General features: G+C 48.9%; 4 protein-coding genes across 6 annotated transcripts; 3 read left to right on the top strand and 1 right to left on the bottom strand.

Annotated features, from left to right (window-relative positions):
- The first annotated feature begins 22,447 nt into the window (after window positions 1–22,447).
- On the top strand, window positions 22,448–44,502 carry Adar (adenosine deaminase RNA specific). Of its 2 annotated transcripts, none has more exons than XM_048455661.3 (15): window positions 22,448–22,589; window positions 26,686–28,105; window positions 30,142–30,325; window positions 31,328–31,476; window positions 31,995–32,133; window positions 32,242–32,426; window positions 35,853–36,000; window positions 36,315–36,486; window positions 37,003–37,096; window positions 37,567–37,689; window positions 37,927–38,060; window positions 40,392–40,574; window positions 41,240–41,352; window positions 41,640–41,767; window positions 41,924–44,502. In XM_048455661.3, the coding sequence occupies exons 1-15, from the start codon at window positions 22,562–22,564 to the stop codon at window positions 42,168–42,170; spliced, it is 3,447 nt and encodes a 1,148-aa protein (XP_048311618.3). In that variant the 5' UTR covers window positions 22,448–22,561; the 3' UTR covers window positions 42,171–44,502. The 2 variants fall into 2 exon arrangements, with proteins under 2 accessions (XP_048311618.3, XP_048311608.3); XM_048455651.3 differs by having other exon boundaries at window positions 35,853–36,078.
- Window positions 44,503–45,662: 1,160 nt separating this feature from the next.
- Window positions 45,663–62,855, bottom strand: Chrnb2 (cholinergic receptor nicotinic beta 2 subunit). Its single transcript, XM_087897333.1, has 6 exons — window positions 55,291–62,855; window positions 54,220–54,365; window positions 54,001–54,045; window positions 53,363–53,472; window positions 51,657–52,629; window positions 45,663–48,195 (listed from the first exon to the last, which is right to left on the bottom strand). Exons 1-6 carry the CDS (start codon window positions 55,352–55,354, stop codon window positions 48,025–48,027), a joined length of 1,509 nt encoding a protein of 502 aa, XP_087753459.1. The 5' UTR covers window positions 55,355–62,855; the 3' UTR covers window positions 45,663–48,024.
- Window positions 62,856–63,078: 223 nt separating this feature from the next.
- On the top strand, window positions 63,079–72,193 carry Ube2q1 (ubiquitin conjugating enzyme E2 Q1). Its single transcript, XM_085678191.2, has 13 exons — window positions 63,079–63,502; window positions 65,534–65,638; window positions 65,973–66,077; window positions 66,691–66,741; window positions 68,905–69,045; window positions 69,230–69,314; window positions 69,898–69,958; window positions 70,130–70,220; window positions 70,333–70,391; window positions 70,493–70,541; window positions 70,806–70,901; window positions 71,218–71,284; window positions 71,706–72,193. The coding sequence occupies exons 1-13, from the start codon at window positions 63,176–63,178 to the stop codon at window positions 71,735–71,737; spliced, it is 1,269 nt and encodes a 422-aa protein (XP_085534317.1). The 5' UTR covers window positions 63,079–63,175; the 3' UTR covers window positions 71,738–72,193.
- A 36,330-nt stretch (window positions 72,194–108,523) lies between these two features.
- She (Src homology 2 domain containing E) lies at window positions 108,524–130,579 on the top strand. Of its 2 annotated transcripts, none has more exons than XM_085678192.2 (6): window positions 108,524–109,339; window positions 111,146–111,272; window positions 122,522–122,827; window positions 125,704–125,845; window positions 126,444–126,545; window positions 128,842–130,579. In XM_085678192.2, exons 1-6 carry the CDS (start codon window positions 108,728–108,730, stop codon window positions 129,023–129,025), a joined length of 1,473 nt encoding a protein of 490 aa, XP_085534318.2. In that variant the 5' UTR covers window positions 108,524–108,727; the 3' UTR covers window positions 129,026–130,579. The 2 variants fall into 2 exon arrangements, with proteins under 2 accessions (XP_085534318.2, XP_048312636.3); XM_048456679.3 differs by having other exon boundaries at window positions 108,559–109,339; window positions 126,444–126,563.
- Window positions 130,580–132,877: the final 2,298 nt, after the last annotated feature.

Below are 132,877 nucleotides of genomic sequence, written 5' to 3'. Positions count from 1 at the left end.
CTCGTGGAGGCATAGGATAACAGCAGAATAATAGCACCAAGGGCAAAACACAAGGAAGAAACTCTACATACGTGGGACAAAGGTGGGCTGGTGGATTGGCTAAATTCTTCACAACAGACTAGAGTACATCAGTTCAAAAGTTTGTCTGCAGCACTAAGCCCAAATGTTTGCATATTCAAGAAAGGTTTTGTTTTGCCATAGATAGCTCTTGCTGTCTAGCCTAAGGGCTGGCTTTGAGTTCCTAGGGTCAAGGGAGCTCCTTGCTTCAGAAACCTGGAGCCCCATCCCTAGTTCCATTTAAGGCCATATTTGCCTGGAGCTTATGAACCTGTGACAAAACCTGCTCGTTACAGGTCAGGTAAGTCCTGCAGCTGTGTGGTTCTGGCTCAGCTCACGAATTCCCCGCTATTAGATTCTGGGCCTCAGGCTAATCAAGTCACATTTGTGCTTGGCCTGCCACAGCGGTCTCTTCCTCTCTCCCCAGCCTCTCAGCTACTGGCAAGCCCTCCTTCGCCTCCAAAAGTCTCTCTGTGACTCCTAACCTGCTCAGTGGTAAGGGTGAAACCGAAACAGGAGCCACATTGTTACACATTGTTATTAAGTCCCCACACCTTATAAGAATAAGTTTCTATTTCCCAAGCCCAGGGTATTCTGCAAACCACGCTTACAGTCTATGCTGAACTTGTAGCCCGGTGCTGCGTCCCCACCCCTAAACTCCTGAACAGCTGTGGTGACTCCCCTCCCACATGATGGACTTCCTCTGCACTCATCTACACCCCAGCCTTGCGGTGCTAACAGCCCGTTAATGCGGGTGTTCTCTACCAGCCCTAACCCTTCCCCCAGAAAAGGGACCTCAAAAGCCAGCGAGGGGCTTCTCTCTGAAACCCTGGGCTTAGAATGAGGCCGCCGGTTGGCCAGTCTAAATAAAACTTGCTTAATCACTCCTCGGAATGTTTTCCCTGCTCAGGTCTAACGCCAGGACACAAGGAAAGAAATGTTAAACCCCGGACCAGACGCCACTCAAGATATGCTCATCTGAACCCTCTCCATCCTCCTAGTTGGTTCCAGGATCCCGTCTGCTACAGGAGAGACAGATACCTGACAGAGAGCCTGTCTGAGTCTATAAACGGGTGTCTTTTTCCTTCTGGGACATCAAACCGCTGCTGGGGACAGCATATCTTCCACCTGTATAGAGGTTCGGCTGAATTAGATACGCCTCCCCTCCACACACCCAGAGTGGTGCATTACCAGGAAGTTCCTCCCTTCTCCCTGACACCCAGGAATCAGAGACAGATAGCCTGACTATGAAACTTTCTTCTGCCTTCATCTAAGACCTATAAAAAGCAATTCCTCACTCTGTCATGGGATTCTGAACTCTTGTCAGAGCCCCACCCATGTTTCTGTCTGTCTGTCTGCTCACATTATTAATAAGTCTTCTAATCTCTTACCCAAAAGAACAATCAGCCTCGGTGCCCCCTTATACCCAGACCCCTCACCCACAGACTGCTGAGCACCATGACGGTAAACGCCCTCTCCTTTGGAAGTTTCCCCGCTTTCCTCTCCCCCAGAATCTCTGGATCTTATGTTGAGAGGAACTGACCCAAGTAAAGCTGCCATCTCGCCATCGCCGCAGCCATCTCCAGGTTATAGCTTTTCCTTGCTCAGTCCTGGAATCCATTTCACAACAAAGGGCGGCAGAAGACCTATCCGAAAAAGAGATGTTTAAGGGTGGACCAATAAGACCAGGATGGGATTCCATCTAGCACCTACTCTTAGTAGGTGCTCTTCCTTGACTCCAATGGGGAAATTTCTGACAGTTGGCAGACTCCAGAATGCTGATAGCTATTAAAGCAGCCTCAGTGGCTGCAAAAGGGAAGCAAATGATAGCCTGCAAGGTCACCATAGCAACCAGGAAAAGGACAGCTTTCACAGAGGAGTCTGTTTTCACACAGCCATAGAGGCAGAGCCCTGTCTACCTACCTTCCTGTTAACTTTTGGCAACTTACAGCAGGCTTATGATTCTTCCCCCTTCCCTACTGTGGCTGACAATTCTTTCCTGATTGGTCTTTTTTTTTAAAATCTTATTTGCATATCCACAATCCATCAATCAGGGCTCAGCTGGCATCCTATAAATTCATGCACACGAACAGAATCACAGAATTGTTGGAGAAAGAAGGGGCAAGGAAGGGTTCAGGGTCCGCTTCTGGCTCAGCCTAGGGACTGGGGAGAGGCCACTGATCTTCAGGTGCTCCTGTCAGTCTCTGAGGTAGCAGCCCAAAGATTTCCGGGTCTGGCTCTAAGCTGGCTCACTCCTCAGAGAAGGAAGAGGGTCTTCCAGACACATGGGGATGGATGTTCCAAGGGCTCCATGTGCCTAAGGCTTCTGCCACCTGGAGCTTCAGCTCTGAGCAGGGTATTTGCTCAAGCCAGCCTCACCCATTCCTGCCTCAGACTCCAAGATGCCATCGTCAGCTGCAAAAGGGAGTTTGCCTCTGCTGCTGCTTCCAGCCCCTGGGACTGCTAGAGACAGATGCGCCAGCTGTTGCAATTACGCCCGCTGGTGATTTGCAGACTCGTTCTGCACGGCTCTGCTATTGGTTGGGACCCCAAAGCTCACTGAAAGTCTTCTCAGAGCTATAATGCTTCTCTGATGGCATCCCGCTAGTCCGAGAATCCAAGCACCACGTGGCAGTTTGTTTAAACTTGTCTCATTCCACTTAAGGTTGCTGATCCTGCGTCAACAGTAAAGCACCTCCTATCTGTACTCTCCCCGCTATCTGCCCGCTCCATTCTCGGAGGAGGGCGTGACAAGAACCTGGCTGGACACAGGAAATGTTCTTTGCCAACCACCCTACTATTTCACTAGCAAAAGATCTGAGATATTAGCGGAGACATAAATACTAGCTGGTGTGTGTTCTGTGACTTCCTGCGGAGACTCAGACATCTACACACTCGATAGATGAATGACAGGCCAAAGCAATGACTCTACCAAAGTCCAACTTGACAAAGCAATGAATTCACTGGGATTACTTATAGGAGTACAAATCACTCAAAGGCTCACCAGCCACAGATGCTGCATCCCTAGAGCTCTCCATATAAGGAAGGCAGAGCAGCCAGTTGTATATGCTCTCCCCAGAAGTCTGTTACTGCTTCTGTAACCATGGGGACAAGGCCTTGTGAGTTTTCTAAGTTTCGGGAGATTCCTGAGCCTTATGTGTTATATTAATTCCCTGGGTCTTTTGAGGGGGGGGGTTGGTTTTTGGAGACAAGGTTCTCTGTGTAGCCCTGGCCATCCTTTGTAGACTAGGTTGGCCTTGAACTAAGAGATTTGCCTGCTTCTGCCTCTCAAATGCTGGGGTTAAAGGTGCCACACCAGGCTTAGTCCCTGAGTCTTAACAAGAGGAAGAAATCACTACACAACATGGTACAAATACTTTCTATAAACATTAGATATTATGCTACAAGATGGACCATTAACATACAAAAACCCTCAGTCTTGCATCTAGATAAAAATACCAAGAAACTGTACAGTGGCACCAGAATATAGCTGTTGGGAGCTGTGAACCTCCAGATCCTGAATTTCTTGTAAACAAAGTGTTATGCTTGCAGCTGCTCTGAGCACGAGACCCTCAGGAGTTCCTGATGACAGGGGAGTGGTTTCTGGTGTGTTTGGCTGGGGCGTGGCTATCAGTTAAGGATCCCTATATAAGCTTATATATTTTTATATATTTTGGACACAATAAAGGGGACAGTCTTGGGGCATTCCTGTTTCAAGGATGACCCGTGTCTCTGTCTGTGTGTCTTTCTGTGTTTAAATCTCCAGGCCCTTGACCAGCTCGCGAATGGTTCTGTAGTGCAGATGCCTCAATACAGGCATAGGGTTTTTACATATAGCGATCACGGTCACACTTGGAATGAGAAGACTGAGAATTGTGTTTAAATAAAGAAAGGATACATAGATTATGGTGCATAATAAACTGTTTTCTATCAGTGAAGGTGTACAATGTGCAACTTGCTTAGGAGACATGATGCTTAACAAGTTTGTGAAAAGAAAAGCCCCAAGAAATATACACACAACTAATGAAAATGTGTTTAGTAAGAAAGTGAAAAGAAATGTTGTAACTGTGTAAATGCAAATTCAAGATGAGAGTCACTACTGCGGGGAGGCAGCAGAAGATTGGAACTACTTACAAAGTGATGAAAGGACAATTGGAAGTATTTCTGGTGGGTGCCAAGTTGAAGATGTGTTCATTATGCTGGTTTATTTGATGATTATGAGTGTTTTTGCATGCAGTGTGTCTGTGTACCACACGTATGCAGTGCCAATGAAGGCCAGAAGAGGGCGCATAAAATTTCGCCGGAACGAGTTACAGATGGTACTGAGAGCTACCAAGTAGGTGCTGGGAATCTAATAGTGAATCCTCCAGAAGTGCCGCTAAGTGCTCTTAGCCCCTGAGCCATCTCTCCAGATTCCATTATGTTGCTCTTTCCTGCAATAATTTAATCTTAACAAATCATCCGAAATCTACTGGTTATAGCACACTGACAAGCGGTTCTGTGCTCTTCAGGTCCATTTGAAAAAGAAGATTGTATCTATACATATTCTCGGGTCCTCCAACCAAACCACATTATGGAGGACTGGGGAGTAGTAAGCCCTGAGCAAAACCGCAGTATTCTGACACCAAGAACCTGGCTCCCACCATGCACACAAAAATGCCCTCCTCCGATGGTGAACAGTTAAGGAAAACAGAGCCAGAACAACCTCATTTTCCAAAGGCTCAAACAAAAGAGGGATGCATCACACGGGCCTCCCTCCCACGCCGGCGCGCTAGTGATGTCACCAATCTGCGCCCTAACCATTGATTCCTGACTGAAGGTAGAGGACTGCGCGTAGGGAGCAGCCGGGAAGGTCCGGCGCAGCGGCAGGTTCACGAGTGGGCAGCGTCCGAGGAGTCGCGCGCGGGTAAGACGCTCCTCGCCTCCCGCAAGCCACAGCCTCCGCAGCCTGCGGCGCCATGGAAGGAGGCGCTGCGGTGGAGGCGGAGGGCGCGGCGGGGCTGCGCGGATGCTCCGGCGCTCTTGCGGGCGGGAGCCGCTGGGTACCCGAGGCCCTGCCTCCGCTAGTGTCCTTCCCCGCGGATGCGGGGTTACCGGCGCCTGGCCCCGGGAGCCTACCCCGCCCTGGCGTGGCTGGCCCGGTGGCGCGGAGGTGCCCACCGTGGGAACCCACGCGGGGGTCGCGGTCGTGGCGCTCAGCCTGGGGCTGGCTGGTCCTGAAGCAGGAGGCCTTCTTGCGTCACCTGCCTTTCCTTCGTCTGTTTGGCTTGGTTCTTGGGCCCTGCCAGACGGTAAGCCGGCCCGAGGTGTTCCGCGTCGGTATCAGTCAGTCCGGGAAACTTGAGGAGGGGGAGTGCAAGCGTGCCCTCGGCGGGGCGGCGGGGGCTGTGTCTACGCGGCTGCAGAAGGATACCGGCACCCCGAGGCCTCCCAGGCTGGCTGCTGGCGAGGGAGGACAGGTTGCTAGAGGAGGTCATTGACGACGGAGGACGCAGAAGCGTCAAATTGTGGGCAGCTGAGTGACAATGCCTACTTATTTCTTTAGGAAAGAGGTCTTGTTCCCATCGTTTTAAAGATCCTGAAAAACATTAATGTTATTTACAGTTGAGTGCTTGCTGTGGGAGGCAGAGAAAGCCGCTGGAGCGGGCATGAACGGTGGAGTCAGGTCCTCTGCTTCTCAGCAGTGCGACATTGAGTTATTTAACCTCTCTCCTGTCTCCTTGGCCTTATCTACAACATGAAGACAGCGAGGCCTCTCTCCACCAGCTGTCAGAATTTGAAGTGGCTAGCTAATGATTAGGGGCGGGCATGCCAGCATTTGTACTGCTGCTGCTGAATCCTCTTTGGTGCTGTAGCTTCAGAGGCTGGAGATCTTTGTGCTGTTTTGGATATTTGCTGTCCTGCATTGTTTCCCTACTGTAGACTGTGTAAAATTATAGAGCTGAAAAGAGATTAAGACTAATTCTACGTCTCTCTTTTTTTTGAGCATTTGCTCCTGCTACTGTGTCAGGGATTTTAAATGCACTAATTTATTTAATCCAGCCAACAATCTAGTGCAGTAAGTACTGTTCCCATTTTGCAGATGCAGAAGGTAAGTCTTGGCCAGGATCTTAGTACTCTTGCAGAGCTGGAGCTCGAAGCCATCAGGTTATGTGGTTTGGGGCTTGATCTCCTCAGTGCCTAGGGTGCTGGCAGTGTGGAGATGACATGATCAGGGAAGGGAGCTGGCGGGGGGGGGGGCATCATCTGTGAGCACAGCATCTGACTGTCTCAGTGACACATCATCTTATTGTACATCCTGCCCAGTGTTGTCCAGATAGGAATTAAGATTTGGCTTTTTTTGTTGGGGCTGGAGGGGAAGGCTTGGGCATGCATCCCGCTCTGGAATACTGGGCAGACAGTAGGTATTTGGTGATTGCTTGTAGTAAGAAGAAGGAAAAAATTAAAAAACAAAACAAAAACCCAGAGGCACTGTTACTCTTGCCAGCAGGAGACAGAGTGCTTGTCCTTAAGCTGCTATTTTTATATGCAGCAAACTGTCACACATGCATCTCACTGATTCATAGACTTACAGGCTTGACGCTCTCATTTAGACCAACGTTGGCATTCCTCTCTGTGACAAACTGATTAGAGTTTTGAAGTCTGCAAGCAGCAGAATCTGAGCTTTGGGGCTTTGGCTGTGATCTCTTGAGCCCCAGCAATTTGTTTTGCTGTGACATCTGGTAGACATGGCCTTAGTGGTCGCAGCTGCTTCTCAAAAGCACTAGATGATTGTTTGGCACTGGGGATAAAGAGTTCAATATTAAGTTTCTCTAAGATGTAAGTGTTTAGGAAAGATCTGTGACTGATGCCTTGCCAACTTGACACACGCTAGAGTCATCTATCAACTGAGAAAATGCCTCCATAAGATCAGGCTGTAGGCAGGACTCTCTTAATCAGTGATTGATGGGGGAGCCCGTTGTGGGTGGTGTCAACCCTGGGCTGGTGGTCCAGGGTTCTATAAGGAAGAAAGCTGAGCAAGCCATGAGGAACTAGCCAGTAATCAACCTTCCTCCATGGCTTGTACATCAGCTCCTGCCTGAGTTCCTGCCCGGACTTCCTTCAGGGATGAAATGTGATGTGGTTGCAGTGTTTCATCGCAGCGGTGGTAACCCTAACTAAGATAGATGGTCATTAATGTGGAAATGGAACTCGCTTTCAACTATTCTTGGCATTTTATAGTACTTTATTATCTGTGGTACTGGGGACTGAGCATGGACGCTCGCCCATGCTAGTCAAGTGCACGCTCTGCCACAGACCTGCATCCCTGACTTCTTCGCTTTTATTCTGAGAAGGCTCTCTAATTTGGCCCTGCTGACCTTGAACTCATGACCTCTTGCTTTAGCCCTCCTGAGTAGCTGGGATCACAGGCCTGTGCTACCAGGCCCAGCTTCTTGATGCTTAAAGCAGCTATTGTGTGCCACTTCTGTCTTTAAACTATGGGTCGCTATAGTAGGCTGCTGGGTTTATGGAACGCATCCACTTTAGACTGTGGTCTAGGCACATATCCCTTCCTTCCTGAGCCCAAGAAGCTCAAATGATTTTTCTGTACCTTCCCAAGTGCCGAAAACCTGTCTGTTTCACTAGCTTTATTAGACTGGGGGAGAGACCTGACATCTGTCCTCCTGTCTGTCTATAGCCTTCCTTGCCCAGACAGTGAAGTTCTCTCCCTGAAAGAGGACATGTTAAACTAGTTGCAAATCCCACGTACCCAGTGTAAGCCACTTAAGTAAAAGGATTTCCCTCCTTGATTGTTTCAGTTGGAAGTCCAGAGGTGGGTTTTAGGATGGCTAGATCTTGGGGCTGAAATGATGTCATAAAGACCCTCTGGGCCCTGTCTTTCCTTGCACCTTTTTAGTTTTTTGAGTGTTTTTCTACACACTGAAAAAGCAGAGACCACTGACTGTCCTAAGTCATGACTTTAAGCTAGCTGTCTTCTAGCACGGTGAGCTAATCACTGTGGACAGGGGGGGAATTCCGTGGTTGGACAGGTCTGCATCACAGGCCTCTCCTGGGATGGAGGTGCACACTGCTCTGCATAACTACAAGAGCCTTTGACCTGAAAGGAAGATACCTGGTTTTTCAGTGTGGTGTTTTTCAGGGGCGGCTTCTCCTCCAGTCCGTGCTTCCACGTCTGCTATTGGACTTGGCCTTAATCACTGCTCCCTTTGGCTAATCTTTGTATTTAAGTGTGATAGTTTGTTGTGGAATACTACTTAGAGATGTGTTAATTTGTTTAGTGATGCAAAGATGTGTTGCATTCTTTTATGCTGCTTTTGTTTAACTGTGTGAAGCTGTGTGACTCTGCCTGTCTGAAACACCTGATTGGTCTAATAAAGATCTGAACGGCCAATAACAAGGTAGGAGGAAGGGCAGGCAGAGAGAATAAATAGGAGAAATCTGGGAAGAGAAGATAGAAGAACAAGAAAAGGAGGAGAGGGAACATCAGGGGCTAGCTGCCCAGTTACACAGCAAGCCACGGAGTAAATACAGAAAGGTATTTAGAAATAAAGAAAAAAGCCCAGAGGCAAAAGGTAGACAAGATAATTTAAGTTAAGAAACGCTGGCTAGGGGCTGGAGAGATGGCTCAGTAGTTAAGAGCACTGACTGCTCTTCCAGAGGACCCGGGTTCAATTCCTAGCACCCACATGGCAGCTCACAGCTGTCTGAAGATCCAGTTACAAGGGATCTGACACCTTCACACCAATGTGCATAAAATAAAAGTTAAATAAACCATAAAAAATATTTTTAAATACATAAACAAATAAATAAATAAAAAGAAACGCTGGCTAAAATTGGCCAAGATAAGGCCAGGCATTTTAAAGAAAGAATAAGCCTCCATGGGATTTATTTGGGAGCGGAGTGGGGGGCCCCCCAAAAGAGTAAATAAAACCAAACAAACAGACTGCAATAGTTAACTCTAATTGTCCACATAACACAGTCTTGAATCAGCTGGAAAAGTCTCGATGGGGGGCTGTCTACATCAGGTTGGCATGTGGGTATGTATGAGGGGGTCTGTCTTAATTAAGCTTGTTGATGTGAGATGAACCAGCCCACTGTGGGCAGCACCATTCCTGAGGCAGGGGTTCTTGAACTGAGTAAATTGGGCTTACCACTAGCAAGTGAGGGTGTGTGCGTCTCTTTCTCTGTGCTCTTGACTGGGTGCGATGTGACTAGCTGTTTGAAGTCACTGCCCTGCCCTTCCCAGAATGATGATGGACTGGGATCTGGAATTTTAAGCCAGTAAACTTCCCTAAGTGGCTTTATGTCAGGGCATTTTGTCACAGCGGCAGATGTGAAGCTAGAACACAGTCGATTGTATTTCTGGGTTTGTTGGTTGTGTGTGTGTGTGTGTGTGTGTGTGTGTGTTTTGAGACAGGGTCTTAAAACATAGCACAGGTTAATCTGGCAATTCAGCATGGACCCGGCTGGCCTGGAATTTGCAAAGATTCTCCTGTGTCTCCAGAGTGCTGGGGTTAGAGGTGAGCCACTGTGGCCTGTGCTCGCTTTTGCTCGGGAGCCAGCTGTCTGCATCCTCCGCTGCTCTGCACCAAAGAAGGAAGGTGTGCACCCCGCACATTTCCCTCATGGCATCGCTCTCTTCGAAGACTTCCACCTGTTAGCGTTGTTTTGCTTGTTTTCCCCTGGTCTTGTTAACATGTCAGTCTGGCGAATCAATGAGGAAAGGAGCTTTCCGTTCGGGGGCTAGGGTGGTAGTCGGGATGTAGCAGGAATCAGTAAATGTCTGTTAAGTAAACGGATGAAGGAAACCTGCGGCTTGGTTGATGAGGAGCCGGTGTGCTGGGTAGATAGCCTTCCTCTAAAGGTCGGAAACTCCATTCTACCAGACAGCCCAGGAAGGCAGGACCTCTGCCCCTGTGTGGGTTTGTTCCTACAGAGGTCAGGCCTGCGGGGAGTTCCACCCTGGGAGAGAGCCTTTCAGAACTTACTGATTGGCTTGTTTGAGAATGAATCTGTCTTGTGTTGTTGCCCAGGCTGGCCTTAAACTCAAGTAATTCTCCTGCCTCATCCTTTCAGGTAACTGGAACCACAGGCTACATTTCTCACCTGGCTCCTTGCGTACTTTGATAGTGTGTGTTAAGGTTTTGTTTCTATCTTGAGGTGTTTTCTTCCCTTGGGATAATTATTTTAAATATTTCCTCCAGTGCCTAAAATGTGTCAGGCACTGTTATAGCCCTTTAGTTAAAAAATAAAATTAAACTACATGAACTCATTTTCAAACTGGATCAATTCTCAGACTGGGTTTTGGGATCAGTGTTGTGAACTTTTTCACGTCTGGAAGAGGCTTTCCAAGAAAAGAAGAAGAAAGAAAGATTTCCGTCAGAAAAATCGGGGGCTTGAGAGCTGGCTCGTCAGTTCAGAGCACTGCTGCTCTTCTGAGGACTGGGGTTCAGTCCCCAGCACCCACAGAGCAGCTCACAGCACTGTAATGCCAGTTCCAGGGCATCTCATGGCCGCTTCTGGCCTCTGTAGGTATTGTATGTTCACAGTGCACATATATACAGGCAGGCAAGATACTCATATACATAAAAAATGATAAGACAAAGGAGATTGTATCTAGTTTATGTCAGCCTTCAGAAGCAGCTCCCGGTAGCAGCCTGTGTGCCTCTCCCGCCGTCCCCTTCCTAGTTTCTGCTCTCCGCTAGTGTAGATGTTGTCCTTGAAGGTTTGCTCTTCACCTCACCATAACTAACTATTGGCCTCACCTTTCCTACAGCCGCCCTTGACTGCATCCTTAGCTGCACCACTGCTCTCTCCAGGGCAGAGCCACCCTTAGGGGGGCTGGGTGTCAGAGCCCTGTGTGCAAGCTTCCCCGGAGCCCTGCTCCAGCATCCAACTTCACACCTTAGCCTCTGTACATGGCATCCATCTTCCTAACTTGGCACATTTGACCATAAATCACCTCCCCCAATAACAGCACAACAGGAAAAAAAGCCTTTTTCGTTCGTTCGTTCGTTCTTTCTTTCTTTCTTTTTCTTTCTCTCTCTTTCTTTGGTTTATTCATTTATTTATTATATAGTGCTCTGCCTGCATGTGTCCTTACAGGCCAGAAGAGGGCACCAGATCTCATTACAGATGGTTGTGAGTCACCATGTGTTTGCTGGGAATTGAACTCAGGACCTTTGGAACAGCAGCCAGTGTTCTCGATCACTGAGCCATCTTTCCAGCCCCTCTTTTCCTTTTATAATAGAAACAAAAAGTACATCTCAGCATGACCTGGTTGGGCAGGACTGTAACCTTAGCTGCTCAGAATGCGTGCAAGGCCTGCTTGGATAACCTGGCCAAGACCCTAATCTTTAAATAAAGCAAGGAAAAGGGTGAGATGGGCTTAGGGATATAAGTCAGTGGTCCAGGCTCTAGCTTAGCGTGTGTGGGGGTCCTAGGTTCATTCTCAGCACTGAAAAAGAAAGAAAAGGGCGGGGGTGCTTCTCATACAAATAAACTCTTACGGAAAGAGGGTTTACTGTTCAACCCTCACCTGGCTCCAGATGTCCGGACTCTAGTTCCTGTCAGCTTCAGCTTTCTGCTGCAGAACCACGTCCTGATATGGTTCCTCAATGTGAGCAAGGAGTGCGTGATCCTTGCACTGGTCCCTTGGGACCAGAAGTGTGTTGGATATTGTGTGTGTGTGGTAGGTTTAGGGGGCACACAAAACATCATTATGTTTTCGCAGATCTTTTTTATTTTTTAAGATTTACTTATTTATTTATTTATTGTGTATACAGTATTCTGTCTGCATGCATACCTGCACCCCAGAAGAGGGCACCAGACCTCATTACAGATGGTTGTGAGTCACCATGTGGTTGCTGGGAATTGAACTCAGGACCTGTGGAAGAACAGTCAGTGCTTTTAACCGCTGAGCCATCTCTCCAGCCCCAATCTTTTCGCAGACCTTTATACACAGCCCGACAACAGTCTTATATCGTAGCTTTGCATTTTGTGTGTGAAGCAGTTTCATGGTGTAGAATTTTATACTTTGGACCGCATCAGAGCTTAAAAGGCTTCCAGCTGCAGCATCAGCTCTAGGTGTTGTGATGCTCACTCATAGCTGCTCCCACCCCCGGCAGTGTCGAGACTCCCCTGTGCCGCATTCTCCCTTCCTTTCAAAATGAAGTGTTTATGCTAAACTGGGAAAACGTAAGATCAATTTTTAAAATATTTGATTTTAATTTACATTTTATTTATGATTTCTTGAGCTTTTTTCCATATCCTGTTAACTACCTCTTTTATATTCAAAATTCTTAGTAGATATTTGTCTGTTTGCTGTGCTTAAGTGATTTTGCCATTAATTTTTTATTTTGAGTGTGCACAATCAAATTACACAATTTACATCTGTGTAAATTGCACAGATGCCCTAAAGCAGGGGTTCTCAGCCTGTGTGGGTCATGACTCCTTTGCAAACCTCTGTTTCCAAAATATTTACATTATGATTCATAATAGTAGCAAAATTACAGTTATGAAGTAGCAATGAAATAATTTTATGGTTGGAGTCATCGCAACATGAGAAATTGTAGTGTATAAAAGAAAAAAAAGGGGGGCTGGAGAGATGGCTCAGCGGTTAAGAGCATTGCCTGCTCTTCCGAAGGTCCTGAGTTCAATTCCCAGCAACCACATGGTGGCTCACAACCATCTGTAATGAGGTCTGGTGCCCTCTTCTGGACTACAGGCATACATGCAGACAGAATATTGTATACATGATAAAATAAATAAATATTTAAAAAAAAAAGAAAAGAAAGCTATTTTACTGTGGACTTTGTTCCCGAGTGGCCTATCTAATCTAAGCTTTGGGATTGAGCATACAAACTTTGTTTGGGATTGGGAGTATGGCTCAGTGGGGCACTGGCCTAGTGTGTGCGAGGCATAGCTTCCATCCCAGCCCAGAAGATAAAACATTTTTCATTCTTCTGAAGCTTAAACTGCTGTAAGCTTAAACATGTCCCCACCTCCTTCGTTCTTTATTCTAGTTTTACATAATTTTAAAAAGCAATTTTCTGTTTTATTTCAGCTTTTAAAAAGAAATTTGATGAATATGCTTTTTTAAAAATAAAAATAAATGTGTATGGGTATTTTGCCTGCACATATCTGTACATCACATGCATGCCTGGTGCCCATGGAGACCAGAAGAGGGCGTTGAATCCCACTGGATCTAGAGTTGCAGATGGTTGTGAGCCTCCACGTGGATTTGTGCTGAGGATTGAACCTGGGTCCTCTGGAAGAGCAGTTAGAGCTCTCAAGGGCTGAGCCGTCTCTCCAGTCCCTTGTGTAACATTTTAAATAATACTAGTAATAAATTAACAAGATAAGGACTGGAGCAATGACTCAGTGATTGAGAGCACTGACTGCTCTTCCAGAGGTTGTGGGTTCATATAGCAGCGCCCATGACCACTGAGAACTCCAGCTTCAGGGACCCAGCGTCGTCTTCTGGCCTGCACAAGCACTGGTAATCTCTCTCTCTCTCTCTCTCTCTCTCTCTCTCTCTCTCTCTCTCTCTGTGTGTGTGTGTGTGTGTGTGTGTGTCTGTCTGTCTGTCTGTCTGTTTGTCTGTCTGTGTCTGTCTGTCACACACCACACACACATACGCATGAATAGCTTGTAAGAATTTTAACTGGAGGTTTGTGCTTTGTTTCAACTCCACTGTTACTGCTGTGTTAGTACAGGTGCTCCTGGTTTGGCTTGTGCCTTTTCAACTTCTCTATGCATGCAAAGAGCACACGCATCAGTAGGAACATAATTCACAGTTTGATCTTTCCCTAGGCCTGCCATGTGCAATTCCATCGGGGAGTACCCAGCCACACCGTCCAAGGGGCACCCAGAGGGCTTTTCAGAGCCGCTCGGCCAAGCTGAGGTGGCAGCGCATCGTGCAGCACTGGTCCTCCCCTGGCGTTCCTTTGGTCGATGAGGGACGTGGTGGGATGTAACCCCATGGAAAGTCAAGGTCGCCCATACAGTTCATTATTTTGGTGTTCTTAGTGTGTCAAAGTGCGCGGGAAATTGTGTGTATGTGTTAGTGCGGAGCCTTCCCATGTGCAAGCGAGAAGATGGTTCAGTCTCTGTCCTTGCCTTCTCATGTATTCCTAAAACCTCCCCGGCATGATCTCGTGTGTACAATTTTATGGGAGTCACCGTGTATCTTAACAGAAGATAGGCCGTTTTAATTAGTAGCTGAATTGAGAAATGAAACGTTTCTCCTAGAAAACCGTTGGTTCCTGTTTCTAGTCACAGCTACGCCTAAAGACAGCTGCTCTTATCAGGGTCTTCACCGTAGACCCATGTAGTGGAATCACACGTGTACTTTTTATGTGTGGGTTTGCTTGTTTTTTTCAGTTTGATATATCTCAGGCTGACCTTTAATTTGTTATGCAGCTTAGGGTGATGTTGAACACCTGGCTCTCCTGTCTACCCGCAGGTGGTGGGGTTATAGACACCCATCACACCGTTTCCTTTCTGTGCTCCGTGTGTGTGTGTGTGTGTGTGTGTGTGTGTGTGTGTGTGTGGTGTTTATGAATCCATATGTGTGTGCGTGCATGTGGAGACCAGAGCTGGATGCCTCATGTTTTCCTCCATTTCTCCCCAGCTTGTATTCTGAGGTAGCTGACCAGTAAGCTCCAGGGATCCCCACTCCTCCCTCCGCCCCTCCCTTGCAGTGCTGGGATTCCAGCTGTGCTCACACTGCTGCCTCCAGCTTTTGCTGTGAGTGCTGGGTCTTTACACTTGCGTGGCAGGCGCTTCCTGCCTGAGCGGTCTGCAGTGCTACTTGGAATAGCACTGAGGTTCAACAGTGGAAGGGCATTTGGCTGGTTCCCTGAGGCTCTGAAGACTAAAATTCTAAGACCAGTGTGGTGGTGGTGCATGCCTTTAATCCCAGCACTTGGGAGGCAGAAGCAAGTGGATCTCTGTGAGTTCCAAGCCAGCCTTGTTTACAGAGTGAGCTCCTGTCTCAAAATAAAATGAAGTTCTAAGGACTGGGGATGGGGGTGGTTCATTAAATAAAATGTCTGCGAAGGACCTTAGTTGATTCTCACAACCCGAGTTTAAAACAAACAAAAGCATGCTCGCCCAGTGGTGTGCACTTGTAATCCCAGTGCTGGGGAAGATCCCTGTGGCATGCTGGCCAACCAGCCCTACTTAATTGGTAAGCTTCAGGCCAATGAGAGACCCTCTTTCAGAGAACATGGGCTGTGCTCCTAAGGTTGTTTCTGGCCTTCACACACAAGTAGGTGCACTTGTTCACATGTGCACCCCCCCACACACACAAATATATCCGTGTGCACACTAAAAGAGAATAAGTTACGTAAACACACACACACACCCATTTTCTACTGTGGTCAAAACAAAGTTTACTATTGTAAGCCATTTTAAGGACATAATTCTAGAGTATATAGGCCTGCAGGACCAGCTTTCCAGGTTGATTACATTGTTTAGTTAATTCCTAATGATATAGTCACCTTAGAATCATTAACTGAAATTAGACACACACCAAAGGCTTTTTGTGCAATGTCCAGTTGCTTTGCAAAGCAGTTGGATTTGTCTATTTAACTTTAGAAGATAGTTCCTTGATTATTCTTTTTTAAAAATTTATTCTATGTGTATGGGTGTTTTGTCTGTATGTATATTGTGTGCCAGGTGGGGTGCCTGACATCCTTGGAGGCCAGAAGAGGGCTGGGATCCAAATTCAGGTCCTCCAAAGGAGCAACAAGTGCTGTTAACTGCTAAGCTATCGCCCTAGCCCCTCCTCCTCTTCCTCTCCCACTCTCTCTTCTCCTCCTGCCTCTCTGCAGAGTTTCTCAGTGTGGCCCTGACTGGACTGGTACTCACTCTAGACCAGGCTGGCCTCAAACTCAGAGATCTGCACCTCCATCTTGAGTGCTGGGTTTAAAGACCCGAGGCATCATACCTGGCTATTTTAATTTGTGTTTTGAAGCAGTGCCTCACTATTTAGCCCAGGTTAGCCTTCTGAAACCACCCAATTGTTGGGATTAAAGACATGCGCCGCCATGCTGGCTGCTTCTCTTGATCACAATAGAACTTTCGCTGGATGAGTGTTTTGCTGAATACTTTCTGTCTGCAAGGCTTCGGGCTGTGCCCTGAGAGTGGCAACTGTTACTGCAGGCAAGCAGGCTCTACCCGTGTAGATGTGTAAGCACCGCGGGTAGTAAGGAAGCACCCGTAGGCACTGTGACTTTATCTGCCTCTGTCCTCTACTGTAGGAAAAGAGCAAACAGATAACTGGGGGCTGGACGTTTTCAAGCCTGCAAGAGTGTGATTTGACTATTGGGCAAGCAGGATGGAGGGTGGGCCAAGACAACAGTAGATAATATGGCAGACATTGTTTTGGACCTGAACCTTTATCCTAAGATTAATTTGTAACTTCCAAAAGGCATCAATGACCTGATCAGATTTGAGAACACTTTAGAGAAGGCCAGGGTAGTTTCCTAGAATCAAAATAAGAGTGTGAGGTATCCACGGAGTCCCCAAACTGCATTATGTTGTTGTTGTTGTGTGTGTTGTTGTTGATTTTGTTTGTTTGTTGACAGAGCTTACTCTGTAGCCTAGGCTGGCCATGAGCAGGCGGCTCTGTTAGCTTAGAGAGCATCCTGTCTCTGCCTCCAGAGTGGTGATGACTTTACACAGAGCTTCACAGTTGTTTATTGGAAAACTGTGGATGTGTGCTTTCCCCGCGAGGCCTTTGGGTCCCCAAACTGCATAGCAAATGCTGCAGGCAGGTGACTCAGCAATGCAGAGGCTGCTCTCCCAGCTCTGGAGGCTGCTTGCTGTCACTGCACCCCAGTGCAAGTGTGAGCTGGGCTGAGCTGCCTCCATGGGGGATGTGTCTGGCCTTGCTTGCTCCTGGTGGCCACTGCTCAGCTTGGGGCTGCATCCTTGTGTTCTTTAATGTCAGCATCTCAAATCGCTTTCCTCTGACTTCACAGAACCTTCTCTTCTGCATGTCGGTGGAGATTTCTGTGAACTTGTCAATAGTGAAAGAATGACATTTAAAACGAGTTAGGAAGCCTGAAGCCTGACATGGTGGCACCACCTGCAATTCCAGCACTCAGGATACTGGGGCAGGAGGCCACTGAGCCACAGTGGTGCTCAACTGGCCCCTTGCCCTTGGAGCTTCCTCCTCAGTGTCTGTTCTAGGACAGCATGAGACAGCACCACACATCGCCTTTAGATTCTGATAGGAAGATAAAATAAAACTGCTCAATTAAGAATGGAGAGGGAAAAAGCAAATTCCATGTATTGGTTGTTTCATAAATTAGCTATTCGATGAATTAGCCATCTGGCAAATTGGCTTCCTGTGAATTGGCTGTTAGTGAAATCCACCAGGAAACACTGTAGCGCTCAGGGCCCAGTCCGATGTTGCTGCGCAGGGTATAGCTCTTATCTGTCTGCTTCCTACAAGCTGGAGATGGGGCCTCTGCTCTGCGGGAGATAGGACTGAGCAGAGCTCACAGGCTGGGCCTGGCGGAGAAGAGTAAGGAAAGGACAGTTGGTAAGAATCCCCTACCGTGAGTTCTAACTCAGTGGAACCCAGATGTGGGCCAGTAGCTGAGTCTCTCTCCTGGTCAAGTGCTGATCACGGTACTGAGCTTGCGTAGGACAGGCAGCCTGAGTACCAGACAGGGTTGGTACATAGAGCCGCAAGGTGTGTAGTCGCTTTGTGGGCTGCTCATGAAGCCGAATGTGCAGTGATCCGCACGCAGAGTTCTACAGGACTGTTAGCAGTTGTTTTTACGATTGTTTTAGCATTGCCGTTGACGCTGTAGCTTTATTGTGTAACTACTAAGGGTGCCGGTGCCCGGCACTGGAGAGCTCTGACTCAGTAACACAAACATATCCCTTCTCCTGGAGACCACTGTTGTTTGGGGCTGCCCAAAACAGTTCTTGCTTTCTTTTAACTTCAAAAATGGGAAGTTTGGCTTGGTGGCACACATCAGCACTCCCAGCCGTTGGAGGGTAGAAGCAGGATGATATGGCTCAGTTGAATATGTAGTGCAGGGTGACTCTGGACTGTATGAAACCCTGTGTCAAAACAAAACAAAACCCCAAACACTGCTTCTGGCTACTGGCATCCGTAGAATATCTGTCAGGGTCTATAGAGCTGGCTGATGGCCTCATTCCTCTGTCTCCTGAAAGCCCCCAGATGATCTGAGCAAGTCAGATTGCAAGGAAGGCCCTGTGAGGTGTGAAAACAAATGTTCCAGGGATAGTAGCTGTTTTGGTGGAAGGAAAACCCAGTGATAAATATTGAAGAGGCTGGGCATGGTGGTACACACCTATACTGCAGCATTCAGAAGGCTGAGGCAGGAGTTTAGGGCTAGCCTAGACTACATAGCAAATTCCTGGGCAGGCAGGGTTACACAGTAAGATCCAGGGACGGGGGAGAAAACATGAGGGAGAAAAATTAAAAAAAAAAAAAAACCAGAGAGAGCAGAGACTAATACATTTACACCTAGTAATAAGAGCTAGGTTGTTGTAGGGTGGGGGATATGGCTCAGTGGTGAGCGCTTGCCTTAGCATAGGCAAGGCCCCTGGGTTCAATCACCAGCATTGAAAAAAGCAAGGATAAGCACCTGAGTGCATTTATGTGCCTATGCTCTTTACAGATAATAGTAATAATGCCCGGGGGCGGTAGGGCTGCTCAGCTGTTGATTGCACGTGTGCTTTTGCAGAGGACCTGGCTTCAGTTTCCAGCACTCACATCAGACGGTTCACAGCTTCAGGAGAACCTGAGACCTCCGGCTTCCTAAGGCACCTGTACTCATGTGCATGTACCCCACGCCATACACAGACACACAGAATTTAAAATAATTAAGATAAATCTTTAAGATAATACTAATGCTGTTAGTACTTAGTGTGTCGCTACCTTCTCTGATAACGGATTATTAGTTGTTCATGTAGCATGTGGTCCTGAGCAGCACATTTCTCTCTCAGTGCCCCTATGGCATTGAGCGGCACCGAAGGCAAGCAGACTCTACTGCATTGTAGACTAAAATGTTCCATCTGTGTACTGTAGCCTGGCTACGGGAAAAGACAGAGTCAAGACTGGTGTAGCGTGCTTCTCTCCACAGAGAGGCCAAACAAAATGTACAACAGCTCACCCAGACCACAGGGACTGCAGTGCAAGCCCAGGGCCTGGGAGCTAACCTGGTGTAGCCCTGAAGTGGACTAGAGATTGGCCACAGTGAAGCCAGGCTTGTGCTGAGGGGTGTGTGTGTGTGTGTGTGTGTGTGTGTGTGTGTGTGTGAGTGAAAGAGAGAGAGAGAGAGAGAGACAGAGAGAGAGAGAGAGACCGAGAGACCTTATTTTAGTGATAACTCTGAATTATTTGGGCGGTGACTAATGAGTAACCCTCAGAAATAAGTACATTGTAGGCTGAACTGAGGTCATCTCAGAGCTTGGCAGGAGGCCACCAAGTTCCTAGGGAAGTAAGCTCTTTGTCACAGGACAGCCACCCTGTTTGTTTCCAAGGCCCTCAAACTGAGGGAAAACTCTGGAAAAGGTAAGCACTCATCTTTGTGCTTTCTGGAAGCAGAAAGTTGGTTTTCATTATGTATACCTGCTAGTGTTTTCTAAACACTTCCATAATAAACAATAATAGATAGAACAGTACAGAGATCTGTTACCAGCCTGGGAGAGGTAAGAGAGTTCTCAAGGGAGAGGAGACAAAGGTTTGTGAATGAGACTGTGTGCAGATACTCGGTGTATGAATGAGACTATGTGCAGATACTCGGTGTATGAATGAGACTGTGTGCAGATACTCGGTGTATGAATGAGACTGTGTGCAGATACTCAGTTTATGAATAAGACTGTGAAGATACCGTGGTGCTGAGACCTTGGCAACAACACTTGTTCTTCCAAGGCATAAAATGATCTTGTAGGAAAGAAAGTTCTCTGTTGAGAGCTCTTCCTGTGTTTGGTTCACAGAGGACGGAGGTCTCGAAGGACCTAGAAGGACAGCTCCCTGCACGGGAGTCACCATGAAAACTCTTCCGGATTCTTTCTGATTACTTACCAGGAAGGCAAGAAAACAGAGGTAAGGCACCGTGGGATTATGTGGGCAGAGCAGAGGACTTGGGAAGGTGGGCTAGATGGACTGCAGGGGTGGGGGAGGCGGCTCGCTCGTTTCGTTGCCTTTTCAAGTTGTGTACTGTAGCATGCACATCCATCCATACATATATATGTAAACATGAAGTTGTGTACTGTAGCATGCACATCCATCCGTACATATATATGTAAACATGAAGTTGTGTACTGTAGCATACACATTCATCCGTATATGTATATGTAAACATGAATAAGTCACAGCGCATAGCAGTCAGTCAGCAAACGTGTAGTCTCTACCCAGGTGGAAACTGGACTGTAACTAGCACCCAGAATATCCCTGTTCAGAGCGCCCCTGGGAGGCGAACCTGTCTGTGCTGTGCAGCATACAGCTTGGTGTTGCCTGCTCAGGGACTTTACATGTCTTCTCTCGTGTTAATGCATTGTTTCCCATCTGTTGCATGTGGTTGTCGTTTTTACCTTGATTGTCGTGCAATATTCTGATGTTGGTGCATTTGCTTATTTTTGTTTGATAGACTCTTGGGTTGTTTCCAGTGTTTTAGAGGTTATCCTGCTAGAGGCATGGAATGGTTAAATCATGGGTGTGTTTTCCTAAGTAGTGACTTCCTTCAGTGGCTGGGGGCTGCTGCTACGTGGTCCTCTGTGCTAACTGGAGAGTGGACAGCAGCGGTAACTCACTGTGACCTTCTCCACTTCTCCACAGACTGGACTTTTTCGTGTGTTGGTTGTTATTTTTAGTCCCTCCTGTGCAGTGCCTGTTTTGTACGTTGTTTTGCTTACTTGAGTGCCCTACTGTGCAGTCCAGGGCTCACTGTAGGCTAACCAGCCCTGCCCATGAGTGAGCCCAGAGCACTGAAGGCAGGTGTGTTTAGGAGTGACTTTGAGCCATCCTTCTTGCCCAGGCTGCTGCATGCTGGAGCTCCCGCTTGCACAACGTGCTGGGTGCCCAGGAATGTGACAGTGTCTTGCCAGCTGTAAGTGCCCGCTGCTGACAGAATCAGCCACACAAATTCCTCTTCACTCGCTGCCTGGAGTCGGGGAAGACTTTCCCGAGGCACAGTCTGTGAAGCAGATTTTGAAACACAGCTTCATAGAGCTGCAGAATATCACCATGAGACAAGGAGGAGCTCCCCAAACAAAGTGGATGAAAGCATCAAACACTGTGTCAGATAATAAGGGAGTGATCACAGGTCTGAGAACTTGGTCTCAGATGTGAAACAGCTCATGGTAGCCCTCCTCCCCATCCTCAGTTCCCCTGGGGATTGTCCCAGTCCTGTGACCATGAATAGTCCTGAAGACTATTCTGACTACCCACTGTAGGTGGCGAACACAGCACAATACACAAGCAAGTGTGTCTGGGCCTTGAAGGCGGTGTCTGCTTCCCTTGACATGTCCACTGAAACTGCCTGTGCTGTTGGTGGAATCCCCTAGGTTGTAATGATCACACCGTTGAGGATAGTGCTTGCTTCCTGTCCCCAGCAAGGCTGGCATCCTGCACAAGTGATGTAATGCATATTCAGTGTTGACTGCAGACTGGAGTAAGGAACCTGCTTACACTGAGACTGGATACACGGTCTTTAACTTCTTCCATGAATGGCGGCCTTGCCTAGATGTGAAGCTTCTCAGAATGCATAGCCATTCACTGTAGATCTTACTGAAATATATATTTTACTAATATAAGTATATTTTAGAACAGCAAAAACAAAAGCAAAAACACTTTACAGAAAATGCTAGTAAAGGTGCCGGCTAGAAAGCCAGGCCCAGTGGTGCACATCCATAATCCTCTGCACTCGGGAGGCGGAAGCAGGATTATTGTTGAGTTAGAGGCCAGCCTGGGTTACAGAATGAGACCCTGTCTCAAAAAAACAAAAACAAGGAAAAGGAGGAACATTCTAGGTCAAGTAATAGAATATGCAAAGGTCGGAAAGGAAAGAATTTTATCCACAAGAAGATATATGGTGTTTGGGGCAGCCAACAGTGTGGAGGAAGCTAGTGGCCACTGTAGGAAGGGACAGACTTTTAAATCTCTTAAGTAATGGGGATTAAACATGGAAAAGGAACTTCCTCACCGGGTAGAGGGGCGCTGTTGAGCCCGAATGAAGCTTTCAGAATATCATGAGCAAAAATTAGCTTGCTCAGATAACGATGTGTATATGTGATATGTATATGTATGAATAGTGCGTTACTAACGAGGGCTGTGTGGCGATGAAGGGCGTGGCTGCGGCGGTCCAGCCCTTGGGGTGGGCGGGATGCTGCGCTGCTGAGAGCAAACCCCTCCTCTTGGCCCAGTCGGCGGGCGGGGAAGCTTTTCCAGGAAACGAAAGCGAACTCTGGGGAGCCATCTTGCGGCCCAGGTGGGGGCCTGGCCGGCAATATGTCCCAGGGGCTCAGGGGACCCGCAGGTAAGCCCATAGGGTCTGCACCCCGGCAGCGCTGGGCTTGTGGGGTGTGAGTTGCGCGGGTCGTGTGCACCCTCATCCAGCAGATCTTACTTTCTGGTGGTTTGTATTCAGTTAGTTGTTACAGCTTTGAGCAATCGCAGGATGGAGGCGTGGGAGAAGGTGAACTGGGTCTGAGCCCGACCCTGAACAAGGGAAAGACCCCTTCCCTTTCTGCTAGGGCCGCTGAGCCTCGCTGATCCGCTGTTTCCCCACTTGAGCGGCTTTTCTTGCCTTAGGGACCTTCTTCCTTGCTCACTTTCAGTTTCCTAGGAAATTTAAATTAGCCTTCATATAACCTGCAGGGTAAGTGGAATTCTGCTTAGCGCTGAAGTGAGGAATGGTGTTCTTGTGCTGTCCTGGAGCCCAAGCTGCGGCGTTCTGACCTCTGTTCAGAGGGCTCATGCTGTGTGTGGCCCTGAGTGAGACATTCTGGAAGGCCGTGAGGACGGAAACTGATGCTTGGCACTGTAGGCTGGAAGTGGAGGAAAGGTGGAACGCAGAGGGGAAGGAGAAAACTTTGGTGAAAGTAGAAATGTTCTTTATCTTGATTGAGTTGACGGTGGTTTCTTTTTTGAGAGTACTTTTCCTCCCTAGTGCTGGAATTGCACGCATGGCCCACCCAGGTTTATCCCTCCACTTTAAAAAAGCTGTTTGAGATGAACCATGGCTTCACACTTGGTAGGCAAGCGCTCTACCAGTGAGCTATAGCTAAAAAGTGTGTGTGTGTGTGTGTGTGTGTATGTGTGTGTGTGTGTACTTCTAATTTAATTTTTCAGGACATGGTGACAGGCACCTTTAATCCCCTCACTTAAGAGACAGAGACAGGCAGGTTGATCTCCGTGAGTCTGAGACCAGCCTGGTCTACAGAGTGAGACGTTTTGGACCCAAAAATCCAACTTTTAATTTTATAGATGTGCGCGCACACATGTACTCCTGTCTGGAGGTGAAAGGACAGCCCCAGGGTTGAATCCTCACCTTCACCTTGTTTGAGACAGGTCTTTGTTTTCAGGGTTGGCCCTCAAGCTTCCAGGAGTTTTTCTTCTTGGTCCCCTACATCCTGAGGATCCTGAAATCAATCATGCTCATACCACACATCAGGCTTTGTGTGGAACTCAGGTCCTTAGAATTGTGCAGCAGGTGCTTTTACCCCCCAGGTCATTGCCCCAGCCCTTCCTAAAAACACTGAGGACATCTGACTTGAAGAAAATGCATGTACATGTGTGTGTGCGCACGCGCATGCACATGTATGCACATATATATGAAATATATGCACACTATGGAACACATAGAATGTGTATGTGTATATATGTGTGTATGTGTGTGTATATGTGTGTGTATATATATATGTGTGTGTGTATGTGTGTGTATATATATATATGTGTGTGTTATATATATATGTGTGTATATATATATGTGTGTGTATATATGTGTGTGTGTATGTGTGTGTATATATATGTGTGTGTGTATATATATGTGTGTGTATATATATGTGTGTGTGTATATATGTGTGTGTATATATATGTGTGTGTATATATGTGTGTGTGTTATATATATGTGTGTGTTATATATATGTGTGTGTGTATGTGTGAATATATAAGTGTGTGTGTTATATATATGTGTGTGTGTATATATATGTGTGTGTGTGTGTGTGTATATATATGTGTGTGTGTGTGTGTATATGTGTGTATGTGTGTGTGTATATGTGTGTGTGTGTGTGTTATACACAGTGACTAAAGACTACTCAGTCCCATTAAATGACTGTCTGCAGCTGTTCTTGATCGGGAATTGGTCTTTAGGGGACTTTTGGGGGTAAAAAGACAGAATAAATAATTCCTTCTATAGTCCTACCTTCCCAAAGTAACTCAGTAAATTCATTACTGTTTCTTTTTATCTTTGATCATACTAGTGTATGTTTGTGCACACACACATACAAACACACACACACACTCTTAGGTTTTCTCTTTTTCTTAATAGAAGAAAGTATAACAAATATGTACTCTTCCATTTACACTTTTAATATATACCCAAATTTTCTGTGATCAGAATGCAAATGTAACCAGTGTGGTAGCGCACGCCTTTAATCCCAGCACTCAGGAGGCAGGGTAGTCAGATCTCTGTGAGTTCAAGGCCAGCCTGGTCTATGTAGTGAGTTCCAGGACAGCCAGGGCTACACAGAAACCCCGTCTCTTTAAAAAGAGAGAGTGACAGAGAACATATCCAACATATATGTTTAAAAACTGTGACTAATGATCCATAGTGTGTGTATATTTCAATTTATTCAGCTGTTTTGTAACTAGGCACTCATATTTGCCAGACTTTGTTTGAAAGTAGCCATTTAAATCAGGATTGTATTGGGACTGGAGAGATGGCTCAGAAGTTAAGGACAATGGCTGCTGTTAGGTCACAGCCATCTGTAACTCCAGTTCCGAGGACCTTTACCCTTCTTGGGCACCCGACACACATGTGGTGCACAGACATAAATGCAGGCAAAACACCCATACACTTAAAATAAATAAGTCTAAAAAAGTATTTACCTAGAAACTGACATTAACCACTCTGCAATGAAAATGTCTTTCCCCCAAATTCACTCAAAGAGCCAATCAGAAATCTGCTACAGCCCCCGTTATTGGACTGTGTGATTGGATTCTGCATCACACGGTGCAGAAAGAGGAGCCAGAGGTTTCTTGTTTGTTCAGACTTTAGTTCAGGAAATGCTGCTCAGAGCTAGCCGTCCTCTTCAAGAAAATGGTTACTGGCTACCAGAAAAGAGGTTCAAAGTTTGACAACTTAGTAGAGACCCGACTTACGTAATAGTGGCATTGGTAGGGTCACTAGGCAAAGACATCATGTGGAGGTCACTGATAGAGGAGGTCAGGTACCACAGTAGTGATTAGGATGGTCAGATCCCCATGGGGTCCTAATGGAGTGGAGAACAGAGCCTTCAAGAGAATCAGGGGGACACTGAGTTCATCCAACATCACTCCCAGTGTGTGAGCAGGTAAAGGAAGCAGAGTCGCGCTCCCTCCCATGGCACGTCACCACTGCTCTCCAGCAGGGTATTGATGGGGAGCTGGGGAAGGTGAGGACACCAACACTGCTTGTTCCCATGTTCAGGCGAGCCTGGTGCCATCTGAAGAGGGAAGTAGCACCACGTGCTGCTTTTGGGCAGCGACTCTCTGGCTTCCCTAAAACTAAATTCTGATCCTCCAGGGCCCCAGCCGGCTAACAGGCCAACCTCTGAGGGCCTTCATCACATGGAGATGGTCCCTGCTAGTTACTCCTCCTTCAGCTGGGAGAGGGACATGCACTTCAGTTTCACCCAGTCTTAAATCCTGCTTGGCAAGATCACCTACAGATCAAGGTTTCAGAAACTGTAAAGTGCTGTGTTGTGTGGTGGGGAGCATGACCCAATGGCTGCTCCCACACACTTCGAGCTCCATTTTCCTCCCCACTTCCAGGGTTGCATTTGTTTCTTTCTAAAATATCATCTGCTTGGTTTTCAACTTTATAGTTATTTATATATTATATTTATTGAGATATATTGGTATATTTATATATATTATATATTTATATATTATTTATTATATAGTGTAAGTACTGTCCTGAATCTATGGTAATCAGAGGGCAGTCACTTCTCTTTCACCGCTTCGATCTCCAAGATCAAACTCGGGTCACCAGGTCCCATTGCAAGCACCCTTCCCACTGAGCCATCTTTTTGGCTGTGTTTTCTAGTTTTCAAAGGGTGATTTGGGGTGAGTAGAAGGTTTTTCCCATCCCCTTGAACTCCGGTTGCAAGGGCGAGAGCTAAGCTTCTGGTGGCCTCACTGAGGCCTAAGAAAGTCGGTGTGTGGCTTGTACCCTTCTGCTCATCTGTGCTCTCTGATGAACTCACAAGCAGTAGCCGGTAGTGGACTAAAGTCCCCCTGTGAGAACGTAGGCTCAGCCTGTTACCCTGCCTGTGAGGAATGGGGAGCAGCTCTCCCCGGCAGAACTAGAGGGACGACAGGCTCATGCATGGCTCTGACTCAGGCTCTGGCCTCCATGTTGTCTTCTGCAGGGGTATTCCCTTACCAGACACGCTCCTGCTTGGACCCCAGCTATGAGCATAGCAACCGGAGACACCTGCAGCCACGTGTGCCCGAGTCTTACCTCAGGAGTTTCCAGCTCCAACAGATAGAGTTTCTTAAAGGGCGGCTCCCAGAAGCGCCCTTAATTGGACTGCAGCCCCAGTTGCTACCGCCATTCTTCCCAGGACACTGGCCACAGTTCCCAGGGCCACCTTCCCAAGGCAAGCAACTGGAAACCTGGGGTTTCCCCAGGAAAGTGACTCCTAGAAGTCAGGGCTTCCACACAGGACTGCCACTTCCAACCCCGCACAGCACGAGTCTGCCATGGAGAGCGGATGAGAGACTTTGCTCCCACTTCCAGGAGCTGAGCATCAGTCAGAATCTAGAGCAGAAGATCCTAGGCCTCCTGGAGGAGCTTGAAGAGGGGAAGGCCATCAGCGCTCAGGTACTAGCCAGAGAGCTCAGGGTCCCAAAGAAAGAGATCAATCGTACATTGTACTCCCTGGAAAGGAGGGGGAAGCTGCATAGAGAAGGAGGAACACCTCCTTTGTGGGGCCTTGCACCCTCTCTTCAGCCTTGGACTCAGCCCCCTAAACCTGTGAATCCAGACAGTTGTGGCCAGGAAGTCCCTCGAGAAGAACCTGGTTTGAAGAGTGAAGACGGAGACCCTGCCTCTGACGTAGAAGGACCTCTTGAGCTTCTTGACATGGCGGAGATCAAGGAAAAAATCTGTGACTACCTGTTCAATGTGCCAAACTCGTCTGCCCTGAACCTGGCTAAGAATGTTGGCCTGACCAAGGCCCGGGATGTGAACACAGTACTGATTGACTTGGAAAGACAAGGCGATGTCTACAGGCAAGGGGCCACGCCTCCCACCTGGTACTTGACGGACAAGAAGCGGGAAAGGCTGCAGATCAAGAGAGGCACACACAGTGTCCCAGCCGCCGTCCCAGAGGCTACCAGAAGCTCCTCCTTCCCCTCTTGCCATTCACCCCCATCGGGTGCCTCCAGCAGCACGGCAACCCCCAAAAAAGTGGAGAATGGCCAGGAACCTGTGACAAAGTATGAAAGTAGGTATGAGGCCAGACCAGGACCAGTGAGGCTGCGGCCACACGCTTATCACAGTGGCCCCTCGAGAGCAGGGTATGTTGACTCTGAAAATGGCCAGTGGGCCACAGATGACATCCCAGATAACTTGAATAGTATCCACACAGCACCAGGTGAGTTTCGAGCCATCATGGAGATGCCCTCCTTCTACAGCCCTGTCTTGCCACGGTGTTCACCATACAAGAAGCTGACTGAGTGCCAGCTGAAGAACCCTGTCAGCGGGCTGTTAGAGTATGCTCAGTTCACTAGTCAGACCTGTGATTTCAACCTGATAGAGCAGAGTGGACCGTCCCATGAACCTCGGTAAGAGACCACCCAGGAATCGTGCCTAGTGTTGAGTCAGGTGCTTTGGCTCCTGCACTGTCTCAGCTCACTTGTGAGTGGGTGGCCTTGGTGGCTCCTGTCTTTACTTTCTCTCTTTTCACCTTTTGGCTAAATCATCCTTGATTGGTCCTTTCTCTAAGTGCTAGTCAGGGAAAATAGACCTCAGGGTAGCCAGAATCCTGGCTGAGCAAAGAGAGATTGACTCTCCTGGCTGAAGTGGCCTTCCTTAGAGATGACTTGCTCTTGGGCATCCAGAGGTGACACAGACTGCTTCTGTCCCCATCATTGCCAGACTGAGGCTCCCAAGAGGAGTGTAGGAGCAGGCAGACCAGGGCAGGCCAGAATAACAGCACTTGCCCCAGCTGGGAGGGAAAGGGAGGGCGTGTCAAACAGAAAGCTGCCTGCCAGTCTTATCACAGGTGGTACTTGTACTTTTGCACACTTTCCCTGCACAGGTAGATGGGGCTGTACTTGCTGTTGCTGCTGCTGAGCCAAGAAGTCAGGTTCACGCTCAGGCAGCTGGCCAGGCTGCGAGCCTTAATACAGTTCCTCATGTTGTGGGGACCCCCAGCTATAAAATTATTTTGTTTTTACTCCATAACTGTACATTTGCTGCTGTTATGAATCATAGTGCAAATATCTGAGCTGCAAGCTATCTGATGTGGGACCCCTGGTTTCTAGGGGTGAGGGCTCCCAAAAGTGACCTGTTTCCTCCTTAACTTCCTTCATGATACCAAGTTGCCACTGCAGGAGAACTGATAAAGAAAGAGATGTGTTCCCCATTCTGGGACTAGGGGCTAGCATTGTTTCTTTCTCTCAGCACCCCTCCAAAGAGTTAAGGGAAAGTGTGGGTTTTGCTGTTAGTCTTTCTATGGACTTCAGCTATGTAAGGGACTTGCATCTGCCAGGTGTATTGGCACAAAGCCACGATCCCAGCTCTCAGGCAGCTGAGGCAGTGTTGAGAGTACCAGGTTAGTCTGGGCTAATATATAGTAAGACTCGGCCTCAAAGGGGAAAAAAATGAAAAGAAATGACATTATATTAAGGGTTTTGAAAACCTACTAAGTAAGAGATCTGACCTCCTCTGAATGAGTGGATCCGGCTTGAGTAAAGAGCTTAAGACATGTAAACACTTGAGCAGAGGACCCCGAGGCTGAGATCAGAGGTCTAGACCTGGGACAGACAGAGCTGTAGCACTGCACAAGCAATCGACTGCCACAGTGACTGGGACACAGCAGGTCTTCAGAGGTGGCTCCTCACCTCCCTCCAGCCTCCTGTTCCTCCTCTCATACCCAGCACCCCTTCCTCCCTTCCCATGGGGCAGGTGTCTGCGGTGGTGTCTGGGGAACTCGAGAAGGAGCATTACACTATCTTTGTTGTCTTGTTGCACCTCCACGGAGGAGGCCACTCCGCACAGCCGGCTAGGGTAAAGTTCTGAGCTTGTTAACACCGCTGTCCACCTGTCTCTTGTGCACTTTATCCTCTTTCATGTTTAGAAGTGATAGTGGGCTGGGCGGTGGTAGCACACACCTTTAATCCCAGCACTCGGGAGGCAGAGGCAGGAGAATGTGTAATTCAAGGCCAGCCTGGGCTATAGAGCAAAACCCCGTCTCTAAAACATGGTAGACCAGGAAAATGGCTCAAGAAGTAAAATACTTGCCACCAAGCTTGACAGCTTGAGCTCAGTCCTCTGAACCTGTGTAGTGAAGGAAAAAGCTGATTCCCACAGTTGTCTGATCTGCAGGCACACACACAAACTGAAGTAAAATCTGGGGGTGGTGGCCACACCTCTGTTCCTAATACTCAGAAGTCAGAGGCATGAGGACAGAGTCAGAGGCCTGAATTCGAGGCCAGTCTGGTCTCTATAGTAAGCTTCAGGTCATCCAGGGCTGTGTAGAGATAGAGACCCTGAAAGGTACTCAGTATAACAGAACATTCCTGAATAGAGATCTCTTCTGAATGAGCAGAGGAATGACCCAGCCTGGTGTTGACATATCTAATCGCTTTCCACCAAGATTTAAATTCCAGGTTGTCATCAATGGCCGCGAGTTTCCTCCAGCTGAAGCTGGCAGCAAGAAAGTGGCCAAGCAGGATGCAGCAATGAAGGCCATGGCAATTCTGCTTCGGGAAGCCAAAGCTAAAGACAGTGGAAAACCAGAAGAATTATCCTCCTGTCCCATGGAGGAGGACTCAGAGAAGGTAGGTGTGACCCTTGGCTGCCGTGTGACAGACTCCAGAAGCTGTTCTGACTCAAGTAGTGAACAGTCTCCTGAAGCGGCATCCTACCCTTCCTCGCGCCCCCTGTCTCCCCTTCCCTCTTAGCCTGTTCCCCTTCCACCGACCTGGTTTCATGGTATTTGCAGAATGTCAGGGGAAAGATCCAAATCAGGGTTCTCTGGGGGAACAGAACTTATAGAACAAATAATTAAAAGATGATTTCTTGGATCAGCACACAGTATGGTCAGAGTGGCCCAATGAAGGCTGTCTTACAGCCAGGAGACCGAAAACTGGGAATTGATGAGTCCTTGAGGCTGGGTGCTTTGGCAGCCCCGCCTGGGCACTGAAGGCCTGAGCAGTTCTTGGAGAGCTGCTCTGATGTCCAGAAAAGCCAGTTCTAACGTCAGGAAGGGAGGCGGCGGCAGCACGGATGAACTCCACTGAGAGTGAAGGCCAGGCAGGCAAAAACACCAAGCTTTCGTTGCCTGTGTCCTTTTATCTGGGCTGCTAGCATTTAGGGTGATCTCCTCAGGTCAGCTAAGTTATCCAAACAATTCCTCAGGCGTGCCCACAGGCCGTTCTGGCCCAGACAGCACCTCACGGAGGCTCCTTTTCTTTGATTTTAAGCTGTGTCAGGTTGACAAAACCAACCATCACAGACCTTGAATCCTCCACTCTCCTGTCTTAGAAGATAAGTCACCCCTTCCTGTGCCCACAGCAGCTCCTTTGGAAGCCACTCCTAACATTAAGTGTCTAAAAGAACGACTTAGCTGGGTACAGTGACTCTGTCATTGCAGCACTTGGCGTGCTGAGGCAGGAGGATTGTCTTGAGGTCAAGGCTAGCTTGGGCTATAGGAGGAGACATTGTTTCAAAAAAATCAGGAGTGAGGAAATAAAGTCTCAACACCCCACTGCTCTCTTCTCAGGTAATCTGATGAGAGTTTTGTTTCTGTGTTTTGTCTTGTGTTGTCTTCTTTCTTCCAGGCAGCAGAGTCCCAGACCTCCAGCTCCTCAACAACACCCTTGCTCTCTGGGAAGAGCCCAGTGACCACGCTGCTCGAGTGTATGCACAAGCTAGGGAACTCCTGTGAATTTCGTCTTCTGTCCAAAGAAGGCCCTGCCCATGACCCCAAGTATGTCCTCTGTGTGCTGTCTATTGTGGAGGTCTCCCCCAGTGTAGGAAAGGCTCTTCCCCTGCAGCCTTGGAGATGAGACGTCCTCCCTCTTTATGGTCTCTCCTGCTACAGTCTGGAAAAGGCCTTCAGGGCCTGACTGCTGCTATGAAGCAGAGAATCTGGGATTAGGAGTTCGAAGGGACCCAGGACTAGGTAGGGTCACAACGTGGGCAGCATGGTAGTCACTGTTGGAACAGAAAGATTGAGGACCCGGGCATGCCTTAGCAGCTCCCTGCTTGGAGGTTCTGTGCACATGCTTGTTCAGAGAAGGCTTCCTGGAGGGGTGAGGAGTGCTGCGTGCCAAGTCAGGAGACCCTGGGGCAGTGGGTGGGCAGGGCACACTAACTCTCCAAGGCCAAAAAAACTATTCAGAAGTGTTGTGTGCAAGCTACAAGTAGTGGAGGATGCAGCCTGACAAGGGTGAGCAGATCCCCTCAGCCCAGCATTTGTGATTCTTTGCCCATGTCTCCTCCAAGGTTCCAGTACTGTGTAGCAGTCGGAGCCCAGACTTTCCCCACTGTGAGTGCCCCCAGCAAGAAAGTAGCAAAGCAGATGGCCGCAGAGGAAGCCATGAAGGCTCTGCAGGAGGAGGCAGCCAATTCAGCTGATGACCAGGTGGGGCACGGTCCTACAGGTTACAGCGTGGGCAGAATCGGGGTGTCTCTGAGCCTCTCTGAGTTTTCTAACTTGTTGCTGGTTCCTCTCCGGCTAATTCTCCCTCAGTCTGGAGGTGGGAACACAGAATCACTGGATGAGTCTGCAGCACCCAACAAGATCAGGAGGATTGGTGAGCTTGTGAGGTACCTGAACACCAACCCTGTGGGTGGCCTGTTAGAGTATGCCCGCTCCCATGGCTTTGCTGCTGAGTTCAAGCTGATTGACCAGTCTGGACCTCCTCATGAACCCAAGTGAGTGTCTTAGTCCTGGCAGCAACCGTGTGTCGGCGGGTGAGGGTGGCTGTGGCACGATTAATAAAAACTGGGAGACAGAAATTGGGGTTCAGTCTGAAGGTCAGAAAAGCAAAACAGCGAGTCACTGGCTCTTTTCTCTACCTCAGTCCAAAACTGCGATCCTGCCTCCAGGAACTTCAGAATGAGACTGAGTCTGAGAGCTGTCTCCTCCATCTTTTATTCCTCTCTAGTGCTGGGATTAGAGGCGGGCACCACCACCGCCAGAGTCTTCTGTGGCTACTAGTGTGGCTGTCGGGATTAACCGTGTGTGTCACCACTGCCTGGTCTGTAAGGCTGACTGGTGGGGCTGTTTTACTCTCTGATCTTCAGGCAAGCTTTATTTATTAAAATACAAATGAAATATCACTGCAGGTGGCCTGTGATCCAATGTAAGAAACGATGCGCATTGACTGTGAATCATAGGGAGTCTGCACAGCCTCATAAAGACAGTAGGTCAGCCGTCTGGAGAATTCAGTCACAGTCCAGAGTGTGAGCCTTTAGATTTATGATCTAATTTTAGTTTCATACAAAAATTATGCAAATGTTTGAAAGATTATTCAATGAAAAGTTTAATTTCTCTCCTTTTCATCCCTTTTCAGGTCCCTTTCTGTAAAGATCTTTATTCTGTGTGTGTAGATGTTTGCCTGTGTGTATGTGTGTACTGTGTGTTCGCAGTGCCCCTGAAGGCTAGAAAAGGGCCATATTCCTGGGAACTGGAGTTATGTGGGTGCTGAGGAGCAAACACAGATCCTTTGGAGGAGCCATCTCTTTAGTACCCCCCCCCACCAATCCAATTTTTTAATTTTAAAAAGTAACTAACATGAAAAAATCTCATTAAAAACTAACATGGGGCAGGGGCACTAGGGAGATGAACCAGAAGCTAGGAGACTAGCGGCTCTTGCAGAACATCCAGGCGTGGTCCTTAGCACCCACAGGGCAGCTCATAGCTTTCTGTAGCTCCACTTCCAGGGGGTTTGACACCCATTTCTGGCCTCCATGAACACTAGACACGTGGGCAAACATTTTGTGTGTGTGTAGTTTTTTATTTTATTTTATTTTATTTTTGGTTTTTTGAGACACGGTTTCTCTGTAGCTTTGGAGTCTGTACTGGAACTAACTCTTGTAGCCCTGGCTGGCCTCAAACTCACAAAGATCCACCTGCCTCTGCCTCCCGAGTGCTGGGATTAAAGGCGTGTATCACCACCACCCAGCTTAGTTTTTTATTTTTTTTTAATTATCTTTGGACCAGCAAGATGACTCAGTGGGCAGGGGTACCAACCCTGATGACTGAACTCTATCACTATGACCCATATTAGAATAGAGAGGATTGATTTCACAGAGTGTCTCTGGGCACCACACATGTACCATGTGCACCAACAAAAACAAACTAATTCAAACTGATATCTTGCTATTTTAAATTTGTGTTTTTTAGTAGTACTGCCATTGATGTTTCTGTGTCCATAAGTATTTGCCTCATTTGATACCCATTTTCTTCAGAGTATCATTCTTTAGTCTTTAGATCATTCTTTAGATCTCAGCGTACTCTGCTAAAAACAACCTAAGCACTAGCCAGATGTCCTCACTGAGCACTTGAAATGTGCCCTGCATGACAAAGGTCTGAATGTATCACGCAATCTAAACTTCTAGTGCACTTACAATTGATAGCCTCATGTGGTGTGTAGCTTCCATATAAGAATGCACAGCTTTAAAGGATTCTAATTTCATAATTAACAAGTTTAAACACTTTCTGATTGTACACACACAAAAGTATGTATACAAGGCTCATCCTTTCCAAAAACACAATGGCCACAAAATCTTTCTGGTCTCCAGAGACAGAGGCCCTATAGTTTCCCCTGCTCACCCAGACCTTTTCCTGCTGCCCTCACTTAATTCTGAATTTGGCCCACTGGCTGGCAGAGACCCGACAGCAGGGGCAAAAAAAGCAGGAGATGCATTCAGTGGCTTTGTAACTGAAGGACGGTGAGAAGCTCAGTGTAGGTGGCAAAGCCTAGGCTGTGCCTCTCCTGCACCATTGGGTTACCCGGTGCTAAGTTTGCGTTAGGATCCTATAGAAAGCTTCTGTGCTCTGACTACCCTCTGGATTTGTGGGACCTGCCCCCGGAACAATGGGGACCCCTCCCTACTTAAGAGCCCCTGGTCCACCTCCTCCCTCCCTCCTCCACTCCCCCACAGCTGTCTCAGACCTGCTGGAAATGAACAAATAATTCCTTGTGAAAGCTTGGCTCTTGGCCTAAGGCAGACCTTGTCGCATGCTCCTTTCCCAGGTTTTCAGGAGGCACAAGGAAGCAAAATTGGGTACTTTAAGATCAGACAGTTTTAAGAGTCAACTGAGTGGCATTGTACTTGGTTGGCTTCCAGAGGCCCTAATCTTCAAGAGGGGAGTCAGAGAGTGCTAGACACCTAGCATGAGGGGAGAAAGGTGTCCTTCGTTCCCACTTGAGAAGAAACCTTTTTCTTTTGTGTGTGTATGGTCATGGGGGTGCAATGCTAATGTCATTCCTCAATCACTATTTTTCTTCTTTTGTTTCTTTGTTTTTAAATCTGGACACAGGACCTGTCGCTTGGCCTGGAGCTTGCCAACTAGGGTAGGCTAGCTAGGCTGCAGCCCCTGGAAACCACTTCCCCTCTGTTGCCGGAGTTGCAAGCGTGCTGTGCCACTCTGCCAAGCTTTTTTTTGAGGTGGTGGTCCTGGGGGAGAGGAGCATAACTCAGTTCTTGTAAGGCAAGTGCTCTGAGCCATCTTCCCGCTTGTAAAGAAACCGTTCCAGTGCTCTCTCAGCTTCCTCCTGATGAGGGGCAGCTCAGAGCCTTCGCAGCTAACACTGCAGTGTCTACACAGGGTTTAATAAGATTGTATGAATTTTGTTGTTGTTGTTGTTGTTGTTTTTCGAGACAGGGTTTCTCTGTAGCTTTGGAGCCTGACCTGGAACTGGCTCTTGTAGACCAGGCTGGCCTCGAACTCACAGAGATCCACCTGCCTCTGCCTCCCGAGTGCTGGGGTTAAAGGCATGCGCCACCACCGCCCAGCGATTGTATGAATTCTATAGTCACTTCAGTTTATGGGAAGTGGCACCATTTTCTCATTTATGGTAATGAAATGAAATTTACTTTTAAAATATGTTTATGGTTCTGATGGATCTAGTTAGCAGAAAATACTAAGAAATAGAACAACTGACATCTGGATAGCAAACAAGCCAGCCATGTAAATCATGAATGACCAGAATCTGAGGAGTGCCTCCAAATGAGACTAGACGGTCCTTATGTTTGCAAAAGTGGCCTCATTCTAAGCAAACCAGCCTTCCCTGCACAGCCTTGGGGCGGGGGGCACTGCTGCTTGTTTTCATTTTTATTCTCTTCCCAAAGGTTTGTTTACCAAGCGAAAGTCGGGGGCCGCTGGTTTCCAGCCGTGTGTGCACACAGCAAGAAACAAGGCAAGCAAGATGCAGCTGACGCAGCCCTCCGTGTCTTGATCGGGGAGAGCGAAAAGGCAGAGCAGTTGGGTTTCGCAGAGGTAACCCCAGTGACAGGGGCCAGTCTCAGAAGAACTATGCTTCTCCTTTCCCGGTCCCCAGACGCACATCCAAAGACAGTTAAGACATCTGCTTTTGGTGCTCTCTTTTCAGGGGTGGTGGGGTTCTGCTTGCTCCTGCCCAGAAGAAGTCGGCTCTTCACTTGGCCGTAATTATTCCTAGGCTTTCAGTCTTGGTCTCAGTAGAGTGCATGTCTAGGGTGCCAGATGGGGGTGGGAAAGATGGCTCTCTTGCCAACAGACACACAGGACACAGGCAGAGCACTAGGGTCCTGACAGTGCTCCTGTCCCCACAGCTTCCTCTCACTGGGAGCACCTTCCACGACCAGATAGCTATGCTGAGCCACCGCTGCTTCAATGCTCTCACCAACAGTTTCCAGCCCTCCCTGCTCGGCCGCAAGATCCTGGCTGCCATTATTATGAAGAGAAGTGCTGAGGACATGGGTGTTGTCGTAAGTTTGGGGACAGGTGAGTACACCGAGACACTGACCCCTTGACGAGAAACAGGTCCTTCTCAACCTCTCTGGAGTCGTTGTGAGCAAATCCAAAGGTGTGGACCAGAGTCCACGTAGGTAGAATAGCTTCAGAGTGGTTGACATGATGCTGAGACATTTGGAGCTGGAGCTGTTACGATTGCTTTAGTTAGCTGCTTAGCGGTGAGCTCTGCAGAGACGGCCCCAGAGCCTGTGGAGCCGACTCTGGCCCCAGCTCTCAGTTCTGGAGCTCATATTTCTGTTCTTTTCAGCTGCATCTGCTCAGATTTGGAATGAGTTTGGGGTTTGACTAGGATTTGTTTTGTTTGTAGGCGTGGTGGCTCAGGCTAGCCTCAAATACCCCATCCTCCTACTTCAGCCTTTCGGGTGCTGAGGTTCTAGGCATGCGCCACTGTGCTGCCAGGGATGGGTTCTTCTCTAAGTGAAGGAATAGAGTCCAAAACCTGCCTCACCAGCACTCTGACTGCTCCAGTTTTGTTTTGATGCCCAGGGAATCGCTGTGTGAAAGGGGACTCTCTCAGCCTGAAGGGAGAAACCGTCAACGACTGCCATGCAGAAATCATCTCCCGGAGGGGCTTCATCAGGTGAGCAAGATGGTCACAGCCATTCGCTGTTGTGGGGCCCTCCTGGTTCCCAGTCCGCTCACTTTGAAACCCCAGCAAATTGGCAGCCGTCCGTTGGGCCTGTCGTCTGCTGTCCCTTCTGTGACCTCTGCGTCCTGAGGCTGAGGAATGAGCAGCCTTCTCTCTCCATGTACTCCTGTACTCGAGCTCTGACCCTGCAGCTCTCTTCTCCAGCTCTTCAGTTGGTGAAGGGCAAGAGTCAGAGAGAAGCAGCAGCTAGCCTGTAAGGTCTTGAGTCAGTGTATTCTGTCTGGAGTGAAATGCCAAGGTCTCCTGAGGAGAACTTCTCAGTCCCTCTTCTACCTGAGAAGCAGAAAGCTGTGTACCATGGAGGTCTTTCCTTACCTGGGTTAAAACCCAGGGCAGAGTGTGGAGGTGCGTTCTGCTCTGCCCAGACGCGAGCTGCCTCCTAGCCAGCTTTCTTTTGGTAGGTTTCTCTACAGTGAGCTAATGAAGTATAACCAACATACTGCCAAGAACAGCATATTTGAGCTTGCCAGGGGAGGAGAGAAGCTCCAGATAAAAAAGACGATTTCTTTTCATCTCTACATCAGGTTTGTACCCCTGGTTTGGATGTTCACGTGTTTCTCCATACCAGATGCTGGCCTTATACTGTAAGCCAGGTCTGCCCCGTGCTGAGGTGCATACCCAGAGAGCAAAGTCATTCCTGCCACCCAGTACCCATACAGGCTTTAAAAAAAAGCATCCCTGGCTTTGATGACAAGTGGTCTCAGGACCCGTGAGTTAGAGAGAGATTGTTGGGGAGTCTTACCTAATGCCATTGTTGGCAGCACGGCGCCATGTGGAGACGGAGCCCTCTTTGACAAATCCTGCAGCGACCGTGCTGTGGAAAGCGCAGACTCCCGCCATTACCCTGTTTTTGAAAATCCCAAGCAAGGCAAGCTTCGCACCAAGGTGGAGAATGGTGAGTGACAGGTGACCTCCCTTCTACTTCCACAGGCTCTGCAAGACTGCCAGTGGGCGGTGAGAGGGAGAGCAGGTTCCGTGCGGAAGCCTGTAGCCTGGGAGAGCAGGGCATCTCCAGGTTGCTTAGGAGCCGCTCTCTGTGCCCGACAATGGGGGTGTGCAGAACTGAAGAGGACTGACAGATGTGGGGTCCACTAAGCTGACGTGTGTGTTGTCGGCATCCTGTCTTCTGTTACCCGGTGTCTCCTCATATCTCTCCTATCCCATCATGCTTCAGTGTCATCCAGACGGTCCTCAGACGTTAGTCAGGTCTTCCTCTCCCTCCCAAGTACCCTGAAGTGTGAGCACAGTCACCATACAGCCCATGTTCTACTCCTAAGGAGTGAAGGTGTGTGTTCACGGAAGCACATGAACAGGCATGCTCGTGATGGCATTAGTCACAATGGCTAGAGTGGAGCAAACTCAGGTTCCCATACCCAGATAAATGGGATCTATCCACATGGTGGAATATTACCTGTCCTAGGAAGGAAGAGCTGTTCTGAGAGCTGCCACAACATGGGCCTTGGCAACATGCTGACTGAAAAACAAGTCACAGAAGAACATATGTCATGTGACTTCATGTCTGAAAGGGGCTGAGTAGACAGGTCTACAGACATAGAACATGAACTGGGAGTTGCCAGGCAAGGGACTTCCTAGTGTAAAAGACTTCTTTGTTTCTTTGTAAAGTGACGTAATGCTCAAAAACTGGTTGTAATGATGGAGCAAGCTTAAAAACACTTGTGTGTTTTATTTATTTTATTTATTTATTCTGTATACACTATTCTGTCTGCATGTATGCCTGAAGGCCATAAAAGGGCACCAGGCCTCATTATAGATGGTTGTGAGCCACCATGTAGTTGCTGGGAATTGAACTCAGGACCTTTGGAAGAGCAGGCAATGCTCTTAACCACTGAGCCATCTCTCCAGCCCCACTTGTATGTTTTAAATGGTGGATTGTGTGATATGGCATATGAATTATAGCTCCATATAGCTGTTCTGAAACAAAATCAAACCTTCCAGGTATGTAGCATACTCCCAGCTTTGGAAGGCCAAAACTTTAGGATCAAACATTTGTACTTGGGTTATAAAACAAAATGGCCCAGTTGGTAATATGTCTGCTGTGCAAGTCACAAGGACTTGAATTCCAGGATCCAGAACCCAGCCTTGGCAGTGCACACCTGTAGCTCCTGCTGGAGGCTCAGAGACAGGAGAATTTGGCCTAGCCAAATGAGTGAGCTTCATGTTAAGAGACCCTGCCTCAAAGAAAGGTAGAGATCAAAGAAAGACAGCCAACATCAGCCTTTGACCTACACACACACACGTACACACTTGCACGTGTACTTGTATACACACAAAAAACACTATACTAACAAGTACACATACACACCCCTGCTACATATACACACTAAATGGTCATACTAAAACTAGGGCTATGTCTTAGTGTTTCTATTGCTACAATGAAACACCATGACCAAAAAACAAGTTGGGGAGGAAAGGGTTTTTTTGGCTTCCACTTCCACATTACCAGTCATCACTGAAGGAAGTCAGGACAGGAACTCAAACAGAGTGGGATCCTGGAGGCAGGAACTGATGCAGAGGCCATGGAGGGTGCTGCTTATGGCTTGCTTCTCATGCCTTGCTCAGCATGATTTCTTAGAGGACCCAGGACCACCAACCCAGGGATGGCACCACCCACAATAGGCTGGACCCTCCCCCGTTGATCACTGAGAAAATACCTTAGAGCTGGATCTCATGGGGGCATTTCCTCAGCTGAGGCTCCTTCCTCTCTGATGACTCCAGCTTGTGTCAAGTTGACACGCCAAGCCGGCCAGTATAGGCTAGGAATGTACTTGAGTGGACTTGGTTTCCACAGGACCCCACACTCCTCTCTCAGCTGCTGCTGCAGATGAACCAGGGCCTTTGCTGTCTCTGTCTGCCACACGCCCTTGTGCTTAGCTCTCCTGACTGCTGTGCCCTCGCCGTTTCTGTGCTGACCCCGTCATAGCTCCTTCGAGTCTTCTGAGCACTGCGACCCGGAGTTTCTGTATGCGTGTCTGTTTGATGATCTTTCCCTCTCCCTTCCTTCCCTTTCATCCCAAAAACATAGCAAGAGGCAAAGTCTTGTTCTGCTAATCATGTGGTTTTCAGTACCAAGCACATAGTAGGGCACATAGTAGATGCTATAAAATACAAGCAGCCGATGGCCCATGCCTCAGGCGCACACATAGTGTGCCCAGGATATGGTTTGATCCAGTGGCCTTCATCAGTCCAACTCAAGTCTCTCGTGCAGGGGAAGGCACAATTCCTGTGGAGTCCAGTGACATTGTTCCCACGTGGGATGGCATCCGACTTGGGGAAAGACTCCGTACCATGTCCTGTAGTGACAAAATTCTACGCTGGAATGTGCTGGGCCTGCAAGGGGCACTATTGACTCACTTCCTACAGCCTGTGTACCTGAAATCTGTAACACTAGGTAAGGGAGTTACTTTGGGAGCTGGAATTCACCTGTCCTTGGCTCAGATCCCAACAAGCCATTTGTCATGTGTTCCTATGTCTCCTTTCCCAAGCGAGCTGTATTTTCCCCATAAGAACAGGATCTAGGGCTGGAGAGGTGACTCAGAGGTTAAAAGCACTGTTTGTTTGCTCTTCCAGGAGTTCTGAGTTCAATTCCCAGCAACCACATGGTGACATACAACTATCTATAATGAGATCTGGTGCCCTCTTCTGGTGTGCAGGCATACTTGCAGGCAGAACATTGTATACTTAATGAATAAATAAATCTTTTTTTTAAAAAAGAACAGGATCTAAGTGCTCAGTCTGCTGTGGCAGGGAAGGTGGGCGTGTGCAGCAAGCAAACACAGGAAAGACATGCCAGACTCCAGGGGTCCTGGGGTGCAGCGAAGCCTCTCAGAGCCTCGCTGTCCTCCTCCCCATTTTCTCCCAGTCCTCTGCCTTTCCTCCAGCCTAGGTATTTGATGTCCTGTGTGTCTTGTGTGGCCACAGTCAGGTGTCTCACAGCAAAGGAGCTGTTTCTCTGTCCTGATGACTGTTTCTCATCTCCCAACTCCTTGTGTGCCTCTGCCTCTCGGCAGCACTTGCTGCAGACCCAGGTGTAAACTTGCTTTTGTTTTCACCCAGGTTACCTTTTCAGCCAAGGGCATCTGACCCGTGCCATTTGCTGCCGTGTGACCAGAGATGGGAATGCATTTGAGGATGGGCTCCGCTATCCCTTTATTGTCAACCATCCCAAGGTGCTCTAACCCCATTCTGTTTGCTCCTGACACACACCTCCTTATACAAAGCTGTGCGCTATGGGAAGGGAAGCCTTTGCTGGGGTCCCAAGGCAAGCTCTTGCTCCCTTTGGGGGTCTGGGCTTCAGCTCTCAGTCCAAAGTGCAGTCTGAACCATGGTGAAGTTAGTGCAGCTCTCAAAGGGAACGACCAGGGCCTCACACTCCTTACCCAGCAGTCTTGCAGCCCTGCCCCAAACCTTTGTTCTGAAAGGGTTCCCTTTCTCCCATCACTCTGTGCGTTCCTAGGTCGGCCGAGTCAGTGTGTATGACTCCAAACGGCAGTCTGGAAAGACCAAGGAGACAAGTGTCAACTGGTGCGCGGCTGACGGCTACGACCTAGAGATTCTGGATGGCACCAGAGGCACTGTGGATGGGTAAGGAGGCAAGAAGGCACAGGAGAGACCCAACAGGCTTGCTGCTGCTCCCGCTTGGAGTTGGGAGTTCAGGGCCATCCACCTTCCACAAAATTCACACCTTAGCCCTCACCTCATCTGCTTCCAAATGAATAACCAATGCCTTTGTTTCCCCAGACCAGGGAAGGAGTTGTCTCGGGTGTCCAAGAAGAACATTTTCCTTCAGTTTAAGAAGCTTTGCTCCTTCCGTGCCCGAAGAGATCTACTGCAGCTCTCCTATGGTGAGGCCAAGAAAGCTGCCCGAGACTACGAGTTAGCCAAGAACTACTTCAAGAAAAGCCTGCGGGACATGGGCTATGGGAACTGGATCAGCAAACCCCAGGAAGAAAAGAACTTTTATCTCTGTCCAGTGCCCAATGACTGACAGTGGGGCATGTTTCCCACGGGGTCAGAGGGAGTTCGTGGCATTCCTCATCACATTGGGCCAGAGTTCGGGGGCTTTTTTTTCTCAAACCCTCCCCCCCCCCTTACTTTAAATGGAGGAACCATGATAGATGGTACCAAGACCTTTGGTTCCCATTTACCTCACCTGCTTTGGGATTTCGAGGTGGGGTCTGGCCAAGCCTCCTCACACCCTTTTCCCAAGCAAAATGTCAGAGATTAAAGGCTGAGGGGCACTTGTTCCCGTGTAGCATAGCCAGTCCCCGATCCCCGCGCCTGGTCCCTCCAGTTCAGTTTTGTGGAGTTGCATCTCCTTTCCGTTTGCTACACTGACCTCTTGTGGATTTGATTACATTCCCACCAGTTCCCTGAAAATCATGTCAGGGACTCATGATGGCACCTCTAGACCTGCAGGCCCCCTAGTCTTCCCTCCCAGAATTCCTTCCTGTGATGAGGTTTCTGCTTCCGCCCCAGAGGGGAGAGTGGACATAAAGGATTGGTGACATGTTTACAAGAACAGGAGTTGAGAACGGATCAGGGGTTGTAGGGCCATGAGAATGTGGTTGGGACAGGCAAGCCCTGCCTGACAACAGGCTGTGCTGGCCAGCCAGGGAACTTCCTTTCCTGGGCACAGGAAAGTTGAGAACCAGATGTGGAACTGGAGAAGGTGCCCAAGCCGAGCAGGGGCCCCAGTAGGGGCCCACAGAGCCCTAGCCAGGGTGCAGCAACATTCCTTGGAATATAGCCACACCCCCGTCTGCCCTCCGTAGAGCATTCCCAGAATCTGGCTCTGTCCACATGGAGTATCTGTGTGAAGAGCTGAGGACAAGTCATGGGTCATCTTTGTCCGGACTGAGAAGGGATTAATGCAAAGCATCATGTTGGTGAGGGCACTGGTCCACTGGGATTCTTCTCACGGCACTGTTAGCAGAACTTGACAAAGCCTTGCGTAAAATGAATGTTTCTAGAAGGCCAGAGATCTTGATTCTGGACTGCATTACAGACTTTGAGAGACAAATATATTTTTCCATTAGTGAATGTACTTTCATTTTACCAGATGGCTTCAGAAGCTGACTCATGGGCGGGGCACAGGGCACTGCAATCTCCTGACCTGCCCCGCCCCTTTGGGAATCTTGATATATATGTCCAGCAGTGTTGTAGGTGACAGGGCACACTAGCCTCCCGCTCTGGGGTGGGCTCCTTTGACTCCTCCTCCTCCCCCTAACATTGAATTGTGGGTATGTAGGAGCCTTAGCCTCTGTACAGAGTCTGGCTCTAGCACTAAGTCAACCAGACAGCTAGACCCCGCTCCATTCCGCCCCACAGGACCAAGCCCATGCCTTTCCTCTGAATGGTGTGGCTCTGTCTGGGAATAGTTGTATCAGTGGTCTCCTGCACTCCCTTGCTCACCCTCAGTGCTGGCTCTCCCACCCTCTGGCCCACTGCCAACAGCAACCATATCATATTCGCACTTTGATTCTAATGGCTGCTGTCTCAACCTATGATCAAACCTGGCTAACAGAAGAACCTGTGTCTTAGCAATACACTGGGGATGTATTGTTTGCACAACAACAAATTATCCTATGGAACCGCTAGTGTCTGCAGTAGTGATGGGCTGCCTGCAGATGTTGAAGGTAGCAGCATGTGTGTGTTGTCAGCTGAGGCATGTTACATCCTGACACCTGCATCTGACTGCGGCAGAGCAATTGTGGCTTCTGGGCCTGGGCGGCCACTTTTCTCCATTAATTCCTTTGGCCCCTCTGGTCCTTCCTGGGTATTCATTCAAAGCAGCAGAGCCGCTTCAGCAGCTTCTTCCTCAACCAGGCACACGGGGCTCTCCAGTCCAGAGCCCCACCCTTACCCTCAGACCCTGCCTAGCAAACTGTGGTTCCCGGTTCTGCAGCTGTTCCCAAGGGCCTGCCCAAGTGAACCACTGGCACACACCCTGCCTCCGGGCCCGGTCAGGGGGCGGAGCTTCCACCACGTTTTCTTCACTTTTGTGTGTGATCTTCATTTTAAGAAACGGTCTTCCCTCCGCACCGTTTCTTAATGATTTCTGTAGTTGAATTGTCTGAACTGTGACTGTCTTGCATTCTTTGAATAATCACGTGTAAAAATTGTCAATGCCTGAGACTATTTCCTGTGCTCAGATTGAAGGGATTTTTGTTGGTCTTGGGGTTTTGGCAGTGACTCCAAGACAGAGTGGAGAAGAGCCCAGGCATAGCCTTGGTGCTGTGACGGATGCAGTCCTTCTTGTGTCCCTTAACAGATTGCAGTATACATTCCTCAGAAATAAACACACTGAAGCAACAGGACTCTTAGTTTCATGGCTTGGCTGCTTGGGGGAGGTGAGGTTGGGGACAGAGACCTGCGACACTAAAGTCTCTGGCCACAGCCCGACGGGGTGTCGGTGTGGTGAGTCGATGGGCTGGGTGCTCTGGCCCTGCCCCCCTTTTCCCTGCTCACAGCTCCCCTCCCCATCTGAGCCCTCCTCTCGTCTCTTTTTCATAGGGGCTTATATAGGCTCTCAAAGCCCAGGACGGAGGGACGGCGCTGGAGGCCACAAGTCTCCTCTCACCTTTTTCCCCCCACAAGCGCCCAGCCTTTCCTGTGCCTGTATGTGCCCTTTGGAAGGGAGTTAGAGCCAGGGACCAGGGTGGCTTTGAGTGCACCTTCTCACTCACTCTGTGGATGGCATCCGAAGTCTCCCTCTTAAATGTCAAGGAAACTCCTCTCTGAACACAGTCACTCTCTCCAGAATTCCTGTGTGACCCATCTTTGGTCCTTCAACAGTGATACCATCCCCAAGGACATTGAGTGAAAGGTGATGGGCCAACCAAGGTCACAACACATAAGACCAGGACTTTATGTGGTATCGTTTATCACCTGTTTTGATGCAGGACTCAGGGAACTGAGCAGTTTTAAAGGCAGTTCAGGGTGACAGCTCCTGCTGTCCCAGAGTCTCAAATGTCTCTGTCCTCAGGCAGCCACTGGGCCCGCCTCCAGGGAAATGGAGTATTCCAGTCTCTGAGGATGTAGCTCTGGGTGGATATCCCCCCCCCCCCCCCCCCCGGCTCCCAGACTTGAAGGTAGGAGACAGTTTTCTGAACCTAAGCTAAAGGCCCAGAGAGGCCCAGCCAAATCTGATCCCAGGATTTGGGCAGAGGTGAAGCCAGAGCAGCGGGGGTCAGCCAGCCAGGGCTGGAGAGGACGCCCAAGCCCACCCTGCCCCCTGCTGGTTCCTTACAGGGTCTCCCCCAGAGGGCCCCTCCGCTCAGCCCCCAGGCCATTTCTTTTGCTTCTGGTAAATGAGACAGATAACACTGGCTGGCAGGACTTGCTGCCACTCCGTCTGTTCTGGCTTTTCAATGTCTTGCCCGAGTGGGGGTTCTCTAGCATTCACCCCTTCTATTCTGTCAATCTTGTCTGGAAGGGTTAGTGTCCTTCTCCCCAAACAGAACAAAGTAACAAGGCATATTTAGAAACAATTTTTAAGAGGAATGAGTCCAGCTACAGGGGTGGGCAGTAGGGGTGGGGGCACAGGTTTAGGGAAAGTGATGTGGACCACTGCACATATTCCGGGAGTGGAGACAAGGGCACAGGGACGGCACAGAGATGAGTGTACTGGGTGTGGGTGGGTGAGGAACCTACCAATTCCCAAAGTTTTAGTCCTTTGGGAAGCACGTGACCAGCACACTGACCGACTTCTCAGACATGATGGGATAATTACTACAAAGTGACCGTTGTCCTGTCCAGTTGGGTTTGGTGAGTGGGAAGCTGGCCAACGTAAGAGGGGCTCAACAGCCATTTCTGCCTGGAAGCAGAAAGTGACAACAGACAGGGACCGTGTCACTCTGCTTGGGGGACAGTTCAGACAGCTCTAAAGGCCTTAGCTTTCCTCCCCAGGAGGCCAAGGTGACAGGCAGGGAGCAGGTACCAGGCTCTCTGAAGACATGCTCTGCTGCTGCCCCTGGTCTTTCTGGAGCTTGCTTCTCTTGGGACTGTCGGAGGCAGAGTCCCAGAGGACAGGAGCAGCGGCCAGTCCCTCTCTGTTCTTGTTCCTTACAAGGAATTACAAGGAAGTCCTTCTTTTCCACTTAATCTCCACCCCAACAACAACAACAACAAAAGAAAACTCTGGAGGGTCCTGTGTCCTGTTTGGTTTTGGCTTTCCTCACCCTTGGCACCAGCTGCTCCAGACTGGCAGGTCTCCACCGTGGCAGGGAGTCTGCGGGCCATGTTTCCAGGCCAGGTGGTCGCCAGCTTACTGGAGCTTGGTTGCTGATGGGAGTCCCCAACTCCTTTCTCCACTGCCACTCCCAGGTCACCCTGTCCCAGATTCCCATGCAGGCTCAACAAACTCATCACCTGATTCTCTTCAGAGACAGCTCACGGAGGAGAGACAGAAGGCCGCAAAGTGGCAGGGACTGAGCTTCCCCCAAAGCCTCCCAGTATCTTTTAGGGTTCACACTGCTCTGACACAGGATGGCCTCCTACCTCCTCTCCCTTACTGCAGTCTCTTCTTCAAAAGGTTACACCCAATGTGGGGGGACAGCGTATCCTCAGGATCCTTCATCCACACGGGTCCCTCCCACCCATCACAGCCCTGCCAACCTCTGTTCCCACTGTACAAATGCTGAGAGCAAGTTCTAAGATGGGCACTGTTTACCTGATATGTTAAACAGTACACGGAGAAGAGTCGGACAAACGCCTCACTGACCTTGCAGACCTGGCTGGTGACTAATTTGCACAACAGCCAGTTACAGGAGGTAGTTGACAGCCAGTTACTTTAGTCAAGGTGGGCACAGCAGCAGCTGGTGTGTCTCCTGGAGCCTGGAAAGCCTGCAGTGCCCTCCAGAGGTGCACTGTCTTTCCAGGTGCTGCTTCTGATGCCAGGGTGCTTTCTCTGGGGCTGGAAGTTTGGGGAGCGAGGCCTTCTACAGGCAATTTCTTGTTCTAGTAGGAGGAGGTCCCTCCTGCCACCAAGCAGAGATGCCCACGAGCGCCCCTGACGGCTGGGAAGTGCAGCGAGGTGCCATTCATTTCACAGTGTCTGTCCAGCAGTCCGTGGCCTTGGAGCAAGGAGGGGGTTCGCTCACCTTCCAGGCCTGCTCTGGGTCTGTAACTTGGCTCCTACTGGAATCCAGCTCCGGAAGATTCTTCTGAGACTACCTAGAATTCTCACTTAGCTCACGACCGTCAGAGGTCCCTCTAACATCTCACCTTCCCAAGTGAGAGACAGAGAGAGAAATGAAGCATGCAGAGATTCTGCACTGGCAGAAGGGAGCCTGGAGCTGGGCTCTGGAGTCCTCCAACGTACAGGCCGAGAGACTAAGCTGCAGCTCCCTGGGATGCTGTAGGGTCAGCTGAAGCTCTCAGGAGGACCCCCTGAAACTGCGATCCTTCCAGATCAGCTGCTGTGCACATAAGTGACTGCGTGCCAACTATTGGCCACACTCCCCACTCCTATCTCAGTGGTCTCCACTGTCGGCCTGGCTGGAGGATCTGAGCCCCTCTTCTCACCTCCTCTTCTCCCATGACTTGGAGGCCATAGATAACTCTGTTCCTTTCTTGGTCCCTCCTCCAACATCCTTCTCAATGTGGATGGCTCTGAGACCTCTGACTTCTACTTACCAGCCTTGGCTCCCACCATTAGCACTACTGCCTGAATCAGCTGAGGAGGGGAAGGAGAGCAGCTGGCCCAGCCTCCAGGCTGGAGGGCTACGTGTGAGTGGGTGTGTGAAGCAGGTCTTCAGTGGAGTGGGGATGGAGCCATCTTCCACCCAGTACTATTGAACCCCAGGGGTCACAGGGAGGAGCTGCAGATGAATGAGGCCTCACTTGGAGCTGGGAGCTGAGTGGTCAGGGTGGAGGAAGGTAGTGGCAGTATAGTTCTGGAAGAGAGGCTGCAGGAACATGCCGATGGTGCCAAAGACACAGACAAAGACAAAGATCCAGAGGAACAGGCGGTCGATCACCATGGCAACATATTTCCAGTCCTCCCTCACCTGGATGGAGGAGATAGAAGTGGCTCAGATATGGGATGGGGTAGAAAAGTCCCCTCCACACATGTACACACCCCACCCCTCTTCCTCAGCAAACCCAGAACAACCGTTCACAGCCCTGATCTTGCCTGCTTTAAAGCTTCTACTGCCTCCACAGCCTCCAGGGCCCATCCAAACCCACCCATAATGCATAGGAGCCTATTTTCCTTTGCCTCCCACACTCCAAAATTCAGGGTTAGTGAGAACTCCAACATGTCTTCCTGGTTCTCACTTCCTTAAACAAACCACAACAACAACAACAACAACAAAACCCTGCCAAACTCCTACACATATTTCAAAGCCCTAATCAAATATAATCTTTATGAAGGCTTCCCTGATCCTTTTGTTCCCTTGGCACTGGGTTATATATTGCCAACATAATATTTAGACTATGCCATATCGCATCTGTATGTCTGGCCCTCCACCAAACTGCAAACTCCTACATTAAAGGGACCCTGATAGCACCTGGGACAGTGCTCAGCAACTGGGAACCGCTGGCCCTGAAGCTCTGCTTTCATAATAGCTTGGGGCACCCCATCCTGTACAGAGGTCCAGAAGGTGAGAATGGAGCCCAGGTAGGGAAAAAATCAGTCAGAAAGCTAATAATAGCCCATGGGGATCGAGAACCTACTACACGGTCACAGAAAAGCCAGTCTCTGGGGCCCAGCCAGCTCACAGGGTGGGGAGAAGACAGCTGTGCACCTCCGTGTAGCCGGCACAATAGCATCCTGAGAGGCACTGGGACACAACTCTGTGGTTGTCAGTCTCTCGGGGAGACGGAGACAATAAACCAAAGATTACTCACTGAGAGGGAATGGAGGACTAGGCTGGAGAAACAGAAGGAAGATGGGAGCAGGGTGTGACCTGGAAGCGCCTCTTCCAGGAGTCTACACTCCAGAGCAAAATCACACTGGAGGGAGATGTGGGCAGGCAAAGCCAGCAGAACCCTGCTCACCTTGTTGGTCCCCACAAAAGGCAAATCTGGGGGAGGACACTAATGAGGCTTAGCAGCTAACCGCAGCTCGGGGTCCTAGGTCTGGGGGGGGGTGCAGTCCTAAGAAGGGCACTGCCAGGACAACTGGAAAAGCCTGAACGTGGACTTCACGGTAGTAAAAGTATCGATGCTCTTCCAGAAGTCAGTCTTTGAGCCCAGCACTTCATTGTTGTTTTGGTCGGTTGTTGGCTACAGTTGGAACTCACATGCGAACTGTGACCTCTACCTCTGAACCACATCCCCAGCCCTGAAGCTGAGTCATGCAAGAGAGTATCCCTGTTCTTAAGGGGAGACACACTGAAGTGTTTGGGGGTAATAGGTTATATACAGGTTTACTCTTAAATAACAAAGCAAAAATTAATGACACTAATAGATTTTTGTCTTTAGAAAAAAAAGGTGGTTTAATATTGTCAACTTGATGAGATTTTGAATCACCATGGAAACAAACCTGGGCAAGTTTATGGAAAGTTTTCTAGACTGGGTTAATTGAGGCAGCCAGCACTATTCCATGGGTTAGGGTCCCAGACAGAAAAAAGGAAAAGGTTAGTTGAGTATCAGTGTTCCCCTCCCCCTGCTTCTTGACTGTAGGCTCAATAGGACCTCGGGCTGTAACCTCAAACTATAAGTCCAAACAAGCCTTGCTCTCCTGAAGCTGTTTTTGTCAGAAATTCCATCACAGCCATGAGAAACAGTAACTAATACAAAGGTTGCTCAGGGTGGAGGAACCCAGATGCAAAGGCTCCAGGGCAGGAAAGAGCTTGGCTTGCTCTGACAACTGAATTGATAGGCCAGTGGGCCAGGGAATGGTACTGTCAAGAGCCTAGGGCATAGGAAGCTGAATCAGGGAGACAATTCCGGTCCACACAGAGCTGAAGTTGACCAGGGTGTTCGCGTTAAGGTGGCAGAGCAATAACAAAGTGGGGATCATTCTGGAGGTGGTGCTCTGAGGACAGTTATTTTGATAACTTTAATAATGAGGAAGAGAGAGAGAGAGAGAGAGAGAGAGAGAGAGAGATCCCCCCAGGCTTCAGTGTGAACCACTTAGCCCATGGTAATGCCATTTACTACAAGATAGAGAAACAAGCCGGGCAGTTAAAGGGCGCACACCTTTAATCCCAGCACTCAGAGGCAGGCAGATCTCTGTGAGTTCGAGGTCAGCCTGGTCTACAAGAGCTAGTTCCAGGACAGGCTCTAAAAGCTACAGGGAAACCCTATCTCGAAAAACAAATGAGAGGAAGAGAGAGAGAGAGAGAGAGAGAGAGAGAGAGAGAGAGAAACTAGGGGCGGTTGGGGGTATAGACCAAGCACTCGATTTTGGATGTGCTGAGTTTTAGATCCCTCTGAGGCATCCAAGTAGGTCACTGCCCGCTCAGCACCTGGCTTGAAATGGAGGCTGGATGATGGACTGCAGCAGGGGTGGAGCCGGTGATCCAGCAGCAGCTGACTGAACCTGTACCCGAGTGTCTCCCTGTTGGCCTCAGTGGCCTCATCGTGGTCTCAGCCCCTCTGCCTTCCTCTGAGCTATGAAATGATCCCTGTCTCACGCTTTCCTGCCGTCCAGAGGAAACGATGTCTGAACTCGACTCCCAACAAAAACCACAGTGCCTGTTCTTTCTCCTTCCCCAGGAATGGCAGAATCCCAGAGGAAATCTTGATGGTCACTATAGCAACAGCTGAGCCTTGGTTTAGAACCAGTCAGGTACCTGAACACTGATCTCAGAGAAGGCCAGATGGTACCCAAAATGGGGGGTAGGAAGTCAACCCATTGCACCTTTCCCCAACTCCTGGATTAGTCTCAAAAGAATCACCTTCTAGGAAGACTGGGGGGAGGGGGAGCCAGAAACTGGATGTGCAAAATGGGTCTAGGGAGCCCGGGCCTCTATCCACCCCATCTCTATAAATACTTCATTAGCCTCTTTTCAAGGTCCAGGACAGTAGAAATGGGATATTGATTTTAAATTCTGCTCTGTCCACCGGAATGAACCCCATGGAACCTCTAAACCTTCCTTTCCCGGTCTGTCATCACCCCTGCCTCCAATTCTGCCTACTCTGTGGCCCACAAGGACTTCTCCATCAGCACTAAGTACCACACTAACAACTTGATGTGTCCTACAGGGAAAAACTCAGTGACACCCTCAAGCCCAAAAGAACTTCCCCCTGCCCTAAGATTCCTGGCTACCTCCCTCACCACACTGATGACGTCCCAGCTGATGCATCTCACCCTGAGTACTGTTCCTCGGGGAAGCACAAGGTCATCAACTGTGGTACAGACTCCAGTGCACACAAGTAAGTCTGCTAGCCTATCCTGCAGAGTCCACCTCACTCATGTTGCCTCTCCCCTGTACCCTGGCTTTGGGACTCTAAGCAACACCTACTCCCCGCACATAGGGGCCCTTGCTCCTAGCACGCCTATCTTACACTTCATACTCACGCTCTGGTCATCATCCTCACTTCGCATGTGGTCTGCAATGAAGCGTACGCCGTCCACTGCCTCTCGGAGGCCGCAGCTGCAAGGCCCCGCCGAGTGCCCCGGGCCTGCTGCAGGCGTGGGCTCAGTCCCAAAAGCCCCAGCCAAGCCTTTCACTGACGTGGGGTTGACAAAGCAGGTGCATGGGTCAGTGGCAGGGCCCTCACGGAAGAAGACCGCGCCTGCCCCTTCGCGTTCCCGCTGGCGCCTCCGCAGGCGCAGGCGCTGACGAGCACAGCGGTGGCGTGGCTGCTGCAGGAAGAGCAGGGTGGGCAACTTCTCCAGGAAGACCACCTTGACCCAGGGAGCCATGGTGTGTGTGGTGGGCGAGCGGTGGTGTACATTGAGCACACACACGCTAGTGACGATGGAGAAGGTGACAAGCACCATGGTGAACATGAGGTACTTTCCCACCAGCGGTACATCGAGGGAGGTGGGAGGCACAATCTTGGAGATGAGCAGCAGGAATACCGTGAGCGCCAGCAGCACAGAGATGCAAAGTGTCATCTTCTCACCACAGTCCGAGGGCAAGTAGAAGACCAGGATGGCCAGCGAGGTGATGAGAACGCAGGGGATGATGAGGTTGATTGTGTAGAAGAGCGGCTTGCGCCGAATGATGAAGTCATAGGTGATGTCCACATAGGTGGAGTCGTCTGGGTTCTCGTTGCGCCGGCCTGGCAGCGCAATTATGTCCCACTCCCCACTGGGTGTGAAGTCATCCAGGCTGGCCACATCACTTTTGAGGACCAGGTCGATCTCTGTGCGGTCGTAGGTCCATGAGCGGAACTTCATTGTGCAATTCTGCTGGTCAAACGGGAAGTGCTTCACCTCAATCTTGCATGCACTTTTGTAGATGGCAGGCGGTAGCCAAAAGATGCTGCCATCATAGGAGACCACCGCATTGGAATAGAAGGACACCTCGTACATGCCGTCCGCACTGCCAAGGAATGGGGCAGTCAGCCCTGGCATGAGGGTCTCCACCCGACTCATCAACCCAGCAAGGAGGACCTAGGCTAGCGGTGGCCCTCTAGTACAGATACGATGCAGGAATGGGGCTTGAGATGGGAGCTGCACGGGCTAGTGGTAAGAACAGGTGTCCTGTGCAGGATGCATGCATATCCTCGGCGGTAGAAGAGGATGATGGGAGTGATGCTACTCGTCCTGCATGTGTAAGCTGAATATGAGGGTAAAGAGGTGGGGAAGCCAGAGAGGTCTGAGCAAGAAGCCCCAGCAATGAAGAGGCATGGGCACAGTCCCGTCAGTTAAGGGAGTTTTGTGCCGTCAAGGTAAGAAGACTCATTGAAGGGAACAGGAATCTAGGTGAAACGAGGAGCCTACGTTCTTTGTCACCACCACACAGGCTTCCAGAAGTGCCCACTCTTGAATCAAGTTAGGCACTGACAGCTGTCAGTCTTCACTTTCCCTACCCCCGCTCCAAATGCTGGCAACCTAAGTAGCTGGGAGAGGCTGATCAAGTCGCCATGGCTGCCCACACTGCATTCCACTAGTTGGGTCTGTTTGTGTGAATAATGCCTGTCTACAATCTGCCGGGAAAAGCCCCTGCTCTCACAACAGTGCCTTCCTCTTGGAGCCCCTCCCCCATGAGCTCAACCCCTCCCAAGCACACCTCTGGTCTTTCCTAACCTTCCTATCACTCCAGGGTCACCTACTTGTTGTATAGGACCACATCTGGGAGCCAGATGTGTTTGGAAGGGAGCCGGACTTTCTTCATATTGTCGAAGTCCTCGGGCTTCCAGGTGAGGCGATAATCTTCCCACTCCTGGAAAACGGAGAGAGCAAGGTAGTACCAACCTCTAGCCCGAAAGGGGGCCCAGAGCCAAAGAAAGGTACAAAAGAGAACTCATATGGCTTGTGGAAAACTTCAAGTCAGTCTTCTCTCCACAGCGACTTCTCTGCCCAGATATAGGTCATGTAATGATGCTTCTCCATGTGGTTTACACAGCAGAGCCAGGGTACTAGACTTTACATTTCACAGATGTGAAAATGAGTCTTGGGCATGTTTCATGTGTTTAGAATCAGAGTTGAACAAGGACTGTGAACACCTGTAATCCCAGCACCAGTGAGGCAGAGACAGGCAGACATCTCTGTGAGTTCAAGGCCACCCAGATCCACATACTGAGTTCTAGGTCAGTCAGAGATAAACAGTGAGACCATATTCTAAATTAATTAATTACAGTGCTGGCAAGTAGCCCAAATAAGGATTCAAACCCAACTATTCAGGACTCCTCGCTGCTGGAGATGGAAAGAGAGAAAGGGGGAGGGGATGTGGGTAGGAAAGACCACTGACCTGGGTCAGCCAGACATTGGTGGTCATGATCTGCTCCCGTTCATGCTGCAGGGAAACAAAGCAGCTGCTGAAAAGGCCTCCAGACCTCAGCCCTTCCACCGCCCTCTTAGGGTCCCACCGCCACCACCACCTTAGAAGCACCAGGAGCAAACGCAGCAGCAAACCCTTTCTGGCTGAGCTGACCTGTAGCTGGACAATGAGTTTGAGAGCCACACTCACCACACTGATAAGCTGGGCCAGAGATACCATGAGCTGAACAGTGACCAGCTCGGAGCCGTTTGTGGCTGGACGGATCAGCTTGTTGTAGCGGGAGGGATCCAGGAGGTGCTCCACTAGCCGCTCCTCTGTGTCGGTAGCCAAAACCTCTGGGCAAGGCAGGGCATGGAGCAAGTAAACAGAAGGGTTCACAAAGGTCCACTTACCCAGGGAGTGGGGTGATTGATCAATTTCCTCATCCTAGAAGTTATAGCCTCTTTACAGCCCTGTACTTAAGGATATTGCAAAATGTTCAAATAAGCCACAGGACCACAGAAGCCCCGGGTTGATTTTCATAGATAAGTCCCTCTCCGAGACCATTCACCTCTAGACCAACCACCTAGTCTGCAAGGATTAATGGGGACTTGTTTTCCCAAAAAGGTTTCAGAGAAACAAGCCTCTGAGGTTTGAGATCTCTGCCTCCATGGGTTGGGGCAGAATAGTAGGGCTGCCTGAACTGTGGGTACAGGTAGCCACCCCGTTTGTCATGCAGGTGTGGAAAGTTTGTTCTGTTGTGCATTGCCTTGTACTGGCCCCTCTCCTCATGCCTCCCTTTCTGTGACCTTCTGATCACCCACAGAGCGCTTCCCTTGTCCTTAGTCTGGCATTTTCTACTCTTCCAAGTCTCCTGTCCCAGGTGAGAAGTCACAGTTCTCCATTTCTGCCCTGTAGGGTGACCCAAATCAGGACCCCAATGAGGGGAGTGGGAAATGATGGGGAGCCCGGAGGAAGGCATTAACCCAGGTCATAAAAAGTCAAAGGGTATCAAGTCTCTTGTCATCTCAGAATCCTCTCCTTCCTTCCTTCCTCTTTGTGCTTATTTGTTTCTTCCCTGCAATGGCCAGGTTTCCACCTCTCCCTGGCCTTGTCTCTGCCTGGGTCTTCCTCCCAGATCAGTATTCCATATGCTCCCCATCCCCCCTCCTCCACCTCTAGACTAGAATTCCTCGTTTTTTCTTTGTCCTGGCAGGGGTGACAGAACTCGGCATCCTGAGCCACTAGCCGAGGCAGGGGAGCCTGGCCGCCAGTTCTTACCTGAACACAGCCAGAGAAGGCCGAAGCTGAGCAGCAGCGCCATATAGCTGGAGTGCCGGGCCATGCCGCCAGCATAGCGCGGCTTCGCCGCAGACAGTAGGGGCTGCAGACAGAGCGCTGTCCGCGGTGCTGAAGCCGCGCAGCCGCCGAATTCCGGGTGGGGCTCTCGGCCTTCAGGACTGAACGGTTCCTAGAACGCAAGCAGGACCCGGCTTCTCACCGGTGCCGGTTCCGGCGGCTCTTCCAGGGAACACAACTGGGACTGCGAGGGGAGGAGTCTCCGCCCCGGAGGCGGAAGCGCGGGATCCCAGGGAAAAAAAGGTGGTCCCTGAGTGGGATGCTCTTTGGCTGGGCCTGCGTGTGAGGAGAAAGCGACCCTCTCTCTCTCTGCTCAATGGACAAGTTCAAATGCCCCGAACTTGGGGCAGGACTTGGCAAGGTTTGAGTAGGACTGGGAGGGAGCGAGAGTGGGTGGGAGACAAGTAGGTCACGCTCTCTTAGGACGTGGGGTGGGTTTCTAAGGTTACCGTCCTTCTTTATGTTCTTACCCAAACTAATGATTCTGCTCTTCGGAAAAGCAAAGGATGAGACAGAGAATATGCATGTTAGGACCTGGGACAAAGAAGCTGGGAACAGGAGGCTGGCTAGTGTAAAAAAGCAAATTGCTTTGGAGTTTTGGAATAGAGTCCCTTCACCTGTCCCTTTCTCTGCTTTCATAAGTTTCTATAAGGCCAAGATCTTGCCAACCTCTGGGGGGGAATCTAAGCTAGAAAGGTCTAGACCTCCTGAAAAGAAGGTAGCCTTGAAGGTTCTGACATATGGATAAGCCGCCAATATCAATGGTCCCTTCCACTGCAGTCGCCTTCTGTGTTTTGGGGAGATCAGGGGACCATTTCACAGAGAAAAGAATGAAGCAAACACAAAGGAGAGCAAAGATGAGAGATATGTCAAAACTCAATGACATCTTTGATCTTGAAAGCCCTGAACTTTTAGCTACTGAGCCCATATAGGACCCCTTTTTTCTTAGCAGATCAGTGGTCACTTTCAACCAAAAAGACTCCTGTCTGAAGCAAACTTAGCAGGGAGCAAGGCTTCTTTCATTCCATCAATGCCTGCACCCCAACCTCACCTGGGCACACCGTCCTCGGCTCCACACTCAGCTATTTGCAATGTCTTCAGGATCCTTGGATCCTCCCAGTCCTTGGCCTCTTAAACATATAGTTTTCTTCAGCTCTTTTATCACCCCACTGCCCCCAATTCCTTCTATTTAAACTTGAGTGCTCACAGGAATTTCAGTTCCTCGGGGAAACTATGACTGAGAAAGGACTGAGTTAGGTACCTTGTTAGGCCCTTCCATAATGAAATCCTTCTACAGCAGCACTGCCTTTCCAACTAGAACAGGAACTAGCACAGGGCTTAAGATGAGGGCTTAGCTGGAAAATGATAATGCATGACAGACATGTTTTATTGTGTATGGGAAATTCCTGTCTATAAATTCAGGCAGAAGCAACTTAACAAGGGCTCAGATTTGGGGAGTCCAGGAGTTAGTGATGCAGCTTGGTGACAGAGTGCTCACCTAGCATGTGCAAAGCCTTGAATTCAATCCCCAGCATGGGAAGAAAACGGTATGGGGAAGAGTTTGAAGGGCAAAGGCAGGAAAGTGCAGTAGAAGCAGCAAGGTGATGGGGAGGGAGAACATCCACAGTGCATGTGGAGGTGGGTTTAGATCTACGCCATAGGTGCAGAATAAATGCAGGGTCTGCATGGGGAATAATTTCTTCAGAAGAGAACTGAACACCAGAGTGTGCAGTCATACCACTTGGGGAAAGGCTCAAGGGTAGGATATGTCTCCAGCAATTTAGATCAACATGGATTGAGTATGACCTGTGAGCCCGGAATTGTTTGGAGCTGTGGAGGCAGTGATCAAAAAGACTTAGTTCCAGTTATTAAAGAGACCACAGTGGCAGCAGATTAGCAGCCATTGTGATGACTGCTCTGGAAACCATAGAGGAACGTGGGAACTGGGAGCAGGGAGCAGGAGCCTAACAGGGACTGGGTAGGACGTAAATGAAAGTGAGACGAATCATAGGGCAAGGCTAGCTTAGTTATTCCAGTCCTGAGACAGCATCTCCAGGCGGTGAAGCGTGGTTGAAGGTGGCTGGCAATGCCTCCTGTTGCTAAATTTCCTGGAGTGCTTCCTCTTTTCCTGATGGCCACTAAGGGCCACTCACCCTTTTTATCACAGACTAGGGGGACCATTAATTTCCTTCTAGATGACAGACTTCTAGATCTTGCCAGTCCAGGTAGCCTGTATACCTTGGTCTTTATGTTATCTTCTCAAAACTTTAGTTTTTGCTTCAAGTTTACTTCTAGTTTAGCAAGGATAAATCTGCGGAGATAATCACCAGTGATGAAGGAGAGTGGGCCACCCTCCCTCCTCATCAGTACCCAGGAAGAGAGGTGACAGGAGAGATAAAGAACCATATAGGGTTGGGGCAAACACAGAAATGTCAACCATGACACAAACATAAGTAAGCAGAGTTCTAGTGCCTCGGATTACAAGAAATATTTTCTTTTGAAAACATTGTATTTCCTTTATTTAAAGTGATTTACATTTTAAAAGTTTGTTGCCAGAGTAATACTTGTGTTCATAAAGAACTAAAATAATACAATTAGCAAAGCAAAGAGGACTCAAGAGTACTACCTCTAAGGGGAGAGACAACCACTCAGCAAAACTATGTATCTACAATTATTTAGGTATAACTTCACACAGAGAAGTATAGTCAGTTTATCTGGATACATCCGCATCAAGAGAGAAATTTTGTTTAAAGGAACAATTACCAATAGCCAGGTGCTTCTCCCAGTCATTATCTCCTCTCCGTGGACAGAGACCCCAGCTGACACTACTTCAAGTTCTGGAAGTGGGGCGGGAACAATGTATCGGTAGTTAAAAGCACTGGCTGCTCTTCCAGGTCTCCAGTTTGAGTTCCAGCACACACATGACAGCTCATAACCACTTGTAACTCCGGTTTCAGGGGATGCTGGCCTCCAAAGACATCACACCCACTGGTATACCCAGACACACACCTGTGGATCCACATGCAGGCAAGCACTCATACACATAAAATGAAACTAAATATTAAAAAATGAAATTCTGGAACCAGTTATTGGGAATGATTACACAATAGTATGAATGCAAATGGCAAAGTTTATGGTATATGTATTTTATCATAATTTTTTTTTGAGAGTTTCATGAAGTCCAGGCTGATCTCAAACTCACAACAGAGCTGAGGCTGGCCTTGGATTCCTAATCCTGCTGACTACCTATCAAGTGTTGGGATTCTAGGCATGTACCACCACACCCACCCACAATTTTCTTAGATGACCAAAAGGAAAAAAAAGAGAGCCACCATTATGACTTCTAATAGCAGAAGTCAACTTTTCTTGTTAGACTTCATATAAATGGAATAATAATCTTTTGTATCTGTTTTATTGATCAAACAATCAATTATTGAGATAATTATGGACATTGTTGATGTACTTCACTCTTCGTAACTGTAGAGTATTCCACTGTGTGACTACACTATATTTACCCATTCCACCATTGATGGACTTTGTTTGTTTGTTTGAGACAGGGTTTCTCTGTAGCTTTGGATCCTGTCCTGAAACTAGCTCTTGTAGACCAGGCTGGCCTCGAACTCACAGAGATCCGCCTGCTTCTGCCTCCCGAGTGCTGGGATTAAAGGTGTGCGCCACCACTGACCAGCTGATGGACATTTATTTCCTATTTAGTACTATTAAAAATAACACTGCTGTGGACATTCATGTCATATTTTGGGTATAAAAATATAAACATAAGGCATACATTTTGGTTATTTTGCAAAGGGGAGCAAATCGTGCTTGCTATACCTTGTAGTTAACCTTCTTCATTCACTATTTCACAAGCCTCTCTCCATAAGGGTAAGTATTCTTTGATTCTATTATTTATCCGTGGTATACCCTAGGGGTTGCAGAAGCTTAGCAAGTCCTCTATCTACTACTGAGATATCCCTCCAATTCCTTTTTTTTTTTTTTAAGAAAGTGTATGTGTAGCCCTGGACGGCATCAAATTCATGATCTCCTGTCTCAGCATCCTGAGTGCTGGATCCCCTTTGTCTAGGAACTTCTAGGTCTTCCTTCCCAAACTCCTTCCCTTCAGAACAAAATCTTAGTCCCCGCAAAGCTCAGCTGTTGGTGCTGGTACTGACATTTGCTTCCACAGCTTCTTAACGCTCTGTTGACCTTTTGAGCCTCCCAGAGCTTACAAAAGCTCAAATTCTTAAACAGCTCCAAGATTCAGCCTTTGCCTGCCCTGCCTCCATTAATCTCCTCTATTCAAGACCTATTATTCTTCTGTTTCTTCACCTTGCCACATCCTTCAAGATGTGATGGCTATGAAAATTACATTCTGTACCAGGTACCTCCTTCATAGCCATTAGCCTCTGCCCTAAATTTCTGAAAGATGAACTCCTAGGAACCTGCACCCTCCCCAGGATGTAACTGCCGCGAACTGATTAACAGCTTGTTCTGGCTTCTGTAAACCCGCTTATCACTGTATACAGGGGAGGGAGGTACCTCCATCATGGCTGTGAACAGGGAGAAGAGAGCTCCTCACACAGCTGAGGGGAGTGAAGCAGTTTTTTACACAGCTGCACATTTCACAGAAACAAGGTTGTTGTGGTTGTCACCTTTAAAACCCTTCCCTTAGCCCATTCTGCGTAGCATGCCTTCAATTTGGCTTTGAGGGCTGTCACCCTGCTAGCAGTCTTAATAAATTTATCTAATTACAATTTAAATTGAGTCTATGGTCTTTTCCCATAATGCCACCTCTTCTGCTTGGAACTTGCCGGCTCTTGCTCCATCCACTCTTCAGAACACCTTCCCAGACCTCCAGTCTTCTCCTTTGAGGTACTCACTACAACTGCAATTCAGTGCTTGAACGTCTGCCCATGCAATAAATGTCTGGTTCTCTAAGTTTTTATTTATTTATGGGGGTGAGGCAAAGGCCATGGCATAGTGGGTGAAGATCAGGGGACAGTTTTCTGCACTATTTACTCTTCTATCTTTGTGGGTAACCAGGATTAAACTGCACTAGGCAGTGTGGCATCTGCTCTGCCAGGCCAAACATAACCCTGAGAATGTACGGACTGGGTCTGCTTCACTCAGGGCTGTTTCTTCAGTGCCTCACACACAGCTGGTGCTCAGGAAGCATCTGTCCACTTCCCGTATTTGTAGATTATGGCTTTATAATTTCTCTTTTCCATGAGTTCCATGAAGGCAGGGACCTTTTACTCACTGTTTTCCTGCCCCAGAATTCACTAAACAAACCTATCCACTCATTGCCAGTTCAGCTGGATGTCACTATGCCCCATTATTTTAGGTATGACTTCATGTATGGTTTATCAGAGAACCGTGATACTCAACAAAGCAGCAGTAGAAGACATCACACTCCAGAGACTACGATTTGTGGGTACCTCTGGAAGGTGGGGTGTGGCTTACCAGTTTGTAATATTGTGTGGTTGTCTCATCATGTTTTCTTCCAAATTAACCCCTTATGGGATGTAGTTCAATGGCAAAGTCTAACATGGGTGAGACTCTGGGTTCACTCTTCAGGACAATAAATAAATGTCTACATTTAAAACTTTCATATGGGGTAGGACAATGGCTCAGTACATAAGAACACTTCTTATTCTTCCAGAGAACCGGGTTCCTGTTCCCAGCGCCCACACCGCAGCTCACGATCATCTGTAACTTCAGTTCCAGGGAATCCCTCTCCTGGCTGTGGGCACCAGGCGCATATGTGGTACATTTACATATGTGCACGCAAAATATGCATACACATAAAGCTTTTATACAAAGCCTGAGTCAGGCCTGATGGGCATATGTAATCCCAGTACTTGAAGGCTGAGAGAAGTTCCACTTCCTTGTCTCAAGTTCCAGTTTCTGGGATCTGTAGTCATGTGACCTGTAAAAAGTTCTAAAGCATGTGGGAAGGCAGAACAGGGGCTGAGCAAGGTGGTGTATGCCTGACTATCAGCTAGCTCATCACTGGGAAGCTGAGGCAGGAGGATGAGATTCCAGCCAGCCTGGGCTACGTAGCAAAACCCTGACAAATAACAAAAAAATAAAACAAGCAGGTAAGCAGACAGAATAGGGTAGAGGACATGGACACAGACCTACAAGTCCTGCTTAGTATCTAGATATCCTGACCTCCATCTGTAAAATAAGAATTAGAACACTTACCTTGCAATGTTGGAAGGATTAGAAATATTTGCGAAATATCCCTGGCTCAGAGAGTCCTTGGTAGACTAGACTGTTACCATTACTCGTTCTTGTGTCGTGATAAGGGTATCAAATCCAGGGCTTCCACATACGAGGCAAGCAGCCTACCACATCCCCAGCCTTTTCTTATTCATTACTTATGCGGCCGAGACAGAAGCTCACTAAGTTACCCATGTAGGCCTTGGACCCTCCTAGACTGTTGGGGGACCACTGCTAGGTTTGGCCTACCCCATCATTTTATGCTTCCTGCTTGAGAGCACGTGCACGAAGATGGTATGTAGCTAAATGATTAGGATGCTCACATCACAAGAAAACCAGCCCTCCCCCTTCAAAAATAAAATAACAACATGGAATTTCTTTAAAAATCCAAAGTTGAACTCGGTCAAGGGACGCCTTCTGCTAACATCACCGAGGGAATGAACAGCCCAGAACCAAGCAAGGTACAGTCAGCTTCAACAGAGGTAAAGGTGGCAAGAAGGGCCAAAAGGTCACAGGCTGAATTGGCCCAAATGCATCAGAGCCTTTTGCGGCTCCCGGGTTCAGGAACCTCATACGGCGTTGTCCTTTGTGACAGCGCCACCTAGTGGGAATGTAGCGGTATTGCCATGAATTTCCAACTGCTCCGGATCAGTACGACAGGGTAGGAGGATGCCGGTCGGCTGGAGAGTCTTCTATCCGACTGCTGGATCAAACCTGTGACTCTGTGGAGGAAGCCGCACCATCCTTCCCCTCAGACGTAACCGACCAGGGACCATACTCGACACTCTGGTATCCTCGCACCGAGTCCTTGGAACAGGCCAGGGAGATCGTCCTTTTCTATAGAGCCATTGTACGGATGGAGAAACCGAGGCCCGGCAGGAGCGTAGATAACCCAGACACGGTCAGTGACCGTAGAGGAACCGCAGGGAGAGCCAAACCAGCTTAGCGGACCGCGGTGGAGCGCGCTTCCCCGACCGCACGCTGGGCCTGCCGCAGGCGCAGAGGCGGGCGACGCGACCCGACGGCTCGCTTGGGGATGCGGGGCGGACGCCGCCGGCCGCCGTCCACCGAGCTCCCGCGACACCGGCGCGCGGGCGGGGCTGCGGGGTGCGGGCAGGAAGCGCGAGTCCGACGCTGCGAGCCCTTGAGAACTCCGGCCACGTGACGGGATACGCCGGCCACGTGACAGGGGAGCGCCGGCAAAGGGTCGTCGTGCGCAGTCACGCACGACGCACATACACGCACGGAGGCGCTTCGACCGGCGAGCTGTGGGCCGCGGGTCACATGTGGAGGGTGACAGGCGCGGGCCGGGGGGCGGGAAAGACGCGGGGATCACGTGCCGGGGGCCGGAGCTCGGAGGTCACGTGAGGCCGGAGGCGGGGCCGCCGCGGAGGGGGAGGGGCGCGCGGCTTCCGGCGGCCGTGGGGGGGTGGGCCGGCGAGCGGAGGGGGCCTGTCCCGGAGGTAGCGGCGGCGCCATCTTGGCAAAGGGGGGATCAGGAAGTGCGGACCGCGGCGGCGGCGGAGCCCGGAGCGGAGGCCGGAGGCTCCCGGCCCGCCGGCCCCGGAGCGGAGCGGAGCGGAGAATGCAGCAGCCGCAGCCGCAGGGGCAGCAGCAGCCGGGGCCGGGGCAGCAGCTGGGGGTCCAGGGGGCGGCGCCGGGGGCCGGGGGCGGCCCGGGAGGGGGCCCAGGGCCGGGGCCCTGCCTGAGGCGAGAGCTGAAGCTGCTCGAGTCCATCTTCCACCGCGGCCACGAGCGCTTCCGCATTGCCAGCGCCTGCCTGGACGAGCTGAGCTGCGAGTTCCTGCTGGCCGGAGCCGGAGGGGCCGGGGCCGGGGCTGCGCCCGGACCCCATCTCCCCTCTCGGGGATCGGTACCGGGGGACCCCGTCCGCATCCACTGCAACATCACGGTGAGGACCTTCTCGTTTGCACCGCACTGGGGTCCCTTGTCTGGTGCTCGAAATCACACCCTACAGCCTCCTGCTCTCAGAGGACCCGGGGGCCGGAGCCCCCTCTTGGGGCTCGGCTCCTTCTCCCCAGGCTGCACTCGTTTCTTTTGCTTGAGGTTTTGTGGTGCAATCACAGTCTCTACTGTTGACCCCTGAGAGCGAGGGACACCCGGATTTGTGGCCTTCGACCACCCCCTCCTAGGAACCCACCTACACCTCAGGTTTTATGGCTTTGGTTCCTTTTCATGACTCCTCCACAACTTTACTGTATCACTTAGGAAGGCCCATTTCTTCTCCCCACCCCCAACTCCAATAAAGAGTCCAGGCCTCTGCTGGAAGGACCTGGCCTGGAACTCGGCTCTGCTCGGTAGAGACCCCTTTTCAACAGTTCTTGCCACTTAGATGTTAGCACCTGTGGGTTCCCTACCCAGGCATCCCTCGTTCAACCCCTCTCTGCTCCCTGAATTGGCTCCACTCTGGATTTCATCTCACTCTGGTCTAACTAACTAACCTTTAACTCCTCTTTGCCTCAGCTGGTAGCAATTTTGCCACTCCCCTCCCGGTTTCTGGCGTTATGTCTACTTGTCCTAGCTGGTTGTTGCCTTTTCTGGTGGTGATAGTGTGTGTGTTGAGCAGTAATAGCGCCATTGCTCCCCAGTGGACTTCATTCCGTCCTAACTATACCAGATTAGGAAACACCTTACATGTGGCCTGCCTTATTTTATCCCTTGAGGAAACTGTTGGGTGTAATTTTGTAACATCTGGTACTGTGTGATACAGTGCTCACATTGGTTGATAGCACCCACTGTTAATGGTCTTGCCCCGCCTGGAGCTAGCTAGAGAGCCAGTGGGCAGTACCTTTAGCCACACTGGGCATGGGAGTGGCCTGGGGGAGAGACAGACTTGTGAATTTTCTGGTACTTGAACGCTTCAATTTGTTTTTCATGGTGTTTTCTCTCCCTTTCTGCCACCAAACCAGGCCATGGTGGTGAGGTGTGGGAGCAGAGTAGTCATGAGACACTTGAGTTTTGGTGGGGAATCTAGCCAAGCTGAGGCTTACCTCACCAAGCTATGACCACTAGGAGCGGCTCAGTCAAGTAAAGATTTTAGCATCTTTGGTCCTGTTTCTCCTGCAGCACTGGTTAGAGCTATGGCACCGCTAAGACCCCCAGTAGAAGTGGGTAAGGCTTCCCTGGCATGTGTTGAGACATCAAAGATTGGATTTTGCTAAGTGGATTCACTTTACGGGTAGGTTTGCTTCCTCCAGCGGCTTCCTTTCAGTTGCCAGAGGCCAGCTACTATCTTTGTCTTTGGGGGTTCTCAGCTGCAGTGCCCATGGCCCTTCTAAAGGAAGCTTGGCCTACACAGGTGCCCTGGCCTTGGGTAGAGTGGGGGAGTCTGTTTAGGCTCCTTTGGCATGGTGGCTCAGGAATGCTGGGAATGTCAGTAGCAGTGGCGGAGGCTTCTTTCTCCCAGTCCTTTCTCCTGGACTGAGGAGAGGGGCAGGGAGTGGTAGGGAGAACGGGTCTTAGAGGGTTCTGTCTTGGGGGGGGGGGCGGTTCCTACACATGCCCTATAACTGTTAGCTTTGAAGACTGTTTTATTTTAGTTCTTCCTCCCCTGGTGGCTACAGCCTGCATTTTTCTCATCACTGTGGCTGTTAGGAGGTGATCTTCCTTCCCCTGATGCTGGAGTGTGGAAACACTGAGAGCCTGGATGTGAGAACTTGAGTGTAACAGTCAGGACAGTAGGCCAGAGCCTCCTTCCGATGCTTAGTTTTCCCTGGTTTCTCCTCTAGAAGAAAGTAACTTTGCAGGTTGCTTCTTAGTTCAGGCCCTCCCAGGCTCTTTGTCTAGGGAAGCTGAACTGGCTGGCGGTTTTAGTGTAGGGCATGGTGGTGGGAAGGAAAGGAACCAAAGTCTTCAGGGAAGAAGGAAGGCTAAGCAAAAACTGGTTTTCCCTTGTGACCACTCTCCCTGCTCTCTCCCTTAGGAATCATACCCTGCTGTGCCCCCCATCTGGTCGGTGGAGTCTGATGACCCTAACTTGGCTGCTGTCTTGGAGAGGCTGGTGGACATAAAGAAAGGGAATACTTTGGTGAGGGGCAGGGGGGTAGAGTGCATGTGTTCCTGGTGAGATTTCAGCCATAACAGTACCCTGTGAGAGGCAGCTGGGTCTGAGAGTGGGGGGTACCCAGGTAGACTGTCTTGGGAAAGACTTCTTAGGAGGGTTGCTTTCTGAGGTCAGAGGAGGCAGATTCCTGTAGCAGCTCCAGGGTAGGTCCACTAGGGAAAGTCATTCCTGTAACTGAGGGCCATCCAATTAGAGAAACAGCCACCATTTTGGGATCTGAGCTAAAAACTCATCCATGCAACAATCCAAATTGCAGTAGGGGAGGTGTATTTGATGTGTCTGTGGTTCCCCACCCCAGCTTTTGCAGCATCTGAAGAGGATCATCTCTGACCTGTGTAAACTCTACAACCTCCCTCAGCATCCCGATGTAGAAATGCTGGATCAGCCCTTGCCAGCGGAGCAGGTATGCAGCTGACGACTGGGCTTTGGGTCTGTTGTTCAGTCATCCCAAAGAGCGCCTGACAAACTCTTGATAACTGAAATGGAACTGTGGTTGCTCCTGCAACATCCATTGCTCCCAAACAGTGATTCCCAGCCTTTTTCTTCTCCAGATGAGACTCTAGCTACATGAGGCACTTCCCACTGCTCTGTCCTATCAGAATTCATCCTCAGGTCGAGATGAGGAGGACGTGTTTACCATTATCTTAGCAATAGGAATTGATGACCCTTTGTTTAGACCCAGAAATGCACTGTCACTTAGAGGAGAGCGAATGAAAGAGGGGCTCTCAGAGAAGGTGAGCTAGGATCTGCAGAACAGATGACAAGAGCAGCCATGAGTTCTTTCTATTTTGTTTTTCTTTTCTTTCCTGGCATTGGTAGCAAGAGAATAATTGGCTGGTAGCAAAGTCATCCATCCCTTGGGCTCATGCTTCCACTCAGTTCTGGCTGATGGAGAACTGGCATCTTTATGGGCACAGTGCCCAGCTTCCAGACCTTCAGGGCCAGGGGTAGGTCAGGCTGCATTCTAACAACCCACTGGGTTCTGATCTTGGTCTTTGCCCTATTCTCCACTGCAGTGCACGCAGGAAGAAGTATCTTCGGAAGACGAAGATGAGGAGATGCCTGAGGTAGGCTTCCCACTTGAAATGGCATTGACAGGAAGTGTTTGTCTTTGGTGTGGGTCATTCCGTATAAACAGCTCCAGCTTCCAGCTGGGGAAAGAGATGTCAGTGGAACAAAGACTGGCCTGGAGTAAAGGAGATTGCCATCTATTATCCGTTCTTTGAAAACAAATAAATACTGTGCAAACTCATCTCAGATGGCTTCAAGAGTCTTGACAGACCCTAATTGCACCCTGATTGTCTTATTTGGAGAGTTTCACTTAGTAAGCTACAGTCTTTTCATTTCTAAAATAAGATTATGATACATATTACAGGGTTGTTTCGGATGGTAAATAATAATGTATAATATATGTGGTAGAACCTTTAAAAATATAGATGCTTTATTTTTTCTCACTTTTATATACATGGTTGTTTTCCCTGTGTGAATGTCTGTACACTATATACCTGCAGTGCATGTAGAGTCCAGAAAAGGGCATCAGATCCCCTGGGACTGGAATTATTTATGGTTATAAGCCACCGTGTGGATGGTGGGAACCAGTTTCCTAGAAGAGCAGCCAGTGCTCTTAACCGCTGAGCCATCTTTCTAACTCTTTGTTTATGTTTTGATATAGGGTCTTGTGTAAGCTAGGCTGGCCTCAAACTCACTTGTGTAGTTGAGGATGGCTTGAATTGATCCTCTTGCCTCTACCTCCCAAGTGCTAGAACTACAGGCGTGTGCCACCATGTCTAACTGTAGGTGCTTCTATAGAATATAAACAATACTTAAGTTGAGCTTCGTAGCCAGATAGGACTTAACCTTACTTCTGTGAAATCTGCTTTGCATGGGCATGAGAATTAATTCACTAGACCTCAACTTTCCTATAAAATAAAGATAATGATAGAATAATTCTTCAATGTTATAAAGGAATAAAGAAAGCTAGTGCGTGTTGCCCTTAGTACAGAACTTTATAGGATATCCTTTTGTGGTACTGTATCTCTGATCGTATTTCCTAGCCTTGGACCCAGATTTGGTAACTTTGTACTGATCTTCAGACCCACAGTGGGCTGATGAGCCATGAAACAGTCCTTCCTGGCAGTTCAACCCTCTGTACCACGCCCCCAGCACCTGACTGTGGAGCTGAAGCTGCCTCTGTGTGGCCTCTGCTTGGTGAGCCACTTGTTCACTCAGAGCCAGGTGAATAAGGACCTAATTATGTTGTTGAGTTTGGCCATCTCCTACTTTGGGCCACCTCATTTCCATCTTGGCAATGAGTACATCTGGGGACCCAATTCAGATCCTGCTATTGTAGGCAAAGAAGAAGAAATTTATTATTTAGTTTTCTCTTAACATTTTTAAGATATATTGTGTGTGTGTGTGTGTGTGTGTGTTGGAAGTCAGGACAACTTGGAGGAGTCAGTTCTATCTACTGGGTAGGTTCCAAGGATTAGACACAGTTATCAAGCTTGGCGGCAAGCACCTGTACCCTTTGAGCCTCTCTCTGGCTCCTAGTCTACTCTGTTAGGCCTAAGGTCCTAAGGACTCCTAAGTTTTGAGAGTCTAGCCTAATAAACAAGCTTTTTAATCATCACTGGAGGCCAAAGGCCCTTCACCTAGAAGTTGAGAAGTGTCTACTGCCAAGGAAATTTTAGGAACAGTTGAAGCAGGATCTTCCTAGGGAACAGAAGACAGTCTCTTTCTCAGTCCTCTTTGTAGCTCTGCTGCTGTGGTTTGAGAATTGAGAAAGAAGAAAATTGCCTTGGGAAGCCAGTTGTATTGACACACCTTTAATCCAGTACCCAGGAGGCTGAAGCAGGACAATCCCTCCAAGTTTCAATCTAGCCTGTCTAGGACAGCGAAGGCTATATAGCAAGACCCTGTCTCATAATAAAAGGTGCACACTTGTATCCCTAACACGTGACAGGTGGAAGCAGGAGGATCAGGGGTTGGCTCACTATGTTATGAGTTTGAGGACAGTCTGGGCTATATGAGACTCCATTTAAAAAAGCTAGACCCAACTTGCGTTGGCTGTTAGATTGTGGAGGGAATGAGGCTAAGCCGTTTTCCAGAACTGGAAAATGTATTACCAAGAGTGCCATGGGGATTTGGGGCTCTGGGATAGGGGGACTAAAGAAAGGATAGTCTATCCACTACCTTTGTGTTGTTCCTCTGCACTCCCACGCCTACCTCAGGATACAGAAGACCTAGATCACTATGAAATGAAAGAGGAAGAGCCAGCAGAGGGCAAGAAATCTGAAGATGATGGCATCGGAAAAGAAAACCTGGCCATCCTAGAGAAAATTAAAAAGAACCAGAGGCAAGATTACTTAAATGTACGTGCCTTGTAGAGAGGCAAGGCGAAGGGTTGGTGGGTGCTGACTGGGGAGCAGCAGGCCATGCCCACCAGTGTGAAGTGCTGCCTCCTTTGTTGGATCTCTCTGATCCTCCCCCGATGCCAGACTATCTTAAGGTTTACCCACCAGATCAAGGAGTAATCGTGTGTTCTCTCCTTCCCAGGGTGCAGTGTCTGGCTCGGTGCAGGCCACTGACCGGCTGATGAAGGAGCTCAGGGATATATACCGATCACAGAGTTTCAAAAGTGGTGAGTTTGCCCAGGGGCGGCACAGGAGTTTCTCCAAAAGGACGTGGTATGGGCTGGAAGATGGCTTGGTGGATAAAACCACTTGCACCAAGTTTTAGGACCTGAGTTCAGTCTCTGATACCCACATGACAGAGAGAACTGCTATTTGCACGGATGGCACTTGCACACGCACAGAAATAAGCAAATTCATGTAATTGTTTTTTAAAGGATGCAGTATGATGCTGACAAGAAGCCCTGAGAATTTCTAGATCACATATATGCTTATAAAAGTTTCAGACTGGGATTGGAGCTCCTCAAGGCATGGGTTGGCACATATCCAGAAACAAACATGGACCCTTTGAGCCTTTTCCCCCTCCTTTTTCATTTTTTGAGACATGGTTTCTCTTTGTAGCCTTAGCTATCCTGGAACTAGCTCTGTAGATCAGACTAGCCTTGAAACTCCATAAATCTGCCTGCCTCTGCCTCCCAAGTGCTGGGAATAAAGGCGTGTGCCACCACTGTCCAGGTTGAGTCTTTTTCTTAGGAAGGGAGGGCTCCACCTGTTGGTCCAGACCCATCTTACCGATGCTTCCTTTCCTTCCAGGAAACTATGCAGTCGAACTCGTGAATGACAGTCTGTATGACTGGAATGTCAAACTCCTCAAGTGAGTGGCAGCTCTGGGATGAGAAAGTGGAGTGACTGGAACCTCAGGGGCACTTGTGTCCCATCCAATGTGTTGGTTGCAGGGTCCCAGGAGCAGGTGTGGGCAATGGGGCCCATAGGAGGCTGCTCAGTCAGGACCCAGCAGTCTGAGCCCAGATTCGTTGCTTTGTAGAGTTGACCAGGACAGCGCTTTGCACAATGATCTTCAGATCCTGAAGGAGAAGGAAGGAGCAGACTTCATCTTACTTAACTTCTCCTTTAAAGTAAGATGGCTTGGTCCCAGTGCTCTCTTCCTGACTGAGCCTTCCCTCCCTGCTTTGAGTCTTATGAGAGTGCAGGCCTCTCTTCCCTGACTGCTGTCTGCCTCTTTCTCAGGATAACTTCCCCTTTGACCCACCGTTCGTCAGGGTTGTGTCTCCAGTCCTCTCTGGCGGGTGAGTGACTGGGCAAAGGGAATAGGCCATTTGTGATGCAGCAGGTGAAGAAGGGACTGGACCTCTGGCCGGGCACAGCTGACTAACCCTTCTTCTTGCAGGTATGTTCTGGGTGGAGGTGCCATCTGCATGGAACTTCTCACCAAGCAGGTGAGTGAGCCTGTTTCACTCTTGGCCATTGGCCTGGGTGGGGCTGCCTGAGCTTTTACCATTGGAGTGGGGGACAAGTCATAGCCATAATATGGCCCTTTCATTGCACTAGGCAGAGCCTGTGCCCAGGAACTTAGGTGGACAGGTGGTGACTGTGCTGGGAGTAAAGGCCCTTCTGTAAAGGCAGCCTCTTGACTAGAAAGGTGCTGACAGTTTCTCAGGAAGCTGTATCCTGACTTCTGCTTTGTCCCTGCTGTGCCCCAGGGCTGGAGCAGTGCCTACTCCATAGAGTCCGTGATCATGCAGATCAGCGCCACACTGGTGAAGGGAAAGGCACGGGTGCAGTTTGGAGCCAACAAAGTAAGGGCCCTGGGACCGTGGAGAGCCAAGTACAGCTTGGGCCACTAGCAAGCTAAAGCTGCCTTGGAGGGCCAGAGGATAAAGCCTCTGAAATGGGGGGGGGGGGTGCTTGGCCTCAGGCCTCAAGGGCACCCACAGATGTTGGTGTGGGCAGAGGTCTGGAAAGGGAAGCTGTGTGTGGTGTGTCCTCAGGGCCTTCCCAGGCAGTGGGGCGTGTGCTGGAAGCTGGGACTCTTGGTTCCGTGGGTGACAGCCTGCAGATGAGGGACAGTAGGCTGCAGCTGGCCATAATCTGACCTGACGACTCTCTCCCCAGTCTCAGTACAGCCTAACAAGAGCACAGCAATCCTACAAGTCTTTGGTGCAGATCCACGAAAAAAATGGTGAGGTTGGGACCTGGCCCCTGAAGAGCCAGCCCCGTGCAGGGCCCTGGCCCCACACCAGTCAAGTACAAGAACCTTTGGTTTCTGAGCTTTACTGCCCAGTTCTCTAGAGTCTGAAGGTGGCTAACCTCACTCTTCCCCAAGAAGTACCGGGCGGGGGGCAGGGAGTGTCTAAGGTAGACTGGGTATTGTCATCTAATTCCGGTTACTTCTGGGTGGGCTCACCATTCTCTCTCCCTTATAATAAACAACCTCCGGGTAAGTATCCTCGGCTTCCCTACACCTGTGTCCCCAGTGTGGGGATTGGACATCCTTCCTAGGATCTGCTTTCCTGGAACAATGGAGATGTCCTCAGGGATTGGGGTGGGCAAAATTGACCGGGCCTGCCCTTTCACCTTGCTGGTTTGTGTTTTTTGTGCAGGCTGGTACACACCCCCAAAAGAAGATGGCTAACCCTGGAGTATCATCCCCTTCCTCCTCCCCCAGGCACCACTGGACCAATTACCTTTGAATGCTGTATTTGGATTTCACGCTGCCTCTGGTTCCCTCCCTCATTTTTCCTGGACGTGATAGCTCTGCCTATTGCAGGACAATGATGGCTATTCTAAACGCTAAGGAAAAACAACAAACACCACACTGAACTGTTTCAAGTACTCAAGACTGACTACAAACCAACCACCTTGCTGGAACCCTTGCTAGCAGGCATTCTTATAAAGAAACTCTCAAGCCTCCTTACATTGCTGGAAACTCAGCTGTGCTCCAGACTAGAGCCTCCTTACCTATGCTATGGGTTTTTAATTTATTTTCTCTTATTTCATGTACACTGCTTTTTTTGGTTACAGTGTATGATGGATGTGTATGAAAAAAAAATGTATCTTTGGGAAAACAATTACAGTTTGTTAATTTGAAGATGCTGGTCTTGACTCATCCTTATTTTTATTCCCACATCCCCTGACTGCTGGGGAGGGGGGAGGGATGCCAGGCCCACCATGTTTTGGTAGCAAGGAGAAGCTGCAGAGAGGCTGCGTTTTGCTGCTAGCACAAGAGAAATGCCAAGCTGAAGCACTTGCCTGATCTGACCCTAGGTGGCTCCTGAAGGCCTCTGGAGCAACCAGCACCTCTATTCATTCTTTGGAACAGTCTGGCCTGCTGAACTACAGTGCAGAGGCCCAGAAACAACCTGATTGTTACTGCTACTTTGTACTAATCTCCATTTTGAGATTTCCAAGAAAAAGATGAGACTCGAGTAGCTGCTTCATAAACTCCTTTTAAGACAAGAGGGGTGGGCCCAGGCTCCTGGGTGCATGAGGTTTTCTCTAATCCCAGCAACCTGCTGAGTGGCTGTAATTCCTTGGTTCCCTGCCTTCCCGTGTGTTCTCTGCTCACCTCTCATCTGCTTCATTAGGTGAGCTAAGAAAAGACATGAACTTCGGATTGTTCTAGCCATTCCCAAGTTGTGGGCCAACTGGAAACAGCTAGCTCCATGTGGTCGTGTTATGTGGCGGGTCCTCGGCCCAGCCCCAGGAAGCACGGAGGGGAGAAGTCTGCAGAGCCAGAAAAGGGCACTGTACACCGTGTTGGATGGACCTGCTGTTGTGAAACTGCTCCCTACATAGCACCGAAGCCTGCATCTCCCTGTCAATGAGCTTGCTGTGAGACCACCCGCCTGCTGATGTGACAGAGGCAAGGGACAGCTAAGCAAGGTCCCAGGGTTTAGAAAAACCCAGCTCTGGGATGGTTTTTTATGCTTTTGAGATGGGCATTTTAATTTGGTCATCCTCTCTGCTCCCTCCCCCCTTTTTTTCTTCTAGAAATTTGAATGTCTTGCTGCTTTAGGTGGATGGAGAGTTCACCAGTCCTACTTGATGCTGCTCTAATTCTGCCTACACCCACCAGATTAGGGGTGCTAATACACAGTGAGTCTGAGACAGAGGGGATACAAGGGGAAAAGTCATTCCATGGAACTGAAATCCAACTCATAGCCTGTGTGGCTTCCTTCTGAACTTAATGCCAGCCCTGACTGGCTTGTAGATTGTGTTTTTAGTAATGTGTACTGTGAGCTGTCCTCTGTATAATGTATTTTGTAATGTATTTTTCTCATCTACCAAAGGATGAATCAAATAAAGTTATTTAAATAGTTTGGCTCTAATAAACTTATTAAAATGGGTTCATATCCTCTTGACATTAAGGAAAATGTCAGGTCTGTGAACTGTGACACCAACTCCTGACACCCCTCCATTTTTCTTCTCAAACCTTTTATGATAAAATTTTAAGTTTAGGCTTCTCATAAAGTTATACTGAATTTAAAAATGAGGCCATATCACAGAGGGCAGATTTCTTTGCAGTAGAAAAGGCAAGGAATGTGGATCTCTGACCCACGTAGGGTTTCCTGGCTTGGAGCCCACAGCCCAGGAACTGAGTAAGTGTGGGAGGCTCACAGCAGTCTCCATGCAGCGTGGAGAGGGCAGCAGGCAATGACCAAGAGGAAGTCAGTCACCTTAAACATGGGAGACATGGCAACCTTTATTTGCTAGGGTGATGGCTCACTGTTCTACCTGTTTCTACAAGTAACACCAAGAAACAGGCAGGGGCTCTTCCATTCTCCATGAGTCTGCCCTGGAATACAAAGAAGAGGGGAAAATATGATTGGCTGCCTCAAGCTTAAACCTAATGGAAGCTTACTGGTTTGTGTTCAAATGTTCATGCCAATTTAGTAGGCTAAAGACACATGGCAAACAAAACTTCACCCTTTGGAAAGATAAGTCAAAGGCAAAAGCAATTCAGCGCTGAGGCCCCAAGAACGGATGACGCTCGGGCAGTGCAGGCAGACAGATCAGCTGGGTGTTCCCAGCATGCCCCACTAAACGCTTCAAGCCTGAGGATGTTTGGCTGGAAGGAAAGTCGGTGAGATAGCAGGGTACCCCATCTAGTCCCCAACTCCTGGCCCGTGTTCAGCTTGCTTCATCTAAGGTTTCAGGGAGATCCACTGAACTCTGGCAGAGGGACAGTCAGTGATTTTTCCTTGGGGATTTAATGGACACCTGGTGTGAATTCAAAATGTCTGCAAAACAATACACCACAAAACTAAGGCAGGTGGTGGCAGAGCAGGGAAGCAGAAGGCGGAGGCCACAGGGAGCGGGCTCTGGCGGCAGACCAGCTTCGCCAACAAGTCTCTGCTAGTGTCTGCTGACTCCCAGCTCCGGGAGGAAGATGATGAAAGCTGAGGCAGTGGGAAGCAGGGTTGGGGCAAGGTAGGGACTTGGATGAAAAGAGGCAGCCCTGTTATTGCTTTTCAAACAATTACAGGATCCTAGGTTCGTTCTCTAGTGGGAAGTTCTGTGGTGATAAAATGTTTTTGCCATGGTAAGTGAGCATTTACTTGCTGAAAGACTTGCTGAAAGGTCCAAAAAAATCACCTTTCTCCAAGAGGTTTCTCCAGAACTCAGTCCTGCCTTTCCTCCCACTTTCAAACTCTGGGGCTATTGGTATGAGGGAGACCAGGTCTGACTAGGGCAAAAGGAACCCTCCTCCAGGGCGCCATTGTCACACTTTGCAATACCAGGAAGGCCCTTTCACTTTTCCACCCACAGAAGGAAGAAAGCCATCCCCTGGGGTGGCTTTCTCAGTCTACTAAAGAAGCCAGTATACAACTGGGCCAGGCACTCTGGCTCTCCTGGCAGCTGTTCTTTGGATCAGGAGGTTCCCTGCTGGGCCACCTTCCAATATCCAGAACCAGAAGGTCAAGAGGCCTGGCAGCAGACCTCTTTTCATGCAATGACCCACGATGCCCTCTGGGTGGAGCTCCTGACCACTGGGGGGAGCTCCCTGACCACTGGCCACAAAACCACTGGTCTCCCAGGTAGCCTGAACTCCTCACTTCCGGAGGCACTTTTCCATTCTAGGAGGAGGACAGTGTCTCCCTTGACTTTTCCCAGTTCTCCAAAGCAGTATTTTCTCCTCCCCCTCAACCTTGAGAAGGGGTAGGAAAAGGAGGTCCTTTGTGTTTCTAGAATGTAGAAACTGCTGTCTCTGCACCTGGATCCAAAGAAACAGCGTGACAGAAGACCCCTCCCCCAAGAACAGTGCTCCAACCTGTACACTGGTCTCCAAACTCATTTTTTCTACAGTAGAAACTGTTCCCAAAGAAACTGCAAACAAAACCGGAAGCCTGAGATAGCTGTCATCTTAGGGGTTCTTAGGAAGCAGAGGAGGGAAATCTTTCTTACCAGCTAAGAACTCAATGGCAACTGATAGTCCTCAAGTTGACTGAGGCTCCAGAAACAGGTGTGACAAGCCCTAACTCAGATGCACATTCTACCACCAGCATGGTTACCACTAAGGCAAAGAGAGGGCAGAGCTGAGGGGAACCTACCAGGACAGAGCCCCAGAGGTTCCAGATGTAGGCACCTCCTGTCCCTGATCCTCGGCAGAGGATGGAAGACAACATGGATGGCTGAGACAGAGGTGGGAAGGTCCAGAAGTCAGTCTTCATTGTCTAAGCTGTTCAGGGACCACACAGGGGCAGTGATCGACTGCCCAGTAAACACAACCACAGCCCAGCAGCCTGTTTTATCTAACCCAGCACTTGGCCAATAGGAAGGAAGGAGAGAGGCAGGTTATACCACTTGGTCCTATGCACAACAGCTCTCTGTAAGGGATGGAACTCCAAGGAACATGACACTGCTATTCCCCATATCAACTCTCAGCCATGCGCATCACTGAGGTACACGTGGGTTGGTGGTCCTCTTGGCTCTAGTGCCTTCTTCCTGGGGTGAACATGGTAATGGGCCCAGTCAGTGGTGGAGACCCAGAACCACCATGCGATCCCTGCTTTGAATCTTGTCTTGTCCAGGGGAGCTTTGGGTTAGCACTGTTACTGTAACAGGCCATCTGCAGAGACAGGTCTGGCCTATTGCATTCACCCTACCTGCAGACGCTCTGGCAGAATAGGCAGGTTCTAGTTCTGTTTGGAGGGCCCGAAATCCTTCCTGGGTGGCTCAGCCCTATAGTGTGGGGCTTCTGTCTGGCAGAGTGTCTACAATGTCACTTGGAACAGGTGTGCCCCACAACATGAGAGCGATGTGGGTGCAGGAGCGGCCAGTAGAAGAGTCCTCCCTTTCTATCCTTGCTTCTTTGGACCCCACAGAGACCCTGGATTCAAGCTAGCCGGTTAAGGTCCCTTAGAAGTGGCTTCAAGAAGGAACTAGGAGCCAGGTGAGATGGGGAGCTGAGTGACTGTGGGGTCAGCTGCACAGATCTGACCAAGACCTAGGCCCAAGAAATACAATGCATAGCAGAAGAAAGCAGGCCTGGGCCAGGGAGAGGCCCTGGAGGGGAAGAACACAGCAAACAGGAACATCATGATGCCCCTTGAAAGAAGAGTTCTCACTAGGTGAATTTTTTTTAATTAAGATTTTTTTCTAATACAGTTCTTTCTCGTTTTACAAAGCTATGCTTGCTTCAGTGACAGAGACCTTCTGAATGACTCAGTTGTGAATTACCCAACAACACAGGACTCCTACCCCCAACTCCTGGGCTCCTGTTCTCTCCAGCCTTCTGCCACTCTAGTTCCCAGGGCCTGCTTAGGTCACACATGGCTAACAAGAAAAACCTGCTTCTTCAAAGACAAAACCAAACCTAAGATGCCTGCTACCCTATTCTGGCTTCCCTGGGTTAGGAGTAGTGTCCATGGCAAAAAACAAAAACAAAAAGCCAAAAACAAAGCAGATGTGCTGTGTAGTCCAGAGAAGGGTCTGCCACAGGCTCTCCCCGGACCCATGGTTGGTGACCCAACAGGTCAGTTGCAGGAGTTGTTAGATTTCATCCTGCCCCACACTCTGGGTAGAATGAAGTCTGCTATCACCATTTGATTTGTCAAGCCTTCTACCTATGTTCCTGTGTTCTCTCATTCCATAGAAACCTCAAGGGCTGCCCTGTTTTCTGATCTGGAGGACAAGGCTGGAAGTGGACCCTTTAGGCGTGAGCCTTGTGCACTTTAGAAAGAGGGCAGAACTGCATTACAGGGGTGCAGGACTCCCCAGGTGGCCTCAGCCTGCTCCAAGGTTGCCTAGGGCGAACTGAGAAGATACAGCCTTCCACTTCCCAGCCCCCACATCCTCACGTGAGTTAGGAAAGCACCCCAACAGAAGGAAAAGAAGGAAAACAGGAAGGAAAGAAGGAACAGAAGGAAAAGAAGGAAAAGGGAACGAACATTTCTAGACTCTCAATAGGAAACAAAGCTAAAGGGGGCTGCTGAGGAAGCCATACCCGAGTGGGGCAAGAAGTAGGAGCTGTGTGGACGTGCTCGGGGTCTCACCTCTGGTCTGGCTAATCTCCAAAGCCTGGGAAGAAAGAGAAGAGGCATTGTCTGGGTGTGGCAGTGTCTCTGCTACCAGTTTACATATTGGATCATCCCCTGTGGGTTAGTGGCAACAGCAAACTCTCCTTCCTCTTGGGGTCCTGGAACACCCTGAAGTGATGCACAGAGAAAGAAAAGGGGGGCCAGAGAGGCTGCTGAGGTGTGTCCCCACAAGCCCTCCACAGACAAGGCAGAGGTGAGCCAGGACTCTTGGACCTGGAGGCTTCCTGCTGGCACTTCTCAGAGGACAGCGAGAGGTACAGGTAGGAATAACTTAGGGTATGAACAGAAAGTCCTGGGTGCTAACCACTGCCTGAGGCAGCTTAAGCTGGTCTCCCCACTTCCTCACCAGGGAAACTACAGGCCTGGTTAAACCCAAAGATATGCACAAGTATGTACACACACACGCACACACGCACACCGTGGCCAGAGCAGGGCCACATCTTAAAGGCTGCCTCTTCTAGGCAAGCACACCCAGGCCTTTCTATTTAGACACCCCAAGGCAGTTCTAAACGTTGATCCTAAGAACCAGTGTTCAGGATGTGACTTTTTAATTTATGTTCATTATTCACAGTGTGCACATGTAGGTCACAGGACAGCTTGCAGGAGTCAGGAGTCAGGAGTCAGTTCTTGCCTTCCGCCGTGTGGGTTCTCAAGACACTGAACTCCCGACCCTTCTGCTCCATTGGGGTTGCAGGTGTGGCTCTTTATCCACTCGTCTTGCTCGGTTTTCAGTTTTTCTTCCTGCCAACATCAGCCTTGGATCCTCAGACACCTCCCTTGGTCCCTGCTGGCTTCTCATGGAGACACTGGGATTTCCTTTCACGAGCTTGATGAGTTCGAGCTGGCTCTTCACTGCTGTTTTCGATTTGTCAACACAGGGTTTCTTTGAGTAACAGCCCTGACTGTCCTGGAACTCACTCTGTAGACCAGGCTGGCCTCAAACTCACAGAGATCTGCCTGCCTCTGCCTCCCAAGTGCTGGGATTGAAGGTGTGTGCCACCACCACCAGGCTCTTCCCTGTTTTTCTAGCTTACAGATGCATCTTATGGAAACACTGTTATTTCCGCCTTTCTATGAACAAGTACAGGGGACATAGATTTCTTTTTGATGTACACTTCTGAAAAAGGCTTTATTCCACCTTCATTGAGACCTCTGATTCCACTTCCTCAAACATGCTTCCTCTTTCTCGAGCTTTACCATGTATCTGTGTGGCATCTTGGAACTCAAGATCCTCCTGCCTCAGTCCCCCAGTGCTGGATTGCAGGCACGCACCATGTCTGCCTTGACGAAGTATCAGGAAATCTTTTCTTTTGATTTTTCACAACCATTTAAAAATGTACACTCCACTTTAAGAACCTCCACCCTGGGATGGGATTGGCGTGGTCATTCCTATTCTATGAGCTAAGTGAAGTGAAACATGGCTGTTGTTTATAAAACGTATCTAAAATGACTCAGAAGTGGCGAGAAGATGACAGATTGACTAGAGACCTTGGCATCCAGTGTACATGTGATGGGTTCTCTGGAATTTCTTTCTACTGTGTATATTCCAGATTCAGAGCCAAAAAGGCTGGCAACCCAGGAATTCCAACAGACATAGACAAACCCACCCGCACCTAAGCCTACTTCCTCCAGGCAAAGGACCAGAATGCAGCCTGGCAAGACAGAAAGCCTTCAGAGGACAACTTCTCTATTCTGACTGAAGTAACTCCTATACACACACACACACACACACACACACACACACACACACACACACCAAAGAGGAACAGATAGTCCCGACTTCCAGGTAAACTACTTTAGTATTCCCCCATGATGGTATTACAGAAGACAGAGCAGGCAGCCTGTTTCACCGTCCAGGAAATAGAGAAATCTCTCCCTCTCATGCCCAGCCTGGACACCAGTGGAGATCACTTGAGAAGTTTAGACATCCATGCTTACGCAGCAGGATTATGACTCTCCCTTTCTCTACCCACTGGGGTAAGTCAGAAGAAGTCAAGGGAAGAGTCAGCTCTTTCCCAGGGCAATGGCCACACACAAGACTATATCAGTGGGAAGTATGAGCCAACACCAACAGTAAAATGAGGCACTGTCACCTTAAGAACCTGGACTTGGGATGTGAAGGTGATCTGGCTGCGACACCTGTCACCCCATTGATCGCCAGGGTTGATTTGGCTGATCTGGCTGGCTAGGCGGGTGTCCCCTTCCTCCCTCACCGCTCCATGTGCATCCCTCCCGAAGCTGAGCGCTCAGTCAACCTGTCTTCTGTCCTCGGTCAAGGGTATACGAGTAGCTGTGCTCCCCTGCTAGAACCGTCAAAGAAGCTCTCAAGGTCCGTTTGTAGGAGAACGTAGGGCAGCCAAGCTTCCAGGACTCCAGACACGTCCAAATGAGGCGCTGCGTGTGACAGTCTGCCTTTCAAAAAAAAGAACCTGGACTTGTATTTTCACATTCTTCTCCTGCCACCGCAGTGTCAAAAAAGGCAGGAAGCACAAAGCCAGTCACAGGGCTGGGGAGATGACTCAGACGTTAAGAGCTCTGGTTGTTCTTGCAGAGACCTGGGTTCAGTTCCCAGCACCACATTGTGGCTCACAACTGTCTATAACTCCAGCTCCAGGGGATCCAATGTCCTCTTCTGACCTCCACAGGCATCAGGTATGCTTGTGGTACACACACATACATGCAGGGAAAACACTCATACACATAAAATAAAATAAGGAAACATTTAAAAATTATATATAGGGTACATGGTCTTTAACCCCAGCACTCAGGAGGTAGAGGTAAGTGGATCTCTGTGAGTTCAAGGTCAGCCTGGTCTACAGAGTGAGTTTCAGGACAGCCAGAGTCGCATAGTAAGGCCCTGTCATATACAGGATGGGAAGCAGGAAAAGACAAATACCACGTTTTCTCCCTAGAGAAACCTAACAGAATCTAGATTGAACTACATATACATTGCACTGGTTAGTTTAATCAACTGATACAAGCTAGAGTCGTTTGGGAAAAGGGACCCTCGGGTGAGAAATGCTTCCATCAGACTGACCAATAGGTATGCCAGTGGGGAATTTTCCCACTAAAGATTGATATGGGAGGACCTAGCTCGCAGTGGGTAGTGCCAGTCCTGGGCAGCGGTCCTGGGTTGTATAAAAGCAAGCTGAACAAAACACAGAGAGCATGGTGACTTGAATGGGTGCGGCCCCCTTAGGCTCCAGCTGGTGGAGCTCTTTGGGAAGGATTAGAAGGCGTGGCCTTGTTAAAGGAGGTGTGGCATCCAGTTAGTGCCCCCCCCTTTCTCCTTCCTGCTTATAAATCAGGATGGAGACTCTCAGTTCCTGTTCCAGCACCATGTCTTCCTGCTTGCTGCCAGGCTCAAAAAGTAAAAGTAAAAATAAAAGAAATAAAGGTTAAAGTAAAGCCACATAAAGATGGAAAATACACAAAGAATCTGGATACTGTATGTTATTATGCTCTCTTTGAATTGTTTGAATGCTGAGGAAGGAGCAACAGCTGCTAAAAGATATTTGCTTATAAATGCTGCTGAATTAATCCAAGATAGGTATTTTGAAAATGCCTTGACTTCAAAATTGAAGTCAAAATGTATATTCTTTGGAGAAGAGGTTTTGCTTTTGTTTCCACTGGAAATGAGAGGCTGTGGATTCATTCTGAGTTAAGAAAAATTAGGTTTGATCAAGGAATACCTCCTGAGAAATCTCCGGTAGTAACAGATGGCCCAAATGTCTGAGTTCTACATCCAGAACAGATTCAAGATGCTGCCTGAGGTGATCAAGACTCACAGAATACTCCAGTCAGAACTTGATCATAATTCTAAATTTTCTTTAGATCCCCATAAGATTATCAGCACCCCCAACTAGCAGGAAGTAGCCTGGAATACTACGTCCACATTCCCAAAAAATGGACTATGGATATTCTCCTTTGTTAAAAGAAAAAAAGAGAGGGGGACGTGGTGTGGGACAATTCTATATTCTGTCAATTATATTTTAAATAAATGTTGATTGGTCAGTAGTCAGGCAGGAAGTATAGGTGGGACAACCAGACAGGAAGTAGAGGCAGGTCAAGGAGAATAGGAGAATTCTGGGAAGGAGAAAGCCCATTCTCCCACAGTCCTGCCCAGATATGGAAGAAGGATGATGTGACCTGCCCCGCCGAAAAAGGTACTGAGCCATGTGGCTTACATAGATAAGAATAATGGGTTAATGTAAATTATAAGAGTTAATAAGAAGCCTGAGCTAATGGACCAATCAGTTTATAACTTATGGAGACCTCTGTGTGATTTCTTTGGGACATACCAGCTGTGGGAACTGGGCAGGACAGAAACCCCAACAAGCAGGCCTTCATGTTACACACGTCCTTACCTACTAAGCCATCTCATTGCTCCCCCAACCAGGTAGACTTTGAACTTGTGATCCTCCTGCCTCAGTCTCCTAAGTAGCCTGTCCACACCACCAAGCCCATTAATTTCATTTTTGCTAGAAAAAAATGCAGTACTATTTAGAAGACAAAAACATTATATAAAGTCTCAATATCTCATCTAAGGTATCTAACATGTAATTTTGCATTTGTGAAAGTTTTGAAATTTTTTACTTATAATCACAGGGTAAATATCAATAAAATCAGATTCTCAGATAATCAGATGTTAGTATTAGCAAGAATTTATTGCTAAAATAAATGGTAGTAATAACTACCATGTCTATGCTAAGGGGACAAAAAGAGACACTAGGTGAACAATGAGCTAAGGGTGAGCGCCAGCCTGGCGGCCACCAGGTCCTGAGTGCAAGTCACATTTTAGTATTTAAAAGGGGCATGCATGGAGAGGTGGCTCAGCATCAGTGTTAGACAGCTTGCAACCACCTGTCCCTCCAGCTCTGGGAGGACAGACACCAGGCTACCATACCACACACCACATACCTCTACCACACACACACCACAGAGCTGAAAACAATAAAATGAAGGAATGGGGAGTGGAGAACCAAGCGGAACTTGGAAAGTTCACTGTCTTACAATCAAATGTCCTTGCATGTACTTAAGAGCAGAAGGCACAAAGCAACTGGAAGCACAGAGATGTAGCGGCCCCTAGGCTGAATGTACCATCCCAGGACACCTGTAAACGAAGCCAGCACCTTGCAGATGTCAATGTCATAAGGTTGGGCACCCTGCCTAGGTCAATTTGGAAGTGTGGAAAAGCCTGTAACTGCATGCACACTGAGATAGCTCCCAAGTTGTGCAGATATTGTTGAGGGCTGGGTTCGGCTGATGTCGGGGTTTTGCAGGGCATAAATCAGTGAGAAAAGTGCATCTTGGACTAAGGTAACTTACAGACTCTGGGAGCTAAGCTAAGGAGGAAATGAGGGAATAAAAAGGATTGATTTGCTTTTAATTTTAAGACAACAGCTTTATGTAGCCCAAACTGAACTCAAACTCTTGATCCTCCTGCCTCAGTCATCTGGATGCTAGGATTACAGGTGTGTATCACCATGCCCAGCCCTGTAGTTTGTTCTGGAAGACTCATTGGATGCTTCTGTTGCTTGTTAGAGTCTGAAAACCAGAACTGTAGAAAGGGAGATTCAGGGATGGATGTGCACAGCGGGATGCTTGGAATGGAGGTTTTGGAGATAGTTGGTGATAACAAGGTCTGAAACACAGCTAAAAGATGAGAGCTGCGGTGAGTTGAAAGACTGCGGAAGACAATGGGCTAAGAAGCAGATGGGACTCAGTCTGAGCACTGGGTGAGTCAGATGAGGCAATCTGTAGTGAGGGAGGGGTTGAAAGAACAAGGGTATCAATGGAGGAGCAGCAGAGGACCGCAGTCCAGAAGAGAATCCGCAATAGCAGAGTCTGAAGAGAGGAGGAGAGGGGCCAGAGCCACTCTGGGAACTCAGACCTGGCCCATCACCACACTCCACACTTCCATCTCTCCAGCGTGCCGAGCCTGTGTGTTGCCTGCAGAGCTGAATTCTCGCCTCCTTTGGTGATAGACCCAGAAGTGTAACAACAATGTGCTTGTCTCTAAAATCTGCATCTCCAGCATCTTTGCCCAAAGAGACGAGGAGCCACACTACTGCTCAGTGAAGGACCAGCAAAGTGCACTTGGGGTTTTGAGAAGGGCTTGCTTTGTCTTTGCTTCCCGCTTCGGACCTGGACAACAGGTCTGACTTCCAGAACAACCTGGATACCCTGACTACTCCCCCTGAAAGGCAGGTAAGGAGCGACAAGTTTAAGCCACTGCATGTGGACTTCCGTGTGTGCAGCTAACCCTGACATTTGGGCTCTGAGACGGGATCCCTTGCTCCTGATTCACCCTTCCACACTGAACATGCCCCCCCAAACAGAGGGAAGCTCCTGGGAGTTCCTTCTCTGCCCACAGAGGCACTGCCACTGATCAACCTCTTCCCATGCCCCAGTTTGGCAATGTTTGTCTTCCTGCCCAGAGGAACCAGATTTTATTCACCCTGCACCAGCAGCCAGGGCCGAGCTGTGCAAATAATAAACAATTAATATTTGTCATACTAAGCAAATAAAAACAAAAATTTCAATATTACAAGTGGGAAAACCCTGACTGAATTGTCACATGACTTTTTCTGTTTCTGCCAAGAAGACAGACACACCTTTATTTTAAAACACAGCGTTTCCTGTGCCTGGACAGGCTGCTGACCGTCAAAGGCAGTCAGAGGCACTGAAGGTTCCCTGAGTTCATCTAGCCCAGACTCACTGGGTGAGCAATCTTAAAGCAAAGCCTCCCACCCTGGAGAGTGAAAACAAAGCAATCAGAGCAGAGACCACAAGACTTACCAGAAGCTCCTAAGGAGGCTGAGCCACCCGGGTATGTTCCAGAGTCTTCTGTTTGCATTCATAAGTTGTGTTTTTGGAAGAACTTGCTTTTTAACTGAACCAAAGTACCTCCTCTGGTAGGCAGCCGGATCTGAACTGTAAAGGAAGACAAGGAAAGCACCTGTGAGCCAACGAAGCCATAGACTTGAGTTGGTTCTGGGGCACAGGCCTGTGATTTTCACTACTGAGAGGCCTGGATCACAGTTCCAGGCCTGGGCTACAGGGAGATCTCAAGGCCTGGGCTACAGGACAGTCAGCTCAAGGCTAGTCTGGGTAACTTAGGGAGACCCTGTCTCAAACAGTACAAAGAGGGATGAGGGTATGACACAGGCGTAGAGTGCTTGCCTAACATGGGCAGAGACCCTGGGTTCCACCCCTAGTCCTGGGAAAATGCAGACCAGAGCTGGTTATACCAAAGCCACAGAGCCAGCTCTGTCCCTACTCTGGGGCCTCAGAAGAGAGCGCCCTATTAGGTCAGACTCCAGAGTGGGTCATGTCCTTGGAACTAGAAGTAAGATTTTTTTTTTACCATAAATAACATATTTGTGATTTTTTATTTTCTTAATACACCCACCCACAAAACTCTAAGAACTTTTAAATACTATGAAATTAAAAACAAGGCTGGGTGTAACTGCTGTGCCTGAAATCCCGGCACTAGGGAAACTGGAGCAGGAGGACCCTGAGTTCAGAGTCAGTAGGGACTCCATATCCTGTCTCAGACCCTGTCTCAGAAAAGGGGCATGGAGCATACAGTAGCCGTTCTAGGGGGCAGCTACATCTGAGAGCAGGAAACACCACAGGTACAGAAGCAAAAGTGACCCTGGCCACAGGATTACAATATCAGAGCTGGGTGGAGCAGACAGAATTGGCTGCTGAGCCAGAGGGGAGTTTCCAGATGTCACTTTGCCAAAGTGTCTCTCATCTGCAACATCCACATATCAGCAGAGCGGACAGGGGAGGAGCAGCTTCCCCAGGCAGACAAAGGAAGTAGTCACTGCTACCCCAGCTATTTTAGAGTCTGCGGATTGTGTAGTCCTTTAGAGGGGAAAGAATCCCCTCCTACAGCAGTGGGAGAAAGGAGGAAATGCCATCACTCACAGTGAGCTCCTGGGGCCACGGACCCCAGCCAGCTAACCCCAACTCAGCTGAACACATCCAGTGAGAACCTGCAGCGTGCACTATGAGCCAGGGTTTATGGCCATGGCTGAGAACACAGAATCAGACAGAAGGATGAAGACTGAACTCAGTGAACCTGAGCAATTGAGTGGGGATGGATGTGAGGGCAGACATCACAGAGCGACAAATCCCACTGCGAGTGTGCGGGACTAGTGCTGCCTCTAGATTTGAAGGCAAAGAGGCAAACGGTCACCAGGAGGAAGTCTGCACACCTCTGCAGACACTCCCACTGCTCTTGACCACAGCCTGGCCGCTACTGTCCTGAGATTCGGCCCCTTGACCCAGCCATCCCCACTCCTCTTACCCTCACATCGCCCTTCACTAGGAAGCCCCAGTCTCCAGTCCCAGCCTACTTTGAACCACGCCTCTGCTCTGATACCATCCCTGCCACCCTGGTGCTCCTGTGAGCAATACTATTGTGCTAACGGAAAAGCCATCCCGCCCTTCCCTTTTCTGCCAGTTGGCTGTGGTCCCTGCACTGCGGCAGCAGCGTCTGAAGGTCACAGGTGCTGGTGCTGCTGTGATGACTTGCCTTGGGCCAGCCTGGCTTACTCATCTCACACCTGCACACCCACCATGCTTCCTGCTTCCTTCAGCCATGTTCATGTTATGCGGTCAAACATTTCCCAACCAGCCGTGATGACGACTCACTTGTCCCTGGAAAGTCCTGTTCTGGAAAACTGTTATTCACGCCACCATTTAAAAAAGCCCATTGTACCAACCTGAAGTCACCATGTTGGTGAGGAAAACTAAATATGCGTGGTGGATAACTCAGACTTCCCATGCTGTGTGTTACAGTGTGATTAAATTCAGATTTTTAAGTTTGTTCCACTTCCAAAGACTTAATGTTTATTACACTCGAATCTATGAAATGCTGAGCAACAAGAAATCTCCAAGGACAACTCCACATTATCTGTTTAAGAAGAGCTTGCACTGGGTCGTGGCGCACACCTTTGATCCCAGTACTCAGGAAGAAGAGGCAGGCGGATCTCTGTGAGTTCGAGACCAGCCTGGTCTACAAGAGCTAGTTCCAGGACAGGCTCCAAAGCTACAGTGAAACCCTGTCTCAAAGAATCAAAAGGAGGAGGAGGAGGAGGAGGAGGAGGAGGAGGAGGAGGAGGAGGAGGAGGAGGAGAAGAAGAAGAAGAAGAAGAAGAAGAAGAAGAAGAAGAAGAAGAAGAAGAAGAAGAAGAAGAAGAAGAAGAAGAGCTTCCATATTCTTTGCATATTCTTTATTCTGCAGTCACCATAGCCACCTGTGATGGGCACATTATTATGATTCTCATCACCATGACACATAAAAATAAGGATAAGACGTAAAGTGGCCTCCCTCTCTGATTACACAGCCAAGCTACAGTTAGGATTTGTAATTGAGGGCTTCTAAGTCCAGTCCATTGTGTCATCAAACCATAATGTGCCCAGCATGATGTACACGCCTGCCAGCCCAGAGGCCAGCCTGGTCTCTACAGTGAGATGCTGTCTCGAAGAACAAACAAAGGAACTGAAAAGGACTGGAGAGATGGCTTGGAAGCGGAGAGTGCTTGCTGCTCTTGCAGAGGATCCAGGTTCACAACTGTCTCTCACCCCTGCTCCCGGGGATCTGACGACTTCTTCTGGACTTCATGGCACCTGCACATATGTACACATACTACCCCCACATACATGTATATACATGGTTAAAATAGTTTTGTCTATCCATAGTTTAAAAACCCCTTAGTTTGTCTCATATTTTACCAATATTAAATAGAAGAGGATTTCATATTTTTGTATCTTCTATATTGGGTCTTAGGACAGCATAGTCTTGAGCAAATCCATCCCATTACCCTTCGTTTTGCAAATAAAGTTTATGGGAACATAGCCACACACCTCCGTTATTTGTTGTCCATGACCCTTCGCTCCAGCCTGTGCTCTATATACTCACAGAAGCACATGGCGCTGAAAGCAGAAAGTTAAAATATTCACTCTCTGATCTTTACAGAAAGATTGCCAACACTTATTCGTTAGTGATGGTTCTTTGTTTCTCAGATTAAGCTGGGCAGTGGTGGTGTATGTCTTTAATCCCAGCATTTGGGAGGCAGAGGCAGATGGATCTGTGCAAAGTCAGCCTGGTCTACAGAGAGAATTCTAGGACAGCCATGGATACACAAAGAAACCCTTTATCAACTTTTGCCCTGCAATCTTGTTTGCTTCCAATTTCCAGGAGGATCTATATATGTTTTTCTTTGGGTTCACCTTGTTATTTGACTTCTCTGGGCTTGTGAACTATAGGTTTAATGACCTTGGTTTATGGCTAAAGTCCACAAATGAGTGAGTACATATCATATTCATCTTTTTGGGTCTGGGTTATCTCACTCAGGATAGTGTTTTCTATTTCCATCCATTTGCATGCAAAATTCAAGATGTCATTATTTTTTACCGCTGAGTAGTACTCTAATGCGTATGTGTGTCTGTTCTAATGGGAGCTCACCAAATCCAGCTGGACTGCGTCTGAATGAGTATGTGATCAAATTGGACTCTCTGATTGTGGCTGACAATTGGAGGCTGACTGAGAAGCCATTGATAAAGGCACTGGGACTTGTTTTTACGGCATGTTCTGGCTTTTTGGGACCCTAGTCTATATGGATGCACAGCTCCCTAGCCCTGATGTAGAGGGGAGAGGGCCTTGGACTTCCCACAGGGCAGGATTCCCTGCCCTCTCTCAAGCAGGGTGGGAGAGGGAGGAGAGGGTGTGGGGGAGCAGGAGGGGATTGGGAGGAGGGAAGGAAGTATAAATAATTGAATGAAAAAATAAATAAAATAAAATAAAAACAGAAACCCTTTATCAAAAAACCCAAACAAAAACATTAAAACATATTTATGTGTATGTATTTCTAAATATATAAACACAACTTGTTCAGTCTGTTTATGTATTATATATACATACACATATATATGTATATATTATGTAAGTTTTCAGGGTCGACCATTGGTATTGGGTAATGAATTGGTGAGCTCTTTTGGGAGGGTAGTATTATCAGACCAAATAGGAATATTTCTTTTAAACTGTATATGTATATTATCTGCATATGTATAAGTATACATATATGAAGACTTACCTTATAGTATGTAATTTTATGTAACTAGACAATAATGTGATTCCCTATAGCTCTTCACACAAGATTTATTTTCATTTTTTATGTCTATAGGTGTTTTGCCGCGTGCTATTTGCCATGTGGATGCAGTGCTCAGGAGGCCAGAAGAGGCATCAGATCCCCCACGACTCGCTGCCATGTGCGTGCTGGGAATCCACCTGTGGAACTCTGCAAGAGCAGCCATCTCTCAGCCCCTAACAATGGTTCTTAATTCTGGCTTCTGACAAGATTCAGATGGAAAAATCACTCTTTCTCTCCTTTTTAAGAGCCAATGAAATGCCTGCCTAGCCCATCCCAGAAAAACAAAATCAGAACTCAGAGTAGGACTAACGAGCATATCAATTATTGGAACTTCTCCACCTGTTCATGGTGAGTACATCAGTAATCCCACATCCAGGAGGCAGAGGTTCAAGGCCAGCCTAAGCTGCCTAAACACAGACCCAGCACTCCCTAGACGACTTTACTCTTTGCCTGAGGTAGCAGAAGGCAGGCCCAGGGAACACTGAATCCGGAGAACGTGCTTGAGAATGAGAGAAAAACCCTCAAACTGCCTTTCCTCCAGCACACACAGAATACAAAGTAAAGCGAAATCCTGCTGCCCTGTTCTCACCCACAGAATGACACCACTACTGTCGGTACCCCAAATCAGAAGACGTGCCCATCTTAGTTTGCCTTCTATTGGTACGATAAACACCATGAGCAGAAGCGACTCGGGGAAGAAAGGGTCTGCGTGGCTTACACATCCCTGGAGGTCAGGGCAAGAACTGGAGGCAGAAACTGAAGCCGAGGGAGGGAGGGCTGCTGCCGCTTTCCGCTTGCTTCCCGTGGCTTGCTCAGCTTGTTTTTCTCATACACCCCCAGGACAACCCACAGCAAGCTGGGCCTTCCCATATCAATCTTAAATTTAAAAAAATATGCCCCACAGGGTTGCCTAGAGCCATCTAATGGAGAGATTTCCTCAACTGAGGCTCCTCTTTCCAGGTGGCTCTTGTCTGTGTCCAGCTGACAAAAAAAAAAAAAAAAAAAAAAAAACCCACCCAGGATACGCTCTAAGTAACATTTTTCTTCTGATACTCATTAAGAGTTTGAGTGCTTAAAATTTTTTCATTGATTATAGATTTGACAGAAGGTTTGGTATATTAAGCTAAAATTTCCTTATGTCACAAGGAATTCACTTATATCTCATTTTAAATAATAAAAATAATCTGTTAGGGTTTTTAAAAATTAGATATTAAATGTTTATTGAAGAAATATTAAAAGATGCAGACAAACAAAATAGAAGTATCATCCATCCACAATCCTCCCACCAAAATCTGAGCACAGCACATCCACCAATGGTGAAGCTGATAGTGCTCTATCATGGCGACACCATAGTTCACTTAGCAACGCGGCTCTTCCAGCCACTATCAAGCCTTGTCAAGGGACCTACAGCTGGCTCCTAACTGCAGCATCGGCACTGACAGTGTGCCAGTGGGGTAGGCGGTCACAGCAGCCAACTGCATGCACATACCTCACACTCATCAGGGCCGCGCTAATCCACAGCTGGACAGGTAACACTTGAGCTGAGTGCAAGCCACGCCCTCTCCTGCTTAAGTTGTGTACACTGTGTGGCTCTGAGATCCCACACCCATGTACAAGCCCTAAGAACACACATGTGCCCAGACATGTATATAAGTAAGTTCACCAAAACTGGTTGAGGCAACAAAGCCTGGGGAAGTGTTAGTTCAAACCAAGTGAAGTTAATATTTTCGCAGACCAAAACTGGTCCAATATTTGTAAGCCCAAGAATGTATATGGTGGGCAAACACGCCGTGAAAGACCAAAGTCCTAACTGGGGCTGCACACCCCAGTTCTGTGAAATGAGTTTTTAAATGAGTCAGACTGGAAGACAGAGAAGGGAAGCTGCTGTCCATCCTCTCAGTACCCCACTTTCTCGGGCACAGGTTGACCTATCCCATTCCCAATTCTAACTTGGAGCCCTGCTCTCTTTGACCCCTACCGTCTACCAGCTCATTCCTGGGGTTGGTCTCTGCAGACCCACCCTCCTGCGACCCTCAACTTTGTTCTCTCTTCTGCCCAGCCCCACATGATGTCCTTCCTGTCCTCCGCCCTTTCTCTTCTCAGCCTTCCTACGGCCTGTCCCTCACCACCAGGCTCCCACCTTCCCCAGACAAAACCACACGTGCTTCCCATGCCCTCCTTCTGCTCTACTGATTACCCTCAGGTCTTCTCGAGCCCTCTGCTCCTAAGAGGTCTCCCTGCCCTGCACCAGTTCTTCCCACTCTCAGAACAGCCTTGGCCCCCACCTCCCCTGCTTTGTGACTCCTCACTCTCCAACAACACTCCAGTCGTTTCATGCAACAAATACATTAACAAATGTTCTCGGTGGAGCCTAAAGAGTTGATAGCAGAGCTCTCAGAACCACAAGTAGCCCAAACTGCAGCCCAGGTCTAGAACAGCAAATCAAGCCAAATAAAATGTGTTATAACCCCCCCAAAAATAGAAAGGGGGATCACCAGTAAGCAAAACCTTTCATTCCTGAGCTCATCTTTGCAGAAGGTGGCAACTTAAGCAGAGGAACAAGCGGGGCTTGACAAGACAACCCCATGCAGAAGGGCACTGACTGCCAAGTCTGACGGCTTCCTGACAAGACAGACCATTGCTGCTAGGGACTGTTTGACCACCTGAGTTTGACCCCTGGGACCCACACAGTAGAGGGGAACAGACTCCCACTGGCTGTCCCTATTATCTTCATACCTATGCCATAGCGCGCCTGCGCGCGCGCACACACACACACACGCACGCACACACAATCACCTCGCTGTGGTTTCCCTTCTCTATAAAGTCTGCTAATCTAAACAACGAATTTACCACCGTCGCTAAACAGACCCATTAAATGAATGAGGACTGGCAATGCTCCAGTATGACTGATTGAAATCAAAATACTGCCCCACGTGGAAGATGAAATTCCAGGTTCTCTAAATTCCCAAAGGGGCGTGTGAGAGGGCTCAGTGGGGAAAGGTGCTTGCTGCCAAGTCTGACAACCTGAGTTTGAAGTTCAATCCCCAGGACCAACATGGTAGGAGAAAACTGACTTCCAAAAGCTACAGAGAGAGAGAGAGAGAGAGAGAGAGAGAGAGAGAGAGAGAGAGAGAGAGAGAGGAGGGAGAGGGCAGGAGAGGGAAAGCAAGAAGGGAATATATTTAGGGTATTTAAGAGCTTCCAAGAAATCAGTTAAATCATTTCTCTCAATGGGAATAGTTAAAATGCTCTGCATGAGCCCCTGTGGTTGTCTCTATTTGGCTCTTCCCTTGAGTGCCAAATATAACCCTCTGTAAGTGGTGGAAATTTTTGCTTAGCTCAGAATTGTCCTGACTCTTTGGCAGTTTGAGTGTAGTCGTCTTTGACCGGGGAGACGGCTGGGCGGCCCACCTGTAACTCCCCTGCTCCCTTGGAAGGTGGGGGCCGGATCCTGGGAGCAAGATGGGCAGCTAGAGGAGCATCCAGAGGGCTCCACGCCCAGCCAAGATGCTGCCTCAAAGATAAGGTGGAAAGCAATCAAGAAAGACCCCTGCTGGTGGCCGGTGATGGTGCATGCCTTTAATTCCAGCACGCGGGAGGCAGAGGTAGGCGGATCTCTGTGAGTTCGAGGCCAGCCTGGTTTACAGATCTAGTTCCCGGATAAGCTCCAAAGCTACAGAGAAACCCTGTCTCAAACAACAACAACAACAAAAGACCCCTGCTATAAACCTCAGGCACAAACATCCAGACATGCACTTGTACACATGTACAGCCATACATGTATGAACACACATGCACATGAATGCACACTATATATACACCAATTTTTAAAAATGGAGTCATCTTAAAACCTGGACTATTCATTCTTTTCATAGTAATTCGAGATGAAATTTAGTGATAGGAACTGAATGAAAGGGGTTTGTCAAGTGAGATCAATCAAGGGGACTTGGACTGGCATTTCAAAAGTAGAGTACATTTGTTAGTTTAGAATTAAACCACATCCTTGTAGTAAAAATTTCAACTTGGTAAGTTACTTTTTCTGCATTAGAGATGAGCTGCCACACAGGAAATTGTGTTCCTGACTTAAAGAGAAGAGTGGAAAGAACATAAACCACAATTAGTTAACAGGGTGCTGGCTTGTCCTCACTGTAATGGTCTCTCCTGCCCCTTTAAGAGACAAGCCCCGCCCACTCCCCCCTGCCTGCTGAGACAAGCCGATTTTCCTTCTGCTTCCAGCCTGAGTTCCCTCCTTTCCATCTCTCTCCCAAAGAGGTAGCTGCTGCCATGGCTCCTCTCTTCTCCCCCTCCCCCGTTTCTCTCTCTCTCTTTCCCCTTCTCCCCTTACCCCTTTCCCTTCCATAACCCACTAAATAAATACCCACTGCCGCTGCATGGCGTGCCTCTGTGTGACTCCCTGCCTGGGACCCCCTGGCCCCCATGGTCCACAGGCCACTCGGGGAACCGCAGCTTCTCATGGCCTGCTGCCCCCTGCAGGCCACTCGGGGGAACTTTTACCAAAACCCTCACAAAACGTCACTCATGAGGAACACAAGCAGCAGTGCCCAACAAGACAGGCTGAGCAGAAGGCCAAGACAGTGTGCATTGTTAGCCGGGAAGGGAAAGCTCAACACCCGAGACAACACACTGCTAATATCTAATTAACATTGTATACTTTCCAGATCTGAGTACTTATTAAGGCTGTTATACTAAGCTAAAGGTTGTATTCACTGAATCTCCTGTAGCGCCTGCACTATGGGACAGTACGCAAGCCGGGACCTAAGCTGGAGACTTAAAAACACACGCACGCAGACCGACAGAGACACAGGGACACAGGTCATCCTTGATATAAGAGTGCCAAGTTTATTGTGCTCCAGGGAAGCTTATATAGGGATCCTTAACTGATAGACATGCCCCAGCTCTGGGGTCTTTCAGCTGCAGGCCTCATCAGAACCCACTCCCCTGCCATCAAGGTCTCGTGCTCAGAGCAGCTGCAGATACAGGTGTTTTGCTTGGTTCACTCCAGCAGGTAAAGGGTCTGAGGCAGGAAAGAAAGTCAAGGGGTCTGCGTTCTGGGGTCTGCAGCCCCCAACAATCTCCCAACTTCCTACTTAGGCATCTCGGAAAAAAGAGAGACAATCTGACGGGGAATCGGGAAACCAGGAAGGTTCTAATTAGGGAGGGAGAGGGTGTTAAATACAGAGAAGAGGTAAGGAACAGAAATAAAATCAATCACCTTTCCCGTGAACACACAACGAAGGGTCCTTACGCTGTTGTACCTTGGAAGGACTCCTCCCCAGCTTCTCCGAGTAGTTTTTTACCCGAGGCAAGAAGGAAGCATGTTTTATAACAATAGTATTATTAATATTAGCAATACAGGCAAGAGCAAGTTCGGGTAGCAGGCGTCTCGTTGGTTGCTGCTGTGCTGGTAAATGGTGCAGTTATTTAGGGAAGGTGAGAGCTGGCACCACGTTAAGCACAGAATTGCCATGTGACCCAGAAAGTACCTTAGTTATAAGCCAAGAGAATATGTATTTACACAACAAAATCTTACAGGGTAAGGCTGGAGAGATGACTTAGAGGTTAATAGGAACCAATTCCCAGCATCCACATGGCAGGTCACAGCCACCCTTAACTCCAGTTTCAGGAGATCTTATTCCCTCTTCTGGCCTCTGAGGGCACCGAGCATACATGTGCTACAAATACATACATGTAGGCAAGACACTCACACACATAAAATCTTTTAAAATGTTTAAAGTTATACATTAATGCTCACATGCACATTATTCTTATTAACCAAATGTAGAAATGACCTACATGTTCATCTGACAGGTATACAAATGCAGCCTGTCTATACAACGAAATACTGTTCAACCGCAGATGGGAATGCAGGGCGGGCTGCCCTTCTCCGCGGATGACCCTTGAACCACAGACGGGAATGCAGGCGGGCTACCCTTCTCCGCGGATGACCCTTGAACCACAGACGGGAATGCAGGCGGGCTACCCTTCTCCGCGGATGACCCTTGAGCCACAACTTGAGCACAGTTGTGCGAATTGTCTGTGCCTATTTCTGTGGAGTACAGAATAACCCAAACTCTTGAGTACACATGAAAGCTGGCTCCTGTGTGCACGGACAGTAGGCTGGTGGCTTTGCTGGGGGCCGGGAGGACAGGAAGAGAAGAGGGGGTGTTGACAATCCAGGGCTTATTTTTGAACTAATGAAATGTTTTAGTGAAGTTTATGAATATATTACTTCTTCTGAGTGTATTTTTTAAAAACCACTGAACTGCACATTATTGTATTTCTAGTTATTTGTATGTGTGTATATCTGTGTGTGCATATGTGCACATGGTGGTTTAAATGAGATGTCCCCCATAAGTCTCAGGCATTTAAATACTTGGTCTGCCTCCCGACACCCTTGCACTCTCTCTGCCTCCAGCTTCTGCTCCATCACCATGCCTGCCCGCTGCCATGCCATGCTCCCCACCATGGTGATGATGGGCATCCATGGCTCTGAAACAGTAAGTCCCAAATAAACCCTTTCTTCTATAAGCTACCATGGCCATGGTGGTTTTTCTAGCAATGGAAAAGTAACTGCAATAGTGATGATGGTGCGGTACACTCAGAGACCAGCAGAGGGCATCAGCTCCCCTACATGTGGAGTTACAGACCTATGTAAGCTGCTGGACCTGGGCCCTGAGAACTGACCTAGAGTCCTCTGCAAAAGCAGTACATGCGCTTAGCCATTGAGCCATCTCCCCAGCCTCCAAACTGTACATTTCTAAAGGTGAATTTTACAGCATGCGAAATATACCACAGCTTTCTTTTAAAAGTTAGGAGATGAAGCCAGACGGTGGTGATGCACACCTTTAATCCCAGTACTTAGGAGGCAGAGGCAGATGGATCTCTGCGAGTTCAAGGCCAGCCTGGTCTATGTAGTGAGTTCCAGGACAGCCAGGGCTTTGTAGAAAGACTGTCTCAAAACAAAACAAACAAATTAAAAATGTTAGTAGATGAAATGCATTCTAAAAAGAGAAAGATAGGGAGTTGGGGTGGATAGCTATATATTGCTGTAAGTCATAGACCATCATGCAACTCTGTTCCAAAAGTCCTGCATTTGGGTGGCCTCAGCAGGCGAAGTGCTTGCCATAGAAGCCTGGGGCTGTGAGTTCAATCCCAGACCCACAGTGGAAGCAGAAAACCAACTCCTGAAAGTTGTCCTCTGGCCTCCACACAGAAGCCATGGCACTCACACGCATATCATACACACAAATGCACACATATAAACATGCTTTTTAAAAAATCCTCAACATTCTTTATTGATTAACAGTCTTCTATTAACAGTAAGTTTCCTAGCAGGATGGGCGGCATGGGAAGCTCCACATCTGGACACCCCGAGCGACTGCAGGAAGAGAGCCCAGGGCCTCCTCTGCCCGTTTCACTGGCAAGGATTGAGTTGTGCCAGCCCTCCCAAGATGGACAGGACAAGCCGCTTCTGTCAGGCGCTAGAGTCACCAGTTTGCCTCTTGGATTATGATTTAATGATTCAAAGTGAATTATTTAGTTCTTGGTGCTCCAATGTTGTAGCGCCTGTACTACGGGACGGTACATGAGCCAGGAACTAGGCTGGAGATTTAAAAACATACACAGACAGAGTCACAGGGGATATGGGTCATCCTTGAAACAAGAATACTCCCTTTATTGTGTTCCAGGGCTGCTTATATAGGGATCCTTAACTGATAGCCACGCCCCAGCCAAACCCACCAGAATCCACTCCCCTGCCACCAGGAACCCCTGAGGGTCTCGCTCAGAGCAGCTGCAAACACAGGAAAACAAGTTGTTTACAGAAAGTTCAGGGTCTGGGGGTCCACAGCCCCCAAAACAATGCCATTTTCTTCTCTTTAAAAAAGATTATTTTACGTGTATGCTTTGTCTGCATGTATGTCTGTGCACCATGTGCATGCCTGCTGGCAGCAAAGGCCAGAAGAGGGCGATGGAGTCCCTGGAACTAGAGCTGCAGATGGCAGTGAGCCAGCACGTGCGTGCGTTTCAGAGGATTGTGCCTGAGTCTTCTGGAAGAGCAGCCAGTGAGTGCTCTTACCACTGAGCCAACTCTCCATCCCCCAAACTGCGATTTCTTCCCTTTGTCAAATAAAACACAGGAGATGCCCCTGCTATCCTGGTGAGGCCTCTCCGTGTATAATCAATTTTGCAGTTTGGTACAAGGCAAAGAACACAGGTCTTAGGGACAGCCGGACCTAGGTCCAACTTTTAGTTAACTACTTGCTCGGTCTTTGTCTTTGAGAGATCTGAGCTCTTGGGACTTTTGACTGCCTCATCCCCAAGTCTGGGTACCACCCCCTTCCCACCTGAGTTACAGCAGTAACCATAAAGTTACACCAGTGGAACTTTTAGCCTATTTCCTGCAAGAGGACTGATAGCCAAGCCAGGGTGACCTGGGAAGAACAGGGAACAAGTGCCCCTCTAACAGGCTGGCGAGAGGGTGTGTAGGCCAGGAAGTTTTTAACAATGTCTGGCATGCAACGTGGGCTTGCTACAGTTTGATACTGTTTATCTCCAAAAAGTACAAGGCACTGGGAAGTGGGAGAACCTTTAAGAGGTAGGGCACAGTGGGGAGTAATAGGCCTGGATAGGGCTAACACCCCCCTTAAAGCGGTGAGTTGGGGGTGTTAAAGAGTGAGGCCATTGCAGAAGGAAAAGAAAAGATAAAGATGAAAGGGAACACAGTCTTGCACATACGACACTCCCTGCCTTCTCCTGCAGGGCCCTCAGCAAACAGGCCCGGAGGGAACTGAGTGCTGGCCACACACAGTCCTGCCCTCGAGGCAAGAGCTCTCTGGGATTGTGGGGGGGATGGGTTGTTGTGATCCAGCTGCCCTCACTCTCCCTGACAGAGGAACTTCCTTGTGGTCTGTAATTTACAAGGATGTTTGTGTTCTTTCTGGTGGGTCGCCACAGAAAGAGTAGAGGTATAAAAGGTTGCTGGGAAAAATAAAGGTTGTTGCTCTTCCACCCGAAACACCACCACCACCACCCCTTCCCCCCACCCCACCAGTCTTGGATATCCAAGCTGCGCTGGCTGCAGTAAGTGGAGGTCACACTGAGATCTGGAAAGTGGGGATACATGAACGGGGTCGCTCCAGCCGAGGAGCGTATTGGGGAAGGTAAAGTGTTTTTATTTTTCATCCTCAGAGATAACTCTGAGGGACATCCTCCAAAAGATAAGCAAGCATAAAGAGGCAGGAGGGTGAATTGAAAGGCCTCAAAAAGTAACTAAAACTCTTAAAGCAACAAGGCACGGAAGTAACAAGGAAGACAGACAAAGATTTTGTACAGGAGGGGGTTTAAATGTTCCAGACTGGGAACAAGCCAAGTCAGATTAAAATGAGTATGTGTTTATTCATCCCCAGAGATGCTCTGAGGGGCGTCCTCTGGCACACTGGCCAGTAGGGAAGCAATAAAGAGGAGGCGGGAGGGTGAACTGAGGGCCTCAAAAGATGGAATGTGTAGAGATACATGTTATTGTTGTTGATTGTGTTGACTTTTGTGTTCTGGACTGGAGAAAGACATTTGATCTGGGAACTGCTAAGAAAGGTATTTTGACTTTAAAATACAGGCCTAAGGATTTGATGCTTTGGAAAAGAGGTTCTGCTTATGTCTCCACAGAGGATGAAAACCTGTGGATTCATTGCAAATTTATGTGGTTTGAATCACCAAGACCCCCTGAAATGTTGATATAAAGTACTCCCAAGAATGCAGCACCCCCGCTCAGCAGGAAGTAGCCAGACAGGTTGACAATGCCCAAATTCCCTAAAAGATTGTTAATGTGGGGCCCCTTCAATGGTTCCAGAGCAGGAGCAGCGAACCTGTTTCCCTGAGTTCTGCTCCGCTCAGTGCAGCAATTTGGATCCAGAGTGAGTGTGGCTGGGGCCAGAAGGCAGCTGGAGCAGAGTTTTGCCACCACAGCTATTGCTGCCGGACTTGCTCTCTCACAGACTCTGCAGACTGCTGAGACTGTCAATCAGCTTGCTGAAAAGAGTCAGCAATGCTTTGGACATTCAAAATTCAATTGAGCATATTGACCTTGAACCAACAAGTGGCCCTGGTTCAGGAGCAAGTGGACTATCTTTGGACTTTTCAACAGTTAATCGTGTTATGTGTGTTACTCATGGCACGGTATTGCATGTTTCTGCTACTGCTATGGAACTCAACCGTCATATGAGTTTGGAATACTGCTTTTGTTAATTTTGTCACCCAGTTAGTGCATGCTAAATGGTTGCAGCGCTGGTCTGATCCTTAGCACTGTCAGTCCTGGGGATACTTGGTTTAGGGCTATGTGTCTGGGTAGCCACGGACGGCCAATACTTTGGGGGCAGGATGCCACCTAAGACAGGGAATATTAGAGGGCTATTCCCCATGACAGGCAAGGTATTATAAAATAAAATGGGAGGAGTTGTTGCGATCCTGCTGCCCTCACTCCCCCGACAGAGGAACTTCCTTGTGGTCTGTAATTGACAAGGATGTTTGTGTTCTTTCTGGCCGCTGGGTCGCCACAGAAGCAGCAGAGGTATAAAAGGTCGCTGGGAAAAATAAAGGTTGCTGTTCTTCCACCCTAAAAGAAGCCTCCGTGTCTCAATCCCGGCAGCCCCCGCCAGTCTTGGCCATCCAGGCTGTGCTGGCTGCAGCAATGGGTGGCACAGACTGAAGAAGAGGTCCAAGCTTTCAGTAAGGTTCAGAACAAATGGAACTCTGCTCCGAAGAGCTGCTGCAATGGGGGTCAGGGACAAGGGCAAGTACCTGAGACAGGCCAGAAGGCATCCACAAATCAAGGAGAAGGGCCACCAAGGCTCCCTAGGGAAATGGCTGGACTGTGCACTTGCCACCAGGTGTGGTGGGATGCCGGAGAAGCCAGCAAGTCGCCAAGGAAAGCTGTGCCTCTGTGGCCACAATCCAGCCCTGAAAAAGGCTTAGCCAGAGTGGTGACACCCCCATGTCAGAAAGAGTATTCTGGAGATGTCAGGGAATATGATGGAAGCCAGCGCAAATGAATCCGCAATGGAGCAAGAGTGGCCAAGGGCACAGTGGAGGCGATGGGACAGCCACAAGGAAGGACGCAGAAGAGGCACAGCCACTGACGGCAGGATGGACAGACTCCACACATTCCACAGAAAATAGGTATGGCAGCCTTCATTACTGAGACTGCAGTCAGGGCCCCTGCTCCTACCCACTCCCAAGCACACTCGCCAGGGGAGCGCCTGCTTCTCAGATATCTTGTCCTCTCTGACATTTATCAGAAGACACAGTCAAAGCTGTTCCGACAGCTATCAAACACAGCATCAGTCCTGCCCGCCAAACCCAGATGCTCAATCAAAAGGAAGGGCTAGGGTCTTACCCCTCCAAGAGTACCCCCTCTCAGGAGTCCAGTCAAAGGCAGGGAGCAAGCTTCTCCAGGTCTTTTAACCAGTCAAAACCCACTGTGGCTGAAATCAACAGGTAAAAGATATTGAAGGTGATTTGGGAGGAAAGGTGCACTTTTTAAGTCAGAGTCATGCTACATAGCCCAGGCTGACTTCTTCATAGCCCAGGCTGACTTCTTCATAGCCCAGGCTGACTTCTTCATAGCCCAGGCTGGCTTCAAACTCCTCTTGCTTCTGCCTCCAGAGTGCTGCCATTGCAGGTGAGCAACACCACACCCAGTTCAAAGGTGATTCTTTTTTAAAAGTATATTTATATGTTTTGTGTGTTTCTATGTGTGTGCCAGCTGTGTACAGGTGCCCATGGAGGTGAGAAAAGGGCACTGGATCCATTGGAACTGGAGTCACAACGCAGTTGTGAGCCACCCAATGTGGGTGCTGGAAGCCAAACTCTGGTTCTTCTGCAGCAGCAGCCGCGAGTGCTCTTCACTGGGGAGCTGTTGGAGTTCTAGGACAGCTAGGGCCACACAGACAAACCCTGGCTCAAGAAAATTAAACAAAACAGAACAACAAAATCAAGGACTTACTGATAGTAAATCATGAAGGAATTTATTTGAAAACAATTCTTTGATACATATATATAAATATATATACATATATATAGTGTTACTATTTAAATTTTCTAAAACATTATTTTTATTATTGTGTGTGTGGTACATATGAGTGGAGATGCATTCATTCTTGCTACATCCAGCATGTGAAAGTCAGGAAAGGGTTAGGGAGCCAGTTCTGCCCTTCCCCCAGTGCTGCAGCCAGTGCAGCCTGGATGCAAGGGGAGTGAGAGCATCTGGATCACAACACCCCAGTGGATTCTGGGAACCAAACTCAGGTTGTTGGATTTGCGTGCGTGGTGGGCACTTTCACCCATTCATTGAACCAGCTCAATTTTGCCATTTATTGGGGATGAAAGCCAATGAGATGTCTCAGAAAGAACCTTTACTGCCGAGTTTTACAACCTGAGTTCGATGCCCGGATCTCACCCTGTGGAAGAAACTCAGTCCTCTGTCCTCTACACACGCCGTAGCACGTGTGTACCCATACCCACACACAAAATAGATGAACAAATATTCTTTAAAAAACTGACGAAAGCAAATTTGTATAGTAATGAGACGGATTGCTTGGTTTTGCAGAAAGAAATCTGGGATGAATGTTTGACACCAAAGGAATACACCATCTTCGGTGCTTTGCAGAGTTGATCAATATTTTGATTTTATAATCACTGATGCTGAAAGACACTTCACAGAGACACATACCCAAATGGCAGTAGTTTGGGGACATTTCGGAGAGTGCTGGAAACCTGTCATCCTTAAAAATGGAATTCAGATCAGCAAACCCAAACCCATCTTGTTTCTTGGCTACAGGAGCTTAAACCTAGGACCTCCTGCATACTGGCCAAGAGCTCTACAACTGAGCTACATTCCCTGTAGTCAAAAGCATTTTAAAAAATAAGCGTTCTAGTATGATATGGTCCAAAGATGCACTAATTTGATGCTCACGTGCTGAGGAATGGCAATGGGAAGATATTGCATTTTGTTTTCCATAATCAGGCTGCTGTGTTTCCCTGTGAGGAGAAAAACGATACATGTGCAGTAAAAATACACAATTTGGAACATGTGATAATGCAAGTCCAGGCTGCGGTGTTTCAGGCCCTGCTCCCGGGCATTGCATTGCCTAGTAAGATGGCATTCGTTGTGCAAAGTGTGTATGTTGTGTGCTCAGAACCAGGGTGCAGCTGAGCGGTGGTGGCTCAGCCACTAATCCCAGCAGTCGGGAGGCAGAGGCAGGTGGATCTCTGAGTCTGAGGTCACTTGGTCTACAGGGAGAGTTCCAGGACAGCCAGTGCTGCACAGAGAAACCCTGTCTTGACAAAACCAAGAAGAAAAGAAAAGAGGAGGAGAAGGCGAAGGAGAAGAAGAAGCAAGGTTTCTTTATGTGTGCTAAGCAACACAGCCATGGTGTTTGATTTTTAATTACTTTGTGACTTGCTATTTAGGAATTTCTGATTGTTGCCGTTTTTCATAACCTCCGTGTGAATTATGCCACGGAGCATCTGTGGGCATCACAGACAACTTCTGGAGCAGAGTTCTTGTTGCCCACCTTCTCGCGGCAAGTTCTTTCCTTTCCGCTGCTGCACCGTGCATGTCAGACCACCACATCTGGCTTCTCTATGACCATTCCAGGGATCAAACTTAGATGATCAGCCTTTCTGGCTCATCATAACCCTGTTCTGAAGCTTTGTTATAGGGCTTGTTGGAGGGGGGGGCTCAGTGGATAAAGACAAATGCCACCAAGCCTGACAACCTGGGTTCAATTCCCAGGACTCACATGGTGGAAAGAGATTATTTCTCAAGTTTTTCCTCTGACCCTCACACACGTACCAGGGCATGTGTACACATTCATACACACGTTTTTTTTTTTAAAAAAAATATTTATTTATTTATTATGTATACAATATTCTGTCTGTGTATATGCCTGCAGGCCAGAAGAGGGCACCAGACCTCATTTATAGATGGTTGTGAGCCACCATGTGGTTGCTGGGAATTGAACTCAGGACCTTTGGAAGAGCAGGCAATGCTCTTAACCTCTGAGCCATCTCTCCATCCTCACACATGTGTTTTTTTTTTTTTAACGATTTGCTTATTTGTATTCCTATGATTGTCTTACCTGTACATATGTATTCATACTGTGCTCATGCCCGGCCTTTGGAGGTCAGAAGAGGGTGCTGGGTCCCTGGGCTGGAGTTCTGGACCGCTGTAAGCTGTTACGGAGGTGCTGAGAATCAAACTCAGACCTTCTGCAAGAGCAGCGGGAGCTCTTAACCGCGGAATCATCTGTTTAGCCCCATAAATACAATTAAAAGTCAAAACAAAAAGTAAATAATAGCCAGTCCCAGAGGAGGAGAGTGGAGACCGGGCCCTTACGGCGACTACAGGACAGATGCCTGGGCATTTCTGAACCTTTTGTTGGCAGCTCCTTCAGTCTGTGAGGCTTTATCTTTGCTTTCTTTCCGTGAAGGCCGAGGTGGAGCCCATGCCCAGCCACTGAGCTACACCCCAGCTAAATCACGTGAGTGGACAATCGAAGCTCACGGCCACCAACTGGACAACTCAGGCCTGAGCCACCACAGCCCTCATTCTGCTCTTAGAGAGGAGAAAGCTGTCAACCCGATGCTACAGTGCTGTTACTCTTCTACTTTAGGAGAATTACAAATGAAAACATTATTAGTAATCTACTTATTTTTGTTTTATTTACTTGTTTACTAATTTTAAAGACAAAGTCGACGTACCTTTGGCTGACCTGGAGCTTGTGTAGACCAGGCTGGCCTCAAACTCATAGGGAACTACCTGCCTCTGCCACCACAGTGCTGGAATTGACAGCTGGCTTAAAACTAGTATTGATATTTGCATTACTATTAGTATTGGCATCCATATGAATATTACTGCTGTTGATTTGTTTTGGTTTTTTGAGACAAGGTCTCCTGTAGCGTGGGATCGCCTTGAATGCACTAGATAGCCAAAGATGGCCTTAAATTCTTAATATTCCAATCCTCTACCTTTCATGCTCTGGGATGACTTGCATGCACCACCAGGCCCAGCTAAAATGCTAAATATTAAAGAGAAACATTTTTCTACAAAATGTTCCCAACTGTGGGGAGAAACAACAGCTTTGTGGGCAAATAAATCTAAATAAAGCCAAAAGCAGCCAAGAAAACCCTTCAGAGTGAATGAAAAAGTCAATGGGGAAACTGGGCATAGATTGCTCAAACTTCCTGTTGGCCCATGGAATGTGTACTGTCTTTCGGACACTAGGCACAGAGCTCCCTAGCATAGGCTCAGCCGGAACTTTCGAAGGTGCCTCCCTGGCCTGCTTGGGGTCACAATGAGGGCTCTTACACAACCTCATTTAGTCCCCAGCAGAAATCAGAAAAGGGGGCACCAAAGCTCAGAGACCAGAACCGGGTCATGTCTCCACAATCCCCTAGCATACTGGTTCCCAACCTTCCTAATGCTGCGACCCCTTAAATACAGTCCCTCATGCTGTGTGACCCCAACCATAACATTATTTTTGTTGCTGCTTTATAACTGTAATTTTACTTCTGTTATGAGTTGTAATATAAATAATCTTGGAGATAGAGGCTTGTCAGCAGGGTCAAGACCACAGGTTTGAGAACCAGTGCCCTGGAGTCTCAGAGGCTTGAGAGATTAGAGACTTGCCGTTGCTGACAGTCTGTAATCTAACCCAATGACCCGAGTGCTGAGCTCCTTCCACTTCCAGTTCTGGCTCTGAGGAAGCTTCTTAAATGTTTCATTTCTTAATTTTTGTCTACTAAAATTTTAATTACACCTATTTATTTAGAATGGGGTGTGTGTGTGTGTGTGTGTGTGTGTGCGCACGCACGTGCTCACTTAAAAGAATCAGTTGTCTCCTTCTACTGTGGGCCCCAGGGACAGAACTGAGGTTCTCAGACATAGTGGTTGCTGAGCCATATTTCTGGTCCTTGCTTGCTTTTTATAGGTAAGAATATGGGGGGGGGGGCTGGAGAGATGGCTCAGTGGTTAAGAGCACTGACTGCTCTTCCAGAGGTCATGAGTTCAATTCCCAGCAACCACATGATGGCTCACAACCATCTGTAATGAGATCTGGTGCCCTCTTCTGGTGTGTGGGAGGCAGAATGTTGTATACATAATAAATAAATCCTTAAAAAAAAGTGTGTACTACCAGTAACTTAAAATATATATATATATATATATATATATGGGAAGAACTTTACAAGTCAGTAACAAGATAAACCAAAAAGGAGTAGACAATCTGAAATATTTCTTCAAAATTATACAAATAGCAAAGGAATGTTCCGTGTCTTTAAAAAACAAAACAAAACAAAACAAAACTCTGAATGAGACTGGCCCCTGTAGGCTCATATATTTGAATGCGTAGTCATGAGTTAGTAGAGCTGTTTGGGAAAGATTAAGAGTGTGGCCTTGTTGCAGTGGGTGGGTACTTGTTGGGGGAGGTGTGTCACTGGGGTTGGTTTTGGGGGCTTCAAAAGCCCATGCCAGACCGAGTCTCACTGCTACTGCTCCAGCACCACGCCTACCTGTCTGCTGCCGTGCTCCTCACCGTGACAATAGTGGGCTAACTCCCTGAAACTGGTAGTAAGCTCTCATTTAAATGCTTTACTTAGGAATCGTCCTGATCACAGTGTCTCTTCACAGTGAGAGAGAGTGAGAGCCGCTCTCGCAGGCGGCTGGCCTTAAACTCCTGGCCCTACTGCTTCCACTCCCCAAGTTCTGAGATTTCCTGCATGCTCTCACACCTAGCTAATGGTCCACATCTTTAGCTGCTAGAGAAACGCAACACAAAAGCATGCGTAGGAACTGTGAGTCAAGACACCCAACTCCAGTGGTGTCCGGGTGTGGAGGGCCTGGCGTGCGGGTACAACGATACAGACAGCGTGAAAAGGGGGTTGGCAGTTCTCAGAAAGTTAAAACTGAGTTACCATGTGACTTGGTCATCCCAGTCTTGAGAAAGTCCAACATATATTCACATAAGAACTTTTTTTTTTTTTAACCAATATTCACAGCATTTTTGTTACTGCCCTAAAGTGGGAGTGATCCAAATGTCATCAGCCGCACATGGGCACCGTACAATGGGATATCACTAGACAATAGATGAAGGGCACACATGTGTGCAGTGTGCATGGATTTCAGAGAGGATGCTGAGAGGACAGACAGATAGAAGAGGCCACGCGTGTGATTCCAATGACATAAAACTTCCAGAACAGACAAACATGTAAAAACAAAACAGAGGGTGACCGCTATGATGGCCAAACTTGGTTGTCAACTTGATTGGATCTGGAACCAAGTAAAAGGCGAGCTGTCAGACACTTTTATGAGGGACTTCCTTGATAGCGCTAAATGTGGGTGCATTCTGGCGGCAGCCCAGCTACAAAGGGCATAGAAGAAGAAAGCCTGCCTTTTGCCTGCTTGCCTTCACCCTACAAGCAAGTTCATCTAACCTTTCTTACTACACCCCTTGCTGGTATTAGAACCATCTTCTCCAGCTTCCAACACAGACTCAAGACCATGAGTCTCCAGGACTCTTCCAGGCCTTCTGTGCCTGGGACTGGTGAGACATTCAGCATGATGGACTGAGCATCTGCCAGGGTCTTGGCTTCTCTGGTGTGAGAAAGCCATTGTTGGGCTACCCAGACTCTATTCTGTAAGCCAGCGTGTGTGTGTGTGTGTGTGTGTGTGTGTGTGTGCGCGCGCGCTGTTCCTCTAGACTGGAGAACCACAGCTGATACTACATTGCCTATGGTGGAGGGGGGCTGAGGAGGAGTTGCTAATAAATACTATTTTTTTAAAGAGAAATTAGCTAATATTTTAGTACAGTGGCCAGGACTAGCATGATGCCCCTACCTCAGTCTTCCAAGGGCTAGGATTACAGGCACGTACTACCACATCAAGCCTAAAAAAATTAATTTCTTCAGTATTCAAAGCTGCTATGTAAATACTAAGTCTCTTTCTGGGATGGTGATATCTTCTTTTTTTTTTTTTTGCCTTGCGTGCGTGCGTGTGTGTGTGTGTGTGTGTGTTTGTGTAGATATTCAAGTGTGGTGGGGAACATGTTTGTACGTGTATACAGGCCAGAAGTCACCCTTGAAAGTCCTTCCTCAACAATGTCTACTTTGTTTCCTGAGAGGTTTCAATTGGATTGGGGCTTACCTATTAGGGTGGGCTAGCTGGCAATGGAGTCCTGGGGTATGTTTTTCTCCCTCCGCCTCTGCAGCAGTGGGATTACAATAGTGTGCTTCCTAAGAGCTTTCTTTTCACACTCTGGTTCCTATGCCATCACACCAAGCAAACCATCAGCTGAGCTATTTCCGCACCTATTAGGTGGATATGTCTTCAAACCAGATTAGGAGTGAGACTTCAGCATATTAAAATCCCAGAAGTAGCTGAATTTTGAGGCATCTAAGTTATACCTCAATTTAAGTTAAGATGAATTTTTAGCATCTGAATGGTCAGGCTGAGCCTGCTTTTCTTCCACCTGACCAATCACCACCCACAAGCTGATGGAGGCAGGTGCTATCCAGCTCCCACAGCTGGTAGCTTGGACATTCGAACCTGCTGCCTGTCTTTGTAGCACATTTAGGGGTGTTGTTGTTGTTGTTGTGTGTGGTATTGTTTCATTTTTACTTTGTGATTCGAAGGCGATTATATTAGAGTTTGTTAAACTATTGCAGCTAAGATAAAGGTGAACCGGAGAAAGAGAGAAAGTTACACCTCTGAGATCAGGAATTGAAGTCTGTCACAAGCTGCACAGAGCTGGAGATGTCGCTCTGTTGGCAGAGCGCTTGTCTAATGTGCATGAAACCCTAGGTTCCACCCTCAGCACCAAGGGAAATCCACGGCGGTGGCACACCCTTTGCCATCCCAGGTGCGAAGTGGCGTCAGGAGGAGCAAAAGTTCACGGTCATCCTCCAATGCACAGAACTGGAGGCAAATTTGGGTTAGGTAGGAGAGGGAGAAGGTGGAGAGCGGGGCGGGGAAGAAGAGGAAAGAAGAAGAGCAGCATCACAAGAATGTTGCCACTGTGTCGGTTCAAGAGAGCTTGGTATTTTGACCTGTATCGGGAAAAAGAAAAAGATCCATTTTCTGACTCAAAAGTACTCAGTAAGCAACTGCCGCATTTCATGTATTACACGAAAAGATTTCGTGTCACGTTCATACTTAATCTTCTTAACCCCAAAGCTTTGAAACCGCTTTGAGGAGAGAGCGAGACTGAGAGCCCCAGCTAGCGAGAGGGCGCGCAGAGCGCAGTCTCTGTCGGGGCCACCACGCTCTTCCTCCCACAGGGGCTCCCTGGGGGCCGTCACCCCGGTCGCCGCCCCGCAGCAGCCGTGCGCGGCCTCCCGGCCGAGCTTCGAGCCTTTGCCCCTCACGCCGCTTCCGTGCGCCCAGGGACGGCCGCGCCCGGACACGTGCGGGACGGGCGAGCGAGGGAAGCGGCGCGGGCGCCCGCCACAGTCGTCCCGGAGGCGACTCGAGGCCGCTCTCCCCGCACCCGTCCCGTCCGCAGAAAGGGACCCCGGCGCTGCCGAGGGAGGGGCGCAGCCGTCCGCCCGTCCGTCCAGGGCGTCCACCGTGAGGCGGGCGCCCGGGCGCCGCGGCCGCTGCCGTCGCTGGGAGTGTGGGCAGGGCTGCTGGGGGCTTCCGTGGGCTCGGCCTCGCCCACCTCAGGAGGAAAAGCAGGGGAAGCCCCGGCGCCCGGCGGCCGCGAGCGGGAGCGCAGAGGACAGGGCAGTCCGCCCCCGCGCCCGCCCGCCCGCGCATCCAGCTCCGCGCCGAGGCTCCCACCCTGCCGGGCGCGCGTCTACGGCCAGGGGCTCGCGGCGGCCTCCAGCGCCCAGCCCCGGGGAATGCGGCGGCCCCCGGCCCCTGGCGCCACTCGGTGTCTCGGCTGGGCCTCCTCGCTCGTCTGCTCCGCGGCCTCGACGCTCCCGGGTCCCCTGATGGCGGCCAAGTGGTTCAAGGAGTTCCCGCTGACCCTGAAGACCGCGTCGGAGCGCGCCAGGCCCGGGGGCGCTGGCGGCAAGCCGCGCAAGAATTCGGAGACCGGCGGCGCGGCGCCCGCCCCGGGCAAGGGCCGGAAGAACTCGGCGGCCGAGCTGGGGGGCAGCAGGGCGGGCGGCGGACCCCTCAAGGACAGCCGGCTGTCCCGGGACAGCCTGCAGGGTTTGATCCAGGCCGCTGCCGGCAAGGGTCGTAAGAACTCCCGGGTCACCGCCACCGCCACAGCTGCCACCACTGAGGAGGAGCCCCACCGGGGCGCGGTGGCCAAGAGCGCTGGCTGCAGCACCTACATCAGCAGGCTCATCAAGGTGGACACACAGGAGAAGAATGGTAAGAGCGGCTACCCGTGTGGCAGCAGCGCCAGCAGCTCTAGCAGCTCCTCTTCCTCTGCGTCCTCTTCACCGTCCTCCCTGGGCCCCGAACTGGACAAGGCCAAGATAATGAAACAGCAAGACACGGTAGGAAGCCAGCGTCTCTACCTACCTCTCAGTGCTGGGGGCACACGGGAGCCTGTTGAACCCCAATATTCCTTATGCGTAAGATAAGTTCAAGATGTTTTCTAAGGTCCTCCCCTGAGTCCATTCTGACTCCCAAGTGACCGTTTAAAAATCATTAGACTTATTTTCTTTTGGAAAGATTTTTGCCCAGGCTTCAAGACCTTGACTGCAATGTTTGTTGTGTTTGGTTTTTATTCGTGGTTTAGAGGAGCAGCTGAAGGGAAGGGATAGAAATTGGCCCTTTTATAGGTGTGGTGTACTTTGGTCCTTGTTTTTGAGTTTGTCAACAAGGGGTACCAAGGCTAGATTTCTGTAGACTCTTGAGCACGCAGGAACTGTAAAGTGTGAGTTCCTATCTCCCAAGCCTCTCAGAGTTCCAGCATCGTCAAGAAGACAGGCCTTCCATTCATTCCGTGCATATTGCTGTGCTATAGAGTAAGGGCCGTGGCACTGGGAGGGGGGGATGGGGGGCTCAACGTCCTTAACGAGGAAATGCCCTTAAGGAAATTGCAGATCAGGAGAGAAGAAGGTGTTTCCTGAATCGTAGTCACGAGGGGGCTTCTGGGTGCTGTCCAGTGTGGGAAAGGTAAAGGAGGGGGACCTGTGACCCAACTCTCCATTCATGCAGGGCAGAGCAGGACTTTCTGCCCTGTGAGTAGGGAGAGAGAAGAGCTCCCACCCAGGTTTTACGCTTCAGCCCAAGCAACCGCTTCCTGGTGAGGGGCTTAAATTTCCTCTTGCCTCTCAACAAGCTGACGTAGACAGCCACGAACTTGTGGCTCCATTCAAGAGTTTACAGAGATTAGTGTGCCTGTCCTGTCCAGGCACTGAGCAGAGCCATGGGAAGATGGAGGTGGAAGAATCTCATATATAACTGGGTGGCTTACCTCACTGTTGGGCAAGGACTGCCACCTCCTACCTTCCTTGATGTATCTGAGCTGCAGCATGTGGAGCATGTGTCAAGGCAGATGGGATGGAGTGAGTCCCAGTCCCCTCTTGTGGGCGACTGGCATTTCTTAGGCTGTCTTTTCTGAGGTGACTAATTCTTCCAGTCTGACCCCCTTCTCTTCACTTCTCCCTTAACTGTCTGAATTACTTCCTCGTGGGCTTTCTAGAGACTGTGGAACAGGACCAGGCTTCCTCCCTGAGACGGGCTCTCACCCCCGTAGTGTCACGCAGTCACTCCAGAAGAGAACTGCTGTGCCCACAGAACACCTCCGTGCACCCTGTGGTTTGGGACCACAGATGCTCTTGCACACAAATACCATCAAAATTCTGCCTGTCCTAGCCGCCAAATCACTCTCCCTGTGGATTGTGGAACCCGAAACTTCTGGGGTACTGTCCGGTGCTAACCTGTGATGCCGGTCTCTTTGGAGCTTGTAAGAATTCCTTGAGGCCAGGAAGCAGGTCTTGGATTCCTTTTGAATCACCTTAGTGCTGTGGGGTGACCCATTCACTGGGTCTGTAATGCTTAGCTGGCAGGAGACTCCGAGCTGTCAGTCTGTGGTAGGACAGTCCTTCTCTGCACTGAGGCCACAGATACCCTCCCCTACCCACTGTCCACCCTGCCACTGTCTTGCTTGCCACACAAGCAAGGTACAGAAAAAAGTTTGTCTGACAGAGATACGTGATCAACTACAAAAGCTGTCAGAACTAATGAGAGGTTTTGACTCCTTGGACCTGTGGGAGCATTCAGCAGCCATTTTGATGCTGTTGCCATTTTCCTATCTGGGAAATCCTTAGCAACTGTCCTTTTCCATTGGACAGGTCATCATTTTAGAAGACTACGCTGACCCATATGATGCCAAGCGGACGAAAGGTCAAAGGGATGCAGAGAGAGTGGGTGAGAACGACGGTTACATGGAACCCTACGACGCACAGCAGATGATAACAGGTTTGTGGCAGGGGTCTGCCTAGTGAGGACAGAAGTACCACTCTCGTAATCAGGGGTGGGTGTGGTGGCGCATGCCTTTAATCCCAGCACTTGAGAGGCAGAGAGGCAGGAGGGTCTCTGTGAGTTCAAGGCCAGCTTGGCCTGTGTAGTGAATACCAGGACAGTCAGGGCTGTGTAGAGAGACCCTGCCTCCAAAAAAGTAGAGAAATATAGATAGATAGATAGATAGATAGATAGACAGATAGACAGACAGACGGACAGGTAGATGGTAGATAGATAGATGATAGATAGATAGATGGTACATAGTAGATAGATGATTGATAGATAGATAATAGATAGATGGTAGGTAGATGATAGCTAGAGAGTAGATAGACAGATAGGTGATAGATGATATATGGGGAGGAGAATAATTTAATCAGATACTACTGAATGGAAGAAACAGAAATTAGATCCAAATCTTAAAGGAAAAATTCCAAATTGTCTTTTGGTGTCCTTCAGAGTTATAAGAATTTGAAGAGTTTGGTTTTTAAGTTTTTCTGGTTTTGTACAAGATGGCATTTGAGAGTCTGCTCAGTCTGTAACCTTGACCTTCTAAAAATTTTGATTACATTTTATTCGAATGTACTCATACCACCAAGTGAGGATGGAAGTCAGACAGCTTGTGGGTGGCAGTTCTCGCCTCTGCCTTGTGGGTCCAGGGATCCGCCTTGGGCTGCCCCATCGCGCTGGTGCCTTTACCCACAGGGCTGCCTCACTGGCCTCATGCCCTTCGTTTTTAACATTGCCAATATGGCCTGAGCTAATAGGCCAGGCACTGCTTTAATTAACATAGTTTCTGTGTGATTATGTCGAATCTGGGCAGCCGGGAATGAACAAGCGGCCTCTGCCTGCATATTGTGCATATGATATACATATCGTGGCCACATCCAAAAGCATTGGCATCATAATGGAGATTACTAGTCAGTACAGATATATACTTCAGGGATTCAATCTGTAGACGTTTGCAGATGTAATATAATTTTTTTGTACTGTGGTAGAAGATTTATCTCAAGTTCTTCAACACTGAAACAAAGCAATTGATTACTAGAGAATAATTAACAATCCCTGCCAGCCGCTCCAGGCAAATCACAGAACACTAAACTAATCCTGTTGTTTTCCAAGTCCAAGTCATCCCAGTCTGTGGACTGAACAAAGCCTCATGTGGGTCTTGGCGTCAAACCTTTCTCTTTTACTCAGTTCTCATAAGTTGGTGTAAGGAGTAGGTAAGCAAAACATCAAACTAGTTGTTCAGATTTATTTGGGAATTTTAAAGTAAGCACCCATAATGAAGTCTGTGGCTCCTGCGTGCTGGCTGGCGTGTCCTGTTCACGTGTGGAGGACTTCACTGTGTTGAGACACACGGACGAGCTTTCCAGCCTGGGCTGGGTGCGCTGTCCCTGCAGAGGCTAGCAGAGAGGTGACTGTCACACCCTGGAAAGCCAAGACAGGCAAGAAGGAGAGACAGGAAAGCTTGGCTCTGTTTCCTGCTTCCCTGCTCACAGAGATAAGGTACCACTCTGCGGAGGGTGTGCCCTGGCCAGGCTGCAGAGGGTGTGCCCTGGCCAGGCTGTGACCCTGCAGGTCACTGAACTGTGGCCCCTGATGAAATCTCTGAATGAAAGGAAGTGAGCGCGAAGTCACTTTTACAAAGTATTAGTGGCCTAAACGGAACAAGGGAAAGGATTGACTTTTACATAGAACCAAGGAAAATGTTTTAGTTCCTATTTATTTTTAGAATTTCATACGTAAGTATAATGCATTATGATCACACCCACCCCTCCCCTCCAACTCCTCCTGCGTCCCTACCCCACCTTCTCTCAAACGCGTGGCATCTTCTTCTATAGCATATATAATAAATGACACATATGTATAACTATATGAATATAATATACATAAAGCCTACTGCTTCCCACTAGTGTTTGCCGCATGCATGTGGGTGCAGGGCTAAGCACCGGGGCACGGGCATCCTGGGCTTGCCCGGTCTAGAAGACATGGTTACAGCATTCCTCCTGGTCTCCCTCCTCCCCTTCTTCCACGGTGTCCCTGAACTTTGGCTGTAGCAGTTGTTGTAGATGCCCCTTTTGGGGGGTGGGTATCCACAGTTACTTATTTTCTGTGTTTGACCAGTTGTGACTTCTCTGTAGTGACCTCCACTGGCTGCAAAGCTTCTTTATTTGCGCGGGGGGGGGGGGGTGGCTCACACCTTTAATCCCAGTTTTCCGGGGGCAGAAGCACAAGGATATTTGAATTTGAGACCAGCCCGATCTGCAGATCAAGTTCCAGGACAGCTAGGGCTACAGGGAGAAACCCTGTCTTGAAAAAAAAAACGCTCCCACCTCCTCGCCCCCTGAAAGAAAAGGATAGGAAAGTAGCTTCTTTGCAGGGGGCGGGAAGTGCACCAATCAGGAAAGCCCAGGAGTGCAGCTGCCCACTGATGCTTCCCTCTAGCTACCCCGCCCCCCTCCTCGCCCCGTGCTGGGGATTGAACCCAGCTAGAACTCTGAGCATAGTAAGTCAGCATTTTGCACGTGAACTGCATCCCCAGTTCTATTTTCTTTGATTTGTCGCCTCAAAGGCTCTCTAACCATCCCCTATTTTACCAGGTGAAAACAAGCATAGAGGACTTCAGGCTTGTTCCACTTGCAAGACTTTATCTATCTGGTGTGTGGTTCTTGTGTGAAAATCAGAGTAGGAGTTAGTCCTCTCCTTCTACCATATAGGTTCTGGGCATTGAACCCAGGTCAACTGAGAGCATGCACCTTTACCTGCTAAACCATCCAGACACACACATACTTTTTTTAAAGTGTGTACTTTTTTATTTAAAAGACAAGGTCTGCTCAGTATAGTTCTTAAACTTTTCTGTTTGATTTTCATGACAGGGTTTCTCTGTGTGGCCCTGACTGTCTGGGCTCTTGCTCTATAGACCAGGCTGGCCTGGATCTCAGAGTTCCTGCCTGCCTCTGCTGGCAGTAAGGCATTTACCACCACACTCAGCAAGGTCTGTTTCCTAAGTAACCCACGCTGGCCTTTTGCATCTGGGATATAGACATCAGCCACTATGCCTGCTATTTTGGTTCCCATTGGCTTTTGTTCATTAATTTGTTTTGAGGCAGAGCCTTGCTATTTAGTGATGCTGTCCTTGAATTTACTGTTCTCTGCCTTCCTCAGCCTCCCAAGTGCTGAGATTACAGTCTCTCACTTGACTTCACAAGATTTTTTTCAGAATAGATAAAGAATTCGAGTTGAGATCTGCCACTCCAGAGTGAGTGGTCTGTCCCCAGTGCACATGGCCCAGACATACTCAAGTCTTGGAGTACGTGCTACTATCCCAGGCTCGATCTTGACATTGGTGTATCATGTGAATCTGAGCAGAGGGACAGCCTAGCTTTGGGTCAGTGTTGTAAGAGGCTGCTTGATCGTTTCCGGCTGCCCAGAACTGAAATAATCACACAGAAGCCCTATTATTTGCAATACTGTTTGGCCAATAGCTCAAGCGTATTTCTGGCTAACTCCTATCTTAAATTAACCCATCTCCATTAATCTGTGTAACACCACGAGGCTGTGGCTTACCAGGTAAAGTTCCAGCGTCTGTCTGCAGTGGGGCTACATGGTTTCTCTTGACTCCGCCTTCTTTCTCCCAGCATTCAGTTTAGTGCCCCCCCACGCGCCTAGCTATTCTACCCCATCACAGGCTCAAGTGTTTTTTGTCTTTTGTCTTTTTTTTTTTTTATTAACCAGTGTCATTCACAGCATACGGAGGGGAATTCCACATCAGATCAAGTCTGCAGTGTCTGTGTAGGTATCATTTTAAGTATGTCTGGGCCATGTGGCACTGGAGACAGACTACTCATTTATGTTTGCAAAAATGCAGGACTGGGTGCAGGAGATTAGCAGAAGCCTGTCACTCTTCCACTAAATTACAGGCGCATTTTCCCTGAGCAGCATTCTATGTAATTCAGCAATGTGGCTTTTAGCCACAAAATTGAAAGTTACACACTAGGCAGGTCTTTAGGAGACTTCTCAGACAGCTGTCAATTAGCACGAGGATTCTTCCCAGAGGAGGGAACACTGCTGCTCCTCAAGGGCTTTCAGGTTCCAGACTTGCCAAATAACCTTACCAAATGCTGCAACACCAGTGTCAAGGCAGGGACTGCTAGCCGGTCCAGGAAGTGAAATAAGTTGTCCACCTCACTCAGTTGAAAAGGCGTTACCAGGGCAGCCGGCAACTGGCAGCTTTGACTGTTGAACTCTTGTCAAAGATTGTTTTTAAATTTTTGTTTTGCCTCCAAGTAGTTTTATTGGTTTGTTTAAATAGTCAGGTCAACTCCAGCATGTTAGAAAAATCTCCACGTGAATTCTTGTGTTCTTCTTAGTGCTGGAGCTTGGTCCCGGGGCCTCATGCCTGCCCAGTAGAGCTCTGCCATTGAACTGCACCCTGCTGAGTCTTTAATCTGTCTCTCCTAGGTACATTTCAGGGCGTCTGAATTGTACCTGCCTTTGTTGAAGTATCCCGAGTTCTCTGATAGAAATACTAACTTCAGATTAGAAACTTGAGCACTGGTAGAAGCCCCGTTCCTGACTCCAGGAGGAAACTGAGCTTTGTGAGGCTTCGTGTTTGGTGGCTTTGGAAACGTGAAAGGGAGTAGGGGAAAAGATATGCTATTTAGAATTACAATTAAAATTTTATATTTGTGCCTGGAAAGATGGCTCAGTGATTTCTCACTGCTCTCCTAGAGGATCTAGGTTTTGTTCCCAGCACCTTCATGGCCCTCATAGCTGTCTGTAACTCATTCCAGAGGATCTGATGCCCTCCTCTGGCCTCCACAGGCACTGCATAATCATGGTGCACAGATACACATGCAGGCAAAACATTCATACACATAAAACAAAAGTAAATGAATATAATCTTTTTGGTTTTGTTTTTTGAGATAAGATTTTTCTGTAGCTTTTGTGCCTGTCATGGAACTCACTCTGTAGATCAGACTGGCCTCAAACTCACAGAGATCCAGCTGCCTCTGCCTCCCAAGTGCTGGGATTAAAGGCGTGTGCCACCACCATCTAGCGAATCTAAATTTTTTAATAAAAAAATGGCAGGAAGAATTCTTTATAAAGAATACACGCAAAGTAAGATATGGTAGAGAAGTCTAGGCTGCCGACTCAGTGGCCTGCAGGGGAGAGGCCTAGCACCTGTCAGTATGCTCCAGGACTTTGGTGATGTGACCATGTGATGTACATGCCCAGCAAACATAGCCACTCTGACTGTTGAGAGAGAACCCTGGAACCCTGTTTTTATTTTTTTATATTTATTTATTTATTTTGGTTTTTCAAGGCAGGCATTCTCTGTGTAGCCCTGGCTGTCCTGGAACTAGCTCTTGTAGACCAGGCTGGCTTCGAACTCACAAAGATCCGCCTGCCTCTGTCTCCTGAGTGCTAGGATTAAGAGAACCTTATTTTTAAAGAGACTTCCAGATAATATAGGATGATAATAGAAGTTAAATTTGTTGCCAAGTGTGGTAGTGCACTCCTATAATCTCAGTCTCTAGGAAACTGAGGCAGGAGGATCACGGCAAGTTAGAAGTCAGAGTGAGAACCTGAACCGCAGAGTGAACCCTGCATGATCACAGTTGTTGATAGCTAGCTGAAGACACTGGCCTCCTGTGTGTGTTGAATGTGAGTGACTTAATGTGCAATGAGAACTGCGGGCTGGAGAGGGAAATTTTCCAGGCCCTGTTGGGCTCCGTACATATCAGCTGCGGTTTTCACTGGTGTGGGACAGCCCTGGATCTCAGAGAGGCTGCAAATGAGTGTTTATCTGCTGCCAACCACAGCACCCCGTTGTCTGCCACAGTAAATGGCCTCTATCGGCAGCCAGGGTGTAGCTTCCTCTGCCATTTCCTCCTTCTCAGGCTCATTTCCTCTTGGAACCAGCTCTGCACGTCAGGGGCTATTCTCCCTGCAGGAAGGGTCGGCCTGCAGCCCTGTGATTGTTTCTGTTTCTATGGCGCCTCAGGTTAGGGACAGCCAGGTGTTGGAATGGACGGGAAGGTTAATGCCCTGGAAGGGGGAGGTGTCGGCTCTTTTCCACCTAATTAAACATGTTTCAAAAGATGTTTTACCAACTTCTCCATTCCTGGGCCATGCAAGGAAGAAGCATTTTCAGCTGTGTGCTTTCCGGCTGACTCCTAGTCCATTTCACACGAAGGGAACAGGAAAATGCCACAGCAAAGATATATCACACACATATGTATATCAATCACTGTATCGCATTTGAATGTCAGTCTATTGAAATTTCCCTGTGAGAAGAACTTCCACCCTAAGGATGAACTCAAGATCTCTACCTAAGGATGGATCCAGGATCTCTACCTAAGGATGGATCCAGGATCTCTACCTAAGGATGGATCCAGGATCTCTACCTAAGGATGAACTCAGGATCTCTACCTAAGGATGGATCCAGAACCTCTACCTAAAGATGGATCCAGGATCTCTACCTAAGGATGGATCCAGAACCTCTACCTAAAGATGGATCCAGAACCTCTACCTAAGGATGGATCCAGGATCTCTACCTAAGGATGGATCCAGGATCTCTACCTAAGGATGAACTCAGGATCTCTACCTAAGGATGGATCCAGAACCTCTACCTAAGGATGGATCCAGAACCTCTACCTAAGAATGGACTCAGGATCCCTACCTAAGGATGGATTCAGGATCTTTACCTAAGGATGGACTCAGGATCTCTACCTAAGGATGGATCCAGAACCTCTACCTAAGGATGGATCCAGGATCTTTACCTAAGGATGGACTCAGGACCTCTATCTAAGATGGACCCAGTCTTCCTCCTTAGGTTCATACAGCTCTCTTGGAGCAGAGTTGAAGCGAGGATCTTTTTTTTCTCTTTATTTCTATTTTATGTGTTTGAGTGCTTGTATGTATGTATGTATGTATGTGAACCATGTGTGTGAAGAGGTCAGAAGAAGGTGTTAGGAACCAGAGTTAGAAATGCTTGTGAGCCACCGTGTGGGTGCTGTGAGCTGAGCCTGGGTCTTCTGTGAGAGTAGCAAGCACTCTTAACTGAGATGTCTCTCCAGTCCTGAAGCTGGGATCTTGGGAAACACTATCTAAACTGAGCAGCAGTGAGTTCCGATTAGAAACCTAAAAATTCTAAATCCATCCCCTGGGTTCCTTTGTGTGTTCTGCTTCCTTGAAAAACGATCTTTCATTTTTTTTTAAATGCCAGCCTTATCTCAGCTGAACCAAGAACAGAATATGTTTTTGTTTCTTGTTTTTCATTACTATATCTAAAATAGGCAATGAAGAAAAAGTCGTGAGGTTGAAAGTCAAGAGTCTAAGACAAAGACACAGCTCTAGCCTCAGACAGTGAGCAGGGGACAGTCCTGCCCCTGTATTCACAGCCTTGTGCTGTGCTGTGTCCTGTTTGGGGGTGGTGCCAGGAGAGCTTAGCCCCAGAGAGTCGGAGGAGGTGGGTAAGGGATATCCTCAAGTTTAGCTGCTCATCGGAATATTCTAGTAGTTTTGCACCATCTGGCTTGCAAGCTACATCCACCAGTGAAGTCAGGTCCTGTGAAGGTGAGGACCAGGTGAATAAATGTGTGTTACAGTTTGCCCAGGTAATTACAGTGGGCATAGACTTGCATGGGATTGGAGGCACAGAGGTGGTTGCTGCACAGGGTCCTAAATTCCACAGATCCAAAACCTCACCCTCGAAATCAGTCATCACGCCCGCCCCCCACAATCCCACACCACATACCTCACACACACAGACCACATACCTTACCACCCACACACATACATACATACCACCCCAACAGACACATCACATACACACAATCCCACACCACATACCACACAAACACACACACACACACACCTCATACCTCACCACCCACATACATACATACACACCACTCACCCCCCCAAACACACCACATACACACAGTCACACACCACATACCACCCACACACACAATGCGCACGCACACGCACACAAACACACACGTACATACCTCACTGTTTTAGAACTCCGAATGTGGCCTGGACACAGAGGTCGGCCTGCCTCTGTCTCCTGCGTGCTGAGATTGAAGGCGTGCATCTCCAAGCCTGGCTAAAGTTTGCCCTCTTTAATTTAGTGGCCTCCTTTGAGTAACTTTCCCCACCCACTGTCCTTGCTTTGTCACAGAGCTCTCACTGAGGCGGTGACTCTCTGGGGAACAGAATTCCGTCTGTTTCCACTTGTCTCTCCTCTCTTCCTCACTGTCTCTCCCCTCCTTGCTCTTGTTCAGCCACCTCACCTGGAACCCCTGGCAGGATTCTGCCTTGGGCTGTCTGTTCCCTCAGTCAGCGTCCTCTAGCAGTGCCTGTGTCCTTGCAGTGCTGACAGCTGTCCACGGCCACCATCTCCTGGACGCACACTTGCAGGTCTACGTTGTCCTCTGCCTGAACACCGCCCCGTCATCACCACACCGCCATGTGCTCTGCCAGCATAAGCAAGGCGTTCTGGTCCCTGCCCCAGCCATCCCTACGAAACTGGAAACATGTATGTCAAAAAACTAAGTACACAGTAGTAAGAATGCACCCATGGCAACTCTGAGCCAGCGGAGGGCCAGGTGGGCACAAGAGGCTTTTCCACAGAAGAGATGCCTGGTTAGAGGTCGTGGACTAAAAGACCACAGATGCTAATAGGCGTAAATGTAATATGTAGGAATCCTCAGAGATTCCATCTGGTTAGGACGATCTGGTACGGACCCGGCGCTCAGGTTGGACTGTTGCCAGACACTGCCAACTCTGTCCTACAGTGGCGAGTTGTTTAACTGTTGATTGGCCAGTTTATATCGGGGTTATCTGTACACTCATGTGTCACGTCAGACCAGACACTTCTCGCTTCCTTCATCCTATACGCTGCTGTTAGAGTTACCACAAAGTGACTCACAGATAGAATTATTACTGCCTGTTTTTAAGATTTTTAATTGGCCAGGCATGATAGCACACGCCTCTAATCTAATCCCAGCACGTAGGAAGCAGAGGCAGGAGAATCTCTGTGAGTTTGAGCTCAGCCTATTCTACAGAACGGGTCCCAGCACAGCCGGGGCTACACAGAGAGATCTTGTCTCGAAAAACCAAAAGAGAAAAGAAAAAAAATAGACAAGATTTTTTAATGGTTTTTCACTGTACACGGCACAATCCAAACTTGGTGTTCTTGCTATTGGGAGAAACCCCACTTCCAGATGAGTTCCAAACATCTCGCATTTGGGGGCTGAGGCAGGAGAGTCCTGGAGTTCAAGGCCATCTCTCTCTGCATTGCAATCTCCAGGCTAGCCGGGCCTCCATGACACCCTGCCTTAAAAAGCAACAAAGATGGGGCAGGAGAGATGACTCACTCACTGCTTTGGCAGGGACCAGAGTTTGGTTCCCAGAACCCAAGTCTGTTGGCTCAGAACTGTCTGTAGTTGGAGCTCCAGGGGATCTGGCACCATCCTCTGGTTTCTGCAGAAACACACACACAATTAAAAATAAATAAATCTTGAGATTTTTTTTATTTTAAAAAAATGGCAGAGCTGCAGAGATGACTCAGCGGGTAAAAGCACACGACTGTTCTTCAGAAGTCCTGAGTTCAATTCCCAGCACCCACATGGCGGCTCACGACTCCGCGCCCTCTTCTAGTGTGCAGGCGTGCACGCAGACAGGACACTTGTATACACAAATAAGTAAATCTTTTTTTAAAAGATGTTAACAAAACTAGGAAACCCCCACAGCTTGCTTCTCTGGACCTTACCCTTCTCCAGCTAAGAGCTCTCAAACCCTTCCTTTCCTCTGGACTTTTGCCTTTGAAACTTTCCTCTCCGCTCCCTGGGATGGCAGCTCACCCCTATGTTTCCCACCTCCCTATCTTCATTCATGCAGCTTTCTCCGCTGGAAGTGACCTTCTCCGTCAGAGTCAGCTCATCTTCCATTTTTCTTCCACTTGGAGTCCATCCAAATGTGTGTCAAAGAGTAAGGCTTCGAGCGCCCCGCTTCCTGCTTTCCACCCCAGGCCCTGCCACTACCGGTCTGGGTCACTTCCTTGAGCTCTTTGTGCTTCGCTTCTCTTTAACATGAGGACGCCGCCGTGTCTGTCTCGCAGACTGTGAGCATCGCACCAAGAGCGGTGTCTGCTGTGTTAGATGATTTGGTTTTCTGCTGTAACACCTCTTATTTAGACTTATCCTTCAGTCTACTTTGTGAATGTGTCTGGCTCCCAGTGCTCCGAAAGCGTCTGTATCTTAAGAATGTGGATGGAAGCCGGGCATGTTGCCACACTCCTTAAATCCCAGCACTCAGGAGGCAGAGGCAGGTGGATCTCAGTGAGTTCCAGGCCAGCCAGGGCTACACAGAGAAACCCTGTCTCGAAGCAAGCCAAGCCTGACTAAGGCAGATAGTTTTCCTGGAGTGTTGTGAGCAGTGTTTTCAGTGTACAACAGCTGGTTTGCCTTTAGATGCTCTCTTTGGTCTGGGCTTCCGAATAAGAAGAAGGGTTACAAGATCTGAAGGTAAACTTTACTTAAAGCAAACACTAGGGCAAGGAAATGAAACTCCTACCCAGAGGACTCTTCTTCACTACCCTGGCAGGGACCTGGAGGCTCCAGCCTTCGGGTATCAACCCTCTTCTTGGCCTCAGCCCATTTGGCTGTTCTGAGAGGCGGCTTCTTCTTCCTCCTCTTCCTCTTCCTCCTCCTCCTCCTCTTCCTCTCCTCTTCTTCCTCCTCCTCCTCCTCCTTCTCCCCCCTCCTCCTCCTCCTTCTCCCCCCTCCTCCTCCTCTTCTTCTTCTCCTTCCCTCCCTCCCTCCGTCCCTCCCTCCCTCCCTCCCCTCTCTTTCTCTCCCTCCCTCCCTTCTTCCTTCCTTCTTCCTTCCTCCGCCTCCTGAGTGCTGGGATTAAAGGCATGCGCCACCACTGCCGGACTGAGGCATTCTTCTTCAGCCTGCCTCTCAGCATCTGTGCAGCCTGACCAGGGACAGTGTGGTGGCTGAGTTCATGCAGGCACAGCATCTTGTGCAGTGGCCAGGAAAGCTCTGTGCCTCCTCTTGCTTCCGCAGCATGGCTGGAGAGTAGCCAGCCCACACCAGAACAGATCTAGAGCATTCTACTGCCTTAGCCAAGGTTGCCCGTAGGTTACCCACAGGCCTCATGACACCTGTCCATGTCTGTCTGATTTTCAGAAATCAGACGTCGTGGTTCCAAAGACCCCCTGGTGAAGGCCCTCCAGCTGCTTGATGGCCCATGTGAGCCAGGGGAGAGCATGAAGGTGGAGGCCACAGCCAAGAGACGCAGCTCTAAGGACCTGCTGGGGAAGCCACCACAGCTCTATGACACCCCCTATGAGCCCTCAGAGGGAGGCCAGCGGGTGGCAGAAGTGAAGGCACGGCCAGCAGACAGCAGGCTGCCAGAGGGGGATGATCGACCTGCCGCCGAGTATGAGCAGCCCTGGGAGTGGAAGAGGGAGCAGATCGCACGAGCCCTGTCAGGTGAGGGTGCAGCACCTGCCACTCAAGGCCTTCTCCTCCTAGCACTTACTGCCTTCCAGAGCTGACACAGCAATGGTCCAGGTTCACTGGGCACAAATGTGGCTTTTAGCACATGTGTACAGCCCTTCAGTACATGTGTGCAGCCATTCAGTACATGTGTGCAGCCCTTCAGTACATGTGTGCAGTCCTCAGTGCATGTGTGCAGCCCTCAGTACATGTGTGCAGCCCTCAGTACATGTGTACAGCCATTCAGCACATGTGTGCAGACCTCAGTACATGTGTGCAGCCCTCAGTATATAGGTGCAGCCCTCAGTACATGTGTGCAGCCCTCAGTACATGTACATAACCCTCAGTACATATGTGCAGCCCTCAGTACATGTGTCTGTTGAATGCTGGTTAGTGTAGGTAGTGAACATACCTGTCACCTAGCATGAGTTCACTCTGAGGACACTCTGAAAAAGTTCTCGGACTTCCAGAGCAGAGTACTGGTTACTGGAGCCTAAGGGAGGAGCGGAGGAAGGGCGAGCTGGCCCTCCCTGCCCACCTGCAGAGGAGCCTCGGCCCTGGTGATGGCTGCAGACGGTAATGAGAGGCGACTCTCGATGGTGCATCAAGTCCGTTTGCCTTGCTTCCTCACTACATGTCTGTTATTTTGATTCCATCTGATTGTGAGAATGAGGGTAACATGGTAGACCAGAAGACAGCTTGTGGAGTTGGTTCTCTCCTTCAACCATGTAGGCCCCGGGAATTGAACCCAGGTTGCCAGGCTTGGTGGCAGGCACTTTACCCCCTGAGCCATCTTGCCATCCCACAAGTCTCTTTTTTAACAGGGCATTTGAGAGAGAAGTCTAGCTATGGATGAGGCACACGTTCTGCCTGCATTCCCGGACTTGGGAGGCAGGAAAACCAGGAGTTCAAGGCTAGTCTGGGCTTTCCAATACTCTGTGTGATCAAAATGACAACCAGGCTGCAATTGTGCCCTTAAAACTGCTCGCTCCCCCTCTCTTGCTGTGGCGTAGCTGTGGAGACGTCTTCAAGGGCTGTTGGAAAAGCCTCTTGGTCACTTCACATTGATTTCCCATCACCAAAGCTATCCAACTGGAGATGGCTTTTCTAGATCTTGACCTCACTTACTCTTCAAGCCTGTGAGGTGCTCACAGTGAAATAGCAGCCTGGGTAAGAGAGATTAGTGGACCGGCCGCTGGGGCTGAGTGAAAACTAGATTGTTTTTGTTGTCATTTGGTTTTCTTCCTGCCTCGGTTTCCTTAGTGTTAGAGTCATATGCCCCGATTCCCCGCTAAAACTGATTCCTTTAGGAAGATTTTCCAAAGTAAAACCTAGATTCAAGGTAGAGTCACATCTTCAAATGTGGGCCTAGGAAAATATTTCCTATTTAGTTAGTCCAGGCTGGCCTCAAACTCCTGCGCTCAGCCCGAGTAGCTGGGATACCTAACTTTGCTTATGTGATCGTTTCTAAGTAATTTAAGGGAAAGTTGATAAGCAGGCTTAAAAACAATAAGAAGAATAGGTGGGGTTGTGCTGGAGAGGTGCTCAGTGGTTAGAGCACTCCCTGCCCTTGCAGAGGACCTGGGTTCAGTTCCCAGCGCCTACATGGAGGCTCACAGCCGTCTGTAGCTGCTGATCCCAAGACATAACGTTTCCATTTGACCTTCACAGACTTTGTTTTGCCCTTGATTTAGAATTTTCAAGGTGTCTTTCCCGTTAGCAGTAAATCCAATTAGAAGTGGACACAGCGTACTGGTTGGTGGCAGCACGCCGATAATCCCAGCGCTTCCTACACAGCAGCAGGAGATGGCAAGTTCTAGGCCACCCTAGGCCCTGGGAGAGCTCGCCTAAGAAGAGAGAAAAGCAAAGCCAGTCTGAAGCGGCTCTGTTTGGTCTCTCCTCTGCCCATCCTAGGCGGCTCAGCAGCTCTCGGGTGTCATTTCATGATTTGTCTGTCTGGGGGTCTCATTCTTTTGCTTACTATTTCATAGTGAAAGTTACCGCTGATTTTATAGGAAGAGGATAGACTCACTAAATTCCACTAGGTGTATGTTTAAGTCTTTTGGAAAGACATATTCTCTGAGAGTTTCATACAGTGTATTTGTATCCTGTGCTCTGCTGTCCTCTGACTCCTCTCGGTTCTTACCCCCTTTGCACCCACACAGCTTCTCGCTGAAAAGAAAAGAAAGGGGGGGGGAAGCCACTAAAAACTCCGAGTCCTATTTGTTTTGGCCAGCTGCTCCTGAGCTGACGTGGTGTCTGTGGCGAGTGTGGTGGAAGACAGCTCCTTCCCTGTCCTAGCAGCTAGCCTTGTGAATAGCTGCTTGGCTGGGGTGGGACCCAGTGCCCATGTCCCCTCCTCCCTGGCTTGGGCTTGTGTAGGTCTGTGTGAGCTGTCCCAGCCTCTCTGAGTTCCTGTGTGTCTGGCCTGTTGTGTCTGCAAAGCGCTGTTTCATTAAAACCATCTACCACACGTGACTCTAACAGCCTTTCTGCCCCTCATCTGGGTAGATCCCTGAGCCTAGAGGCTAGGGTGAGAAACAGATGTCCTGTTCAGGCCGGAGTGTTCTACAGTCACGCTCGAAATTTATATTTAATCTTTAAAAGACAAACAAACAAAACTTTTTGTAACCATTTTGAAAGTCATGCTGAAACATGAGTCTCCTCTTGTGTTCCCAAACTGTTTTAAATGGAGGAGTGCCCTCAAGGACACTGGCTTTTTGCTCAGAGAGACCCTGCTATGCACTGGAGCCGACCTTTGAGGAGGGGCTGTTTCTTCCCTGGGCTAAAGCAGGCGTGAGGTATTTCCCTTTGAGGGTTGCATGGCTGCCCTCTGTGGTCTCTGGTGTTAAGTGGCATCTTCCTTCCAGTCCAGTTTGAGGGATCTGATCGATCTCCTGGAAGAGAGGACACAGGAAGACCCCACCCCTGGCAGAAGACCTTGAAGCCGACTCTGTCAGACCACAGTGACAGGGAGAAGGTGGACCCGGGCCTGGCCCTGGAAAAGCAGCCGTGAGTCTCCCTCAGTGACTTCGTCACAGCCTTGCGTGGGGTCCCCGGCCCATTTGGGGCGACCCGTTTCATTTATGAATTCTTGTCCAGTAGGGTTTCTAAGCACAGTGCATTTGCTCAGGATGGAAGGGCTACTGTATCCTAAGGATTCTACATACGCCTCCTTCCATACAGAGGGGAAGTTGGCTTTATTTTGTTTTAATTATTTATTCTGAATGATTGTTTTGTGTGTTTTGATACCCGAAGAGGCTAGAAGAGGACGTTGGAAACCCTGGAACTGGAGTTGTAGGCGGTTGTGAGCCACCACGTGAATGCTAGGAACTGAGCACAGGTCCTCTGCAGCGCGGCCAGTGCTCTGAACCGCTGAGCCCGCCCCGAGGCCTAGAGGGAACTGTTTCCAATGGCACCACCCTCCTGGACTTGGCTGTGTCGGGTTGAAGGGCTCTGTGACTGGGACCCCTGGAGTCTGTATGGTGTCTGCCCTGAATATGCAGCAGGATCTGCCGAGACTGTTGAACTGTGCTTTAGTGGAGTGGTCTGTAAGTGATGCTCACAGTGGGTTTGCACTGTGACGCTGTTTTCTTCTGTACCCCTACAGTTGGTATCACGGCACCATTACCCGAGCTGAGGCCGAGAGTCGACTACAGCCCTGCAAAGAAGCTGGTTACCTGGTCCGGAACAGTGAGTCAGGTAGCAGCAGGTACTCCATCGCGCTGAAGTGAGTCCTCCCGCCACGGGCAGCCTTGTCTGGGTCGCAGGGGTGTGCTGGCTGGGTCACGGGTGTGCACCGCCAGAAGACAAAAGGCATGTACTTGGACAGCAGATGGCAAAACTCTGCTCAGGATGCAGAATTGCCGCTCGATTAAAAACCCCAGTGTCTATTACAGTCATGGTGGTCCTGTTTTCGTTGTCATTGAACGCTAGCCAGTTTCAGCCTCACGTTATCATATCTAAGGCCTCTTAGAAGAGAAATAATTCCTGATTTAAAAGAAAAAGTGAAACTGGGCCGTGGTGGTGCACGCCTTTAATCCCAGCACTCAGGAGGCAGAGGCAGGCGGATCTCTGAGTGTTCGAGGCCACCCTGGTCTACAGAGAGAATCCCTGGTCTGTCAGTCATACACTGAGAAACCCTGTCTCAAAAAAAAAAAAAAATGGTGCCAGGGCTGGAGAGATGGCTCAGTAGTTAGAAGCACTGACTGCTCTTCCAGAGGACTAGGGTTCAATTCCCAGCACCCACATGGCAGCCAACAACTGTCCGTAACTCCAATTCCCAGAATCCAGTGCTCTCTCTGGCCTCTGTAGGGACCAGATGTGCACATGGTGCATAGACAAAAAAAGACACAGGCAAAACACTCATGACATATAAAGTAAAGAAAAAATAAAGAGTGCGTCTAGGGTTGGGGCTACAGCGCGGCGGGAGAGCGCTTGTCCAGCGCGGCGGGAGAGCGCTTGTCCAGCACACGAGAGCCCTGAGTTTGTCCAATAGCAGTGCAAAAAAAAAAAAAAAACAATCAATAAAAATTAAAAAGAGCAGTTCAATCTCTTCGATAGTTTTTTTTAAGATTTAAAATTTTTTATGTTACTGAGTATTTGCCTTCCTGTATGTATGTGTAGCACATACATGTCTGATACCCATGGAGTCCAGAAGAAGGCATCAGATCCCCTGGAACAGGAGTTACAGAGAGTTGTGAGCTTCCATGTGGGTGCTGGGAACTGAACTCAGGTCCTCTGCAAAAGCTGTTAACCACTGAGCCATACCTCTGGTGTACACACACACACACACACACACACACACACACCAATTCTTTCTTTCTTTCTTTCTTTCTTTTCTTTTTTCTTTTTCTTTTTTTTTTTTTTTTTGGACAGAGTTTCTCTATGTAGCCCTGGCTGTCCTGGAACTCTGGAGTTCAATTGCAGACCAGGCTGGCCTCAAACTCACAGGGATCCTCCTGCCTCTGCCTCCTGAGTGCTGGGATTAAACCCTATGTGCCACCATGCCCGGTACTCCCGTGTAGCCCAGGTTTCTCTCTAACATAATGACCCCCTCCTCCCTCCCCAGTGAGAGATCTACAGGCGTGTGCCAACACACCCAGATTCGGTCATTTTTCCTTATTCCCTAGTACGAGGGCCCTCAATGAATACTGAATCCTTGATTGTCAAGATGCCAGCTGCGTTTGATACTAGTCTCTTCTGGTGAAGGAGGAAATGCTGAGTTGCCTGTCTCGCTCTGTCTAATTGTGCGCAGAAAACTCACTTTTGCCTGGTGGGCTTGGCAGAACGTGTCTCATGGAAATTCTCGTTGCTCTGTGAATTCAGTGGCATTATATCGGAGGATCATTGTCAGAAGCCCTAACAGCACTTCCTTCCTGAGGAAACTGAGCCCCTGCAGCTGAAACAATCAGACTGGAAGGGAAAGGAGGGGGAGGGGCACAAGAGCAATCTGGCTCAGAAAAACGGGGTAGGCCACGCGGACAATGCCAGGAACAGCCGCTGTGCTCCTGAAAGCAGTGTTCGGATTAAATCTCGGAGCCTTCACTGCCAGCTGTCATCATGTGCAGCTAGGACTGGCCCTTCTGCACGGGGCAGGGCCAGTGGACAGTTATTGTTGTCCATTATTATTATTAATGTGTTCCTTTGGGGAAAAATAAAGAAGTAACCTCACGTGTCTCTTTAGCAGTGGAGGGGGTTGAACGTAAACTGTGCAGTGGCTTGGGCTTCAATACTCTTCCAATTTGGGCCATAGAAAGGATTTATTTAGCTTTCCCTCCGGTCCTGACCGCTGGTGTGTACTAGTGATAAATAAGTTGGGGTGCCATGCATTTAGGCCTAGAAACTTCCAAACACGCCATCAGCTTGTTGAATGCTTCTCTGTCTATGTGGAACAATTGCAGGAGAAGGTGAGGACCCATGCACCCATTGTGAGTCTGGCTGGGATGGCTTCCAGGGGGCCAGACTATCTGCTCACTCATTCATGTCTCCTTGTTTCTCTCCTCTAGGACCAGTCAAGGGTGTGTCCACATCATAGTGGCCCAGACAAAAGACAACAAGTACACGCTGAATCAGACCAGCGCTGTGTTCGATAGCATCCCCGAAGTGGTACACTATTATTCCAGTGCAAAGCTGCCTTTCAAAGGGGCAGAGCACATGACCCTGCTCCACCCCGTGCACAAGCTTCACTAAACTTTAGCCAGCAGGAGCCCAGGCACCTTCAAGGGTGTTGGCACCCAGCATCACGTGGACAGGACTCTGCTGCTGCAGGCCCAGAATTGGCGCCTAGAAGTCAAACAGTCTTTGGTCTTAAATCCAGGACCTGTGGTCTGATCCGTTCTTTCTCTTCCTGCCAAGTAGCTATACTGCAAGAAGGTATTCTCTGCCTGTTGCCTTCTCCCTTGAAGTAGGAGGTCCGTTTCAGGTAGATCTAGAATTCGGGAGCACTAACTCGTCCTCGGTGCTGTTCTCCAGAGTGCCTAGCCTCTGAACCACAGAAAATCCCACGTGGCCACGTGGAAGATCCTGCAGTGTGAGCCCCTCACGGGGACTGGACAGACAGTGGGAAGTGGGAACAATGGACAGGAAAGCTGTCTTTCTCCGTGTCCTGGCGCAGCTGTGGCCTTCACACACATGCATAACTTAAGGACTGTGCAGAGGATTATTGCCGGTCAGCCTTCCTAAGGGTTTGCTTTCTCCTTCTCTGGACATCCGCTTCCAGTCGAGCAGTGATACAAGCAAACGCTGGACGGAAGCTCCCAGGTTGAAGTGCTGCCTGGAGCCCAGCAGTGCCGTGCTCCGTGGAACTCTGCTTATTATTAATCGTGCTCCGAGGAGCTGGTTTCTGATTCTGAAAACCGCACAGAGCTCAGCAGCTGTTTTGTTCCCGGGTGATTACATAATTCAAACACCTTTTGTTTTCTCTTCGTGCATTTCAGTTGCGTGGAATCATCTTTAAGTTTTCTTTCTAAAATTAGATTTACTCTGGAGTTTTAGTAAATTTTTTACAACAAAATTGGGATCCGGCTGTATGAACTGAGTCTCTGGTCTGGGAAGAGTTGCCCCATGTACAGAACAAACCAATGTGTGCCTGTGGAAACATTTGGAAAGGACTGACGTTGTCTCCACTGCCCTCCAAGACACTACATCATTGTACCCTTGTGACCAGGGCGGTCTGCCATGAGGGGGCGCTGTGGGGAATGGGGTGTATCAAACTGGACAAATGGTTCGTGCTCAGGTGTGTAAACTGGGCCATGGCAATGCACTGACCACCTTGGGGGACAGTGAATGTTTGTGGCTTCTCTCAGGTGCACAAGAAATATTAACCCGGTCAGACTGCTTAGGAAAATACAGCTCCGAACTTAGCACCCGTCACTGGGCCACTGTGACTGAGGCAGGACGGTCCAGTGAGGGTGTGAGCCAGAGGGTGGTGTGATCTTTCTGTTTTAAAAAGGTGAAGGGTTTTTCTCAGTGGAGCCGGTGCTCTTCCCAGAGGCTGTTCTCACAGTACCGACGATCGCGTGCAGCGCAGGGTTTTCATTTTCAAGCTCAGCAGCCAGAGTTCCAGTTCCATTCAGCAAATGTTTGTTATCGTTTATTGTCTTGTATATGTGCACTGTTCACTATGTTAAGCCTATTTTTAGCTCATCAATCTAGCCGCAAAGACTTATTTTTGCTTAGCCTTCCTTACTCTTCAAAGGAAACCGAGCTGTTGTCTTTAATAAACGATGAGAGAATTATAAAATATTTCTGTGTGTGGAAGAATCCGGGTCCACACCCAGCGATCTGGTGTATGCGGGCCTGGCGGTCAGGGTCTCCTGGACTCTGCTGCACGCCAGGGTGTTCTTTGCGTGATCGGAAGTGGAGGAGAGAGTTTATATATAGTCCAGTCTTCACAGTAGGGGAGGGGGGTGTAAAAAGCAAAAATATTGCAGATTAGTGGAAGGCCAGTGAGGGAGTGGGTTAAAGCTGCTGTTTTCTGCCTAGGCCGTGACACAGGTGACACAAGGTGACAGATGCCACTGAGCTCACAGCTGGGCTGCCACGTAAAGCACCCTCTGTTGTAAAAACAATTAGGCCCAGCAGGGTGTCCTAAGCGCTCACTGTGAGCCTGGGCCAGGAGCTCCGAACCCTTGGCCTTTCTTCCTTTTTCTCCTGAGAAAGTATTTCCCTGTTACCTTCATTCCTTTGCGTTGATTGTGTCTCCCAGAAATTCTTTATCTTAAAAGGTTGTCTTTAGATAAAGAATACCCTCAGGATGCCTTGTAGAACTGTCCTTTTTTTTCTTCCTTAGAAAAACATATTTGTAAAACTGCTGTGTCCCAGGGCATTGACTTAGAGAGGGGCCCTGAGAACAGAGGACCCCATGTGTTCCAACTGGCTACCTGGGAGATGAAGGCAAGAGTTCAAGACTAGCCTGGGCTGCAGAGTGAGAGGGTTTCCAGAAAGAAAAAGGCAAATGGCATTTCTATTCCTGTGATGCCTCAGTGGCTTATGTAAGGATGTCTTTAACCCCTGGGTTTGCACATTTAAGTAGGAATCCGCACAGGCCTGGAGGATGCTGAAGAGGCTCTGAGTTTGAGCTTATTCCTGGGTTGTACTTTAGGGCTGGAGAAGTGGCTCAGAGGTTGAAAGCATTTGCTGCTCTTTGCAGAGGGCCCTTGTTCAGTTCCCAGCACACACATGCTGCCCGGTTCCAAGGTATCTGATAGCCTCTCTAGCCTCTGAGGGCACCATGCTTGTACCTGGTACACACACACACACACATACAAGCAAAACACTCACACATAAAGTCTTTTTAAAGCTTGAAAAATAGGACTAAAACAACGGAGGGATTTTAGTGTACGCCACAAGGACAGTGATGCTAAGTAGACAAGCGTCTTTTCAAGTCATTAGGTGAGTGCCTTAACAGGCCCCTGGAAGACAGCCTTACAGGCAGAGCCGGGAGGAGCTCTGAGTTCGAGGTCAGCCTGGGCTACAAAGTGAGTTCCAGGACAGTCAGGACTACATAGAGAAACCCTGTCTTGAAAAGCCAACCATCCAACCAAGCAACCAACACAGTCTTACTCTTAGCCGTTTAAAGACTCTCCCACTGTCCTGGAGTTCAGTGAGTGGCCTCTGCCTCCGGGAGGGGAGCTGGGCAGAGACCTGTAGTTCTTGTTAGTTATTTGGATTGTTTACCAATGTTCCCACTCAATGACTAGCCTTTGCGGTTGGACAGATGTTTGATTCAGAGGAACAACTGTGAGACTCTCTTTAGTCGCTTGCTAAACGAGTCTGCCCCTTCTGCTAAAACGCCCTTTGAGTTACAGGCTAATGCCTTATCTTCCCTTGCCACTGTGGAGAAGAAACCAGTGCATTCTAGCTTTCCTTCCTCCTGCGCGTACTTCCATGATACTGGGGACTTCACTGATCTCTCCCTTGAACCCCACATCCGTTGTTCGCCTTTCTGTCTTCTATAGCCAGTACCAGTTTAACCTTACACCCCCTCAGATTCGCTCTTCTTTTTCCCCCCCCCCCCCCCCCGCATTGCTGCTTCCTACGTTCCACTCAACCTGCTGTGAGCCTTCCCTGCCTCTCTTCTTGGCGAGCCGTTTGTGATGAAAGGTGGTGTGCTACTGCCATCTACTGGAGTAAGAGAGAACTGCAGATGAGACCTAAGCTGTGCATTTCAGGGTGGTTTGTCTAAAGGATTTCGGATACAGTTCATAAATCAGAATAAATGACGACATGACAATTGCCGTCTTGAACAACACCTTTCCATAGGAAAGGGTGATTTGTCTCCTAGCATGACAGTCACCCGTGAGGCCCTGGACCAGGACTGGGTCATGTAGTCCACAGTCTTCGATCTTTGAAGACTACACTGTCAACAGATCATTGAGACCGGCTTCCTTATGTCAAGTTCTTAGCTGTCCCGTCTGTTGTCAGGAGGATTTGACATTTTAAATATCGATTAATACATTGTTCTAACTTTTTAAAATATTTAAGAGATTATAATGCAGGTGGCTTGACAATCCATATTGTATCGGAATCTTATAAATTGTT

Source organism: Myodes glareolus, chromosome 17 (assembly GCF_982192425.1).
Source record: "Myodes glareolus chromosome 17, mMyoGla1.1, whole genome shotgun sequence".
Taxonomy (NCBI): Eukaryota; Metazoa; Chordata; class Mammalia; order Rodentia; family Cricetidae; genus Myodes; species Myodes glareolus.
This window is presented reverse-complemented; position numbering and strand designations above follow the sequence as displayed.

What these genes read in the sequence shown, in the direction of transcription:
- Adar (XM_048455651.3), top strand. Translation starts at nt 22,562, where the DNA reads ATGTCCCAGGGGCTCAGGGGACCCGCAG. An exon ending in TCTTTTCATCTCTACATCAG is followed by an intron (nt 37,690 to 37,926) that starts GTTTGTACCCCT and finishes CATTGTTGGCAG; the next exon opens with CACGGCGCCATGTGGAGACG. An exon ending in ACCAGAGGCACTGTGGATGG is followed by an intron (nt 41,768 to 41,923) that starts GTAAGGAGGCAA and finishes TTGTTTCCCCAG; the next exon opens with ACCAGGGAAGGAGTTGTCTC.
- Chrnb2 (XM_087897333.1), bottom strand. Translation starts at nt 55,354, where the DNA reads ATGGCCCGGCACTCCAGCTATATGGCGCTGCTGCTCAGCTTCGGCCTT. An exon ending in CCTTCTCTGGCTGTGTTCAG is followed by an intron (nt 54,366 to 55,290) that starts GTAAGAACTGGC and finishes TGCCTTGCCCAG; the next exon opens with AGGTTTTGGCTACCGACACA. An exon ending in GTGAGGATGATGACCAGAGC is followed by an intron (nt 48,196 to 51,656) that starts GTGAGTATGAAG and finishes TCCTCCATCCAG; the next exon opens with GTGAGGGAGGACTGGAAATA.
- Ube2q1 (XM_085678191.2), top strand. Translation starts at nt 63,176, where the DNA reads ATGCAGCAGCCGCAGCCGCAGGGGCAGCAGCAGCCGGGGCCGGGGCAG. An exon ending in ATCACAGAGTTTCAAAAGTG is followed by an intron (nt 69,315 to 69,897) that starts GTGAGTTTGCCC and finishes CTTTCCTTCCAG; the next exon opens with GAAACTATGCAGTCGAACTC. An exon ending in TACTTAACTTCTCCTTTAAA is followed by an intron (nt 70,221 to 70,332) that starts GTAAGATGGCTT and finishes CCTCTTTCTCAG; the next exon opens with GATAACTTCCCCTTTGACCC.
- She (XM_048456679.3), top strand. Translation starts at nt 108,728, where the DNA reads ATGCGGCGGCCCCCGGCCCCTGGCGCCACTCGGTGTCTCGGCTGGGCC. An exon ending in TAATGAAACAGCAAGACACG is followed by an intron (nt 109,340 to 111,145) that starts GTAGGAAGCCAG and finishes TCCATTGGACAG; the next exon opens with GTCATCATTTTAGAAGACTA. An exon ending in CTGGCCCTGGAAAAGCAGCC is followed by an intron (nt 125,846 to 126,443) that starts GTGAGTCTCCCT and finishes GTACCCCTACAG; the next exon opens with TTGGTATCACGGCACCATTA.